This window comes from Polyodon spathula, chromosome 1 (genome assembly GCF_017654505.1).
Source record: "Polyodon spathula isolate WHYD16114869_AA chromosome 1, ASM1765450v1, whole genome shotgun sequence".
Lineage (NCBI taxonomy): Eukaryota > Metazoa > Chordata > Actinopteri > Acipenseriformes > Polyodontidae > Polyodon > Polyodon spathula.
Window position 1 is genome coordinate 28,503,720 of NC_054534.1, and position 114,745 is coordinate 28,618,464.

Sequence of the window (114,745 nt, forward strand, 5' to 3'; positions counted from 1 at the left end):
GAAGAACTGTAGTTAGCTTTGTGCTTAGCTCTCTGAGCTATTCATTAAATGGAAAGGGGTAACCATCAATAGCAAGGGCATGCTTATCTGACTCACACAATAGATTAGTGGTAATTTCAATTGAGGGTTAGCAATTTGGATGTGCACCAACTGACTCAAAACCATTCATATGACACAGATACTATCTGCACATGGCCATAATGACACATGGAAAAAAAAGGTTATCTAATATCTGTGCTCTTCATTTGTTCTGAGTCTGATTCTTGTGGGCTCAATTGAAATAATAATCTGCCTAATCTCGGAGACCGTGACCCTGCTTTACCCTTTTTTTTTTTTTTTCAATCCGTTCAATGAAGATGGGTAGAATGTTCTGATTAACATATCTCACGAGATGGAACTTATAAACGTAATTTTATCTCTCAGAAAAATGTCATAATGTTAAAAAATACATAATACATCAAGCTTCTGGGAACTGTACAGCTACAGAGATTAATGATCCATGTATACCCTACTAGAAAAGTATAAAGTAACTGAAAGGTTTGAAATGAAAAATACTGCTGTAAACTCCCCTTTCTTAGTGGGTCAATAAGCAAATAAATAAAAAAATGTTTGCCGTAATATGTTGTCAATCCAGAATGGGACAAATAACATTAATTGCATCATTGTATTTGTTTTATTAACTATAATCTGGTATCCAGGTGTCCATCCTATGGAACCACTTGGTCAAATTGACTTTTTTTTTTTTTAACCAACCTTAAGATTTTACACAATGAGTTTAAAGCTGAAATCCTTGCCATTTAATAAAAAGCATGTGTCGCGTTTGGCTTGTAGCCATCCACAACCTCATTTCACACAGTAATAAAGCCTTTAATCTCTTATTTACTTAAACCGTAGCAGGATCCCACCTTCTGTATTTCTTGTGGAAAGGCTTAAGACATCGTATTGTACCGTATAACTGGGGCTTCCACATCTCTACCTCCCTTTAAATGTTAATTAGTCCTTGTTAAGCTGTCTCTGCATTCTAATAAAGAGAAAACTATGAATTAAAGATTGTGTTTAAGATTTTTTTTTTCTTTTCTACAAATCAAGGAGATTTTAAACTTGCTATCAGTGTACACTCCATACTGGGCATTTCATACTGAAAAATCTGTCAGGACAACTCTGATAATAATAACAAAAGCAGAATGATAGACTAGGTGACTGCAAGAATAAAATGCAGCTAGGATCAGTGACGAGCAATTAACGTCGTGGCTCCAGATTACCGATAGTAGAGCCTCATGGCGATAGCCACAGAGCCCACATGACGCCTAAGGGCATGCTGCCTGCAACACCCTAGAGCCCAAGAAGGGTCTCACTCGGTTTGCATCGTCAAGACGGTAAAAACGCACAAATGTCTGACTACCTGGCCATGTAGCAGCATTGCATAACTCATCTAAGGAGGCGCCATGAAGGAAAGCCCACGAAGTTGTCCGGCCCCTGGTAGAATGGGCCGTAATGTCCCCCGGTAACGGGGAGTCCGTCTGTTCATACGCCAAGCGTATCGCATCTGTCACCCAGTGCGCTAGAGGTTGCTTTGATAGGGCCTGACCTCTAGAGTGGGACCCATAGCAGACAAACAGCTGGTTGGACTGTCTCTAAGACGCTGTCCTATCCAGGTAACAATGCAGAGCCCAATCCAGGCATAGCGTGTGCTGTCTACGGTCCTCCTCTGACTCGTGCAGGGGAGGTCTGAAATTTTCCAAAACCACTGGTTGGTTAATATGGAATGAGGATACCACCTTTGGCAAAAAGGATGGATTTGTTCTTAATATTACCAGCGAGTCATTTCTTGTAAAAGCCATGCATGTGTCATCGATGAACAGTGCATGAAACTCATTTACTCGTCTGGCAGACGTAACGGCTATTAAAAATGCCACCTTCAATGAAACAGGGCGCAGTCCTGCTGACGCCATGAGCTCGATTGGGGAACCCGTAAGGGCCCACAGTACCAGTTCCAGATCCCACTTGGGGACCATACTTTTCATAGGAGGACGAAGCCTCCGAGCCCCTTTAAGAAATTCCACTGCCAGGAAATGTGCCCCAGGGAACACCGAGTCAATTTTGTTATGGCACACTGATATTGCTGCCAGGAATACCTTCAAAGTGGATGCTGATTTTCGTGCGTCAAACAAGTGTTGTAAGAAGGTTAATATTGTCTCAATAGGACAGGTCACAGGATCGTGACCTTCAGCAAGGCACCAGTCGTGGAAAACTTTCCATTTATATGAGTACTGGGCTGTAGTGCTCGGTGCCCTAGTAGACTGTAGTGTTTCTACTACTACCAATGTATCTGGCAAACCCTGTCTGAATAGACAGCTCCGTTCAACAACCAGACCCACAGTTGGAGCTGGGCCGGATTTGGGTGCCATAATAGCCCCTCCGCTTGGATCAGGAGGTCCTTGTGCGGCGGGAGCTGCCACAGCTGATCCGACAACATGACAGAGAGGAGAGCAAACAAGGGGCGTCTCGGCCATCTGGCTGCAACGAGCAGAACCTGTGCTCTCTCCACCCTGATCCTCCCTAGTGTCAGGGGTAATAATGGTAGCGGAGGGAATGCATACAATAGCCCCTATGGCGAGGGGTGACCTAGCGCGTCTACTCCTAGGGGGCCCCCGTCTCTCTCCATGGAGAACCATAGGGGGCAATGAGTGGGCGGCTGTGGCAAAGAGGACGACTCGTGCAGGTCGAAACCTCTCCCAAATCTGTTTCACCACTTGAGGATGAGGCCTCCACTCCGAGCTGTCTGGAGCTCTTCTGGACAGGAGGTCTGCTGCCTTGTTGACCACACCGGGGAGGTGAACTGCCCTGATGGAACGCAAGTTTCCGTGCATCCAGGACAGGAGTCTGTGCGCTGCTTGGTGAAGGCCCGGTGAGCGCAGGCCGTGATTTTTGTAGGCTACTACTGCGGTATTGTCAGTTCAGACCTGTACATGTTTGTGCGATAATTGCTGGTGAAAATAGGATAACGCCAGGCTCACTGCTTGCAGCTCTTGGGCATTTATGTCCACTTGCTGCCAATCTCCCTTCCAGTGGCCTCTTATTCCTCTCCCATTCCAGACCGCTCCCCAGCCCAGCCTGGAGGCGTTTGTAGTGACCACTCCCCTTCTGTGGGGGGATCCGAGGGGAGATCCGAGGTGCAGATTGAGGGATGGAGCGACCACTCCAGTGTTTTCTGGCATTGTCTGGACATTCACACCAGCCTGTACCGATCTTGGACTGGGTGCACCTTGAGTGTATTTACCCAGGCTTGAAGCGGGCGCATTCTCAGCAGCCCTAGTGGAAGGATTCTCGAGGCGGCTGCCATCAGCCCCAACAATCTTTGATATACTTTGACCTGTAGGAGAGTGTCCTCTCTCTGGCTTCTAACGACAGACTCCTGTCTTCCGACAGTGAGGCAAGCATGCTCACAGAGTTCAGTTTGATCCCCAGGAACATTGGGCTGAGACGGTACAAAGTTGCTCTTCTGTTGATGTATCGAGAGCTCTAACGTGATCTGTGACCTGTTTCATGTGCGCCTCTGAGTGTGCTTTGAAATGCACGCAAACTAACCAATCATCCAGATAGTTTAGGATCCGAATACCCCGCAGCCTGAGTGGAGCCAGTGCTGCATCCATGCACTTTGAAAATGTGTGGGGGCCCAGCGAGAGGCCAAATGCCAGCATGCAGAATTCGTACGCATTGCCTTGAAAGATGAAGAGCAGATATTTTTTGTGCACGGGACGGATCGAGGCGTGAAAATAGGTGTCTTGCAGGTCAATTGATGTGAACCAGTCACCTGGTTGGACGGACTGGAGGACACGCTGTGCTGTCAACATGTTGAACTTCCTCTGTTTGAGGAAGAAGTTGAGGACCCTGAGGTCCATAATTAGTCTGAAACAGTCGTCCCTTTCGGGCACCAGGAAGTACCTGGAATAAAAGCCACTCAGGGCATCGCTTGGACTTACCTGGCATACAGCGTTCTTCTGTTGAAGATTGGAGATCTCCTGTTGAAGGAGTATCGCTTTCGCTGGTTCGACGGTGGTGAGGAGCACACCCTTGAAGGATGGCGGACCTATCGAAATTGTACAGCGTATCCGTGTCTCATTGTCGATAGCATCCAGGAGTCCTGGGTGCAGCCTTGCCATGGGTCATTGCCGTTGGTCAGTCTGGTTGTGGGGGGTTGGTGGCAGCCGGGGCCCCTCAGGGGCTGTCTCCCTTGGGCTTGGGGGGGGGGGGGCGGTTCTTTCTTAGGCCCCGGCCTTGGTCTCCAGCCAGAGAACTGGTTAGCCCTGGCCTGCGGTGGTCCCTTGCTGCTGGCTCTGTCTCTGCTTGCTTGTCTACTCTGGGATGGAGGGCGGTGTTCAGACCCTTTTACCCCTGCAGGCTGTGAATGCCACTTTGGGTGCTGATGGTATGCCAGAAGGGGCGAAAACTTGGAGGCTACCTCTGTGGCCTTGTGGGACCTCTCAAGGCTTACATCAATAGTTGCTCCAAATGTCTGCCCCGGTGAAATTGAGCACTTGAAATTGAGAGACTCCGCTTGGGATAGGGCTGCACTCCATAGCTTAGTTCTCCTCGAGAACTTCCTACAGGGAGAGCAGTCCAGCTCATCTGCCAGTGCTTTGGCCTCATGTTCTGGCTCTAGACATCTGTTGCAGGACCGGTGCTCGTCCTGCCTGGGCAGCTTCGCTGCGCATTGGTCACACTGGTGGATCCCAGTGGAGGACCCAGTCGACTAAACCAACATGGCTAAACCAACATGGCTTCGCAGGCGAAGCTGCTGCGCTTGGTGCCTATAGTAGTGCGGTCGGTGCCGGGTGTAAACGCTTTAAAGCGATTCACCAGTGCCAAATCAGTCGGTCCCAGGATCGGTGCCAAGGAGAGCGCTGTCGGTGCCGAGTGGCCGGTGCCAAGTCAGTCGGCACCAAGGTCGGTGCCGATGTGTAGCGCTGTCGGTGCCGGGCTGTAGATGGCTCCGAAGATGGTCAACCAGTGCCGAGTTAATTGGTGCCGGGATCTGCGTCGAGGAGAACGCTGTTTGTGCTGAACAGTCGGTGCCGAGTGGACCTATTCCATGGTCGGTGTCAATGGTAGGCACGGTCGGTGCCAGGCTGTAGGCGGGAAAACCGTGGTCGATGCCGGGGTATGCAGCCGATTCAGTCGCCGTGGTCGCCCAGGGCAAGCACAGCCGTGTTAGGAAAGCCCGAGGCTTGAGAGGGGCACTAGGCCCGAGCTGGTTTTTTTTCCTTTTTTTTTCGCTTTTCTGGTCGCTGTGACCAATTAAATCGGCATAGAGGACGATGCCGCAAGCCTGCGGAGTCTCCTTACAGCACCACAATAGCTCCCCACATGGTATATCAACTACACAAGGCAATAACGCTCGAGAGCATGATTTTACTGTGGAAGTAAATGAATTTGTAGTTAAAAAACAAACCAATAAACCAGCCAAATTCGGTATGAGAAAGCAAAAGCAATCAGTGACCTGTCTCAGTGGAGTGAGAGAGAAAATGGCGATATGTTACTGTGAGGACATTCCTCTTCAACAGGAGGTGGGAGGGACTTCCCCCTCACAGCAGGGCCCTGATAGGGCAGTTTTTTTATATATGCTCAGTGATTGATGGTCAGAGAGGGCTCTTTCTCATTCAGTAATGGTTGTTATTCAATTGAAAGGGAACTATTATTAACAAAAAAAAAGTGCACATTGCATTTTGGTATAAAGACCTTGATCCATCTACTTATTGATTCAGAAATAGTGAAACTTATGCCATTTTGTTTTCTTACTTTGTTTAGAAACATTTTTAGATGCACTGCTCTTACCTCCTCTCACATCTTTATTGTTGTGAAATTATATATATATATATATATATATATATATATATATATATATATATATATATATATATATATATCACTTTGTCTAGGATCCTCGCAACTCTCACGGTTCGTTGCCCCTTTAAGAACAGACCCAGGACACAGAAATGGATTTTCATAGCGCCGACGCACACTTTTAATGAACACACACAAACAAAAATAAACAAAACAAACAAACACCTAGCTCCTTCTTGGAGCACTAACTATACACTCAGGATTCCTCTTATTAACACCCCGGACAGCGATGCTGTTTACCAGTACCCCAAAAACCAGAAAACCACACAGTTTAACATAGTACCTCACTCTGACCGCTCGGAACCAGAACACACTTTCTGTTCCTACCTCTCAGCCGCCCTGAATAGACTGGCTGCATTCTTTAAATACCCTGTACCTGGCTCTAATTTACAGTTAACACCAGGTGCAGGGGATTACTAAACAATAAAACAATTAGCCCATTCACCCAAATGTGCATTCTCACATGTTTTCTGCAGGGAGGATTTTAACCCCCTCCCTGCTATATTCTATATATATATATATATATATATATATATATATATATATATATATATATATATATATATATATATATATATATATACACACACACACACACACAGTACAGTGCAAAAGTTTTAGGCAGGTGTGAAAAAATGCTGTAAAGTAAGAATGCTTTCAAAAATAGACATGTTAATAGATTATATTTATCAATTAACAAAATGCAAAGTGAGTGAACAGAAGAAAAATCTACATCAAATCAATATTTGGTGTGACCACCCTTTGCCTTCAAAATAGCATCAATTCTTCTAGGTACACTTGCACATGGTTTTTGAAGGAACTCGGCAGGTAGGTTGGCCCAAACATCTTGGAGAACTAACCACAGTTCTTCTGTGGATTTAGGCAGCCTCAGTTGCTTCTCTCTCTTCATGTAATCCCAGACAGACTTGATGATGTTGAGATCAGGGCTCTGTGGGGGCCATACCATCACTTCCAGGACTCCTTGTTCTTCTTTACGCTGAAGATAGTTCTTAATGACTTTCGCTGTATGTTTGGGGTCGTTGTCATGCTACACAATAAATTTGGGACCAATCAGATGCCTCCCTGATGGTACTGCATGATGGATAAGTATCTGCCTGTACTTCTTAGCATTGAGGAGACCATTAATTCTGACCAAATCCCCAGCTCCACTTGCAGAAATGCAGCCCCAAACTTGCAAGGAACCCCCATCATACTTCACTGTTGCCTGCAGACACTCATTTGTGTACAGCTCTCCAGCCCTTCGGCAAACAAACTGCCTTCTGCTACAACCAAATATTTCAAATTTTGACTCATCAGTCCAGAGCACCTGCTGCCATTTTTCTGCACCCCAGTTCCTGTGTTTTCGTGCATAGTTGAGTCGCTTGGCTTTTTGGCCGCAAGTCTTCCATGAAGGCCACTTCTGACCAGACTTCTCCGGACAGTAGATGGGTGTACCAGGGTCCCACTGTTTTCTGCCAATTCTGAGCTGATGGCATTGCTGGACATCTTCCGATTGCGAAGGGAAGTAAGCATGATGTGTCTTTCATCTGCTGCAGTAAGTTTCCTTGGCCGACCACTGCGTCTACGGTCCTCAACGTTGCCCGTTTCTTTGTGCTTCTTCAAAACAGCTTGGACAGCAAATCTGGAAATTCCTGTCTTCCTTGAAATTTCTGCCTGGGAGAGACCTTGCTGATTTAGTATAACTACCTTGTGTCTTGTTGCTGTGCTCAGTCTTGCCATGGTGTATGACTTTTGACAGTAAACTGTCTTCAGCAACCTCACCTTGTTAGCTGAGTTTGGCTGTTCCTCACCCAGTTTTATTCCTCCTACACAGCTGTTTCTGTTTCAGTTAATGACTGTGTTTCAACCTACATATTGAACTGATGATCATTAGCACCTGTTTGGTATAATTGTTTAATCATGCACCTGAATACATGCCTACAAAATCCTTGACTTTGTACAAGTGTACCAAGAAGAATTGATGCTGTTTTGAAGGCAAAGGGTGGTCACACCAAATATGGATTTGATTTAGATTTTTCTTCTGTTCACTCACTTTGCATATAGTTAATTGATTTATTAAAATATAAGCTATTAACATGTCTATTTTTTCAAAGCATTCTTACTTTACAGCATTTTTTCACACCTGCCTAAAACTTTTGCACAGTACTGTGTGTGTGTGTGTGTGTGTGTGTATATATATATATATATTTTTTTTTTACTGCAGAACCACTAAGTTCAATGCTCTAAGCCAGTGAGGACTACTGTCCTGCTGGTTTTTGTTCCAACTGACCTCTAATTTACTTAATTGAAGCCTAATCGAACCAATAATTAAATTATTTTAAACAGTTGGAGTTAAGTATAAAATTGTATAAGGAGCTTGTAATCTCCAATTTCTTATAAGCCGCAATTCAATTAAGTAATTGAGAGCTCAGTTGGAACAAAAACCAGCAGGGCAGTGGTCCCCCAGGACCAGGATTGAGAATCACTTACTGCTCCACCATGTGGTCATTTTAGGTATTTCATTTTAACACAAAGGGCCTCATTTACGAAAGAGCACTAAACATTATGGATGTATCTTTTGGTCAGTGGCTTACATTGACCGAAAATGAGCTATCAACAGACGTAGCCCTCCACAGGGGACAGGCAGAGGCAACGCAAACTAAAAATGCATGCAGAGGAGTTAGAAATTCTAGTGGAGGAGGTTGTTTTAAATTATAATACCTTGTTTGGTCTGGAAAATACAACAAAGCATGCCTTAACTTTTTTTTTTTTTCTAACTTCCTTTCCCGAGAAATGTATTTCCAAACCAAACTTTGGGCATTCCGGCCCCTCTGAAAATCATGGAATGTTTAATTATGACATCACAGGGCAACCGATTGGTGATCACCATGTGTTGTATTGTATAAATAATTGATACATCCTGTTTTTCAAAGGAATTTTATTCATTTGATGACAGGCCAAAAAATCAAAGGTCAGAGGGAAACAATAAAGTGAAAAGTGGCACAGATCCACAACAATGAGTTTCAATCACAGCAGCAGTACAATTGAATTGAGTTTTCTGTTTGTTCCACAAGTTTGTAGCCTGCCACCACAGCTAAATGAATTAAAAAATGGATTGAAATAAGCCCCAGGACCTCTGCCATTATATAGAAAGGTTTTATCCTTTAACAGATCATTCTTTGGAGAAGAGAAAGTGCTTATGAACTGCCTTAAGGGACAACTGCAATAAAAATAAGAAGAATTTATAGAGGAAGAGATGCTTGGAACACAAAACCCATTAAGTTATATTACAGTCACGATAAATACATAACAAATCTTCACTATGCTGCTCACCGCATGTGGGGCAATACACATCAATGAGTAAGTCAACTAATAAAGCAACAGAACCCTGGTTTTGTTTGCATTAGAAAAGAGTTAAGAATACATGTATTACTATTTTAAAACAACAAACAGACATATTTTGAAGCTAGTGAACACAAACACAAAACTTGTTCATTCCCCTAGCCCTGTCTGAAATATGTACACAATTATTCTACTTTTTTAATAAGAAAAAAATAAAGTAGGATATGTATATATATATATATATATATATATATATATATATATATATATATATATATATATATATATATATAATATGTGGTTATTCTGCTAGCCTGAGGTTACAAAACAGAGCAGTGAATGCACTGAAAGAAAAAGCATGCAGAGCACATCATGCCATTAAGAAAAAAAAACGTCATATTAAGCCCCCAATTAAAATTTGACAGTGAAGCGTGGTGTCTCCTCACAGAGCAGGATTACACAAAATGGGACAAACACCCAATAGAAGCCCTGCATTCAAAGTTCTGCAAAAGTATCCTACAAATACAAAGAAAAACTCCAAACCATGCATGCAAGGCTGAATTAGGCCAATACCCACTATTGATTAATATACAAAAAAAGCAATTAAAATTTTAGCGTCATCTAAAACACAGCAACCCAATCTCTTACCACCATAAAGCCGTGCAATGCCAAGAGCAGAGTCCCCTCAGCCAGCTGGTCCTGAAGCTCACCGCACCGAGCCACACTAATACCAACCAGCTTCAGGACAGCACTACTCCAACACACACAATCAGACTCAACCAAATTAGAGCACATAACAAATAAGAAAACCTCACCCATTGGGACACACAAAAACACAAAGCAAATTAGAATCCTACTGGACCCTAAAAAGACACTACACCCTGGCTGAATACCTGACCAAGATGAAAGACAGTAAACAGAGACAGACCTTAACAAAGCTCAGGTTCAGTGAGCACAGCCTGGCAATCGAAAAGGGCCGACACAGGCAGACATGGCTGCCCAAAAAGGACTGGTACACAAGCGCCTGTCACAGCCTGAGGGACAGAGAGTGAACACTGAGGCTTCTCACACAGGAAGGGAGGAGAAAATAGTGTAAAATACTACTACTACTACTATTATTATTATTATTATTATTATTATTATTATTATTATTATTATTATTATTATTATTATTATTATTATTGTTGTTGTTGTGGTGTTGGTTTGTTTACATATACTGTTATTTTTGTTTTACTTGCTTTTTGTTATAATTTTTACTTGTAAAAGTGTTTTAAATGTTAATTGTTTTATGAAAAAGATGAAAACTTGTCATCATTTCTTGACAAGGTATTGGTCCTGCCAATAAAGCACTCTGAATTTGAGAGAGAGAGAGAGAGAGAGAGAGAGAGAGAGAGAGAGAGAGAGAGAGAGAGAGAGAGAGAGAGTACATATAGTTGTATCTCCTATTAAAAGAAATCTTGTCAAAGCTTCCAGTCAGCATTCTTAAGATAATTTTCTTTGTACAACAAGTGAGACCTCTGGTGGACGAATTTTGTCTTGTACTTATATACAATGCAACAGTGGGATATACATGCTCAGGATGATTTGTTACTGAGGCTATATAAATGGATAATGCTTACACATATGTAGGCGGTGAATTAGAAGTTAAATATTTCATCAGGAGAATTGAGCTTGCTTTTAGAATTACAGTGGTCTTCAAACTTGGCAGTGCAGCTCACACAGTATGTGTCAAAACAGGAGTTAGAACACGAGTTTCACAGATGCCACAATACACCAGGGCCTGGACAAGTTAAAGGATTGGCTGATTTGATGAAGCCTGTTTAGATAAGAGACTCCTAAAATTATGTTCAGTGGTACTATGCGGTCATTCAAACTTTTAATATGAGTTTTGAGTTGTGGCCTGGTGGGTACTGGGCTGTGGGAAGTATACAAATCTAATGTGTATTATTTTCATACACACCGTATAAGACACTCGTTAATTAGGCAGAAAAAGATTTTTTAAAAAATACAAATTCAGATTTTTGAGTGTTAACATTTGTACTGTATACCACAATTGTTACTAATTTTATAACTCCTAGAACCATATTACTTAACGTTTTTAAACTTAAAACGCTTTTACCCTCTTACAGCTCTTATCTCAGCTGCGTGTCGAGAGTGTTAACATAGAATCCAATTCCATTCGCATACCTGGCAGAAATTTGAACAACAACTCAAGTCATTACGACTGACTCACATACACAATTGCTGGACACTTGCCCGGTGAGCCTGCGCGCAATCCTTGCTTGGAAACACCCTCAAGAAAATCGTTAGGCGTGATTTTCATTAGAATAAGATGGCATCGGCCTGTAATTATGTAAGTAAAAATGATTCCCGACAACAACTATTATAGTAATTTTAGCAAATCGGTGCAGATTATAAGGTTTCGCAAAAACTTGCAAGTTTCGTCAGTTCTTGATGTGAGTCACCGAAAGTAAAACTTAGGCGACTAGTTTTAACTTTTGAGAAACCATTTGTGTGAGGAAGCCAAATTAGAAAAATATAGTCTGTATTGTTTGTTTTGTTTAATATCTTAAAGTGCGGATATTTAACATGATTGGAAATTCGATTAATACATGGAATGTAAAAAAAAAAAAAACACAACTTTTAAGTTTTTCAGAACCGTGTTGTAACTGGTGCGGTGTTTCTGAATGACAACTCATTCTGACTCTGAATCTCAGACGATTATTTTAAATATACCCGCATTATTTAACAATGACTTGCCATGTCAGATATGCTCTTTTGGATTGAGACTCGCTCTATGAACTTTGCAATCTCACTCATATGAAGAAAGGGAGTTATAACGTATTTTAAAGGAGTGTCACACATCTCACTCACTTGGTCGATCAGACATCTTATCTTGGTCTTGGTCGAGACGCTTAGCATGGCGGTACACATGATTCGGTGTGCAGAGGTCAGCACGTTGAGATTTTACAAAGTCCATCGGTGTTGCAAGCTGAATGTGGCCAGGTGATTTGCTGATAAACATTACCAGATGTGCCGAAATGATTCAGGCAGTGGTGATTGATTCACTGAGGATACAAAATGTTGCATGCGGTCTCCTTTGAAATGTTACTCCATTTTACATCATTATACAGTACTATACGGCAGTTTATTTTTTGAATACTACTGTACAGTGCTGCCAAATATTGATCCTCCTCTCGTTCTATATTTTTACTAACACCTTTCATCTGTGCTTAAATCCCTGTAGCTCAATTCAAATGTCTGATTTGAAAGGGAAATGAAAGATGAACTATTAAATGTTCTGATAAAATCTGGTGCTGGTGCAGATGGGAATTAAAACTACTGGCTTTCATTTATAAAAATTGTTAAAATCCAGACGTGGTTTGGGCAATGTTGTTTTTGTAATGGGGATTTTGCAGTCGTGTAATATTAATTACGTTTTTTGTTGTTTTTTGTGTGTTTGTTTGTTTTTTGTTTTCTCTTTAGAGGTGGATCTTTCTCGTTATGCTTTTCCTGGTAGTAAGCAATAAGCCTCAGAGAAGTTTTGCTCAATCCGAAACATATTCAATTAACGTAGAAGGTAAAGAAATCAACTGCAAAAAATGTCCACCTGGTCACAGAGTTGCGAAAGACTGCGGGCTGGACAGTGATACTGACTGCACCAGTTGTGAAGATGGTACATATATGGATTTTCCAACAGACTTGCGGAAGTGCTTAACCTGCAGGAAACCCTGCGGGCTTCATGAAAAAGAAACTGCCCCATGCATTCCGACTGTGAACCGGGAGTGCATGTGTAAAGATAATGCCTATCAGTTGGACGAAGAGTGTGTGCCACACAGACAGTGTCCACTTGGACAAGGAGTTTACAAAGCAGGCACAAACATGTCCAATGTACTCTGCAGGCGCTGCATACGTGGTTATTTCTCAGATGTAATTTCAAGCACCGCAACTTGTAAACGGCACACAAACTGCATTGGAAATCATTTGTCAATTAGGGAATTTGGAAATGGGACAGCTGACAACGTTTGTGGACCAAAACCGGTTAAATCATTACTTCAGCCTGGTAATTATGTGTTGGTGTATTTATTTGTTTGTTTGTTTGTTTATTTTACAATTTCATATTTGTAATGCATTGGAAAGATAGGTGTGAAACATGAGCATCCATCTGAGCTGTTGCCACTTACATTACTATGGGATTCATTGAAATAGCAAGCCCCCTGAAATGGATTCAAGATTTTAGCATATACAGTTATTACAATATTGAGTCGTAGGATAATGTAGTTAAATTTACCTTTTCCACTGGCTAAGCCAGAGGTACTCACTTTGGGCTCTGTTAGAACCATTGCCGCTAATTGTGTTAACAGCTCTGTCAGCAGTGCCTGGTCGTTCAGGAATAGCGCTTTTGTATTCACATTTCCTTTGTTTTTTTGTATATATTTTTAGGGCAGGAACATTCTACAGATTCTACTGATAGAAACAGTAATGCATCAGGATGCCTTCAAGAGTGTGCACACAGCAGTGTGTGTGTGAACACACAAACAATGTCCATCATAGCAGTGGTGCTGGCTTTACTGTTAACACTCTGTGTGACTGGTTGGAGCATGTATATAAGGAAGAGAAAGAAACTAAAGAAGCATGTTGCAGATTTAACACAGGTTGATAAACACTGGAAATTTATGAACAGAGAGACAGGTAAGCAGCGTTTAAAGGAAAAGGGCCATTTACAAACTGATGTAGAAAAATTCCAACCCATGTATCATTATTTATTTATTTATTTTTTGTAGCTTTTGCTATGGTTTTGCATGTAGAGTTGTGTACAAGTTCAACTGTTTTTTTTTTATGCCTAAATACTTATTTGGTTAAATAAAGTGCGACAAATATTTCTCTACAGGTACAAAGAGAAATGCGTTGCATGTTGTAGCAGGTATGATTGGCAAAGACTGGACAAAGCTGCTTGGAGAACTTGGCTATACAAAGGACTGGCGGACTATACGAGATGAAAATAAGCATGTGTATGACCAGGCGCTGGAGGGGCTGAGGATGTGGACACAATGGGAAGAAAAGTCATCGCTGGTGCTCTTAAAACAAGCAGCAAAGTCAATCGATAGAAATGACATCTACGAAGCACTGGATTCACTTACAGATGAAACAACAAAAATGGTAACTTTGCATGTATCCTGAGAATCATTCCTTTAACACCTTCAGATTTTTAAACGTTGGATTAAAGCTACATACAAGTACTAGTTTCTTGGGCCATTCCAGTTTGGTGGGCCAAGCTCTGGAGAGGTGGTTATTCGACCCATGCCTTACAATTTGATGTAAAAAAGAAATCAACGCTAATGTCTGGTACCAGGGAAAACTAGGTTGGGTCAATCATTGGTCGTAGGGAGGTGGTGGCTCTAGTAAATCTGTGTATTTTTACAGGCTGATAAGGAAAAAAAAGATCCAACTACTGTTCTTCCTTGCATAAGGGAAAGAAAATTATCATTTGGTGTGACAAGCAAAATCGGTCACCAGGTAAGTGCTACTGAGATTTCCTGATTGTTATAAATTGAGCTTGGTGTGAATTACTGGAAGTAAACTGCTGCTGTTTAGTGAGACAAGAGACGGGTGGCTTAATAATTTTAGATGGAACTTGTTAGCATGTACATGTTTAAATTTATTATCCTTTTATATATAACACTTATCCGAGCTGGAATTTTATTTTACAGAACTACTGTATATTTCTACCTTAGCATGAGCTTCAGTTTTCAAGGTCATTGACATTATTCTATTTCGTTTTGTTTCAAAAGCATTTGAAGAAGCCTCTGCTACAATCAAATCCCATTGCAGGAGAAATAAATGAAGATCGATAATAAAAAAAACTTTTCACAAAAAAGGGATTTTTTTTTTGTAGATAAAGGGACCATTCAGTCTCATTTACCAGTAACATAACAATAATTAATCGCAAGCTTTCGAGATGTCAAAGGTCTCTTCTTCTTCTTTTCTTTGTCAATCATCTGTCAACTACCAATAACATAGAAAGGGACTGTACTGTGAACTTGTCAAGAAATTTGTGTACATTCCAGGATAGTGACAAGGGAGTGTGCCATATGTTTTTACTAGGAGTCCTTTAGTGTGGATTTGCACCCACAGACCACAATTTTTAAATGAAGCCAGCACATGCCAAGGATCTACTGATCACCGCTCCAATATCAGGTCCAGAAACTGGGCTGTCATGTCAGTAGGCATTGTGCTGGAAGCAGTCAGTTCTGTTGAAATGCTGCAGGGACAGGAGGCAGGTACTAGAGCTTCAGCAGGTGGTGGAACAGGTTCCATCCAGAAAAGTTTGTCTAATTGTATAACTTACTGGTAAGTTTCTTTCAAATACTACTGTATAGTTTAGGATTAAGTGTTTAAAGTTATGAATATATTTAATGCCAGCAAAGGGAATGTGCCATCTATACTGTTCGATGTATTTATTATATTTGGTATTAACTTATTAACTGTAATAATAATTCCATTTTTAAATATATAGATTGTTACTATTATTGATATATAGATTTTTACTATTATTGATATATGAATTTTTACTATTATTTATATGTAACACATACAGACCAAAAGTCATTTTAGCAGGCATCAAGTGATGTTCTACCACCACATATCAGATTACAGTTGTAACATTATTATGAGATAATTAACATTAAATAATAATAGACCATCACTCAATGTGCAATGTCTTTTTTTATTATCAACTGTTAATATTAAGCATAGTCTAAATTGTAGACTAGCTATATAAAATTGCAACTCTTTCAAAACTTTCAAGTGTGCTGTGTTTCACATTCCTTTCTCTCTACACAATGCCTTTGCCCATATATGGTCATGTCAGCTTCTTGCTGGGAGTTTACACAGAATCAATTCCTTTCCCCTGGGAATAAACCAATTGTTCAGGACACAGGACCCCACCCAAACGAGTTATACAAACAGAAGTTTTATAAATTAATAACTAACAATGTGTTTTCAAACACACACACACTATACAAAGCACATGTTATTATTAAAATTTAGAAAATTAAGCATAGCCCTTGCATTGAAAGCCACCTAGTAAAGACAGTGTTAAACTTATTGTAACTGTGGAATGTGCTGTTGGTACAGTATCAGAATTAATTTTCATTATTTTTTATGAAGGATAGATTACAACAAAGGGAATGAAGACTACCTGGAAAATAAATCCATAACATATTCTCCATTTCCACTCCATGCCAGACCAAAGTCGACTAGTCATCTGGCTCTAAAGATTCTTATCAGTTGCATCTCTCGTGCACACTGGCCTTGGCCTTAAGCCATCAGAGCCCCTCCAATAAAGTTTGTGTCCAGTGATAACACTGCTCATCAGACCTTGCTGAAAAATGCTACGTTACAATGCTATTGTATATTATTGTAGTTGAGAATCTTCTCTAGAGACCATCTTTCCAAGTTTTCACATGCCACTGCAATGATGAGGATGATGGGACAGCTGCTTTATATTGTGGTGTAGAAGAGGTGCTTGCCCAGCTGTTTTATATTGTGTAGCAGAGTTGCTGGCCCAGCTGCTTTATATTGTGGTGTAGAAGAGGTGCTGGCTCAGCTGTTTTATATTGTGGTGTAGAAGAAGTAGGAGCAGGTTCTTCACCGAGTACATATATGTTCATTTTCTAAAGTTTGTTTTTGGTAATGCAATCACTTCTACAAAAGTAAAAAGCCTCTGTGTGTGTATGTAGCTGTAAGCCATAAAGGAAAGATGGAGGATATACAGAAAATAGGCATGCAACTGTTGAATTATACAATATCATGTCTTTGCTAATAATTGTGTTGAAAAAACTGATTAACAGTATTAAATGTGTGCCGTAATTTAAGATCATTAGACTTGTGCGCATCTGTCCATATATAAACTCAACAATCTGCTAACAAGTCTGCGTTTTCCCCCCAGCTGTTGATATATTAGGAGCCCAATATATGCTTCTATGGTTGCCAAACTGTATTGTTGTAATTACTTGGGATATTGACTATTAAAGTGGTCATATTTCTACCTTTCTAAAAACAATGTTACCATTAGCCTTATTTCACACACATGCATTGTTGGTCTTTTGTCAGTGTTTTGAACCGAGTAACTGATGGTTACAATGCACACAGGTTAGGTCACACAACAACTCTACTGCTGCACGGTCTCAATTGTGCTTCCTAAATTAGAAAGTACAAACACAGAAGTGATTTATCACAAAAGTGTTTGTGTTGAACCTTCTGATAAAACCTGTGTGTCCAGTTATATAACTTGGACACCTATACACCAGGGCAGATTTTACAATGGTACAACATAATCTTCAACAAATAAAGAAACTACAAGCAGCAACAGGACTCACTGCCTACATGTGTCTTTTATTGGTCAATTAGATTGAAAATGTTTGACTGTGGTTCTTACAGTGTGTATTTACAGACACCAAAAGGTTGAAAGAATAGTCACTGTCTTGCTGAATTGTCAACATTTAAAAAATGAAACACTTTGTCTGACATGGTGTTCAATGACTTACATTTTTAGACGGGGCACCACACAAGATACACATGCAGAGATACTTTTAAAAGACTACCATGGCAGTTATGTATTTAAAACTTAAAAACACAAACTTGTGCTCCAAAGATTAACACTTAAAACTGGCAGCCGACAGGAAAGGGAATTGCACAGTGGGAAATACAAATACATACAATAAAGGAATCACTACAGTCAGCAAGACCTTGAATTACAGTATCGACACAAACATGTCCTACTTAACTGAAATGTAACAACTTATTAACACACATTTAAATATCCTTGTACCTGCATAAACCGAACACACATCAATCAATACCAAAAAATGCACTCAGATGTACATCTGTATTCTGTTGTTAAAGTTCCATAGAATGACACATCCCTCCAGTTAGGTTTAATTACAGTACCTGGTCAAACACAAGACATAGAATTGTTTTAATACCAACCTGCTGCTCTGTGAAGCACTGACCAAATGTAACAGATAAAAATTATTTCACAAACATTTATTTAATGCACTAAATAGTACAGTGATTATTCCGGTGTAAAAATAATAATTTTCAAGTATCTACATCTTATTGGCATGAACTAGTTTAAAGAAATGTACATGAATGCCATGTTCTGGGTACAAGAAATGTACATTAATCATTATTTAACAGACAACTGAAAAAAAACCCACCCTAGACTAAATAAGCATATATTGTGTACAGGTGAAATGTTAGTAGTACGCTAACATGGCCTATAAATATTCCTTGTAAACACTTTATGCAGCAGAACAATCCTAGTTTATTTTGGGACTTGTAACATTTCCCTCTCCTACAAATTAATTCTTGTTAATAGTTTGATAGTGTATTGCAGTCCAGATTTTGAAGTGTACAACACAACTTGGTGACAGTTTAATCAAAATAAAAAAGCTTGTTTGGATGTATATTCTTTATGCTGGACTGCTTAGGAGACAGCCCAGAGAAGGTATTCAGTAAAGAGATTTTAAAAGACCAAGTTTAGCGTTTAGATGTACAGCACTTTTAGCTTTGTAATTTATTCTGGAGAGTGAAAAAAAAAAAAATACAACAACTCAGGATTTCTTTCAGTAGTTACATCTTGGTGAAATGACTTACAGCAATAAAAGTTTGACAAATTGAAATTTGCAACCAAAGCTGAATCTCACGTCCGGAAGCTCTTGGTTCTTTGAAATGGCTGGAATGGTTTCTTCAGAGTGAAAAACATCAGCTGAGGTTTAAACGTAGGTTTTTCTGGAAACAGAGCTGCCTCACTTTCCACTGTGGGAAGTCGCTTCTTGTAGACTTCAGGATAAGACTTCTGAAACTTACGGAAAAAAAAAAGAAAACTGTAAAAATGAAGCAGTGGCATCTCAATACCTCCCTTAGAAATTGTGTTTTTTTACATTTGAATATGGGTTTTACTAAAAACACATGAAATGATTGCCAGGTCTGAAACAGAAATGCCGCATTACCTGTTTAAGTTTCTTCTTTTTGTCTTTGACAGACAGTTCTTTATCCTTAATAATCCCTTCCAGCAATTCCGCCATTGGAGCCAGCGAGCTGCTGGCTCTTTGCTCATCAAACTCTTCTTTGCTGATCTGTTTGCAGTAGGACTGAGACACAAGAGTGGCATCTGCATCAGCTCCAGCATACTTTATCTGAAAAAAATAAATAAAAAAATAAACAAAAAGTCCATTCAAATTAACAAAACTCGTTTAAATTCATTCTGATTAGTATATAATATAAAATCCATATAAACTGAATATTTTGTATAACATCTGCATAGGAGTATGATGCATCTAATAGTATGCAGAATACTAAAAGTCCCTTGGTATATGTAGCATACTGGTGAAATTTTCCAAAAAGACGCTGCAAGAGACATGTGCACGGAGCTTTATTTTAATTGTATTTTTAAACAGGATTTCTAACCATGCATATTATAAAACTGACCCACCTGAACTCTTCGCATGTGGGCTAAATGCTCCTCAACTGCACTCTTAAGCCGATTAGGAACCTGCAGGATGTCATCATAATTGTCCATCATAAATGTTACCAGCTTAGTGGCCAGAAGTTCATCCAAGTCAACCTCATCCGCTGAACACAAGATACTACGAGAAAAGGTCTGAACCATCTGAGGAGAGAAAAACCCCACAGTATTTAAGAGCTATTGCTTCTGGTCTGAATGGAAGGTATTGTTTCTGCTATAAATGGAGGGGGGACTTAGTAATACCCCAAACAACCAATCTAATACAACAACCCATGACATTTAAACCAAAAAGTGCCCAGATATTGATGTGGAATTACATAAAAAATTATATTTTTGTTTTGTGTTCTACTGGATATTAAAAATGTATGTACTTATATCTATGGGGCTTCAATGCACAACAGGCAATGGAAGTTACATGATGGCATTATGAACCTACCAGGGTTCTGGTCCCAATGGCATCATTGAGTGGTGGGATCTGAGTATTCTGACAAATCCGTGCCATCAGTCTCATCAGTAACTGCAGCTTTCTCCTGTTCGCTGGAGGCAGGAGAAGACAGCAAACCTGAAGGGCTTCGGTTGCAATTTGCTGCTTCTGCAGAAGGCCTATACCATGAGGAACAAAATTTTGATTCTAAATATGCCCCATTTCAAGGAATCCATAAAAATTAGCTAGTCAGAAATAAATGATAAACAGTATGACTTACAACTTCAACTAGATAAGAAAAAAAATCCACCAACTCTTCTAAAAACCACCAGATGATCAATAGCTTTTGTTTAACATTCAGCAAGCAAAAAAAAATTAAAAAATAGACCTAGCTTATAATTTTGAAAACAGTTAAAAGATTCACTTTCGATTTATTCAAAACACCTGAACCCAACAATCAAATGCCACCAATGCCTGTAAAACAAAAGCTACAAGATGATTCCACAGAGAGAATCATCCTCTCTTGTGAAATGGTGCTTACTTGACATGCTGTTTGACTGAGGGTTTGTGCTACCAATATCACTGAGTGAGCTGGACCAAGCTTTTTGACCCAAAGCCAGAGATAGAGGGGCAGTGCTTAACTCTGCAAGGGGTTTGCTTGGAGAGCCAGGCTGGAGCTTGTTGAAGGAGTTAGTAAAGCAGGGATTCTCAGAGAGGAGGCAGTCTTTGGCACTTCTCTGCCTTGAAGTCTTTGCATGATGAAAATTACCCCGATCAACACTCCGACGTTCAGTCCCTTCGTTCCTCAATGGCAAAGTTGACGCATTTCCTGGGCAGAAACAATCTTGGCAGGATTTCCAATGGGAACCGTGTGTATTTGGCATGCAATGCGCAGACTGTGCTTTTTGCAGCATCACTCCGTACCCCTGATCTGTGCTCTCTTTGTCTTCAGGGTTTGCCAAAAGTTCAGCAGTGGAAGCGAAGGCAGAAAAAGAATGTCTGTTCCTTCCGAGATCTGCGCGGTATAAGCTTTCTTCAGAGCAGTATCTGTATGTGGAGACCCAAGGGTTTAAAGTCTCACTTTGAAGTCCCCTGAGATTTTGCAAGCTATTGCCGCGATTTATTTTTAACACTTGGTTTTCATCTGAAATGTGTTTTCTAGGCCGTAGGCTACTTTGGTTTGTGTGGATCAAGAAAGGTTGGGAGATGGATCTCTGGTATCCCTGTTCTTTTTTAGCAGTAACACTGTGTGAACAAGTATTCCCATTTGAGCTAGGTGCTTCTCTGCAGTTTATTGGTAAGGGTCTAAGACTTTCAGCATTCCATTCTCTTGAATGAGCACTGATCACATGTTGCAGGGATTCAACTGGTTCACAGGCCCCTTGCTGTACCTTTCTAGACAAGCTCAGCATAATGTTTTCAATAGATATTTGGGAACTGAGGCTGCACCTTGTCCCCTCTTCAGCTGTTGGCTTCTGCTGAATTCGCAGAGGTTGTTTTACAGTTTCCTTCCTTTGTGGGGTTTGCTTCGGCAGTGTAATAAACCCTGACAACGCTGCATGAGGTGCAATGAAACGCAAGGTGACAAACGAATAAAAAAGTTACAGATAAAGAAAGACCCACTTTTCAAACAGTGACATAAGTTGACATAAATCATGCTTACAAACAATTTTAAAAAACTGCAGCATGCAGTGTGCGGTGTGTTCAAGGAACATTCCATGCAGATTACTTTGTGAGAACAATGAAGTTACAGACAAAAAAGGGTGATTCAAACTGAACATGTTAAATTACACAGGCATAGCTTTAATCAACCCAAAGCAAAGCCTTAAAAATGTAATCCAGTCAAGAGTCTTCTTTATGCCAACCAGTACATTCAAACGGAGAGGTTCTGTTAACAGCATACCCATTCAAATGTAGACATTGTAATTCAAAAAAAAAATACTATGACTAATACAGTTTTATTTACAAAGACTTCAAACACTATATACCCAACAGCGGCCAACCTACAAAGTATACAGTAAGTGAAATACATTAAATAAAGCCTTATTACTTTGATAATAAGTCTTGCTAATGACTCACCAAGGACATTGATGAAAATATCATAGAGCTGAAAAGTGAGCAAGGGCTCTTTCAGTTTGTGGAAGTAATCTGTTACTGTTTTCAAGACGTCTCTCTCAAACCCAGGATACATCGGCTGTTTAAGCTCACTACCATTAGGCCCTGAGAGAAAAAAAAAACAAAAACACACAATACTGTATGTATGCAGTGCTAAACAAAAACAGCCAACATTTTGGTCGTTTTTGGATTTTATATAATTTTACAGATAAGAAGTTTTAGGAAGGCAGTGTTTCTGCAAGTCAAGCATAAAAATGATACTTACAGTTTGCCAAGCATTTCATGGCAGATAAAACCCAATGAGGAAGGTCTTCTGTTAAAAGATGAGCAAGTTTTAAAAACTGAATGTACACATACAGACCTACACAAATGTGAAACCCTGAAAACAATAAACTACTGACAATTTTTAAGTCTGTGGATTAAGACTTTATGACTAAAGTTTGTAGAAGATAAAAAATAAACTAAATGTAGTTATGTCAGCAGTGTGACAGACAGTCAATACATTTAGGTCCACATTTGGATTGCGCACCACAAAAGGGTATTTTACAATGCTGAAAACAAGTTGACAGGAAACATCTATACAGCTAATATGAGAACATGGGTTTATGAAGTAAAACATGTTTAATATGTAAATTAAAGTCAAATGAATCCATTGCAGCTTGAGGATACCTTACCAGATTTGTCTTGCAGAACCACAACTCCTTGCTTATTGGTATTGTACACATTGTAAAGTATATGCTTGGGGTTCATCAGTTTTGAGTCCAGCACTCCATGAAGGGATTCCAGTCCCACTATCTTCTGTAAACTGTTTATATTATAAAAAATATATATAATTCATAACTACACAAATATACCAATCTTAAGCATTAAGTCCCTTTTCAAAATGTGAGGCATTCAGACATTTGTCCAGAAATAAAAAAATAATTTCTGATTATTAGTGACAATGACATTATTAGTTTCTTCTTGGAACGATCAGCCCCTATACCTAAGCATTAGTAGCCTATGCTGTGAGAATAGTTGGGTAATTATTGCTAACAACCACTTAAACAGATGCAATAGGTAGTTCATTTTTTATAAATGCCTACATTTAATTTATGACATTTATTACCTTACTTCGGGGTGTATATGATAGTGCCAGATCACAAGATACTTTTACCAGGGCCAGTATAAAGCAATGGCAGTATGAAACAAGTACAACTGAAAATCAAGTTAAAATAAACAGCTTTCGCATTCATCGCGGATGCTACAGAGTAGTATATCTATTGCTCGTTTGTTTATTTTACATTTGTGGTGTGAGAACTACAGTAGTATGTTAGACTTTCTTTCAGTACACTTCATATTATAGCAAAAAGGTTGACACTCGAACTCTGTCATGTGTATCTCAGGAAAAACAAACCACAAGTTTTACATACTGTGCAAGAGTTATCAACCACAAGTTTTACATACTGTGCAAGAGTTATCAACCACAAGTTTTACATACTGTGCAAGAGTCATTGATTTCCAAACGTGCTCCACGTTCCTTGGTGAGATTTCTCTCCTGTGTACAAGCTTGCACTCATGCACCTCTCCAATCGCAATGCTGTGCCGCTTGTTCCACGACTCTGAATTCTTAAAAAAAAAAAAAAAAAAAAAAAACACACACACAAGTGAAATGTATAAATCACCCAACAAATATAGTATGTTCTTTGTATTTTAATTTGAAGACTGATAAAGTATGTGTATGTATGTCTTACCAGAACAAGTGGCCTCATTGGATTATCTTGTGAAGACACTGGTTCATAATCATCCCATTTCGGAAATTTGGGAATACAATTCTTTTCAGTGTACTGGGGCCTTTTAGGATATGGCTTTAGTGGGGATGATGGAGGAAACCTGTATTAAATAAGAAAGAATATTAACTGTAGTTGGTATCTATACATAACAATGTACTCCTAAATTAAATACCGATAAGATATTTCCTAAAAAACAGTTGCAATCTTGCTTTACAATCTTCAGTTTCATGTTTCAGACTCAAAAGCATAATGATTTGGTGCCTTTATATTAAGGATGGGGGGGGGGGGGGGGGGGTTTTGCAATTATTTCCATAGTAAACAGTATTGAATGCAGTAGTTAACTCACTTACCAAATAAACCATAATTGTCATATACATGGCAAAATATTTCAAGCCCCTAAAGAGGACTGGGTGATGTCAATTGTTCCTCTTACCTGTACAATTGTCCATTGTCCTCAAAGTCTTCTTTGCCCCACCTTCCCTTTATGTCCTCTATCACATGATTTTTCAAGTATTTCTTTAGCAGTTGTACAGTCTGAGTACGGGTGACCTCGGGGCCAAAGTTCTGGTTACTTTTAAGGAGCTCGTGTAGCCAGTCCACAGCTTCGGAAGCAGTGAAACAGCCTTCATAGGTACGGAAATGAACCCGATGCTTCCTCAATGGCATGCCAGCACGAAACAGCTTAATTGTTTCATTCCACTGTAAGTGAACAAAAATATTGAAATAAATAACACTGTGTATTGAAATAAATAACACTGTAGTTTTTCGAGATTGTAAATCTCGAAAAACTACTCACTTCTAAATCTTTTGTAGTCATCTTTGTATTACTTTAGTATAAATACATGTTAATTTGGATTCATATGTTGTTTTTTTCTGACTATGTGAATGAAAAGACACGCATTTTCCCATTTTCCCATTGGAAATAATGATATTTTGACATATCACTGTCCTGGTCACAAAAGCAAAGTTTGTGGGGAATAATAGCCATTTTTATAATTTTTTTAATAAGCAATTAGGAAATAACACTTACTACCCAGGAACAAAAAATTGAGTTACATAGTGTAATTGAATGAAATAAGTGTTAGCTAAAGAAAGAAAGAGACAACAAGATATTGGTTATTAACTTGACAGGAAAGAGCTCAGCAACCTAACCAGACACAAGGTCAAGTCAGGTAAAAAGAGGATCAACACCATGAAATTACACTAACGTGTTGACTGACGCGCCGTGAAAATAAAGGTTTGTTCTGTAATACAGTATGACCCCACCCAAGTTCAGACTATTGCAAATATGTACTACGTTGAACTGACACTTCCTTTTTGTTTTTAATACAGGAAACACATTTTAAAAAGTGTCATCACCTCTTAAAGGTGAAAAATTAGTTTTGTAACAAAGGTCACACCAGGCAATTACCCCTTCTCTCGCCAGTGTTATTCATTTTTGAGATCTTGATTCTGAAACCTGTAGCCTCTTGAGGAAGACGAAGTGAGACTAGTGCATATAGGGTACTAAGGGTACTAAGCATTTGTCACCTTTCTCTGGCCAGCGATACTGCTGTGATTCCTACCAGGGTGCATGAATTGGATATAAAAGTCCCCAAACCAAGAATATTACCTTCCTGAAATTTTGTACAGACAAAGCCAAGACCTGGAGCTGTTTTTGGTAATTTTTTGAGATTTTTATTTTTGGGGTTTCACTGCAAAGTCAAAGGTCAAAACCTGTGTTAAGGTGTAACTTTCTTTTGTTTTCTTTCAAAGTATATATAATGTGTTTTGTTTTGTTTTTTTTTTTGCTTTGAGGTTTCTATTAAAATTACACCTCTCAAGTCTGTGGCACAAACCACTTTTGAGTAGAAGGTTGGTTAACCTCTGATCCCTTTACATGATCAGTCTAACAATGTAAATGTGTGCTTGTTTGCCTGAAAATCCAAAGAACCGAGTTTGGTGTAAATCAGACGGTTGAGTTTAAAATTCAACTTGTTTTGGGGTGACATCATGGAATTACCCATTACAGTTATTAAAATGGGGCAACAAGCTGCACCAATCATTGGTATGAACAGCTATGCCAAATGATTCCTGTTACAAAGCAGTGTGTGTGTACAGTGCTTAATCCCATCAACGTTACGTTTTACAGACATAATGTGATCTGTTTAATACATTATTCCATATTTCAGGCTTCTGTGCACTTTACCATGTCGGCAGTTTGATTTGTTTAAAAATCCCAAAAACAAACAGATGCAGTGTAAACCTTACTTAACCTGAACAAGAAAGGCACGTCCCTGTGTTTGGTACAGCAGTGAGTGGTTACATACTAAACTCATGAAGCAAAACAAAATAGAGGAATTATTTTCATGGTTTTTTTGTCCTGCTCACATTTTACAAAATAGGCCTGCATATCTATGTATTAACTTGTTTTACATAGACAGCATACTTTGGGTACAGCACAGGTTGCGTTACCACATAAGTCCTACAATTCTAATTATTTCACAAATATATATATATATATATATATATATATATATATATATATATATATATATATATGCGCTCAGCCTAAACACACGTTACAATAAACGGTGTCCCTACATAGCCTAGTATACTCACAATTAACTGCATAATTTGAGCCCATTTATAATCAGTTTCACAGACGCACACAATTATCGTACTGTTGACTAAACCTTAAAATAGGTTCAGCTGCACTGAAAAAAAAATGAAGAACTCTGACGTGCACCACAATTCAACGAACCTGAAATGCAGATCTTAAAAATTAAAGCGTTTCTCCTCGGATTTAGTTTCCTTGGTGAACCATTGGTAACCGCATAACCGACACAACGACCTCCCCGCAGACTTTGTACCAGTGGAGAAGCAGAGCACTTACCAGTTTTGTAGCTCGGTACGGACCAGGGCCAATTACTTTCCCTTCCATGTTTACGGCTTAGATTGTGTATTTCAGTTATATGCTATGACTCCATATTTACACACGTCCACTTTTCCTTATTTGCGTGCTGAAATCCGAAACTCCCAAAATAGTTTGAATTCAGTAGCTTCAAACCTAACACCGTGATTGGACCAGAGGCATGATCATGTGACCTTACCTTATTCCTAATATGGGAAGAGCCAAGAACGCACAACTGAGACATTAAAGGGAAGTTTATTGCAGCACAGAAATGCTCGTGAGTTTGTAATTTAAGTGATAAGGAGAAATTTAATGAAAACTTGACGACGGATTCACGCACGTGTGCTTAAAAAAAGAAAAACAGAAAAAATATAATGCATTCAATAAGATGTGCAAAAAAGTAAGCACAACCACAACCTAATAATGAGAAATTGTTAGCAGATTCATTTAGTTGTTTTTTTTTAAACGATGGGGTTTTGTTTTTTATACATTATCAACACTATATGAATTATATGTTATATAGTTGTCATGTTGTATTACATCCAGCAGGTGGTGGTAACTTTCAGCGAGAAACAAACAATCGTGACCAAAACCTACAAATGGTGTGGTGAGGTCCTTCCGATCCACCGAGAATGTACGCATGCGAGGAAGCAAATGGTGGAAATGCTTCTGCTCAAGTGCGAGTAGGGGAATGCTGGAATGTTATTAAAAACATGTTACCATATCTGGCTACAAAAGACACACAAACATGCGAGAGGCACCAGTAACTACAAGAGCGTATAATAATAATAATAATAAATAATATAATAATAATAATAATAATATACTAACTAGAACTGCCAGGCAGTTTTACTCAGTACCCGTCTAAGCGTGTTTAGTTCTCAATGTGCCAAGTTTAAAATCAGCACTTCAACTGTTCCACAGAAGAAGATTTTGAAATGTTTTTTTTTTTTTCAAAAATGCTCCAGGCACTTTTAAGAAACTCGAGTTTCTTAAAAGTCAGCTGTATTGCTACATACACCTGGCGGCCATCTTGTTTTATAAAACATAACCATTTTGACATATTTGTATTCCATTGTTACTGGGACAATAACTACCAAGTTTGGAGTTTGTTGGACAAACGGTTTTCAAACAGCAGCAGTTTGTTGTTAGGGGCGGGTTTCGATAAGATTTGTGACAGCCGTTTTGACATTAAAATTTATCACAGCAACTTCTGCTTCACAAACTTGATACGGGTTTGGATGCTGATGATATATGCCATGTTTCAGATCAATTGCTTCACTGGATCCCAAGAAGATTTTGAAAGATTTTATCGAAAAAATGTGTCACGGCGCCAATTGCAAGGACGCAGCAGCAAAATGTTTTCAGAATCTGACAGCCAATGTATCCAGCTTGTATTTTATTGTAATTTATCCAAATGTATTCAGCACCCGGCGGCCACCTTGTTTAACATACAAATGCGATTTTTGAAAATGTAAATTTTCCCGACACAGGCACGATAGTTTTCAAGTTTGGAGTGTCTCAAGTGAACCATTTTTAAACTGAAGCAGTTTTAAACATAAGAAGAAAATGTATGAGTGGCAGCCATAGTGTTTCACGAAACATGACCATTTTAACATATTTGTATTCCGCTGGCACCGGAATGATGTCTGCCAAGTTTGGAGTCAGACAGTTTTCAAATAAAAGCAGTCTGCTGTTAAGGGCGCGTTTTGGTGAAATTAGCAGCAGCCATTTTACTATTGAATTGTATCACAGCAACTTCTGCTTTGCAAGCAGGTTTGGATGGTGATAATATCTGCCAAGTGTCAGGTCAATCACTTCAGTGATGCCAAAGAAGTACATTTCGAGAGGTTTCAAGAAGAAATGCGTCACACAGCCATTTCAGTTTAACACCAGTTTCTTAAAAGTCAGTTGTATTGCTAGTGTCAAGGATGATGCTTGTGAAGTTTCGAGTTAGTCAAGTAAATCGTTTGACAACTGAAGCAGGTTTAAATTTCAAATGTAAACATATAAGTGGCGGCCATCTTGTTTTATAAAACCTCACCATTTTCACATATTTGTATCCCATTGTTACTGGGACGATAACTACCAAGTTTGGAGTTTGTTGGACAAATGGTTTTCAAACAGCAGTAGTTTGTTGTTAGGGGCACGATTCGATAAGATTTGTGGCAGCCATTTTATCACAGAAACTTCTGATTCGCAAACTTGATGCGGGTTTGGATGCTGATAATATATGCCAAGTGTCAGATCAATCGTTTCATCGGATCCCAAGAAGATTTCAAAAGGTTTTATTGAAAAATGTGTCACAGCGCCAATTGCAAGGACGCAGCAGCAACATTTTTTCAGCATCTGACAGCCAATTTATCCAGCTTGTTAGCTGCCAAGTCAGAAACTGATCAGTCACACAGCTTCGAAGCAGCAGCAGTTTAAAGTTTTGTGAAGAAAAAATAAATAAATAAAAACTAGAACTGTCAGGCAGTTTTATGGCTCCCAAGCCCCAGTATCAGTACCTGTCTAAACGTGTTTAGTTCCCAATGTGCCAAGTTTAAAATCAGCAACTTCAACTGTTCCACAGACAATTTTGATTTTTTTTTCAAAAATGCATCAGACAGCCATCTTGCTTAACGTGAGTTTCTTAAAAGTCAGTTGTGTTGCTACAGTGTCAAGGATGATGCTTGTGAAGTTTCGAGTTAGTCAAATAAACTGGTTTGTCAACTGAGGCAGTTTTAACTATCTTGTGCAACCATCTTGTTTTATAAAACATAACCATTTTGACATATTTGTATTCCATTGTTACTGGGGCAATAACTACCAAGTTTGGAGCTTGTTGGTCAAACAGCAGCAGTTTCCTGTTAAGGGCCTGTTTTGATAAGATTTGTGGCAGCCATTTTGACATTCAAATTTATAGCAGAAACTTCTGCTTCGCAAACTTAATGCAGGTTTGGATGCTGATATGCCAAGTTTCAGATCAATCACTTTGCGGCAGCAACATGTTTTCAGCATCTGACAGCCAATGACAGCTTGTTACCTGCCAAGTCAGAACCTGATCAGTCACATAGCCTTGAAGCAGCAGCAGTTTAAAGTTTTGGGAAGAAAAAAAAAAAAAACTAACAATAACAATAGGCTTCCCAGCCTTTGGCTTGGAAGCCTAATAATACATTGTGCAAGCTTGAACACATAAATATACATTGAACACACATAGGTAAATTGTCTGAATCACATTTATTTTTGGCACAAAATACAGATTGAAAAAAAAAAAAATTCTACACTTAACTGTGGTTCATGTCTACAAAATAGACATTCATTACAACACAATAAAGCTAAGGAAGAGCTATATACAGTACATCAGCAATCTTTAATGAAGCACTGGCACAACTGTCTGAAAAAGTACTGTCCACTGCTACAGTTCTATCAGAAACCCCACAGCACTGGGCACTATTATGATTTTTCGCAGATGTTTAGTATAGGATAGTAATTTTAAAGCATGTGGTATTGGATATTACAAATCAATGCATCTGAAATGACAGCAAATTCTAGGAAAGGATTCATTTAAATTGTCTTGTCTGCTTTGATGTCACATTAAGCCACCTGCTCTTCTTTCTCTGAATGATCATACTGTAATTGTGTGAAAAACATTAAAGTACAACATGGGCAACAGGTCATAACTTCATCACAACATGGATTTCAATAGCTTAAATCCAGAGCATTCAATCCCTGTCAATCATGGGTACCAAGAAAAGGTCTTTCAAGACCTTTACATCACCAATAGAAGATAGTTACATAAATATTGCTCCTTGTGGAATGTGTTCATGCTTCAAAGATGTGTCACATATACCAAATTACAGAACGTTGTGACACATGGTTACAATTTTATTTTTTTTAACATTAAAACATAACTTGAGTACAATTATACAAATAGGCAACATTCTAATAAAATATAGAGAATACAAGCAACTCTGTGACAAATGTCACACACATACACATGACATGTTTCCTTTTAATAAATTACTTTAAGTAGCATAACTATCTTAAACAGTATTAGTTATCATTCAAGGACCCCGATACAAGGGCTGCTTATAGCACCTGACAAAGTGCTTTATGGTTACCATCTTGTGTAGTTCATGAACACAAGAATTTGGCTTAAAACCTAAATGATTTGTCAGCGATTTAAACAGTTATACCAGGCAGGGATACAAAACTGTCAGGTTATATACTTTGGTAACAGCAGCATATTAACTTTCAATGTTTTTTTCAAGATATAAAAAGTTACAATCAAATACTTTAGAAAAAATGTATAAATTTACACTGTGTACATTTATTTCCCACACCACTGAAGATTGTCGCTAGCAGAAAGGGCAGATTTGTATTCAAGGTCTTCACTGTTCTTTGTTCTTGTTTAGTTCATTCTTCACAGCTTTTGGTAGCCTCTGGCCTTTGGTATACGCATGGTACCAGAAGTTGAGGAACAGCAGTAGAAAGATGCATCCATACAGACAAATGATGTAGAGGAAAACAGGATACTGGTAGGAGCAATCTTTCATGAAAAAAAACTGACTAATGTGGACTGTGACCAGGATGAACTGGGCCTGTTAAAACACACAATGGTGACAACATCAACACCACAGTTAGAACATAAGCATGGTAGCAGCAAAGAGTGGACAGTAGATGGCGCTGTAATCTATAACCACAAGACTTCATAATCCAGGTTTACTTAGTTTGGATTGCGTTTGTTAAACATAGCCTTTTCAATTAAGCACGTGTCATACAGCTTTACTCTGGAATAGGTTATTGTAAATATTTCTATTGAACTCTGTTCAGTACAGGAGGCACTCGTACTTGTGAAACAAGAAGCAGCAAAATACTATTAGAGCTGCATGCTGTAAACCAATTATTCAGATAAACTCTCCACAGATGAGGTTTATAGCTGTGGACTGGGCTAATTTACCATTCCAAGTGAAACAGGTGAAGAAACAGCTACTTGGATTGCTGTTCTCTAAGCAGCAATCACAAACCCAAGCAGCTGCTTCTTCACTTGGTATACAACAACAAACAAATAATGTATTAAACCAAACCATAACTATTTAAAGAAATTGTACTATTTCACAAATTGAACTATTTCAGAAAAATGTAACAAAGCTTGGGAGATACTTACAAGCTGAATGGTAGTCATGTGCTTTTTCCACCATAAGTACTTCTGATAGGCTGGCCCCATAGCAGACAATCCATAATAGGAGTACATGATAACATGGACGATGGAATTTAAAAGAGCATGGAACGTCCCCAGTCCACCTGCGGGAATCAAACAGCTTTGAATGTTTGCTTTTATTTGTATGACTGTGGCTAGAATGTGAGAAACCGGACAAGAGATGGATTCGTAGCAAGAAAGTACCCCTTGTATTTCCACACCTTCAAAAAACAAAACTCACGAGGTTACATCTGTTTGTGTGAACTCCACCCATAAAATATACATCAGATTTTCAACAAACTATTAACACTTGTTTAGTACTTGTCTGAGTGACCCTTAACACCTTTTGTTTTCAGATGCAGCACCTGGATTACTAAACCCTGAAGTGGTATCAATAGGTACATATGTTTCTATGACTGCTTTAGAGAATGCCTGGTTTTGCAATAATCTCCAATCCACAGCACAGTTAGTGATCTAGCCTATGCTACAAATATCTATGGAAGGCATAAATATTTACATATATTTGACAGGGGAATTACAGTGGGTGCCCAACTAGGGTGAGCCTCTGTATCCCAGACTGCAACCAGAAAAATAAGGACCACTGTCACATGCCTTTAGGAAATGGCAGATCATTGAAGGTCAGCCAATCTGTAGTTTGCAAAGGACTGGTCAGTGACAGAAATGAGGCATCCATTGCACAGCAGTTTGATCCATTCCTGGTTTTACTAGGAGTTTAATAAGACACACCTGAGCTTGTTACCTATACACTGTGGCTAATCAAGCTTGTAGTAAAACCTGGAGTGGGTGAAACTGCTATACAGAATGAGTCTTATTTCAACCACTGTAAGTCACTAAAGGGAGGGATTGCTGCAGTTTCTTGGAAATGTATCGTAAGAATTATTTTTCACATGACAGACTGTCTATCTGTGGAACTGGTCTGAAACTGTGATCAGCAGTTTTGATACTACACCTTTAACCCTTTTAAAACCACTGTTGCCAATTGTGTTTACAGCTCTGTCAGAACTGTCTTGTTTCCATCCGATGGCTGCAGAGGCTTGTGTTATATGATTCATACGCACAATAACCCAAAGACGAATGCTAGAAACAAGCAAGCTGCATCAACCACAAAATGAGGATGGGGCACCTTTATAGTAACACCCTATTTTCTAGAAAGATCCACACATTGAGTTTAATCATTCAATTGACCTGAACTAAAGGCAGATTTGGATAATCCTCTGGTACTTTTAAAAATACATAATGTTTAACTGATAAATTAGATTAGGAACCAAATCCAAAATATTATACTCACAACCTCCGAGCATAAATGAGGAAGGAAGAAATACCTGGGGCAAACTTGACTCCGAACCACCAAGTGAATGGCATGATGGAGTGGTGATAGACATGAAGAAACGTGATCTGGCTGTTCTTTTTTCGGAGTACAAAAAAGACCTGCGAGGAGGAAAAACAAAACCAAACACATACATGGTAAACAAATACACTGATCTTCTACACAAAAACATTGCAGGACATCTCTGGAGAATATGAATAGAACTAGAAATGGTTGGCAAAAATAATTAAGAATAAAAAATTCACACCCAACTATGTCATTGTATAAAACTGCATCAACCAAGGATCACTGGTTCTATTCTACTTTCAGAACGATCAACACAGAGGACAGGCATTTTTTGACATGACCTTCTGTTTCATGGATTTACTTCAAAAGTTAGGTTGTAAAATGTACATGTGTTAAATAAAAAGTTTAAGACTTGTGTAAACATTTGTTTAGTGTTAAAACTAATTTGTATCCAACAAAAACATATATACTTTGCTTAGTATTTACAGTCAGATATATTTTACATTTAGTTACACATATTTTAATACCATATTTAAATTATGATGGGGTACAATCTAAATAATAACATTTCATAACACAAAATGTTCAGTTAAATACTTTAACATGTAGACTTTTCATTTTCACATATTTATTACTTTAAAAAAAAAAAAAAAAAAAAAAAAAAAAAAAAAAACAGCCTTATGAAAAAAAAAAGTTGACAATCAGTACTTACTGTATCTAGTAACTCAATAAACTTTGAAAAGTAATAAAGCCAGCAGGTCCAAGCCATCTGGAATAAAATAAATAAATAAATAAATAAATAGATAAATAGATAAATAGATAAATAAATAAATGGCCAATTTATTAAGGAACAGGCACACAAAATCATTTAAACCACTAGGTGGCAGCACTGGGAAAACATTGATCTTTTTGGGGGAACTGGATCACATGCAAATCTACTTCAAAAATAACTTCCCTTTAATCTTGCTATCTTTTTCATTGCTGTACACCAGGGGTTCCCAAAGTGCGGCCCCCCCATTCTGTCTCACTACTAAAGGAAAGAGTTTAATTGGTATAGTTTGAAGAGTATCTATTTCGGTATTTAATTGTTTTGACCAGGACAATGTAAGATATGACAGCATGATATTGGTGCTCAAACCTAAGCCTGTTGTGGCACCAAGACACAAGATAAAATACAAATACATTTCAAAGCTGCTGGTGTTGCAGTGGTAGTAATATAGATTATTAATTTAAATACAAAAATGTATAGGAAATAAAAAAAGGTATGATTTGAGACATATTTCAGTTTCATGAGTGGTGCATTTTCTTGTATGGCCCCCCCATCCCATGGAACCTCCGGAAGTTGGCCCTCCAGCACCAAAACTTTGGGAACCCCTGCTGTACACACACAAGGAAACCCAGCATGCTTGGTACTGAAGCTATGAGCTTACCCTTAGTCCTTTAGGTGAGTTTGTGTAATCCACAATGTCACAGCGGAATGAATAGCCCGTCGCCCAGCCAGCCATAAGAAACTGTTCATTTAAGGCAGAGAGAAAAGAAAAAATGAATTGCTTAAACTTTATACTTTTGGATAACCCCCTTTTTTATAGGAAAGAAGACATGTGAGACCAAATTAGACCGTTTGTTTTATTGAAAGATATTAATTAAAAGTAGAAATTCAGCTTTTGTCGGGCTGTCTGGACGATTCCTCTTTCAGATTTTGCAGAAATATTTCTTGGTCTTCCTGCAGCTAGTTGCAGTAGTTCCTGTTCTGTTGTGTTTGCCAATAATAGCCCACACAGTGCTTTTCAGTAGACCGAGTCTTTCTGCTATTTTTCTTGTTCGTATAGATGCATCACTGCAATGTGGAGATCGTTGCTGTACTTTAGTTATAACCATATTTGTTTTATAAATCAGAAATTTCCAACTGTTGAAGTAAGTTAATGAGATGAGATTGTGAATACAAGTAGAGTTACATGTACTTGTTCGTCTCATGTATGCGGTATTCTGCCTTTTTTTATCCTATTTGTTAATGAATTGAAACGCAGTACAAAAAGCAAAAATCCTGAATTGAAGCTGAACTTTTATTCAAAACCAATCTGACGTGAATCATTTCAAAAGCGCATCAAATCTTAATCCAACATGTAAGAATCCCAAACTGAGCTTTTATTCCAAATCAACCCGACATGAAAAGTTTAACATGAAAAGTTAATCGAATCCTCAAGTTTTTTTTTTTTTGTTTGTTTGCTTTGCCGCATGATTGCTGAACAAGCCAAAAAAAAGAGGAGCTTTTTGACAACCTATATTCACGACAGAGATATGTCTGAGTTACTGCTTTTTTCAAACGATCTATGTTTCCAGCTTTGTTCTAACATAAAATTATTTTCTTTTGGGAGGCATAGTTAACAGCGCATATTATTCATTAAGACAAGAGTTGACTTCACTGCGGAGGTGGCATCTGTGAGCACAGACTGGGAGGTTGACAGTGTGTGTTTACATAATATTTTTTTTTCATTTTATTTGTATTTGGGGTCCAGGTTCCTTATAGCCAAAGGTTTGTTATAATGAAGGGCATTATAGTGAGGGTGTACTGTGAGATTATATATCACACACACTTGTTTAAGGAGCTGTAAACATGTATTGTAGGTTTGACAGCCAGTGTCTTATTTATGTATTTCTATTAGTACGTGACAGCACCATCTAGTGCACAGTATTGGCAGTGAAAAAAAAAAAAAAATTAAAATGGAAATAAATTTGTTGATTTAGCCTATGCTACAAATATCTACAGAAGGGATCTAAAATTGAAGAGCAGCTCCTGAAACTACTCCGATGAAACCACCTTAACAGATGACTTTAAAAAATAAATAAATAAAGAAAAATAAACAGTATGCGATTAACTGCAGTTGGAACCACTTCAGCATAGTTGCAAAAATTACAACACCGTGAAGAAACAGGGAAAACAAAACAAAGTGAAATCTGAACCTACTTGCTTTTTAATGTTCTTTTGTAAGCAGAAATAACAGTACAATGTGGATGCTGAATAAACTACTCTTATCCCAGGGAGACTGTTTCAGATTGAATCACAAAGCATTAAAAATAAACACACAAGCAGCAAACTTGCTGTGCAGCAGACTGGAATCCACACCAGTTCGCTCTGTTGATGTGGATTCTTTCTACAGGTGGGCAAGAACACTGCCTCACTGTACTGAACTGGAACTCAAACCAGGCTGCCATCCAAAAAAAAAAAAAAAAGAACACATCTGGGTTTTGTTCAGATAGATTAGAGAAAGAAATTCAATCGTATTTTTTTTTTAATGCTTCAAACAGAACTTGCTTTTTGTGACAATGTATTTGGTGTGTCCATTGCAAAACACATAAAACCAGACCCCTCATAATCCTTATCTGAAGGACATTTGTTCTGATTTAGTGCGGATAAGAGGTAGAGAATCCCACTTTCTACTGTGCAACTTTAGGCATTTAAAGTAACAGTGGGAACAAAACAGCATAGTTGATTTCCCACTTCCACAAATAGAAATGGAGAATTCTTATCAGGAACAGGGCATTATCCTGAATGCACTGTATGAGAAACCTTCTACAGCAAAGAAATGGTATAGGATTATCAAATCTCAACCTTTATCTGTGTCACTGGTATTGTAGTGAGACAATGTATTTAGTAAACCTACGAAACTAAACTAACTTACTGTAAAACCCATCACACAGACTTGTATTAAAACACACAGCCATGCATTTTCAGATTAATTTAAACATATGTATTCTTACTTCATAACACATGTATATAGAAAACGCCACTATGCTGAAATTGTAGACAACCATGATCTGTTTGAGGTCGAACGGTTTCCGATTTTCCATCAACTTTGGTCCCAGTGAGGTCACAAAGTAAATGTATGCTCCGATAATGAGTATCTGAGGCAGTGGAGAGGACATGAGGGGCCAGTCTTCAGTTCTGGGGTCTGCATTAGTTTAGAAGAGAAAAAAAAAGAAAAAAAAAAGAGAGGTAAAATTAAGAATATGCAAGGCCTAGAATACTTAATACTGAATCCCAAACCTTGAGATAAAACTCATGTCAAAAAACAAATGCACCTGAATAATCATGTGACATTATGACCTTTCAACTCTGCCAGATCTGGCAGAGCTGAAAGTTTATGAAAGCTGTTTAGTCCCAACACTACACCATAAAATTGTAATCACAATGTAAAGAATAATTACTTATTTAACTGTAAAAGGAAAAAAAGTGAATAGGTGTAAATATAATGTGACTACCACCATTTTATGACCTTATGCAATTAAATAAGTCATGCCTTCTTGCTTCAGCACAGTTGCACATAACCCAAATCAAAACAATCAAGTGAAAATACAGAGATAAGCAATTCCACACACAGCAACAATGTTTCAACCCAGTGTTACGACTCTGGATTCTGACAAGCATAACAAAATAACTCTATATTAAATAGCAACAAAATGATAAACTACGGTATTAGATTTGGGGAAAGAAGCATGTAAAACACCTGGATTAGACTGGGGAAACAAGCATGTAAAACATCTAGATTAGATTTGGGGAAACAAGCATGTAAAATATCTAGATTAGATTTGGGGAAATAAGCATGTAAAACATCTAGATTAGACTAGGGAAATAAACATGTAAAACATCTAGATTAGACTAGGGAAATAAACATGTAAAACATCTGGTTTTTGTAGAGCTATTTAGCTTCAGGGATAGTCAGTCGTTTGTTCCTTGGTTGCTGTCACCACTACAGTTTAGTAGCAATAGTGTTTCAGAGTGAAACTCACCAGCATCTTTAATCCATTCGTCGTACAGCAGCACTGCTCTCGACGTCAGCTCATTAATGGCCATTTCCAGTAGAGTCTGCCGCTCTTAAAAACGCAGGTGAAGATCTGTAAGAAACAAGTCTTTACAAATATGAAAATTAAAATACAAAAATTAAAACTAGGTGTGAAAGTCCCAGAAGTCTGGGTAAAACCAATGTAGATCTGACTGTGCACCAAGTCATGTGACTCTTCTAAATTTACAATCAAGTATGTTGTGTAAATACACACATGCCCTGCTGGCACATAACGGAGAAAGCAAATGGAAATTGGTATACCTGGACACTACTTTTACTTTGTGACTGGAATAGATTACGTGTTCAAATGGTTTGTCTGTTTTGTTGCTCTTTTTTAGGTACAGTATTAGATTTTGTAATACTACTGTAATACAGCACACTGTATAATGCAGCACAAATTTCCAGTCCCAAACGATGCAGTTTCAGTAAGGTTTAATGTATTACCAATACTGCTACCACCCAGAGAAGAACACAGCTTTATAAATAAACTCACACACCACAACACATCACATGGCAAGGAAAGCTGCACAGATTTACAAGTACAGTGATATCCTACAACAAAATAGGAGATCTTAGATTATACTGTAAGGCAAACCTCATGACCTTATTCCAAAAAGCCCCAACTAATACAGAGCCAAGTAAATCAAGACATTATTCAGGTTTCACATTGCAGGGCTAACTGAAAACCAGAAGATCCTTCTGATCTTGCATCTTGCAGCCCAAGCTTGACACACTGTATGCTGCAGTGGTCATGCAACTGGACCATGAAGGGTTACTGTGCATGAGAGAGCCCTGAGCTTTCCATGTAATACTCAACTGTGGTAACACAGCTTTATCAAAGAACTGACATCACTGCATTTTCATTTCATTTGTCTTGTCCATAACTTCATGTGGGGGTATTTTGCTACAAAACACAGACACTTTGTTTAGCTTAGAGATCAAGAACAACCATTTAGAGCAGGTGACCAGTTATTCGTTCACAAGACAACAAAACAAAACCAAACCAAAAAAAAGCTTTTACTGGTAGTTTTACAAGGGAATGTAAAGAGAGAAATGCTTTAATTCTGTTTTCTGCTTTTGCAAGTTGTTAGCTGCTGTTGGAAATGTCTTACAGCAACCATTCTCACACACAGACAGTGCTCATGAAAATGAGTGTTGTTTTGTTCCGCATTACAAATAGGACATAGCGGCTTTGAAGAGAGGTATGAGTCATGAAGACAGTTACACCAGGGGTGTCAAACTCAATTCCTGGAGGGCCGCAGTGTCTTCTGGCTTTCGTTCCACCCGAGCTCTCAATTACTTAATTGGTCTAATTATTTGATTAACTGGACACATTTAACACTTCTCTTCAAGCCTCAAAATGTTTCATAGCTAGTGTGCCTTGAATCAAGTGCATTTTTAAAACCATCAACTGTAAAAGACCTTGAAATCCAAACAAACTGTAAAAGGCCTTCAATCCAAACAAAAGACCAGGACAAGAGGACGTGACTGGTAACTGAATGGTGTCGGCACAGGACAGAAAGCGGGAGACACATTTTTACACAGAGTGCATGGAACAGGTTATCTACCCATGCTGTAGCAATTCTGATCCTTTCAGAGCTAACTGGACTGGAATTAATCAACTACCGACAAGCACTGACAGAACAAGCAGCCTCCTGTCCTCACTTTTCTTACATTGTTATGTTGTATGTAGAACACTCTTGTGTTTAAATGTCCCTCTTAGCTTCCCAACACACTACTAACAGGTTGACTAGTACACAAGTCAAAGACTGGCAAGGAACGTTCATAAAGCCTAGTGGAAGCAAACACAGATAACCTAATACGAGTGCATTTCTGACATTGTTTTAAGAATAACCCTACTAGGCACATGTGACATTGCGCCTGCTCTTCCTGTCTCTCTGCTATATGCAGCGTGCAAGGATGCGGAAACCTCTTCAGCCTTCAACGCTGCGACACTCTTTATTATTTAGTTATGCTCTTATTCAGTTAAATAGATTACATCACACCAACTCTGTTCAACATCTTTGTTCAATTCTGAAACTCCCAGATTCCAATCTGAATTCTACTTTCTCTGTCTGGGTCACTGTTAGGAAGTGACCTTTACACCAGTTATTCTGCTGCCATTGGAAGGAAATCAAGGAATGCTATCACAGAGTCACCCAGCACCTTTTAAAGCATGACTAACCACAATGCAAATGTTTCAACGGTCCGAGGCAGTGACAGGGAACACAATCTCACCTGTTTAACTTTGTACAGAGTTTCTGCTAATAGTGCCAAGTGATTAACAGGTATAGTACACAAATAGTGCTATGATGAAATGTCATACCATACAGGTATTACTTGCATTATGTTTCATGGTACATTGTTATTTTTACATAACTTCATTACAAGAGTGATAGTGATACACATCAGTAAAATGCACTAATCCCTCCAATTTGAAGACATTTCTATGTTATCTGGTAGTGCTAGAGATCAGCCAATTAAATACAGTAACACCTGTCCAATTCAGCCACTCTACAAACCAGCATGTTGTTGAATTCAGACAGTGCAGTCCAGTATGTTGTGTAAATATGCACATCTCGCAGGTATGGTACAGCTACAGTAAACTCCTGAAGACTGATAAAACTATAGGTTATACCTGGACACTTCTTTACTGTATGTACTGCAAGTTTTGTTTTGTTTAGGTAACCTATTGGATTTTGCAATACCTCTGTAATCCAGTATACTGTATAATCCAGCAAAAATGTTCAGTCCCAAGCGATGCCAGATTAGATAGGTTTCACTGTATTATGGACTACTACAGTGCAAGCATCAACAGCTGATCTCCTTCTCTGCCTCTGTGGTTTCCCTCACTGCTGGGACCAGGGAGATTCATTTAAACTTGGACTTAGACCCACACATACTTTAGTAACTCAGGCCTCACTGTTCAAATTTATTATTATTTCTTCTTTTGAGTTATACAACCACTCAAACTAGACCAAAACTATACTTTTTCACAACACCGTACCTTTAAATTTGGTCAAAATTTAAAAAGTAGCAAAATCTAACCTCTACAGGGTACAGACCTGTTGTATTAAAACAGGTGTAAATGGAATGTGTACTGACAGGTTCTGATTTTTTGTCGATTTAGGATAACAAATCAATGTAACAAAAAGACAAAGCACTAACACTGCTGGGACTTGCAGAAACTTGGTCTCTACCCTAAACAGACATTAAGACACCCAACCTGGTGCTAGACTATGATTTCTATCATATTTTACCACAACGTAGGTATAAATCTTTACCCCAAGAAAAAGACTATTGTAAACAAAGTTTTTTCCTACCTTAAATCACTTATGTTATTGTTCCTTTTGGTCCACACGAGGGTTACTGGAATTACCAAGCTGAGCCCAGGAGGCGTCTCCAATCTGTCTAGCAAAATGTTGCTTTAAAACACAACTCTAGCAACAGTTAACAGGCAGCAAGAACCTTCAAAATCCTCAATGCGAGTCAGTGAAGGATAGAGCGGTCAGACCGGTTCTGTAAGGGGTAGGGCTGTGCAAACCAGGTAACCAACCTGCACCATTGTTCCTTGTGTGGCTTGAGGCACTTCAGTCTAAACTGCAAACAGAGAGTGCTCAATCAAACAGCAGCTTCTGTACTATTTGGTGTCTGTTTGTAAAGGATATTTACTTGACATGTATATTTTTCATGCAAAATGGATGTTTGTGTCAAAAGATTCCTATAGTATTTTGATCTCCACCATATGCAATCTCACACTGAGGTGTTTTGTTGATTAAGCACTAGCTCTCATAGAAACTGTAGTGTATTTATTTATTTATATTATATATATATATATATATATATATATATATATATATATATATATATATATACTAATATATATAACATATATACTGTATTGTGACAAACACATACATTTATATATAAGATTATTATATTATAGATATATATAGATATATATAACACTGTATATGATGCATTGAACTACTACTGTTTGAAGGGGGGAAAAAAAACTGTTACACTCAAATTCAATACACCTTTTTTTCCTCCAGCACAACAGAAAAAAGTTTATTTCCTCAAACTGCCACAATTTCATTGCAGACAGCAACAAGGAATGAACCACGTTTCTTTAAAGTCAAGCTGGCTTTGAAAGGAAAAGGAAGGCACGCCACATTACCAAAAACATATTGTTTTTGTAACAAAAGCCAGTGGCATGTATTGTACTTGCCAGAACGAGCATTATATTGCTTTTAATTTTTTGTTTACAAGTTGTTCTACACAATTCCTGTTGGTTAAAGCAGCTGGGTTGGCCCTTTAGGTCTAAACCTACATTCATTATTTTTGATGGCTACTCCTTATTTCCACACAGAATGCAGTGTATCGTAATTAGAAAGAAAAGAAACCCTTAAGATATACAGTATCCGTCTAATAGACCAATTTACTCAGTATCTCTGATGATGTTAACAGAGGAATTCCACATTATGTCAGGAAATGTGGTCTATGATGTGGTGACACAACACCATCTTAAAGTGTTGCTGGACTCTTCTGTACATTTTAACTTAATTATTTTGTAAGGTTAACCAATTAAAACACTCTTTTTCTGAGTATCACGGAGTAACAAAACATGATGTTTCGAACAGTAAAAATGTAGCTAAATACATGATATGCTACTAAATAAGGGAAGGACATGTTGCAAGGAGTCCAAGTCTAACGTCCGCTACACACCAGACGCAATGCGATTTTTCATCAGGCGACAAGATACCTTTGCAGTGATGTGGCCAAACACACTTTAAAACAATACAGATAAGAAGTGAAGGTTAGGATCCTGCCAGTGTCACTCCAAAACAAATCTAAAACTATTAAAATGTGCTAATGAGAAGTGCATATTCGTTAACATATACGGCAATAAATCATACATATCAGGCTTATCCCGTTCCTTCGAAATGGAATCCCAAATATTGTCTCATCTCTGTATCTTACAATTAACTGGAAATGGTTATGCCTATTGATCCAGGCAATTGATTCTGTCAAAACTACACAGCTGTTATTGCAGCATATGTTTTTTTTTTTTTTTTTTTTTTATAAATATGGTAAAGTGGGGACTGCTTCTAACTAACAAGATCAGTGTCTTTGCCAGTTCATCTTTCATGTGCTTGAGAGTTTGCAAGGTAAGACACGATCAGCATGAAGTATAATTACATTACCATTATCAAGCCCCCAGCAAAACAAGCCAATGCATGACATTTGAGCGCAAAACAATATTATTATTACATGTTAGACCAACCCTTTTCTACAGTACATCAACCAACCAAGCCTTGCACATTTAGCAAGAGAAATCATCATGAATTATTACGTAGTCTTCTCAGCGCTCTCCAGCAATGTATTGTGACCTGCCCTAGGTTTTCAACTTGGTCTTCCTTTTTCCATGAAGGTGTCCCAGGTTTCAGCAACACATTTTTGTAAATATTTACAGTCAAATAGTTTACAGTCAAGTTGCATAATTCTCATTCAAGGTTATCCATCAACTTCCAAGTACTGGCCCATTCAAGGATCTCAACTGCCAATGCCAAGGAACCAGGCTGTTTTAACTATTGCACACCTATTCCCCCACAGAGACTGCCTAACCTCCAACACACTTTATTAAATCTCCAGGGTGAAGGCAGTTTGGTTTATTATCCCTTTCACACAGACGAGTTATGACGGACGCAGGATTTTGGTCTGTGAAAATTGCCTATACCGTCACAGAGCCGTCACATTTTATGCCGTCTCTGAATGACCTCGCAAGGTGGTTCGGAGACGGCACTGGACCGTCATAACTGCCTGTGTGAATGGCTATGACGGCACTGAAGCGCTCTAGTGGCCGTGGATTGAAAGTCAATGTCCCACAGGACTGTACACCGGATGTGTTGTATTTTTTGTTACACGCTTTCATTTTTTTCAAATTCAATGGTTGATCAAGAACAAGGTAGTAATTGGAACCTGGAATAAGTTAAGGGATCGTCAACTTTACAGGCTGACGAGGAGGTGAATTCACAAATAGAATGGACTTTGGGCAAACTGCCGTTGCCTGTTGACTGGCAGGTTTGAAAGTTCTACTCACATGATCCCTTTGGCTGTGTGAAAGGGTTATGACGGTATTATATATGGTGCAATCTCGTGCAAACGGGTATTTTAAATAATTTTTTTAAACGTCTCAGACGGTTCAGTAGAGACACTTGTGTGTGAAACAGGCTTCAGGAAAGGCTGCAGGTAAAGGCTCATTTATTGAGACACAGAACCCTTTTCTGATTTCTCATTAGCACATTTTAATAGTTTTAGATTTGTTTTGGAGTGACACTGGCAGGATCCTAACCTTCACTTCTTATCTGTATTGTTTTAAAGTGTTTTTGGCCACATCACTGCAAACACGTGGAGCCACCTTATTACTGTACAACCAGATTTGCCAAGTAAAGGTGAAAAAAAAAGAATTCTACTTGGATTGTCAAATAGCAAGAAGAGCAGTGAACAGATCTGATTACAGTACGCCATGTCCAGGTTTGGCACAGTAAAGTATGTTCTTCTTTCTTCTAATCCCTATCCCATCTCTTTTCTTGCCCCGCTAATCCAACATGAAAGCTCCCAGGCTGTGGGGAAAAGCAGCCTACAGAACTGCAGAGCATTCCTACTTACATTTCAAAATGCAAGTCAACACTTTGACTCATTCAATTGATTGGCAAAGGTGTACCCATTTTAACATGCCCATTTTCAATTACACCCTATAGGACATAAATGCCTGTTCTTTGTTATCATACAGTGTATACACTCTTCTACAGTGAACTCCTATTACGCTTTGCTGACAGCGAACAGTAAGACCAGTCATCCTGAAACACCAGGACCTGAAAGAGACAGTTATCTGAACCAACTGAGTCAAATGTGCCATGCCTGGAATTTGTGACATTTCCCTGGAAACAGGGCTGACAATTTAAATTGGGCTTCCTTCCCTCCTACCTGACCAGTATCTACATTGTATCACTATAGTGTACAAAGCAGGCATTTGTCAAGCATTGGTCTTCAATAAGTATACAAATACCCTAAAGATACATCAAACCATCTTTCACCATCTGAGGCAGGCCCAGCACAAAACATTCACAGCTCTTCTTGGCTATTAATTCATATCCAAAGCAATTGTAGAAGTTCAAGTAGTACCACTACGTTCTTTCTTGGCACTTGATGCTAAATTACGAGGCCTCACTAACAAGGTAGTAATTCATTATTCTTTCATACACAAAAACTGTAGAATGAAATTTTGTTTGAAACAACGCCAAGACAACCAAAGTTCACTGATCTCCCTGGAATCTGTATTTCATCAAAATCAATGTGATCTTGGATTAAAATGCATTTTTAGGGCGCTGTCGAATTTACATACATCTAGACCATAATCTGTTAAAAATATATAAAGTATTTAGTACAGGGGGAGTGCAATGGGTGGATGCAATAGGTTTGCAAAAGAGGCAAGGAGGTTACAGTGGCAAGGGGGCAACATAAAAAAACACTATTAATATTAGTCATCCATAGTTATTCCAGTTAACCATGAATCAATTTCAAAAGATAAATAATTTAACCAACAACAGGGATGTAAATTTTGCAAACATATTCTAACGTATCGTTCATTTATACACTAACACACAAATGCAGTGACTCAGACTCCATGCTGTTTGTCCTGAGACAACTCCCAGTTAAATTAAATACAGAAAAGGCCAATAAATTCTTCACTTGGTACAGTTGCTCATTATTGAGGGGAAGGGACGTGCAACTTCTCAAATATAAAAGGTTCCAAAAGATCTCTCTAGACCAGGGGTTCTCAAAACCAGTCCTGGGGACCCCGTAGGTGTTCGGGTTTTCATTCCAACTCAGCTCTCAATTACTTAACTAAACCTTTAATTTAACTAATAATTTGCTTAAGACCGTTAATTGTTTTCAGCTCTTAAAGTTGCAGAGTTCAAGTACTTATAAAATGTTATAGCTAACTTGAAATCTGCAATAAAACAGACTAATTAAAGCAAATTATCAGTTCAATTAAAAGTCAAAGTCATGAAACATCCACTTCTGCTTTCCAAATAACTACCCCACAGATAACACTCCAGGTATTACTGTGCTTGTGATGTTACTTATCGGGGAACGACAGACCTACCTTTCTGACTATGGAGGTTCCATATCCCCAGTTGTATATTAAAGGCAGGTAAAACAAACAGTTATCATCAGAATTGCTTCCATTATCACGAATCTGGCTTACATCACTGGATAAATACACACAACAGATCTGACACTCATTAACTCAGTCACTCCCTTACAGCAACATTGTTAAGCCACTATTAACAGTCGGGATTGTAAAATGCACACACTACTATAATTTAAGTTATAAATATAAACACTACATTCTCTGCAAACAGACATGTCCAGATTATTTCCAGTACCTGAATCAGGTGAAAACACACAGGCATCTGGGTATTTTATTATCCTCAAATGTCTCCATTTTTTAAACTCACTTATCTGTGTTAAAATGGTAGAGTGAACTGTGCATAACTGATGCCAAGCAAAAAATGGTTAAGTCATTGAAATGTGACTTGCTGTTTTTCTGCCAGTTCATGCCACACTGAGGGATACTTTAAACCACCTTTATTTTTCAATATTTAATTTCTTTCTAACAGGCTGACTGAAATAATGTACTATATGCCAAACTATTATGTCAGTGGGTAAAACGATATGACAAATTAAAAATAAAAATAAATAAATAGATACTCTGCCCAAAAACTTGAATTTGTTATGTACCTACCATGAAAAGCACCCCCCCTCCCAAAAAAAAAACATCTGCTAACTTAGTTTTACAAGCGTTTTGCAAGAATATTAAATTAGTATTAATGCATCGTTCTAAATTCCAAATTATAATCGTGTAATAATGCTAATAATCAACAGCTCCCTAGTCCCGAGATCAAACCTAGGTCTGGGCTCGCCTGATACATTCCTCCCAGGCGAGGGAAGCAACAATCAGTGACCTTCAATTTTCATCGTATTAATAACAAACAACGTAATATAACTTCGTAATACAGTAAATTAAATGTATATCTGAACGCTATGTTTAAAATAACTTTAGTTTTCAGGTTACTAAACACAAATTATTTATCAAAACTAATTCCATGCTTCTGACTCCTACTGTAGTTTAGTATACTCGCTATTTCCAACTTGATATTTAACTTTTCTCTTGAAAATAGGTAAAGATTTACACACCTTTGGCACTTTCCGAAGAACAGATTCGTCCCAGCCTCCCTTCTCACAAATTTGCCGGTCAGCGTTGCAATGGAAACTAAGTGACTGACAGCGCTCTCACCCTCCAAGAGAGGCACCTACAATTCCACGTGATTAGTGGTGGGCGGTGGCAAGTTCAAATAATTAAAAACACTGAATCCAACAATTGGCTGCTGTCCTGCACAATGTATTTACACACCACTGGGTGCTGTAACGTCAATGGTGTGACTTTACTGTGTAAACTGGGCGGTGTAGAGTGCTTTCTACCAAACAGTATGGACATTTTTCAAGTCTTCGAGGGGCGGTTCTACTTAATATGTAGTATTTTGAAAAGGATATATACTTCATTACAAAATGAAAACTTAAAAGGACATTCCAGCAACTGGTAGATCTGTTTTTCAACGTCTGTCTGATTAAAGAGCTGTTTATTAAGGTTCAAGTTTAACTGTATATCTGGTTAAAAGAAAGAAAAGGTAACCCAACTGCTAATACATTTAGAACCTTTTCTTTTCATCAAAGTGATCCTGGAAAAAGGCAAGATACATTGCAAAATGATTTAAAATAGCACAATACAGCAAAGAGAAAACTGCAATGGGTATGTTCATTAATTAATTGTGCTGTTCATGTGCATTAAAGTAATGACCACTGTTGTAATCAATGCAATATTAGTAGCAAGTACTACACCTGTAGGGGAGACAAGGGTTGGTTGTCACAGTGCTCATAGCTATGAAGCTAGATGGCACAAGCAGGTGATACTAACACTGAAATGTGTGTTCTACTGTCTAAAAATCAACCATCTTCTAACTTGGGGTCAATTCCATCTAACATAAAGGTTAGCACATATTTCACTTTTTTTTTTCATACCCAAAGTAAAAAATGCATATCTTATTATTTATGTTATAACTTTTAGTAGTATTGGAGTTTGTTTGAACTGGTGGCCATGTTAAATAGAACCAGACATTGGCTATCTTTTGGTGTAAAAACAAAACCAGTAGGTTCTCCCAGGAGTCCTGAGAGAATTAAATTATCATTTAAAGTCTGGCTGGGGCAGGTTGTCACATGTAAATCCTATAGGAAGAAGTCTTATATTGTATTTCTACTTTTTTACACCAAAATGTGGGATATGCCACCATATAATGATTATTTAAATTATTTACTGTTTGGCCTTTGGTTCTGTGAAGGCTGTGGTATTATTTTGTAGCATTAGTCAACATTTCAAATATATATAGGTCAGTATTTTTTTAAGTTCACAAAGTAAAAATAATTTTTTTTTCTGTCATTGTACACAGTAGAAACTTTATTAAAAAAAAAAAAAAAAAATGTTGCATTATTGTCTACTGTAAAAGCAAGAACATACGTTGTGACAACCAACCCCAGTACGGGGCAGGTTGTCACAGGTGACCGGCGCATTTTCAACCATCTAAATATCATATTTGGAATAAAGTTATGTTGAAATAAAAAAACATCAATTTGCACGTGAGGAATTATTCTTCAATATAATGAGAACCTCGCAGCATGTCACCAGATTGAGGAAAATAATAAAGAGAAGAAGTGTGACAACCAGCCCCGGTCTCCCCTATTTCCACCCTCAAAATAGATGTTTTTGTTCTATCAGCATGTACTCTGTGTTTTATGTTTTGCTAGGGTTATGGTGAACTTATTACCACCATTTTGCTCAATCCCTGGTGTGCTATCTAGCTTGGAATATACAAAAGGAATATACTAAAAAAGAGGAGAAATGATGACCAAAAAGCATTCCAAAGAAAAATGGTAAGTGTAAGAGAAGTGTTGATAGCTACACCTTAACCTAGGATACATTTTTGGTTGGCTGAATGTTAAATGATAAAGATGATGATAATGAATGTGTTTCTGGTTTAATTTTAATCAGTACTATACATAACTAGCACTACTCATAATGTCACGATCTGCAATTAGCACACTAATGTATCCCAGTCTCCATTAAAAACAAAAAAAAGAACTTGAAAATGTATCAGTTTGGTAGCCCCGTAAGCATGAATTATCTAATCAAATTCTGGTTTTCCCCACAATGGATAAATAAATAAACTCAAATATGTAAAATTGTTTAAAATGCATTATTCACCTTGATAGACAGAATACATTAGGAGAAAAAACAGAATTAACAGCAACATGTTTTCTGAGGATCTTTTTTTTTTTTTTTATAAATTTATAAATTTTATTCAGAAATAATCCTAAATATGAAGGTAAAAAAGTTACACATGGATAAAGAAAACACATCTGTCTCCTCTGTTTTCTATATGGTTATTGAGCATGGTAAATCATTTAACCAGATGACAGTTTCAAGTTATAAAATGCTATGGTGCAAAGTGGTATTATCAAGACAGGATATTATTACCACTCCAGATTTTCATGAAAGACATTACCTTTTTGGATTTCTTGTGTCTAAATCAAGGAACCGAAACGAAATAGCCTTCACTGTTACAGATCAGCTGTGTTGCACATTGCGACTAAAACTGTTTTTATTTAATCCAGATACACATCGCAGATTCCATTTGCTTAAGAAATCAAACTGTACTGCCCCTCAGCCCATTTGCACAAAGCATGTGTGTGTGTGTTACATATGGCACATGATTAGCATTTTTTGTACATCCTCTGAATATTCTGTTGGAAAAGTCTAAAAAAAGGGAGCTACAATGCATTTGTGTTTAGCCCTTCAGATACACCTGTTTACTCCAACTATGTTCTAAAAAAATCCAAATCAATTAAACCATCCAAGTCCCAAAGTAGTTATTTTATTCTACTTAATTAGCCCTGGAGTAGAATTACTGTTCTCTGCTTCCTGACCCTGTTACTACAAGGTAATACAGTCTTGACCTCCATTTTCATGAGTTTACAGTTCAATAAAAAGTCCATCATTCAATGATAGCAGAGGTTCATCCCTCCTCATCACTGCTGCTCCAAGCATCTTGAAAAGCGGGATTGAAGCTCGACTGTCCTCCAGTCTGTGAACAAACAAACCAAGAGCAATCATTTATAGTAGGGTCATTCCACAGTATGTTATTCTAAAATGTCTGTCCTTGAATATGTAATGCTGTACCCCTTGCATTAAAAAGTGCACGGCACTAAAAGCAGCACAAATACTGTATAATTAATTTGTATGTCGCCATATACATATGTTTGCATTCATCTTGTCATACACACACATTGTATATGTATATATATATATATATATATATATATATGTGTGTTACAATGGCAACTACCTTAAATCCATTTTATGACACCAGTATTTCTTATTTAAAACGACCTGGACCTATTGCACATATAACATATCTATGAACATTTTCTTACATGCGTTGTATGTGTGTGTATATATTACATGTGCATGTATATGAAGTAAATTACAAATTAGAATTGTTGAGACAAGATCTTATTACCACTATCTTTTTAGTAAAACTTTTTTTTTTTTTTTTTTTTTAATTTTTTTCTAATTTAAAATGTATAGGTGACATGACATTCTGTAGATAGCACGGGTTGAATGGTCAAGGTCATTGATTTCGGGGGAAGAGGAGGGGTGTTATACTACCACAGAAATCTGTGTCTTCTATAGATCACGGTCATGTCCACAGTACAGGTATATATATACATATATACACATACACAATGCAACTATAAACTATAAAAAGTTATTTTTTAAAGAAATAGTTCAAACAAGATCTTCTCTCAAAATTGTAATTGTACTTATACATTATACATGAAGTATATATAATAGATATATATATATATATATATATATATATATATAGATATATATATATAATATATATATATATATATATCCCGGCTCATCACTTACTTTTTTGGATTCTTCATCCTCATTTTCAATAGCAGGTTTGCGAGGTGTTGGAACCCAGGCAAGGATGTTGCAGTCCTTGCCCCCACTGTATAGATCCTAGTGTTAAATAAACAAGGCAATTCATGTAACAATAAAGAAAGTGCAAAAACAAATATTGCTAAGCAAGTACCTGTAACCTGTTTAATATCTACAAAAATACTGAAGCTGTGTGAAGTCCAGTCAAAGCCATACAAACAAACTTAAAATGACCTCTAAACAAATGTACCAGTCTATTCCAAACTCCACAGAGGCATCATTAAATCAGACACACAAACACAAAATGCTGGCTTTTACTTTGGACAGGACTTCTCCTGAGGACTACCACTGGAAAACTAAATAGTTCAAATTGTTCAGAAAAAACCACCACTGTCTGTCTATGTGATCTTCTAAAGCACCTTCAGGGGAAAGCTGATTTGAACTGCACTCACTGGCCCTTAACCTGTCTGGGTGATTAAGGAACTGAGCTTCTGATTACTGACTGAGGCAAGCCCATGTGGGTCTCAACACGTCTGCAAACTAATGAATGTCTCTGAGCAGTAAATGATACAGTAGCACCATGGTAATGCTGGCTGACATTTTTCCAATTGGGTAATTGACACATTTAGGATTCCCCTTCTAAGCACATCTGAACAGTTAACTTTAGCCTACTCATAACACCTGTGCTCCAGATAAGGTTTTGGATCACTGAGCCATCTATTCTCCAATTTAAACACTGTGTGAGTAAATTGAGATGCTGGATGACAACAAAGTATAAGAAGCTTGATAACATCCAAACTCAAGGTGTAAAGCTGCATATTCTTTACACATGAAATTTAAATATCATGCATAATTCATATATTTCCATTGAGTAAAACACTGAGTACGCAGATTATCTGCAGCGCTGGTTAACACTAAAGTTTGTTCTGTGATAGTGATATTTTTATTACTTTTTAAATGCTAGTATGGTTTTGATGTTTTAACAGCATCATTTATTTTTAAATGCTGAACTTCTTTTTAGTTTGCATTAAAAGTAACTCACCTGGAAATCAGGATGGAATTCACAGCAGTCCACACTGTTATAGTGCCCCCTGAGCATGGTTATCAGTTCACCAGTATAAAGGGCATACATTGCAATAGTACCACCACAGGGTACAAACACAAACTCCGGACTGCAACCGCTGGAGACAGTAAACTTCAGGCCTTTACGGCTTTCATTGGAGACTTTGCCATAGTTAACCTGCAATATTTAGAATAAAAGTACTTCAGTTGGCACCTCCTGGATCATTTCATCTGGATAGTGATATTGTCCCCACCCGTTCTTCTTGCATGTTGGTAGCCAGCCAGTTGCTTCCCGCAAGAACTGGTATGCTTTGTAGCCAGTAAGATGATTTGACAACTCTATGATGAAGTGACCTAGGAAGTGAAGTAGTATCAGACTTCCTGTAAGCCAAGGCAACAAAACAGAGAATTTTCTTTAAGATGTAATAATGTAGCGCAGTACTCTCTGGCTAAGAGAACACCCCTTGGGAAGCAAGCAAAATGTTCTTATTAGTCGTTCTCCAAGATGGAGTTTGCCATCAGACACCAATATGAATCATTAAATAAATAAACAAATACATAAGTATTACTGGTCACGACACATGTGTATCAACATATGAAATGAACCGAATAAGTAAAAGCAAAACATTAAGCAAATGTATGTTAATAAACTATTATAATAAAGTAACAAACAAACTAACATTAATAAAACTAAAGCAAAACAACAAGGTCAAAAAGTTTAAATCGCTATGTACTATGAAATTAGCTGCCGGGTGTGATTCGGGCTAACACAAACTAAAGTAACGGATGTTACTTAGGGTTAATTTAACGCAAATGAACTGTCAAACTAAATTAACACAGCACTACACATGTTACAAAATGCAGCAGCAATATACAAGACATGCACATTATTTAACAGAATGGTGAAGCAACTCACCAGAACGGGAAACACCAAATTGTTCGGTGACTTGTGTCTTATTCAGGTTTTTTCAAGAATTGCATGCATGGCAAGTAAGATTTATGAAATTATTTTGTTACAACCTTAACTGAACCACTATGCCATATAGTAAAATAATAGTAAAAAATATGTAAAATTCATAAAGTAAAATTGAATAATAGATAACACTGTAGTTTGAATATCAGTTATAAATACAGTGGAGCTCTTTTTTATTATCATTATTTACTTACATTTAAATTGTACATGTCTTAAGTGTAATTCTTTAAGTCCATACCAGTGTGTTCTCCCCAGTTGAGCTGTTCCAGAGTCTCATGCGGTCGTCTGTGCCAGTGGTCAGAAGGCAGAGCCCATCGCTGGTAAAGCACAGCCCATTGACATGACCGTTATGTGCGGTGTTAGCTGCCACAATACCAAAATACCAGGAAATCAAACAAACAGTCTTTGCAGTTTTTTAATTCTGAAAAAAACAACTAATGAGTAAATGCAAGTTGATTAATCTCATAGAGTTTCATTGGCAATCTGTGAAGTTTTTAACAGTTGTGGTTTTTGACCTGTCCCTGGGCTCTAATTTCTTGTCTCCTCATCATGAGGGGGATGTGGCATAGGCAGTCAGGAAATTATAAAGTTGGAAGCAGTTTATAAGTAACACTGTACCAAAATATGCTGCTGCAAGCAACAAGGAAACAGAGCAATTCATTATGAACAAGAGACAGAAAAACTAAAAACATACACAAACACACCACAAGAATATTCCACACAGAAATAACAGGAAGGGCTTCTGTAAAGCAGTCAAAATGTCTTGCAAAGTACAGACTCTGCAACAGTATTCTAAGCAACCATACTTTTTGTCTATGCCCTAATGCATCTCTTAGCATAAATCTGTACAGCCTCGAAGAGTCTCTGTTTGGGAAAACAGCTACTGAATTCAGACTTCAGGCAACTTCATAATACCAGGCAGATTAAGAACACCACTCTCTTCATTCATTAATAGGCACTGCTAGAGTGTATATTTGAGAATGGGAAACAAACAAACAACCAAAACAAAAAAAGCTTTCAAGTGTTCTTGAAGGAAACTGTTCTTAACATTTGCTATAATTACCTGCCTCTGAAGAGGCTTTGGACTTCTCATCATTATGCTGGTCTAATGTGAACAAACTTCCGGAAGCTTTCCTCACATCCCAGAGTCGCACTCTGCTGTCAGTGCTAGAATCAACAGAGATCTATTACAAATGACTTTTACTTGCTTTGTAACCCACAGTATTGAATATATACTACTAGTTCAGTGCTCTCCCCCCACACCTTACCCTCCCTTACACAGGATTTCCAATGGCAATCGACACTGCCAATGTACTGTACTATTTTAAAGGGTTAGCCGGGTGGAGGCAAAGTGGCGTTTTGGGGGTTTTGCATCAATGCCATTGACTTAGACATGAGGCAGCAAATGCATATTGCCTGATAAAGTGTTCTTCTGCTTTAATCAACCTAGACCTCACTGAGATAAACCAACCCTTGATTTTATTAAGCATATTTTACAACATTGGGTAATTCCCCTGGATTGTATCAACCATCTAAAGCAGAATCAGCTCTAAAAATATGTGACTGACACGGAGAGGATTCACTGATGCTATACAATGCTCTCCAATTCAGGTTCATTCTAGATGTGTAGAGGTAATAAAATAAATAAATAAATAACTTTAGGTTTAAATAACTTTTGCCTTATAATTTCATCAAAATTAGACAAGCATTTGTAAAGTTGCATCGAATTGACAAGCTGCACAATAGATTAGAAATTGACCCCCCTTTAGTATTTTACAGTTCAATGTCACACCTGGTTCTGTGCCTTCATTCCTAAATCTAAATATTCTACAAAGAAGCAAGATCTTTACAGAGAGCACTTGTGTTAACAGTTAAATCAATTGATATTTCTTACCTTGCTGTTGCCAGAATGTGTTCGTATCGAGGGGACCACTTCACAGACAGCACTTCACCCCTGTGACCTAGCAAGAAATACTTGGATTATGAACTCCACTCTTTACAGTAAAAACAAAGCAAACTGTGGGCACTCTCATGGGAACAGCTCAATAATAGCAATATAATAACAAACTGCCTGGTTCCATAATCAATAATGTTACATTAAAACACCTATAAAAATAAATAAATAAATACATAAATACATAAATAAATAAAATGTAAAGACTGCTTGTATAACCACGAGCATACTAAATCGACCCATTACTTAAACATCAAAAACAGGGGTCTCCAACCCTGTTCCTGGTGAGCCCCTATCCAGCAGGTTTTATAGGTGTTTTTACATCATCAGTGGCTCAAGATCTAGAACACCTGTTAATCTTGACTAATTAAGACAGTAATTGGTTCAATTAAGTATTAGAGAGATTGGTTGAAACAAAAAAAAACAGCAGCCACAGTAGCTCTCCAGGAACAGGGTTGTGGACCCCTGATCTAAAAGCTACTTATCTTATGGTTTGGACAGCACTAAACTATTACATAAACATACAGTACATTACAAATGACAACGCTAATGCAAAAAAAGGATTAATTAGGGTCCAGAGATGTATGGGCAGCACAGTTTAAAGCAAACAAGCACATGAATATCTGCTGAATAATTCTATATAGTTGTTCTGCAGCAATAATAAAATGTAGATTTACTGAGATTTCCAGGGGCTGAGATTTGTCTCGATAATAGCATGTTCCATTATCTACTGCACAGCCTGTCAGTAAATAGGGAATTACTTAAGAAGATTAGCATGTTAACACAACCAGAAAACTACTTAACATAGCCCTTACATTGTACAGCACTGTTAAGAATGGACCAACATTGCCTGTAATTTCACTGTTCTATACCACAGTTTAATATGTCATTGCATACAGCAACACATTTTAAAAAGGGACTATAACCTGTCATCATACTATGAATTAGCATTTTATGGTCCAAGCGAGAACAACAAACTCACTTATGAGCCACATTTGATGCCAGGCCTCAAGAGGTGGAAGTTAAGAGAGGCTAGCGACTTTGAACATTGTATCACCAATGATTATGATCTGATGATTTTTCAGGGATATTACATGCTTTGGTCAAGGAAGGGAAGTATTCATTACGCTTTTTTAAAATGTAATACTTCTACAATACACGTGATGCTAGTCAAGCATTGAATTTGAAAGAAACCAATTAGTCACACCAATTAAAAAAATGCCATTGACAGTATTTGTGTCCAAGCTACAGTTTATTCAAATAGTCTTTGTATTTTGTTTACGCTACAGTCTGAATACTCACCCTGTAGAATGTGTATACGGGAACCAGACTTCAAGTCACAAAGCTGTACTTTGGGGTCTTTGGTACCAACTGAAGAATCAAATACAACAGAGATAACTCAGTGGGTTAGAAGCATACAGATGCCTTACAGAGAGCCAACAAAGCAACCACTGTGTGCACATTCACACAAAATATTCACAGATATCATTTACATTTCACAACATGCAATCTAAAATGATCAGTTGCAATTTTACTGGGTAGAGACTTGTCATTTATCAATTAGATTTTTCCTGGTAGAACTGTCACTTAAAATTAATAAAAAGTATACGAGAAGATAACAGTCTGAGTGAAGAAAATCAGTCTAAGCAGAAAAACACATTACCTTACAAACTTTCTTACACTTTTCTTCAAATCGTTCTGTTTACCAGATTTGATCTCAAGAGAAATCATCTTACCCTGTCTCCACTCTACAGACTCCCATCATGCAACAGTTTATTCACTAACAGGCCTCTTTAATACATGCAAGTCCTTTAGTTATTATCCTTCAGTTATTCTAAACATGCTTGCTAGTGCAGCTGGAAATTCCTGAATGCATAATAGAAATTGTTAATTGTTAGCTACACCAGTCCCCCCCCCCCCATTAGAGGTACCGAAAGAGAGAGAGACTGAGGGTCTAAAAGACCGTTTTTTCTCCAGCAAAATAAAAAAGCTATGCAAATTAAAATGCGCATTTCAATAAGTGAAGGTATTGGTGTCATCTTTTAGATTTACTTTACTTCAGGTAATGAAGATGAATTATGTCACTAGAAATATGACCTAGAGATTCATAACTAAACAAAAACTCCATAAAATGATAAATGCTGCTTTAAATATAAAAAATACAATATAAGTATTAAAAAAGGTTTTCTTAACAATACAAACCTGCTATCAAACTATGTTTCCTTGCGATTGGAGACATGTTATGACAATATACATTCCCTTCAAAATGGAAAACCTCAGCTGGCTGTGAAAAAAAGAAAATATAAAATTTATGACGCACCTTTCTCTACAACCTTGGCAGCTACAGTAGAATACGCAGAATAAATTAGCATACTAACCACATTGCACGAATAGGTACACGTAACGCTCCACACAAGTTTTTGGCTCATTGAGTAATTTACTGTCCAATTTAAACAATATGTGCATAAACTGTATTTTTGGGGGAGTAAAATGCAACATTACTTTGAAGTAAATACAGTAAACACTTCAATGCTAACTTGAGGGGTATAACTAGTCTTACATTGCTACTCTTGGTGTAATTAGCTACTATGTTCACCGAGTCTCCTCCCACTAGTATTAGGAAGTTATCGTTTTTTTTTTTTTTCTGTAAATCTTCCTCTCAGTCTCTTGTGCTGTCCCTTTCCAAACAAAGCTGAGAAATCCTTAAGATCAAGAATCCAGTCGCTTATTCACCAGTTACAAACATACATTGCTAGTGGATTCAACTGTATAATTTTGTTGTTATTATTGAAAACCCGGGCTTAGTGATTTCGGGTTTCTAACAATTCCCAGACAGGCCACAATTAGCTGCCCTGGTATTTGCAGGACCCAGTCTCTAGCTACCGCTTGCAGTGTATTAACAATTGACCATTAAGATGACGAGAACCAACAGTACAAGAAGCTTGATAACCTGCAAACTCAAGCTGTGTAGCAAAATCGCTCTGCCTATTCATTACGCATTCAATTAAAATATCAGGAGAAAAAAAAATGAGGAATTCAAATGTTTGTCTGCAAATAGTCTGCAGATTATAGTGCTGGGTAGTGCTGGGTACACAGGCTTATACTTGGGTATATGCTGTTTTGTGTGAAAATGCATTTACACCCTTGATTTCACCAGTCCATTTAACAGAAACAGAACCAAACAACAGTCTTTGTATGCCACTGCGAGGTCTAATAAATCCATCTAACATCACTGGATCAAAATACAACCATTTCAATTTGTGAAGATTATGAATATTAATCGTCTAGAACGCATGCACTTTTCTTTAGTACATTTCTGTGTGTAGAAATGTGCTAAACACCAGTGATTTAAAAGGACGACAGTGTTTAGATCCCCCCACTTGATTTAGGTATCCAACACACTGTTTATTAGTATACACAAACAGAAGTGATTAGGAAATCTACTTTGTGAACCACATTTAATAATTTACCTGGTCTCATTTTACCCAGGCTTCCATGTCTCATATTTACCCTTGATGGCCATAAACAGTCTGTTATTTCTCTCTGTTTTATGAGGTACTGTGGCAGTGTGAGGCACGGGTGAGTGTGTGTTGCGGGCAGGGGCAGGCGGCAAAAACATTTGTGAATGGGGGTTGTTTATGATTATTATTAAACATGCGCCTGAGCTCTTAACCAGAAACTTGTGTGTCTGAGTCTCCCTTCCTGGTCTAAACACCATAGCCAACAACTTAGTAAAGATGTGTGAGGTAAATTAAATTAAAAGTTATTATGCTTTTTGGGATAATAGAATAAAATTTAAAAACCAAGTTACATAGACTCCATTATCTCCAATGTTACAGCTAGTGGCATGCTGTGTTTGTGGGCTGACTGAAAACAAGACTCTATTGTTAAAAAAGGGATGTACACTGCTGTAATTCACAACATAGCATTGATATTTAATCTAAGGTCCCACTGCTGCCTGTTTCAAATTCTTTTACACAGAAAAGATCAGTTGATAGTATGAACTTATTAGCATGGCTTGCTGTTGACTGAAAGCAGCAAATACTATTCCAAAAAATAATAAATCAATTTAATAGCACTACTTACAAGTAAAGTCTCAGTGTCCCATACTTTCAGAGTCTTATCAAAAGAGCTTGATGTGAACATGCCAGTATCGTGTGGATACCACTGGACTGTCTCCACACTGAACTGGTGTTTATGGCGATTGGATCTAAAATATGTAGATAACAATGTGAAGATTAATCCTTACTAAACTCACACCACTAGAACAACACATTCCTGAATTTGTAATGCTACTTTCATGCTGGGGTGAGAAATGATCAATAAATTACAGTATGCAAAAAGTATGCCGACTTAAACTGGCCAATATAGTTGCAGTAGATTTGCTTTACTGTTATTGGTTTATTATTTGTCATATTCATACCCAATGACATACAGAAGGCACTTGTCTGTACTGAACATCCGTACTGTAAATACAGATGTCATACTTAACAGAGAAATCTCATCCAAAATCAAAGGCAAAGGCTTATTTTCTACTGCAGGCTGATTGTAGTTTATTTCAATGATCTAAGCAGAGATGGGCCATAATTACAACTGCTCTAAAACCCTAAACCTGCTCTGTCACAGACCTCTTTCAAACATGGATAGTTATGCCAAGCAATGATATCACACTTTATGACAGGCTGTGGCGCACGATGCTACTAAATGAGGAGGGTGCACAGTAGGCTACTAATGCCCGCAGTTTGTTGTTTATATTCTTGGTTCATCCCCAATACATGTGTTGCTAACACCATAAACAATAACATTATCACAGCAGACTTTTGCTTAATAAATATATGTACATCCAGCATGACTTGACCTGGAAAGCATTTCCAGTACACCTACCTGCCCACTGTACATACTGATTTGCATGTATACTGTGGCTTCCTGCTGGAATTCTCAAGGTCATATATGACAATGACTCCATCTGCCCCACCTGACAACATGCTGAAAGATTAAGAAAAGGTGACTTTACAGAACGCCCTAGGATTAATGGATGACATCCCATCATTAAAGTTGTTTTATTTATTTACTTATAAAGTACTATTGTACCTCCAATTTTCTCCCCAATTTGGAATGTCCAATTATTTTTTCCCCTCACCACAGCAATTCACACAGCTCAGGAGAACTGAAGGTTCAGTGGGCGTCCTCCGATGAAGACCAAGCCAGCTTCTTCTTTTACACCCAGGAACTCGAGAGCAGATGCCAGCGAGCTACCGACCTCTGGAGGACAAAGGCCAGCCCTGCAGGTGTTTGCTTGTGAGCTCACTGGGCACCTGACCAGCAGGGTTTGCTGTGGCACGATGAGGAGACTGCCAGTTTTGCCTCCCTACCCCACAGGAGCACCAGAAACAATGCGACGCTCCTTTCGGAATCTCCAGCGACTTTGCAGAGCCACGATGCGAACCTGCACTTTTGACTGACCCTGCTCACCACACGGCTTCTACCAGATGATCCACTCAGGGACCACAGTTATTAAAGTAATTTAATTGTGATAAAGCAGAACCTCTCCTGCAGCTAATTTTTCTATTAGATACCTCCAAAACTGCCAGCAAAACAGCACTGACTTGCCAATATTAATATAACAGCAGTTAATTTACCCTCATATCATTTAAGTACTAACATTATTTGCTTATATTGTATCTTTTAGCATTTATTGAATATTTCCACAGCCACATGAGCATTATTTGCATTATGATTACAGCCCTATTGGTTTGCTATCCTGCGAATGCTTTATGAATAGTATGTAGAAGCATGTAAAGAAATCTGTCACAAATAAAAAATACAAGAAACTTGGAAAGCTAAAATCTTTACATTCTTCTTTACATTTTTTAAGCTAAAAATATAAGAAAATTGATGAATCAACAAAATGTTACTTTTCAACTTTAATTTCTCGTTCTATCAGAGTGTTTAAAATACTTACTATCGTCCTTCAATAGCTTCGATATCAAGAGTGTTCACCCCATTCCCATGAATCTGTTCCACATTCCGGTCTTTGTTTAACTCCAAGCTGAGCACCCTACACAGAAAACAGCAGCCATAACTTTAAAAGACAAGTTCAGATTCTATTCAGTTGATCTAAGATGCTGGCAGATATAAACACTGCTGCCAGGTAAATTATTAAAATATAACGCTGCAATTTCACAGACAGAAATACAGAAAACTAAAGAAATTGAACTTATAAACTAAATTACATTTCAATCTTCAAGAATAAAAAAGCACTTCTTTTTCTAAATGTATTTCAGAGTAATTTCTTCAAGTGGCCTATGCAGAGATGGAAATAAGACTCCTATTGCATAGCAGTTTCACCCATTCAAGGTTTTAATTTGTGCTTGATTAACCCCAGTGTACTGGTAACAAGCTCAGGTGTATCTTATTAAACTCATAGTAAAACCAAGAATGGATCGAACTCCTGTGCAATGGGAGTCTTATTTCCATCCCTGCTATGTTACGTAATGCTCTGTGTTGCCAGGGTACACCAGAATTCTCAGAACAGCACCACCAGCACAGTAGGAAAATGATAATATTTTCATTAAAGCAGTTGAAAAAAATAAAAGGATAAAATCAGTTACAGTGCAGTTTATCCCCCTCCATTACTAAATGTATTTAAGGCTCTAAAATAGATTAAACATTTAAATCATCTTTGTAAGTAGCCATTTATACCGTGTAAACTATCATACACATTCTTTTAATGACAAAGTAGACACTTTTGTATTCATTTCAAATTGATCTTCAGGTAATGGGTGCATCAGTTTACTATTTGAAAATCAATTCCAGATCCTTCTAAAACTGTAAAAAGTTTAATAAAATAGAACGCTGTTTAAACACATGTAACTACAGAACAACAAACACAGTAAATGTACATCGCTGTACGAACAGACAAGATAAAGAAATCCCAAATTTTAACCTTATTATTAAAATAGGTTGTTAACTCTCTACTTGTGGGCTGTCTTAAGGACACTATCCACAACCCTTTTTCCCTTGCAAAAACAATAATAGCACATACCTTTCAGAGAAAAAAAAAACTGTTCATTTGCCATTGGAAAAAATGTTTTTGTCTAGTTAATTTGCTTTTGCATTTAAAAAGACACCCTCTCTCTTGGTTTGTTCCATGACTGCATTGACACAAGCCAGACTAATCAAATGCAATCGTGGTTACATTTATGGCTGGGGTAGACCGAATGGTACAGCCAAAATATAATCTGGGTTTAATGTAACAGTAATTCAATTACATCTACAGGAATCAAAATACAGCCAAAATAAAGTTAGATGGAAAATACATACTTGATGTGCATTCTGGGTTCAAAGGAAACATTTAAAATGAAGTCGGATTACTAATGGAATTAGCTTAAGAAAGCACAGATAAAAAAGTAAGGTTCAATGCGATGCTGTGCTATGCAGGATACAAAGTGCACTCAGTGATATGTCTCCATGTCCATTACCCAGTGAAGGGATTCCAATTCGTCAGACAAATGACGGGACTGTTCCAGTCAAGTGAAAAACAAAACGAGAGGTCAAGGATCGGAGCCACAGGGCCAGTGCCTCGATGTCACTCTACATGCAAGACAGCCCGCCTATCATGTCTTGACACACAGACCTTAATTGGTTGACTATAACCCCTACTATTTTGCCCTATGTATTTTTATATACCGTACTCTACAGTACCTTTTCTTTTCATCTTTTTAGTTCAGTACAATTAACAAACCTGGAAAGCAGAAAACATTATCTTCACATCCGCACACTTTAACTTTGTTAAGCAGAGAGCATTTTTTTTTCTCAGTTCCCAGGACTGAGTTTGAGAAGCTCTGAACTACAACAACCAGGTTAGAGGGAAAAAGAAAGTTACCGAGAGCCCTCTATTCCGTCGCTGCATCTCTTCTGGACCGACTGTGCCTTTGAATAAACCGGAGATGGCTGGTAGTGAGTACAGTAGTTTTTTTTTTTTTTACTGGGCAGGAGGTAGCGGACAGTACTACACTGCCTAGGATTTAGTTCTTTTTTTTACCCCACTACGCACCCAAGCACCTCTTGGGCCCGCAACGTTTATTTAATGTATTGTGTTATTTAGTTATCTGTCTCCCCCGGTGTTAGTTAATTGATCTCCCTTACGGAAATTTGTACTACTGGTCAGTGGTATAGTTTAAAATTGCCTGTTACCGAGTAGTTATTTCACTGTCTATCTTGTGTGTGTGTGTGTGTGTGTATAACTATACTGTACGTCCTATGGTTATTTTATTATACAGGTTGCCTATCAACCACATTGTTATTTCAGTGACATTGTTATAATTATTATATATTAATAATATTATCCCTGAATTATCTATGCTGTAGTCATGCAGTTGTATGTGTCTCTGCTGTATACTTTTCCAGCAAGTAACTATTCGTGTTATAGGGCACTTAAAAAGGTAGAATAAATGATTACAAATCAAATTGATTTGTAATCAATTCTACCTTTAAGTACCTAAAATATCCTTTTATTTTATTTATAATTTTGGTACACAACAGTCTTCCTTTCTTTCTTTCTTTCTTTCTTTCTGTCTCTCTCTCTCTCTCTGTGTGGTGTGTGTGTGTGTGTCTATATATATATGTAGATATATCTATATATAGTATATATTATATATATATATATATATATATAATATATATTATATATATATATTACACACACACGTATTTTAACAAGATATTGATATATGTATATTGAAAACGAACAGTTTATGTTGGGGGGCTGTGCATGTCAGCAGGGCTCTAGCACTACAAAGACCTGACAGTGTGTTCCAACATACAAAACGTCATCGTTGCATTTAATATTTGCCCATGATCTGATATTGGTACTTTTACAATGTTGACGCAAAAGAGTAAGAAACATGTTGTAGTGTATAGCGTTGATTTTCTTTAAAACAGAAATTTGCGTCATTAAGGAGCTAACGTGATCTGTAAAAATAGGTGTTTTTTTTTTTTTTTTTTTTTTTTGAAATCCCATACACTTATAGCCCAGACAGGTTATGTTATGAGTTCTGATGGTGGATAACTTTCCCATCGCTCTGTCAATAAAAGAAAAATAGAATGCGGTAATGAAGTCTTACCTTCTCGTAACTTCAGCTCGTTTGAGGCGAAGAGGATCGTCTAATCCAGTCTGTCTAGCTGACAGCAACCCCAACATGTTGTGTCATCAGCGAGATTGTAAATCCTATTTGTTATACTATTATTAAGTAATGATTTGATTATTAATCAAAAACATAACGAATTCATATTTCAATATAAGCTTTAAACGACGAGATCATACATGTTCACCGTTGAATTAGAAATCGAAAAATAAATCTCTAATCAAAATAATTAAATAACAACAAAAACGATGCTTCATAACAAACTTACTGACAGGGCGCAGCCATACTGAAATGTGAAAGTTCATCCAAACAACACAGCTTTTGATTGGCTGTAGGGTGAAAAGGCAATAGTACAGCCAATAGTAAACAACGGTGTTACATGGAAATAAACTGGAGATGAATGCAGTTGTTTAAAACAGTTATCTTCTTGTTAATATTTAAACATGAGCAAAACTGGGGCTTTATTACGGAGAACGTTTGGAATAGTAAAACAGCACATGGGGACCGATACTCTCGGAAACAAATATTATTATATCCCTGAGCAGAAAACTTGGACAGGTGAGTTGAGGGGTATTTTGTTGAAAATTATTTACTTCCATCAAACGCTTCGTTACTTTGCAAAGTTTTAAATATGCAGAGACAGCAGACTGAATTTCATTGTATCACCCTAACGTACCCCGCAGGGATAAGATATAACTCCTTTTAAGCATTCATTTGAGCACTGGGGAATCACTTATATAACCGCCTGTCTGTCGTTATCATACGATTACCCCTGATAAGTGGTTGATGAATAACACGTGGATTTCCTGATACAGTAAAATGCGCGACAAAGCCAGCGGCGTTTACACAAGGTTGATTAAATCATGATCAGCCCTGTGTTGCACACGTGAGATCAGCTGTCAGATTTAAACCCAGCCCCTACAAGGAATGCATTACCCACGAATTTACCACATTCCAATAGAGCAGAAGTGGACTAGAATTACGTTTTTATATGCCTAGAATTGTTAAACTGAAATAATTAAAATATACAATCAAATAAATACACTTAAAAAAAAAAAAAAAAAAAAAAAAAAACGAATTGCCTTTACACTGCACTATATTGACCTTCGAGTGACCCCTAGTGGAAAAGGAAAGGGTGACTAGTGAAGAACGCGTTTTTGTGTGATTTGGTTTTTCAATGGACCTTATATCAGTGTAGTTAAACACAGCAGATGCTGTTTTCTTTGCTGCCATTTGGGTCCAGTTATTTTTTTTTAATCCTTTTCCATATAGTTGTGTGGTACCTTTAGACTCTAATGATTGCAATGCAACATATTTTTGATGTCCATGACAAACTAAAAGAATGCACTGTTTGCTCTTGGGTCTCTCTCTACTGTGACATGACTTTCATTAAGACTGACACTTCACAGTGAGACTCGTGTCACTAGGCTGTGTGGAGAAGAACATTTTGAAGAATCAGTTTTGTGGGGGACTGTCACACTGTCCAGAAATAAATCGATGCTACAGTGCCAGTGACCTTCAGGGTGAGTGTTTCAAAGATAATGCTATAGGCAGTTGGTTCAAAGAAGTGGAAAAGCAAGTGTAGCCTGACCAAGAAAACAGTAAAAGTTTTTCACTGATGGGCTCAGGATCTGTTTGGCTCACTGAGTAACCAAGGCTTGGGTTACTGCACACTATCCATCGCAGCATTCTGACACTGCAGCTTGAAAAGAGAAGTTATCTCCTCAAACCAAAGGAACAGAAAAGTATCTTGTTTCCATGAGCACGGACTGACCGCCAAAGAGAGCTGATTCGGGTTCTCCCGCATTCCTCATGAACCCGTCTTGATAGTCACCTCAGTTCAGTGTTTCTATGCAGTGCAAGTCTGACTGATGATTCTTTCCCAGCAAGCCTTGCGGCTAAGGTCGCATTTATTTGTTTACAAAACCGAAAGGCTGGACGTTATTGCTTTGATTCCGACAATCCTAACAATTCTTTGGAGCTTTACGTATGATGCAAGAATATTAAAGGCTGGAGAGTCTGCTTACCCTGGATGTGGATTCAATGTTCAGGTCCATTCATTACTTGATCGGTCAATGTTGTGACATACTTCTACACATCATGCTTTGGGAAAGGGTCAGAAACAAAACAGGGCAAGCTCGGTTTGGCAACCAATGCTGGTTGGTAAATTAACATAGAAACGCAGTATCAGAGGCAGCAGGGTTTTCATCCCGGGTCTCTGGGGCATGGGAAGGAGATATTACAGTACTGCAGTGTTCTCACCTCCGTTCAATAAAACTTCCAAGGCTGTTCTGCTTAATGGACACGAGCCTCGGAAGCTGATCTTCAGATTAGATTTTCTAGCCTCCATGGCCTGTTCTTATGTTCTAAGTGAATGGTATGAATTGCCCATATTTAGGCTACCTTTTCACTATTCAGCCAATGGAAGCCGTGCTCTGCTATTCATCCAATCATTAATTGTCAGGATTGTGCTTTACAGACTAGGAGGGTGTTCACTGAAACAAGCCTGCTACTATATGAACATGTGGGAGGTGGCTCATAAAACCAAACCATGGTTGTATTGGTCAGACTGTTGACCAAGAGAAAATGCATGTAATTTGATGCAGCGCTTTGCGAGACAAACTAACGGCAGCTAAAGCTACAATGTACAGTAGGTCAGTGTGTGCCTCAATGGAGTTTTGCCATCTTATGCTGCTCTTGTATTAGCTCTGATACTTTTCTTTGTTCCTGTATGTTGTAATAAGTTACTGTATGTAGTAATTCATTCAGAATAAGAAACATTACACAGGGCTAGTGAGCTATTCTCTGTGTTCTTCTCAAATGCCAGAGTGGCTGGTGAGTGTACACAAGCCAGAAGTTCTTGCACTGTATATATGGAGAACCCTTGCCAGAAAAGATGTGTAGAATCATAAAAAAATGTATGTTTTTTTTAACCCATCAGTGAATTCAGCCTCTATTTTATTTCTTCTCTGTTGACAATAAGAGTTATTTAACCATAGCTTGGTATGCAACTCCACCTGTTTACTTAATGTTCATAATGTGTAAAGCTAGCTTATTTTATTAACAAGAATCTGTATTTTAATTTCCTAAGTTAGATTTTTGTTTGTACCATAAGCTTTATTTTATTTGTTCAAGTTTTAATTTACTTAAAATTGAAATAACAAACCAATCTTGTTGCAAACTGTCACACATTTCTACACCGGTACACAGAACATGCCTCTAGGGGGCCCTGTTGCTAAACCCACAAATTTAACGGCACTGCAATTGTTTTTTCATTCAGCAGCAAGACATGTCTGGAGACATCTCTCTCCATGCTTCTGCACACAGGGCAGGCAACATTTTGCAGTCATTTGTCCCTTGGAGAAATGCAGCCACAGAACACCTAATATCCTGTGACAGTGTTCAATGTAACTTAATGAAGCAGGTTTGAGTGACTTAAATGTGATTCCGATGGTACGTGAAAAATGTCTGGCAGTGTTCCAAGTGTTCATGTTTAACTTTATCGGAGTAGCATGTACATGGATTAGGGAGTGGTTAAAACAAAGTACCGATTAGAAAACAAAGTACTGATTAGAGGAGAAACCTCAAAATGGAGTGAGATAGTAAGCAAACTTGTTAAATTTGCAGATGACACAAAAATAGGAGGAGTGGCAAACACTGTTGCAGCAGGAAAGGTCATTCAAAATGATCTAGACAAGATTCAGAACTGGGCAGACACATGGCAAATGACATTTAATAGAGAAAAGTGTAAGGTACTGCACGCAGGAAATAAAAATGTGCATTATAAATATCGGGAGATACTATGAAAAAAACCTAGGAGTTTAAGTTAACTCAAATGTCCATCTAGACAATGTGGGGAAACTATAAAAAAGGCCAACAAGATGCTCGGATATATTGTGAAAAGTGTTGAATTTAAACCAAGGTAAGTAATGTTAAAACTATGCCTTGGTAAGACCTCATCTTGAATATTGTGTCCAGTTCTGGTCACCTCGCTACAAAAAGAATATTGCTGCTGTAGAAAGAGTGCAAAGAAAAGTGACTAGAATTATTCAGAGTTTTAAAGGCATGGCCTATTCAGAATTGAATCTGTTCAGTCTTGAACAAAGAAGACTACATGGTGACCTGATTCAAGCATTCAAAATTCTAAAAGATATTGACAGTGTCGACCTAAGGGACTTTTTCAACCTGAAAAAAGGACCAGGGGTCACAAATGGACATTAGACAAAGGGGCATTCAGAAAAGAAAATAAGAGGCACTTTTTTTTTAGAGAATTGTGAGGGTCTATAACCAACTCCCCAGTAATGTTGTTGAAGCTGACACCCTGGGATCCTTCAAGAAGCTGCTTGATGAAATTCTGGGATCAATAAGCTACTAACAACCAAACGAGCAAGATGGGCTTAATGGCCTCCTCTCTTTTGTAAACTTTTGTTTACATTTTTAGGACAGAGGGGCTTATACTGTACTTTACAGCAAGGGCTGTTTCAGCTTTGGTTAGCCTGGCATATGTTTTCTTCTAATCTTCACCCTTTGTAATGACTGCTGTAAATACTACCTAGTGTTCAAATCAACTGTAACAGTTGTGATTGTGGGAGGGTTCCTGCCACAGTAGAACAGTTACAACATTCAAGTTATTCAAAATGCTTTTTTTTTTTTTTTTTTTTATAAAAGCAATTTAAGAATATTTGAACTGTTTTGTTTCCAGTACCAGTAGAAAAACAGATTTTCACCACTCAGGGTATCATGTTGTTGTTGTTGTTGTTGTTGTTGTTGTTGTTGTTGTTTGTTATTTTTTATTAAGAAGTTTGAATATTTTCCAAAGATCAGTCTTTGTTACAATCTTTGTCAGAACAGACTTGTCTGTTCTTTCATAAGAACTGTTGCAGCAGTACTCAAAAGTCTAGACCAGTGGTTTTCAACCTTTTCATCTCAAGTACCAGTGTTTCCAGCAGGGACCACTGAATACGTGAAATCATAAATGGCTGTTGTAAAACCTACCGCATTAAGACCTACCCCATTACAACTGGTTTTCTTACTGAAAATGTGACTGCATAATCTAATTATATGACAAGAGTTCACCACAATTGTGATTCTCTTGTGATTTCAGTGGTACAAACAGATTGATACATTACGATGGTGCGATTTAAGGGAGTATTGTGGTTGAGGAATTGCGCTGTCATAAAGAATAACTGCAGGTGTGTACCAGTTGCAAGCCTGTCACGTACCAGTACTGGCACGCGTACTACAGGTTGAAAACCACTGGGTTAGACTACATATTCACAAAACATTTACCACCAGTTGACAAAAAAAAAAAAAAAAAAAACACATCTATGTTAAGTTTCATTTAAATAACTCTGTGGGTCAATTGCTGTGTTGCAATTAAACTGGATAAAGTTTAAATCTAAAAATGAGTTTTAAGAAAGACTGCTTAACCTGGTTTAATTTCAACGTGTCAAAAACCAGTTTCAACTTGACAGAGGCCTACCAGCCGAGTGTTAGCCCTGTTCACAGCAATTTAGACCGTCTTTTTTTTACTCGTTTTTTGTTTTGTTTTTGTTTTCCTCTTTGGGTCTGTAGACCAGGACTACAGGCTTCCTGTATTCCTCTTTAAGTGGGAGTTTTATTCAGGAATAATTTACACAACTCCTTTACTGTGTATTCTGTTTGCCATGATGTTTCTTTTTACCCAAACCCTCCAAGAAAGCATTAAAGTTTGCGAAGCGCAAATCTATTACTTTAAATACAGTAGTCTTCGGCTAAGAGAACCCCCCCCCCCACCCCCCGGGGAAGCAAGGGAAGTGTTCTTGAAAACAGTTAGCTAAAAGACACACTATGAATCAATAAATAAATACATGTGTATTACTTGTCATGATGCACGTGCATCAACATATGAAATGAACTGAATAAGTAAAAGCAAAACAATAAGCAAGTGTATGTTAATAAACAAATAATAAAGTAAAAGACAAACCAACGTTAATAAAACTAAAGCAAAACAACACGGTCAAAAAGCATACATCACTATGTACTATGAAATTAGCTGCCGGCTGTGGGCAAAAGTAATGGACGTACCGTAGGGTTAATGTAATGTTAATAAACTAACTGTCAAACTAAATTAACACAGCACCCCTACAGACGTTACAAAATGCAGGCCCTATTCATATTATGGCGAATGGTGTTCTTGGCATATTGGTTAATCCGGCCCTGCGTTGAGAACAGAGAGTGTGAGCGGAGCAAGCCAATTGTATATGGAGCGGGGGAGCGGAGCAGACATTTCCAGCCCGCTCTTTCACAGCACCTGTTAAAAACCTGCAAGGTGACATTTCGTTTGCAATTCACACATTTTTTCAGTACCAATCAGTAATAATGAGAAAGTGTCTTTGAATTGAATTAGATAACTTCTCTGGGTACTTTAGGCTTTTTTTTTCTCTGCTGATCATAGCTCGGCATGGGGCTTGTTAAACTGTGTATGCCTTATTGCCTTGTACGACAGAAATCGCAGGCGAGTGATAAGAATTAAATTTCACTGTTAATGATCATTTTAATTAACATTCAGACATCAGTGGGAACATAGAACACAAAATTATGCAGTATGGATCACAAACATAAAAAGCTATCCGTCATAAAATAACAAAATTAACTAAAAACAAGCTTCTTGCGCCTCTCTTCCGCCCGCACAGTTTTTGAAAAATATCTTAAACAAACTGCGACCTCGTGGGGGTACTACACAGTAGTGTCATTTGCGTATAGGTTAATCCAGCCCAGAGACATGTGCAGTATTTAACAGAATGGGAAATCCAAAATTGCTTGGCGACTTGTGACTGGGTCAGGTTTTTTTTCAAGAGCTCTAACAATTTCCAGCTTTGTGTAGCAAACAACGGCACATTTTGCCATTTGTTTACATGCCATTTGGTAGCGATGAGGTGCACTTGTGGAAATCAGAGTACAAAACAATTAAATGATATGACGACGGTTCTGGAAAGATTTAATAAACACATGGGTGTGCTTCAAGACACTCTCGCGATGACAGTTCTGTATCCATTGTGAACGAATCGCTATTGGTCCCAGTAAGGTGTTCTTTAACGCGAAGTTCCTGTTCGTTTACCTGGAGCATTTACAATGGGAAAAATCTGTTTCGCCACAAGGGTGTTCCCTTAGCAAAGTGTTTTCTTAGGAGGTGTTCCTATACGCGAAGATTACTGTAGTACTTGACGGCATATGACATTGCATTTTATCCTTGCAGATCTTAAGGTCCTCTAGCCCACCTTTTTAAAATAATTCTTGCTGTCATTTGAGAACACAACCTAACTCCTCTTCTTTTTGACAGACACTAGGAATTACAGTAGATATTGCTTTCTAATTTTGCCCTGGATATGATTTGCAATACAAATTGAATGTGCTAAAAATAGTAGATTTGGATAATGGCAGAATAAAAGGGTGGGTCCAGTCTAACTTGCGTTTCAAATGATCTTAAAATAAATATCTCAATATATTATTTAAGCCATATGTGCTTCTAAAGTGAGCTCTTTTCATCCTAAACTGATCCTATAGTGTGGGCTTGGGGACCCGAGGCAATAACCAAAGGGTTTTAACAACTGTAGGTGGAAATGCCTGCTCTCTGTAGTGCCGAGCAAGTCTGCTTTTCGCACCTGTTTCACTTTGGCATCAGTAACCTTCTGAAGTATTCCAATAGGAAACAAAGCTATCTCACACATTCACTTCAGGAATCTCAATCATGCTGAAGGCTCAGGGTTGACGCATGCCTGCTCTGAACAGTGGATGTTGCTGAATGAGGATCACCTCAGAGAGCTCTATTGCTGTTTTAAGCATTCTGTGGATTACAGGCTTACTATCAATCTTTTATTTTTCAATCAATCTTTATTTTATATAGCGCTTTTCATAGTGGACCACCTTCACAAAGCGCTTTACTGTTCAATTTGCTGCCGTTTACTGCCGTTTTCCATTCTTTTGGTTTTAAGTGTGGAGACACACAGCAGTGCAGTCTATGAACCCAACCATCAATCCTTTAGTAGTGCTGTGTTGAAATCCTAATGTAATAATATATTAGTAGGAAATTAACTTTTGATTTAAAAAAAAAAACAAAAAAACACCATGTGCTTTATAGTATGCATGAAAGCATGTTGCCTTTTTCTTCACTAAATAATTCTGTAATTAGGTTTTGCACCTAGGTAAGTAGTACCATAGAGGGTATAACCAATATTCTTTAGGTGAAACTTTTTTTTTTTTTTTAAATCTTAGAAACAGTAGCATGTACAGTAGGGCAGATTGTTTCTTTGCTAAAATTAGCATTGGAATGTTAATAGCCCAAATTTAAAAGTGGTTTTCTTGTGCGAAATATTTTCTTTCAGATTTGTACTCTTCTTCTTGGTCATTGCATAGCATATCACAACATAATTTACAGTATTTGACCGGCTGTTTTAAATAAATGATGAATTAACATTTTGTGTTTACTGAAAGAACCATCTTTGTGTATTTGAATTAAGATTTGCATTTTAATCAGTTCAGATTATATTAGTTCATGGGCAACATTTTAAATAACCCAAACTGACTCATTGTTAAACTGCCAAAACTTGCTTTCAGATCTTTTCTTAAAAAAAAAAAAAACAAACACAACAGACAAGTATTTTAAATCTAGAGTGGAGATGTTTGTTTACTTCTCAATCCTTTTAAACTAGCACTCTTTGGACTGGGTTACATTTCAGCATCTGCATGACAGCATCTCCCAGGATTTAGGGAAAACATGATCCAAAACATTGACTTTTAAATGTGTGCTTCATTTATTTATAGACATGTTCAGATGATATCTGTGGGAAAGTGTGGTTATTGAACTGCAGGTCTGTTTGAAGAATAGGATAAATTGGCTCACTGGTTGCTCCATTCCTTCAAGTTTTTCAGCCAGGGCAGTGACAGTAATTTATTATGTAGACCCAGGGCTCGATTCTCAAAGATTTGAGAGCGGAACTAATAATCCTTGGTACTTTGCCTTTCTATTTGGAAATTATATCCCACAAAGGTTGCAGGCGCCCTGAAGCAGCCATTTCCTCAACATTTTGAGAATTGGTCACAGTACATTCCCACATCCAGCAGCTGTGTGTGCCTGTGTTACACCCCCCCCCCCCCCCCCCCCCATTTCCCAGTACCAAGTCGTTGATCATCCTACAAAAAGAAAATCCTACAAAAAATCCTACAAACAACTGGTGGAATTACAGTGCTACCTAAGTATACTGCCTGCACTATACCTTCTAAGTACACCTTTGCTTGTCATTTATCCCCCACCTTTTTTCTTATAATGCTATTCTTAGAATATATGGGAATTAAGAGTAGATAGTAAATCAATCCCTTGTTAAAATAAGGCATCATATTAATACTGTTTGTCGTTCATACTGTTATTGGTAATAACTATAATGTTGCAACACATTGAAGAATACAGAAATATAATAAGACCTAAACCATACAGTATGTTCCTTTGCAATTCTCGGATAAGTACAGTAGAGCAAAAATGTTGTATTAATGTAAACTATGCAAAAACGTGGAGTCACAAGACAGATAAGTTAGGCGATATGCTAATTGCATAGCAGAAACAACAATAACACAATGTCTGGTGTAAGAAACTGACAATTTTTGCTTCAGGCTTATGAATAACACAGTGCTGCCAAAATTGATCCTGGTGAGAGCAGGCAAGGGTGGGGGATATTTACAGTGCTGCAAAAGTGAAGCCAAGGTGTTGAAACTGTACTGATTTAGTTGAACAAATAGTGACTATTGTAAAAGGGTTTAAACTGAGCAATGGGTGGACAGACTATCGACAAAAAAAAACAGCGATCCTTGCAAAAGTGTTGGTTTTCTGTGAAACCAGCATGGTTGAATCCTGACACTGTGCTGCATGAATACATCCTCTCTACTGTTGCTTGGTTTAGGCTTTCCTCACAGCTCACAGTACAGTCATACTGGAATAATTATGTTTTGTAATGACTTATTCCTAGCGCACCAACAGATGGTATGGTGTTCACACTCAATTTAATAGAAGGGTGGGGTTGAAAAGAGCCCAATGCTACTGTAGGCCGCAGCACAAAACCAACACATATGTTGGCACAATTTGATTTCGTTTTTGTATCAGCTTCTAAAAGGCAAAGGACTGATCCTTCACATCAGTATTGACAAAAAAAATTTTGTTTTTTTTTTTTTGATCCTGCTTCAAATGACTGTAGCACCCTTTGGCTAAAAGCGTACATATAGGACAGTCTTTATAAAGTGAACATGCAGATACAATTTTACGAGTGGAATACAACCATTTCAAAGGTATAAAATAACAACAACAAAAAACTGGTTGCAGTACAGTTATTGTTCAGACTAGTTTCCTGCTGGTTTAATAAGGGAAAGTTTTACTGATTTAAAGTAGACCTACAGTACAGTATATTGCAGTCTTGCTTAATATATGAGATACATTGTACCATGTTTCTGATTGTATGCTACTTGTTTCGTTAGGTTATCTTACCTTGGACCAGAAAAAATAAAATTAAAATAAAATAAAAACAAATGTTCGGTAGAAACTCAATTGCTTTGCAGTAAAATTGGTGTGAGAGGGGTTGAGTTCCATCTTGGGGTTGTGATGATGAGTATATCGATATGCATTGCATGGAGTTGTTAGGTTGAAGGTCATCCACCTCAGTGGCATTGTGTAAAGGGCTCTTCATAACTGCACATGCTGGGCAAAACTCAGCAGCCTTGTTTTAGAAGACATGCCTTTTTGCAGATTAAACAATTTAGCAATACTGTCCATACTTCCCTCAAATTCTTTCACAAACAATGAATTAGGCCTCCACAGCACAGTAGACATTTTCTGTAACCTTTAGTTTCATAAAATAATGTGCACATGAAGGCATCTTTTATTGCTTATTTTAGAATAACAATAATATGCAATATTTAATTGCATGTCCGTTAACTTTGGAATATATATTTAAGAAAGTTATTACCTATTAGGATCAAATGGAATATCTATTGATGCGTTACTATATCTGTTAAATGGTAGTAAATGCCCTTTTACTTGTAGGTTTATGTGAAAATGTAAAATGTTATCTCTGGTGCAAGTTCTACAGTAATACCTTTTTTAAAATTTTCTTTTGCTTGTCAGAGGACACAGTTTCTTTCAAGGTCAAAATGGTACAGCGATAGCCTATAACACAATTTCCACTAAACCAATCAATCTCCCATCTTTCAACTCTGAGAATGCATTTCCAATATACATCCAGCATTCTTCAGTGTCTTACTAATCTCTGTAAAAAAGGGCTACTGTCTGTGTACCAAATATAGTTTATGCAGATTGATAACACAGCCTATATTTTTGTTGCTGCGACTTGGGGAAGGTTAAAGGTGAGAAGCACAGGTCATTCAGTGCATTGTGTTATTCCCTGAAGCATGTTGACATGAGACAGTGTGCCTCCTCCTCCTCCTCCTCCACCTACTTTATCACCCGCTGCACACAGAAATAAGGGCTGTTACCAAACGGAAGGCAAAGACTCTTTCCCAGGGGTTCTTTGTGTGGATCTTGTTCACCATCCTTCTTGGCTGTGTTGGTCTTAACCACTTAGATGGATGGGTATTGCTGCTGTACACTCAGGGGATTGGTGTTCAGGGAGGGAAAAAAAGATACATCACATCACCTAAGGATTTGGCATAAAGGTCTGCTTTGGGGTCACTAATGACCTGTGTAATACACTGTAAAGTACATCAAGGCTTAAAAATATATAAAAGGGTCACTGAACTCACCAGTTATAAAATATATATGGGCTTCTTTTGGGGAAACAAAATAAAGAAGGACTTGATCCCTTTCCCCGTGAAAAGAAGAAATGAAATACCTAAAATAGAAAAAAAAAAAAAAACTTTCCCAGTGCAGTTGTGCAATGTCCCCCTTGTCTCGCCTTCTGAATACTTTAAACTCACCCCAACTACAGAGTGGCAGCAAATTCCTACATTTCTATTGGAGGATTGCAACACGCTTGCGAGATTACAAGAAACAGAAGACAGTTCGATAGGGATGATTTACACACCCGTGAAATTTAAACAGAATTTCAAGTTGTGGCGAAATTTTTTAAAAAATGCCTAAATGCACAAAAAAACCCAGAAGTATATGCCTGTGACCATAAGGATTTCATTGAGGAAGAAAGCAAAGGACAGAAGGTACAATTAAAGTACTGCCAAGTTAATATACATATTGTGACAGAATAAAAATGAAAGTAACCGAAAACAGCAATTTCATACTGGTATATAAAAAGCGAAAGCCCGGAAAAACAATTTGCATAAAACGAAAATAGCTAAAAAATAAGCACGGCAAAATGACATATAACATACTGTATGCACAGTAAATGGCTTATTTCAATCTAGGGTCCCAGAAAGGTTTTAGGGTGTTCATGTAACAACCACATTGCAGCTAGACTAAATGTATTTTGCACCTGCTCATTCCTAAAATAATATCCAGTGAACGGGGCTTTTTTTAAAAGATTTCATTTGCAATCGCCTAATTCAGTCAGTGCCTTAAAGCCAATTAGGAAATGTGGATGGATCACATGCTGGAATGCAGTGGTCACATGACTTCCCTGTCATGGCCTGTTATTGTGATGGCAGTGTTCCATTAAGTACAGTTTATGTACTTTGCTTTTGTTTATGTCCACTGGAGATTTTCTGGTTCTTGGTAAAATATTTAATATAGGGGGTCAGACTTTAGAAATACAAAGGTTGTTACTACATGGCCTCAAATAAGCCAAACCATTTAAAAATAATAATGATAATAAGAATAAAAACAATAGTTTTTTGGTGGATCAAAAATATAAGGAGGGGGGGGGGGAAATAAGGCATTGTTGGAATGCAAACAAAAGTAACTTACAGTAAATAGTGCATCTGTGCAGGATTTGCCATGCACTCCGCAGCGCAAGATTCTTGCTTGGTGGCCACAGATGCAGAATCTAGCTGGGGCTGATCCAAACCCCATATATCCGCCTGGCTGGTGCTTCTAATTTTAATGGTATTGCTGGCCTGTGAAGAGAGCAGGGCCTCATCACTGTGCTGGCAGCCTTCCTGCTCCCTCCTCCCAGAGCTGTTTGCCTTTTTTTTCCTGTTTGTTTGAATCATCCAGTTTGGATTGCTTTCATATTGCACAGCCTCCACATTACAGTGAAAATGACCCCCTCCCCCATCAACCATCAAAACAATCAAAAACTAGAAACGCTTTTCTCCTCTGAGGTAATAGAAAGTGCACAAAGTGCCTGTTAAGGAATCATGAAAGAGGGGCCAGGATTAAAAGGGCGGCCCTCTTGCTCTGTTGTACTCCAAACCAAAACAATTCTGTATGCATGATTGTTGTACTGCAACCTTGACGGCAGTGCGTCCTTATAACTTGGGTGCTGTATCTCGGAGCGCTAACCCATGTAAATATTTAATATAAATAATGAAATGACTGTGCAGTCCTTCTATCAGATGCACTCTGATCATGTAAATGGAAGGCCTTGGGTTCCTAAGTGAACATTGTACAGTCAATTTTGATTAGGTTCAATAGAAACACATTGGCGGTTGGTTGGACAAAGGGGAGGGGGTTGCTATCAGAGCATTTTCACAGTTCCTAAGCGAATAAAGTACTGGAGAAAAATATTTCAATATTCAAACCATTTTTATTTATTTATTTTTACATGTTTTTAAAGGTGTTCGTCTGCCAGAAGTAAATGTAAATGTGTAGGTAAATGATATAATAAAGTGAAATGCTTTATTTCCTGTAAAATCTGCCTCCCTGCCACCAGGTAAGGTGTATTAATATGTTCATAGATGTCTGAAATAAATAAAACACGTTCCAGTGTATGGAAGAGCGCATATAAATATTAAGGGTTTTTTTTTTCTCCCCCTACTAAAAAAAAAAAAAAAAAAAAGAACAACACTGACTATGTACATGTAACGCCCCCAAAGAAACGGGAGCCTCAGTCTAGCACCTAAATTACAAACTAATGTACACACACACATAATAAGCACATTTTATTTTATGGTAGTACAGTTCTGAAAGAAAATGCAAGATAAACTACACACAGAACAGCAGTCCTTCTGAAGTTCTTATAGGTGGTTTTGTTGTTTTGTTTTATTTGTTTAAATTGTAATTCCTGTGCTCAATCCCGTACAAATAAAAACAGTGTGCTTACTATCTATGAGAAGATTTAGTTTTGGTTTTCTTGTAGAGAAATTACAAACAACCAAGTTACAGTGAGAAAAAAAATAATCGTATAGGATCTATTGTAGTTCTTTTTACAGAAATCCAATTTATATTCTGAAATTTTGGTGTAGAAAAACATCTACGTCATACTCTTGGATTTAACTGCAACACCAGCATTGTCCCGCCCCTTAACAACCAATACACGCTCCTGATTCGCTGGTACAGTACTCCCCTGACCTTCCAACTCCCACCAAATAGGCTCTCGGTAACTGTCACCGATTAAATGTACTCTAGTCAAAGTAGGTTAGCCACAGACACTGCTACCTACCTGTAGGCTACCGCATTACAGAAAATAACCAAACCGATACTTTTAAAATGTCATAAATCATGTAATAAAATATTGCTGTGTTTGAAAATTGTAGTATTATTAATAAGTTACCCTCGTATAAAGGCCGCCCTCTTTTAAGTGGCGCAGTCATTTTGTTCAATTTAAAATAAACATTGCAGCGCCAAATTGAAGTAATTTTTTTTTTTTTTTTTTTAACAAATTGAAAAATAATTAATATTAATGTAATTTATAAATGAAGGTGAAAAATCCATGGACGACCCTGCACAAATCCAAAAGCCAACCCACAGTCTCCCTCTGCACTTAAATCAAAACACTGTAGGCTGTTACAGTATTGTAATAATCCTTTCCACTGTCACATCCGACCCGTGAGGGCTCGGTACAGTATGGTACGGGTACGGGTGGTTCTCAACTGGCTGTTTGTCAAACCAAGCGAGAACCAAACCATGAAACTCCGGCCACACGACATCTGAATCTACAGAAAGACAACAACAAACATGGCGGGCAGCGAGTGTGATGAAAGAAAAGCACAGCCTTGGGACGCTGAGGAAGTGCAGGCTCTAGTTTCTCTGCGGACAGATGGTCAGGAAGTAATGTAATGTAAATAATGTGTGGATTATAAAGAAATTCTAAGTATATTTACAAAATATATCGATAGACGATATAGCTGTATTGCTTGGTCTGTTAATTTTTGAATGCCATGTGTCAAACTGAGTTAATTAATAACAATAATGAATAACCGAGGCACTCCTTAACCGTACTGTGAGTGCTCGGTACGGCCCCTACCCGGCGCAGCTTGGCTGTACAGTGGAAAAGAGGCAGAAGTGTCTGCTAATTGCAAGTGGTCCCAATCTATTTACTTGGATTTCTATTCTGTTATTGTACTGTATGTGACTAATGTGCAAATTAAGAAACTATCTAATATCTCTCAGTTCTGGTACTATTATGTTTCTGCAGCTGACCTATTGTTAGAGTTAATCTTTTGGTTTAATTTCAGTGTTGCCTTGTCGTTTCACCCTTGCAAAATGTAAAGCTATGTCCTTGTTTTCTTCATTACTGTAGCTTTATCATCTGTGATTGAATACGTGTTTCTGTATCAAACTGAGTGTGCCTGCAAGACAGAATTAGGTACTGTAGGGATGGGTGTGCTGTAGATTTTGAATTTGTTACAAGTTTCAAATCTTTTCATTCATAACCTCAAACCTGAAAGACAGCATTTTCTATTAATGTGCATCTATTATAGTAATTATTGTCCGCTTATCCAAACGGTTGGCATTTGCAGCTGTAGTTGATCTCCTGTTGTGTTTCTCAAGCAATATAATGAATTTCCTCATGTTTTCTCATGATTCCTACGTAGTTTGCAGTTGAATGCCCATGGATCAAAAAACAACTTGGCCAAAACACAGACGGTGGTTCATCTTGGCTCTGAAACAAACATCTCTTGTTTGCAATACGCTGGCCATGACCTGTAACCAATCCAGACCTCCACACAGTTATTTAAGGTGCACAAGTAGCTTTGGTAAAGTCTGAGCCCTTGCTTTGTGCTTGTTCACTTGATTACAGCAAGCTCTTCAATTCCTTATTCTTTTAGTAAGAATTAATGAGATAGTTTTTAGTCTTCGCCACACAGCTTCTTCCTGTCAAATCTGACTCCCACAGAGTTGGCTGTTTCGGACTGCCTTCGTGTTCCCTCCCACCTCCGTGGAGTTTATCAAATCCCCCTTGATTGTGAGGGTCAGCGTCTGGAAAGTTACTCCAACTCTCTGGGAGTTTATATCCCTGCTCTACTGTGTGTGCTGCTGGGTTCTGATAATAATATACAAGGCCAGCCTTCCAGCTGCAGTGCTCCCATGTTTCTCACTTCTAGCCGCAGTTGGGCTTGAGAGCATCTTTGTGACCTTACACAGCTGTGGAGCTGCAGTATCCACTGTTGCCTCTCACAGGACATGCTGCAGACTTCTCCCGCTTCCAGTTCCCTTTTCTGTATTTACTATTGAAACACCACCTCAACATTTATTGATATGAATCTGATGGTACAGTATATACTGTAATAGGGTTAAGCTTGGTGTGGCAGAGCAAAGCTCTGCCCTTTTTAAATTGGCAGGGATGGGGTTAATTTCCCCTACCTGCCTGAGTTTATTATGTTCAGGTGGCTGGGGTTGATTAGTTGATTAGATGATTAGTTTAATTAATGATCAATCAGCGCCCAGCCACCTGACATAAAAGGAGGCCTCTGCTTCTCATTGAGGAGGAGGGAGCTAAGGAAGGAGGTTGGTGTTTGTGGGTTTTTGTGATTTGTGAATTCTACATCCAGTGAAGGCATTGCCCAGCCTGGAAACCTTTATTTTTGTAAGTTTGTTTTTTGTACTGGTCTTTTTTTTGTGTTTAAATCCCTTTATTTTGCCCTTGGGCACTTTTATTTTGTGTTTATTTATAATAAAAGTATATATTTTTTGAACTGCAGACTGTCGCTGGGCCTCTATCAACTCACCAGCCTGTCACACTTGGATTCATTTATGGGAGCAGAGACTAACACCTTTCCACACAGTTTTCTGAAAGTGAGCTACAATATAAAGAAACTAACTTGAAGGTATGCTAATAAGAAACACAATGAGCCATCCCCTCCAACCAAAACAAAAGAGCCCTCTAAATCTGAAGCCATGCACTGTGGAATCTTACCGGTTATCCCATATAGAAGAGTAAGCCCATGCAAATACAGTACATTGTAGTTCTGGATCAACTGACAAACTATTTATTTGTTCCCAATTAACTGTGTGTCAACAGTGCGTGGGAGGTACAATTAGATTTGTGCATGTCCTCTTGGGAAAAGACTTGTCTGATGTTTATGGGTGGCTGTTTCTTGAAATGCTTACTATTAAAATAAGCAATACTTGTAGCATTTTTTATATTTAGTATTGCTGATAAAGGGATTTTGAGCCAGCATCGTATAGAAAATTAGAACAAAGGTTTAGCATTCAAAAAAGTGTTCTTTCACATATTTAACTTGCTGTATTTGAAGACTGATTTTCCTTAAATGAAAATCCTACAGTAGGGCAATAATAATTGGCAAAGACTGGAGGCAAAATTGTAACTACTTTATTTTTATTTTTTTTTTAAATTGAGTTAAACAATTATGATTTTTTTTTTTTTTTTTTTTTGTACAAAAAAAATTGAATACCTTTCCCTGACTTTTTGGAATCAGGTTGACAGAGCAGCCCCTTCATTACTGTTCTACAGGGGTGCTGCTGTTCTAACAATGCATCCAAAGTTCCAAGTTTCATTCTGAGCAGACTGTTATTCTTTGCATCCCTTTCAATCTACCGCTTCCAGATTTACTCTCTGTTGTCGCCTACATTTTTATTTATTTATTTATTTATTTATTTTTGTTTGTCTGAAGTCACAATTTAACCATAATTGAACTTGGAGTTGAAACAATTATTATCCATCAATTTGCATAAATTAAAAAATATTAATGAGTCTGAGTGAGCAGTCGGGAGACATAGGCTATAGATAATTCCAGAGGCATATTATTTCTGTTTTCTTTTCCTCCTACATTGCAGTTTTTTTCTGAATAGAATCTGACTGTAGATCCAATGTGCTCGATAATTGTGCAGTTTTTTTTTTAGGCATACACTGTTATTAGAAGACCTGAATTTTTTTTTTTTTTTATAAATTGCAGCTGCTGTTGATATTTTGAAATGGCTGTCTTCATCAGTGTCCTTTTTTTTTTTTTCTGGTGGGCATTCATCTTTCATTCTAAAGGCCTGTACCGGGTGATTGACAGATTTAGGCAGGGCTATGGAGAACATCAGACTGCTTGCTGGGGCACCTAGATTAGTTTTCGCCAAACTATTCAAGCGGCTGCTTTAGTTATTCCTTCCCTTCTTTAATTACACTGACACAAACACGTCTTGGCTGAGAGTTTAATGACTTCGAAGCACTCAAGTCCTTTCTGCATCACGGCCCAGTGCTTTCCTCTGCAAGTAAGTCAAACGGTACAGTTAAAGTCTGTCATTTCTTTCTCTCTCTCTCTCTCTCCCTTGTACGGTAACTGAAATTCAGATATCGGGGTTCTAAATTGCAGGAATTTGCAATTCAATGCACGGATCATCTGGGGAAGATTCACGGATTGTTTTGACATGCTGGTAGAAATCCGGCAAGAAGATGGACGTCTCATGAAATTTGCAGCTGCTGATTGAATTTATTATATTTTCATAAAGGCCATCAACTGCAGCAGCCTGCGGCGTGGCGGGGAGGGGGGTCATGACAAAAACTGAGAGGCTTGCAGTTTTGTGGAGTGTCTGTGGTGCAGATTACTTATAATAAGAGGGCATGTCGTGGACCTAAATCACAAAACAATTATAGGAACCCAGAGGGTAGAAAGGTGTTCACTTCTCTATTAAATTGTATAAAATAAATCAATTATTTAAACTCCTTGTCAGAAACTGATATCTTCATACCATTTCTTTGTTTGGATAGAATTAAGTGTTCTACGCTGCTTCCTGCTGTATAAACAGATAGCATTAAAAGAACATTCCATTTCAGGAGCCTAGACTGCAGTTATGAAGCAAGTGTATTTTAAGTTTAAAATGTTTTGTTTATAACATCCACTGTTACCGCGCACTGTCTCCCACGTCATCCATATGTACACAGTACTGTAACTCTTTGGGGACTTTTGAGACAATGTCTCCCTCAGGGCAGAAATGATTTATCCAAAATAATTATGGAGTTTCAGGGGTATCCACCTGACCATGGAAAATCAAATTGGAGTCTCTGTACACACACACACACACACACACACATTCCCTGCTTTGGCAGATGGCTGCAAGCACTAATTGGGTACATTTAACTGTTACCAAACCAGTGTTTTATGGAGCTCTGCCATGGTCTCGTTCTTAAAAAAAAAAAAAAAAAAAAAAAAAAAAAAAAAAACCTTGTACAGCAGCTTTTGGTAAACGCAGTATTAAATTTCACTGAAGTATGTCCTCAATCACAGATCGGATGGCTTAACTCTTATAAAAACTTACCATAGTAAAAGCAAGGCATGGTAAAGTATATTAATAAACATGGTAAATGCATTATATTGAAAAAGCATGATAAAAGTTCAAGAATACCATGCATCAATAAAGTGGTAAACCTTTAAAATAAGAATCAAAGTACAGTACTTCCCAAGTAGATGGTTTTTCAAGTAGATTTTTGTGTTATTATTAGGAAGACAATATAAAATATGCTGCTTTTGTGGTAACAAGCAAGAAAAAAAAAATCTGTCAACAATTAAAGTATTCCTTTTTGACTAATATTTGAGTAAGAAAATAAGTACTGTGTACTGCATATCCAGCATCTGATATCGAACAAAAAAATTACTTCATGCTTTAACGCAGACCGCTCGAAAGGAGGAAAACTAGTTACCTTGTGATTGTAGCACATTTTCTTTAAAAAACATATCAATATCAAAGTGTCATAAATGCATTCTGTTACTGAAAAATAAGTAATAGTCAAACTGTCTTTGGCTTTGTGTTCAGTTATTGCATATATTGTATCGAAGAATATAAGAACTGCAAAAGCTTATGGTTAGTTAATTGAAGTTATCAGATTTTCGTATTATTATACTTGGAGAAGCTAGAATTTGACTTTGTAAAGGGAAGAATTCCATAAGCAATGAGAGAATGATTAAAGATTAAACAGATACAGTATATACCCATAAGAGAAAGGTGCTAAGGATGTGCCATATTTATTTAAAACATTTCCAAAGAAAAGCCCACAAAGACTGGTTTCCAGTTGTAAATGCAGCACAGAGTAAAACTGCTGACCAAAACAAAAATTCATAACCTGTTTATTATTATTATTATTATTATTATTATTATTATTATTATTATTTTATTTTTTTTTTTTTTTTTTTTTTTTTATGAAATAAACATTTTATAAAACTTTTAAAATGTGATATTTTGGGGCAGGTTAATATCATCCCTGGTTAATACTACAGCTCATTATTCTGCTTTACCTCAGGATTCCCTTTTAATGCAACTGGATGGGTACTTCAATAATAAGTGAAATACAGTAACTTTCTCATTTTCATCAGACATGTGAGTGCCAAGTTTTGTGGCCTGAAAGATTTTAATGTAAATTATTAAACTGGTTGAAAGTGTCATTGGAGTGCAGTGGACTATTTGACTAAATCATTTAAAAATGCCATTTATCATTCACAAGTGCTCCTTTGTAGAGATGGAATTAGAAATTTGGAGAAACTGATGTCAGCCTGTTAACTTACACACCCAGCCCCTACAAACCCGAAAGACCATATTGTTCCTGAACCCTGCGTTGGAGAACTATCATTCACCATGTTTAATCCGAATGAAACTCAAGTGTATGCCTGACTTGTGACAGCCATTGGTTTTCTTGGTATTGAATGGGGTATGGGTGTGATTTCAAGTAGTTTTACTACTGAAATAATTAATCTTATATTCTTTTCTGTCTTAATAGTCAATATGAATGGCAGAGCAAACACTTTTATGATAGCTGGTTGTATTGTACACTGTAGCTGTCTTGTAGGTCTAAATTCATAATAAATGTGTTGAACGTTTCTTAATTGAGATCACTAGTGATCAATAGTTCACATTAATATTTCACGACAGCTGTAAGTGTATATATATTTCATGTATTCATGCATTCAATGTCTTTTTTTTTTATTCATTATAGTCCATGTTTTTTATTGCATTACATTCACATTTATTTGTTCTGTGCTAGTACCAACATTGGCACTTTTACATGGGTTAATGCCATTATGCCAGCCCTGTATACGTTTCAGGAAACTCTTTCAAAATCTTTCAAATTTGACCCAACCACATGTATGTAACAGCATGTGGTGTGTTTGTGGTTTTTATTATTATTATTATTATTATTATTATTATTATTATTATTATTATTATTATTATTATAAAATGTTGCTTATTTGTTGAAAAAACCTACTGTAGTTTCCACACAAATAGTAGTTATGAAAATGAAATTAATATAGATTTAAATAAACAAATAATTGCTATGATATCAGATCCTATAAATGCTGTTTGTTTTCAAACAGAATGCTTGTGGTGGGGTACAGCCTGCCCCTGTGCTTATTTTGGGTTTGTTTTGGTAATTGTTGTATATGATTTCAATGTATTTGTACGCAGGTGTTTTGGGTCGACAGGGAAGGGTTAATTGCCTTCCCTGCCAAGTCACTTCACATGCAGGATGTGCCTAGGCCTGATTTTGAATGATTAACAAGCAATCAAGCCCAGACACAGCTGCATAATAGGCAAGAACTTCTCAGTCAGGTTGGGTTGTTCAGAGGAGGAACTTAAGTAAAAAGATATAAGAAACTTACAAAAAATAAACAGTTGCTACTCATGCTGCATTTGGATCAGCACGATACTTGTTTTGGTTCCGTTTTGTATTGTCTGTTTGGTAAAAACAATGTGCCTTTTGTTTAGAGTCTCTTTTTGTTGTGTTTAAACTTTTTATTTATTAAAACGTGCATCAGCACTTCACTCGCAGTACTGAGTCTGTCTATTGCCTGGTCTGGCGTCACCACCAAGGCATTCTTGTCACAATGCTCCCTTTTGAAAGGTATGAACCATAGCAAAAAGATGCGTGGCTGACTGTTCATAAAAAAGGCTTGCATGGAGCTTGAACTGGAGCTATAAACTGGAGTTGGGCTGCTTTCTCCCTGCACCGAGGAAGTTTGAGATGCGTGTGAGCTTGTTGCCATGGTGACTAGCTGGTTTCGAGCAGAGGACCAATAGAAGCAGTGGGAGGAAAAATGGAAGGAAATATAAAATAAATAGATGGAGTAAAATCTCCTTGTGTCACCAATGCAATAACCTGTATTTATTTGTGTTTTCTTGAATAGCGATGATGGATTAGCAAACTCTTGTCTCGTGACACATCTGGTATGGGTGGGGGGAACTCCAACTTTCTCAAAAATATTATGAAAGAATTAGGCTACTGTTTACCGCAAGTATGGTAGTGTTCAGCATGTTTATTGCATGTGTGTATATAGGCTACTTTCAGTTTTATATTCTCATCATCGTGTGAGAATTCCAAACTAGATTACGGATAAGCAAGGTATCTAAAATATTCTTTATTTAGTCTTTTTTTTTTATTATTCCTTACAAAGTGTAAATAAGAAGTGAATGACTTGGTGGGTTAATCATTAGATTTTTTATTTAAGTAGCCTTACTGGTCTGAGTAATGTACTGAGGAAGAAAGTTTGTGATGCTACTGAGACGAGAAGTGGTATTGGTAATACAGTATACACTGAGACATGTATTCAGTATGGAGTTTGAGGCACTGGAATCAATTCATAAATAATCCAGCCCCTTCTAGCGTAAAATACTGTACTGGAAAACAAGGGTGAAAGAGCTTTTTGTCTGTTTTTTAACCCCAGCTCAAACCCTGATAGATTATTGTGTGAGCTCAAAAGGAGCCTGTTTGTGAACAATATCAAGCTTTTGACGTTAAGATTCAAGCCTGTTAGGGGGTTGAACAAAGCCTATGCAGCTATTATCGATCACAAACCAGATGTATATGTTACGGTAGACGTTTGAATCGTTGTATTATCCGGTTTTATTTGTAATTCAGAGATGCAGGCAAAGGGGGAATTGTGCAGTGTGGCTGTAAATGGGCCCGTGGCAGATCATTAGAAGAAGGCAATTGCATCCATCAATGAACATTATCAAGTATATTAAGGATAATGCAGTGCTGGCTTCATACATGGAATTCAGTTCTGCAGCCTAACCTATTTGCATTGGCAGTGTGCAGCCTGACTCAAACTGCATGACAGGTGTGATTATAATAAATATGCATGAATACATCATGAGAATATTCTGCCCTTTCTGTGCCTGTAAATCACAGGGTAACACGCTTATTTTCTCTGGTGAAAATGAAGTGCTTGCATGCTAGGCACAGTACAGTGGTATCTCCTGCAGAACCACAGATTGTATTTCCTGTCCTGCTGTTCTCTGATGTAGAGGACCAGGGTTCCATAGAGACCAAATGTATTCATTTATTTCAAAATATTAAACAGAAAAACTCCATGACATATGGTTTTTGGAATCCCAATACTGTACAGGCAATGGTAGGCATTACACCAAATGTATATAATGTTATTTTTAGTCATTCACTTACACATATTGCATTATCCCAACAACCCACTACATGTGCTTGTTAATTTAGGGGCTGACTGGCACAAACCCAAGACTGGCAGCTCAAATTTAAAAATGGTGTATTCAATTGAGTGAAGATACTATACTGTAATATACTACCCTTATAGAAAAGTTAGAAAATATAGGGATATACCACTAGCAGGAACCATTAGCAGACACCACATTGATAGAAAGAAAATGGATGTGGAACTAAATATTGCACACTGGTACTGCAGTAATATGAATTACCAATGTTTATTGGTTAATAACCATTGTGTAAAATTGAATAAGTAATAATGACTCGTATCATTGTTGCTGGTTAAAACGCACTGCTGCTGGATTTGTGACTGTCCATAAGCCCTCATATTTCACTTCTGTTTGAACTTTTCAAGATTCTTCATGGTCTCTTTGGAGCTCCAGCAGTGCTGCTCCTACAGTACTTGGCCCTACATATTGATTAGATGCCGGTCAATATCTCTGTTGTAGTGTTTCTGCTAAATAATGAAGCCTATAACCAAGAGTACTTGTCTGCTCTACTGTATTTCTTCTAAATGCCTTTCCATGGATTTTACTGATTTACTGTATCATCTTACACTAATGCAATGTAGCATAGGATATTGCTGTACGGTAACCGCCCTGGTATACCAAAGAACCTCACTGAATGTACTTATGTTAACCCTTTAACCCCATTTGGAGTACAACTGCATTTGTGTGGTTTGCTAACTCAGACAACAATGCCCCACCCAGCCCTACAAAGCAGCACAGGTTTCCCATAGTAAAAAATGTTATTGTGATTAACATAGTATAGTTTCCTATAACTGGTACAATTAAAACAATGAAACTTGGTTGAGAGGGCATTATTAATACACATTAAGTATTTTCATTACATGCATAAATTCAAAAGAACATTGAAGGACATGTACTGTATGCCATGTGCACTTGTATTGGCACTTCAGCAGTAGCTTACGCTTGGCACCACAATTTAAATAAGTTGTGTAGAGGCTTATTTAAATTTACACACATCTTAAACTTTTCTGTAAATTAAGAGGATCACAGGCTTGAAATAAATGGATTAATATACTTTTTGTTTTTTGTGTGTGTGCCTAATTATTTTACCCCCGATTTTTAAATGTCCAATTATTTTCTCTCCTCAAACACAGAGGAACAGCTCTGCAGGTGTCTGCTCTGAGCTCCCTTGCCAGTAGGGTTCGCTGTAGCATAATGAGAAGCAGTCCCTGATGGTTTTGCCTCTTTAAACCACGGGAGCGCCAGAGCAATGGGACTCCCTTTCGGAATCTCCAGCTCAGAATGGCGACTCCGCACAGCCAGGATGAGAACCTGTGCTTTATAACTCTCTCTGCACACCGTGCAGCTGTGCTTTTACCAGGTGAACCACTCGGGGACCACTCGACTGAAAGTTTTTTATCCAACTGTTGTTTATTGTATGATATTGAATATTAATTTACAAATGAATTCTAGTGAATAGACAACTGAGATTGATAAAAGAAAACTTATTTATAAACATTAAAGAATGTCTCTACAAAGTCATAAAATAGCTTTTGGCAATGGTAAACCAACCATGCATACCTCACTTAATAATTGCTATTTGTGGAGATGGGACTGGTCGCACACTCAAAAAAGCTCTTCTGTGTGCTTTAAGACGTGACTACTGATGTTCAGCAAAATCTTTTTAAATTTTATTTACATCAGTTTGACCATTTTAAAGATCTGTTGGGTAGACTTCTGCCAAAAAATATCCGCCAATACACCTTGACCAGAAGGGCCAACCCCTCTTCAATACTAAACTGATTGGCAGCGCTTTTGTCTTCTATATTGGTCTAAAAATGGAAGTGCACTTGAAATGACATTATTGGGGCAATAGAAGCCATCACCATTAAAAACTGTCATTAACTGCCTTCAATTTGCAGTGCCGAGAAAGTTTGTGAACCCATTAGGATTTTCACATATTTCAAACCTAAAATGTTATTAGATCTTAATCTGAGTCCTAATAATAGATAAAGGTAACCTGACTAAACAAATGACACAAAAACATGATACTTTTTCAACATTTATTAATCTACAAATGATTCAACATTCAATATCCATGTGTGAGTATGTGAACCTTTAGATTCAGTAACTGGTGGCACCCCCTTGAGCAGCAATGACTTCAACTAAGCGTTTCCTGTAACTGCTGGTCAGTCTCACACATCGGTTTTCAGGAATTTGGCCCATTCCTCCTTACAGAATTGCTTCAACTCGGTGACGTTTGAGGGCTTCCTTGCATGGACAGCTCGCTTGAGGTCCTGACACAACATTTCGATGGGGTTTAGGTCCAGACTTTGACTAGGCCATTCTAAAACGCAGAATTTCTTCTTCTGCAGCCATTCTTTTGTAGATCTGCTTGTATGTTTAGGATCAATGTCTTGCTGCATGACTTACTTTCGGTTCAGCTTCAGCTCACGGACGGATGGCCTGACATTCTCCTCTAGAATCTTCTGATACAATGCAGAATTCATGGTTGTGAAAATGATAGCAAGCCTCCAGGTCCTGAGGCAGCAAAGCAGCCCCAAACCATCACACCCCCACCACCATGCTTGACGGTTGGGATGAGGTTCTTCTGTTCGAACGCAGTGTTTGGTGGGACCTCCCAAACCCACCCCAGAAGATCTACCTAATTATTTAAACACCTGATTCTAATTATCCCCTTAATTGAGCTGATAAAACCAGGGGTTCACTTACTTTTTCCCACATACCCTGAATCTTAATTCCTCATTGTTTGTCTAATTCATACATCATTTAGTTTCAAAAGACATGGAATTGGTTAACAGAAACCATATTGGATATTTAAGAAAATACTGGTTTTGAGTCAAGAAGGCTATCATGGTAAAACTATAGAATTTCCATAATTATCATTGGGGTTCACAAACTTTTTCTCGGCACTGTAGATCCATGCAGTAGTGTCTTAAACGAGAGAGAATGGCAGCTTATTTCCTATTTGGGCATCTCTGCAGAGGAAACAGCAAATAATGCCAACTGTAGCTATATTTTGTGATGCTGTAGAGACAGAGGTCCACTGAGGACTAAGATTCACTTGTGCCCTGCAATAAGCCGGATTCCAGGTCTTCGGTGGAGAAAGGCTGGTGTATTGACCCACTGGGCTCCCTTGCTTCCCTTCCTTTATAGTTCTATTTCCTTGCTTAGTCCACATTCATTGGAAATTATATTTTTATATGTTTTGAGGCCTAACATATCATTAGCAAGAACTTGCAGAGGGCATCCTGACACAGTCATTGAGCTACAGTATACAGTAGGTTTTTGTTGTCGGTGCCATTTCCACAAAATTTTACTCAGACGGTAAAAAAGTTCTTGCAGATTTGAAGGCTGTGTGAATCTGACAGTAAAAGACATTGAAGGGTGGGGGGAGGTGGCTTTGATATTATGTTAACTGTTGTAGAAAGGACTGTAGTACTAATTTTCCTTGCCTTTGTTAGCCCTTTTAGGTTTAATACTTAATGTACTGTATATTCAGTCACATACTGTATCATTTGAATGTTATCTTAGGATACTGTACATGGTGTATTTAAAATGTCCAAAGAATTGTTTTCCAAACATAATTTACATAATTTACAGTAGCTGAAAAAGGGGTGTTTACATAGAGCACGGAACAGATTTTTACATTATAGGAGACTACTTTACGAGGTTGGCCTGGGGGCCCAAGGGTAATAAGCCACATACTGTCAAGTCCAAAGCATCATCATAAATTGTGCATTGGAGTTTATGTTTTAAACATTTCCCTGGTTCTTTATTTCAGGACGGACCATTCGAGCAAAGAGACTGATGGAGCCAGTGAGTGCGAAGGAATATGAATATCAAGAAGGAAGCATTCCATCTGAATGGGATGGTAATGCTTGGATAATGTTTTCAGGGAGAACGATGTAGTGTCAGGAATGGAAAGTGACTCACATTAACACTTTCTGACTGGCCAGACTTGAACCACTGACTGTGACTGAACCCATCTGTATCAAGCAGTGCTGCCACGCACAATTGAATATTGCCCAGTGATTTGAGACATAATTCTCTAAAGGAGTGGAGAAAGCCTTGGATTTTTAGTTTATTTTTTTTCTGATCATTTTTTTAAATTGAATTTAAGTCCAATGAACAATAGTCTATAAATTCAGATTTAAAAAAAAAAACCTATACAACATTAAGCAAATATAAACATAAACAAGATTGAGCTAATTATATATACAAAAAATAAACGCTACTCCATTTATTCATATGATATTGATGCATTGTATTCGCCTCCTTGTCTAGTATTTCTGTATAAATCTTAATTTAAAACTGATGTAACAGTGTAGTGAAATCAAAATCATTCACCATGATACACAAATGTCATCTTTATTCCGTTAGTAATGGTGAAAATAAGCAAAGGACAATTGCCTTTTGCCGTAAGATAACGTGACAAAAAATGATTAACATAAATGATCATATGTCATATATATTCTCAAATGTGGACATTTTGAATGCTGCTATTTTTGATACATACGTTGATAACTCTTTACTGTTACTGCTCTTTCCCTTTTCCACTCGTGGGTTACATTCTAGAGGAAACCATTGCCTGCTGTTTTTAATCCCTCTGTCACTGGCCCTGGATAAATTAAGCGAGAGCGTGGTTTATATTTTTCCCTTCCTGAAAAAGGAGAAGGATAAATATTTATGGCGCCGTATCTTGAGGATGAGTGTCTGCTGACAAGCCCTCTGTAATTTTAATTCATTCTGGTCACCTACTGTACATGCTGAGGTGATTTCTCATTTAGTTCTGTAGCTCATGTCAGCACAGTTCCTGAGAAGACATCAGTCATTTTCAGTGCCTGTGGAGATTCAGAAATTGCATGCTCCATGCAGCGTTCAGCCATTTCATTGAAAAGCCCATATCCTCAACCCCACCCCCACCCCCATTCTTCCTTTAGAGAAACATTTAGTGATTAATGTGAGTTTTAATTTTCATGCTCACTTTTATGCTCATTAAAGTGTATTATGCAGCAGTAGGGATATTAAAGTTCAGTGAAAATTTCATGCATACTAATAGGAATGCAAATGAGCTCTGATAAAAGGATGCCAAAATCCCAAGGTGCTTAGAGGAAATGTTGTTGGTTATTTCTTGCAGTGTTCCACTCAAACATGCAAAGAAAAGGCCTGCATTAAATCGCATGCAAATAAGAATGCAGTAACCACATTTTTGTGGACATAAAATAATTTTTAAAACTTTTCCTTTTGAATGGAAATGTACACAAAAGAACTAAAGCAGTCCTGTTGCTTTTTGAAACAAAGTGGGGAAAAAAAACCTTCTGGGACCATTTAAATAGTTTTCATTGTTCAAAGATTGAATTATTGAGGTGTTCACAGTGCATTTCAAAATATTAGGCTCTCGCTAGAAAATGTTGCAAGACCACTTTCTTAAAGGGAAAGTCTCATTTAAATCATGTTCATCTTATCTGAATTCTGCTCTCCTGGTTAACAATGCTCTTTGTTTCTATTTTGGCACACCTCTTGCATCTTTGGTGTGTTCAAATGTACAGCCCCTAAAGGGTCCTTGCTTTCTGCCATGAGTAATAAGGATAGCAGAATCCAACTGGAAAATGTACATTGTGTGGCATAATACAATCGGTACCTCCAAACCAGGACAGACCATTGAGACTGGGATGTTAAACTAGATGAAACGCGTTGATCTAACCTTAGTTTCAGAGCTGTGAGATGTGGAAACAATGGCTCACTCCATAAGGTTAAATGGTACAGTGGAGGACAAACATTTTTAAAAAGTTGAATCAGGGCTTAAACGACTGATTTCCTGAGAAAGGAACAAAACTTGATGAAACAAGTGTTTTTTGACATAGTTGAAGTGTCTGCACAGGTTTAAGAAGCCTTCAGGTTTCTATCATTCTTACAATGTGCGCCCTTAATGGCACAACATGCTGGGTACCTGCAATCAGAATATGTGAATAGCTGTTACTAGTATTGCAAGCATACATTCCAGATACTGTTTTTTCAATTTCCCCTTTTAAAGAGTAAGTAGCAGAGTTCTGAAAAAGTGTTACACATCCCCACGTTTTGCTACAACTGTTTAAATAACGTATCTTTTCAAAATGGGCGCTAGTGTATTGACGGTGTAAGCATTGCCCGCATTGTCAAACAGGAAACACAGCAATAACGATCCATGATGTGGTACAGAAATGAAAAGCAAGAGCACTTTGTTTTTTAAAATCGGTCTTCCTGCACTGATTTAGAAGACATCTTAAACACCAGTGCACTAGAGTGATCATTTTGAAAAGAGTTTTGAAACAGACTTTAAAGTTATAGGTGTAAAAAAAGTTGTCAGGATGTTAACAATGAAAAGAAGCATTACAGGTACGTTACTTAGACAGTTGTAGCAACACTTGGGGATGTGTAATGCTAGATTTGTTTTGTAACCCTGTTACTTACTCTTAAGGTTCGACAAACGCGTCACATTTTTACACAGACAGAGCATCCAGTCACTTTTATCTTACCCATAAATCTAATGAAGACAACTGTTCATTCTACAATAGCTGCAATGGAAATTGATACGGGGGGTGGGGGAGAAATATCTTCAACAGAATTCAGCTAATTTGAAGCACAGCTTATTTCATTTGGTTTTGTAAATAAATGTGCCGTTAGAAATACAAATATTTGTTTTGTTTGTTTTTGGTGCTGAATATGACACTTTTTTTTTCACCAGCCTGGATTTGTGGAAGAAGAAAGATGACAACTACTATTGATGTTAGCTGTTTATTTATTTATTTTTACCTTTTTTAATGTTTACTGCTCATGCCAGCCAAAAAAGCTAAGAGAACTGAAATAACCAGGGCATCCAGACCACATATTGTTCTCCTACCTTCAATCCCTCCCAACGCCACCCCCCACCCCCCACTCTGCACATGCTCAGAATCCTCAGCAGAGAACAGGTTGTGTAGAACTTCTCAGCAGATTAAATTAGTGATGGACTAATATCTAGGTGTCAGTGACTGCGTTATTTCTTCTTGCAGCTTTTGCATTTTCAGTCTGTTAGATTTATAACTTATAAATTGTGTTGGTGAAATCAGAATAGTTTTTCATCAATAACTGTAAAACACTCAACCATGCTAAATTTGGAAACACTAAAAGAAACATAAATGTTTTTTTTTTTTGTTTTTGTTTGACAAGAAGTATTTCAGTGAAATGAAAATATAATGGAATTTATTTTCTCTTTCAATATCTGAATGTAAGTAATATTTTTCTTGTTGAAATTCAACAATCGTATCTATACTGTGAAAAAGATATCTTCATAAACGGTTCAGATTTCTTTAGGGTTAATCATTTGAATTCATTCCAGGGAGTCCTGTACATATCTAATTTTCCAATGACCATTTACAAATGTAGTAATACCGACCTAAGTAGTGTTTCAGCAATTTGTGTGTTATCCAGGCTAAGGACTGTAAAAGCGCTTTGACTTCTGTTTTTTGCCGTTTATCAAGAGCTGTGTTTAATTAAAACAACTGGATATCGGCTGAAGAACAGGGCTGTAACCGTGCAGCATACAGTTTTATAACAGGGCAGTGCTGAGTAAGTAGATTGCATGTTTTCTTTTCTTTGACCTTGCCTCCTCACTGTGACCAATGCAGAGAGGCTGTGCAGTGTCATTATAGAGACAGGGAAGGGCCTTTACAGAGCAGCCCGCAGGGAAAATTAGATCTCAAACAGACAGCCAAACGTGAGGGGAACACAAGAGTACTGAGATTGTTTGAAAAAGCGATTCCGGCTGCATTAAAGAGAAAATAAGACAATTTGATTGATTTTGCATTGTTGAATTAGGGTTTAATGCTACACTTTTGAATGTTCACAGCTTTATTCTCAGTAGTGATTCGGTGATTATACTTTGCAGGGAGCAAAAGCAGTTTTGGGTGATTATATGGCACGTTCAATGTTGCCACCCCTTTTCTGAATAACTTAGCTGTATGCTGTGGAGGTCCATCATTGCAGACAGAGTGTCAGTGTTGATGCCAAAGAGGACTTTAATGGTGGCCATTTTAGATATCAACTTTGACAAACTGTCTACAGTGAAGGACAATTACAGTATATAAAGTCGTTCAGCAATATAATTGCTAGCCAATCTTCCAAAGGTACTCTGCCTTCTTGCAGAGGGTTCCTTGATTCTTTTCCGAGAATGGGGTTAGAAAGTAGAACATAAAAAAACATATATATCCCTCTACATTCGGCTTAACTTTTGGTCATGTTTACGCTCTAGGGGTTTTGATGTTTCAGTAGTTTTTGCTACAGAATGTGACATCTGAACTGTACTGTTGTCCACACTTTCTGATGTCCTCCTGAAGGGGTCTAGGAAACTTTTCCCAATTTAAGAGGACACATTTATTTCAGATGTTACATTCTGTATCATAGAGATGAGCTCAAAATGATAACATGAAATGCTACAAGACAATTAAAAAAAAAAAAGATATATACAGTATTGGAAAAACAAGAGCCATCTGGTGTAAAAACGTGATTCAAAATGTTGCTTTCAAGGGTGTTGGTAATTACAGCATACATCAGTCCTCCAGGGGCTTAGTCCCTCTGCTTCATATAGTTGAGCTATTCCCTGTGGATATATGTGTGCAAATTCCAACTATCAACCCAACCCACCATTATGGTGTGGGGATGCTGTGCTGCTCAAGGCGCTATCATTGGCTTCCCACATAAAACGTGAAGCTTACTTTCTTAGCATTGTCACTGCTTATTGCTACTACCTCCAGTGTACTATGTATTGATGTACATTTCTTAGAAATGTCTCTGCCTGAAAAATAATTGTTTTAAAAGAAAATATTATAACAAGACCATTTTTCCTTTTTTAGAATTGGTGTAATCTGCTTTTAAAACACTCATTTCTATTTCTTTTAAAGGGTGTGCTCTGTAACACTTTAACTCCCATCTGCTCTGCTCATATTTCTCAAACCATGCCAAAGAATATAGCATTTTGATTACAGACTTGGGTGAAAATTCTGCCCAGATCTCACTCGAATACCATCACTTTACCACTCCTTCATGGGGGTGGGGGGTGGGGGGCATCACTTGAAGTGCTACCCACAACAAAATAGTCCTCTGTGTTGCTGGGCTGGTAAGAGTTCCACAATGAAATCTACTGTCTGAAGTTTCAAGCTCTTGATTTTGCTCAACATGCAGAAATAATGAGCTGCAATCAGGATAATGAGGATCACAATGAACTCTGTCTGTGCATCAGGCTATTTAGCGGCCGCACTTACAGCCCAGAGGTGAGGTGAGTTAGGAGTACAGAGAGCAGTAGGGGCTGGATGAGATTTGTGGAGCATGAAAATCAAACCAAACAAAAAAAAAGTCAGGAAGGGCAGCAAAGTCCTCTTGGTGCATGGAAAAGAAAAGTTTTATGACGAGGAACTGAGAATCTTCATGGCTGAGGTCACTCAGCATGAAATGTAGTTTATTTGGAAAAGCCTCGACCAGCATCAGTTATGTTACCAAAGAGGCCATATGGTCCTTGTGACAGGATACCCAGGTGGCTAAGGTGGTCAGAAGGTAGGAAGGAGACTCAGAGCTGAAGAACGGCCAAAGTTTATTTTTCACAAATATAAAAACACAAATAAAAACATAGCTCACAGAGCCAAGATAAAAAGGTTAAACAAAACCATTCATGAACACAAAATGAAACCCGAAAATCACTCGCCCAAGTCGCGCACTGTCATGGTAAGTTTCTTAAATATATACATCTCTATTACATATATACACATCATATACATTTCTTTATTTTTTCTCTCTGCTGCAAACACCTCCCACCTAATGGCATTTCTAGCACCCTTTTTATATCCTGTGACTGTTCCCAGTTAGCACCAATTATCTAATTTGGGAACAGCCACATCCTCACATGGGCCCTACCCTGCCCTGCCACAGTCCTCTATAGTGGAGATAGTCAATGCTGTCAGTATTACCACCATCGTCAACCAGGTGATTGAAATATTGACATTCAGCTATTTGGTCTGGAGTGAGACGATAACATCTTACCAATGCATCCTCCGGCATCCCAAACAGTCTCCCAAAGTTAGTCATAAGCCAGAGTTTGCCATGTTCTTCTTCATTGTGTGTCTGCTGACATAATTCATGACTAATTTCAGTACCAGGAACCTCATGATTTCAATGGCAACAGAAGTCAGTTATTTGTTTGGCAGGTATTCAGCACTCAAAAGGCCTCTTTGCCAAAAACCTTCATTCAGTTCGGGAGGAGCAGCAGAAAACACGCAATTGGCCCTGTAATTACAGGCATTATTCCGATCAATTTGTTGACCAGGGAACCGTTTTCATGAAAATAGCAAAAGGGTTCTAGAGAAATACAAGCCAGGGTCACAAAACACTGTCCAGGTTTTAATTTGTATAATTGATCAAAGAATCCTTACATTAAAGTTGAACCTGAATAAATGTGATTTGACACCAATTTGGCAAACGCTTAATGACAGCTGGCAAGAGCAAAGAAAAAAAAAAAATAGGCTTTTCTAACTAAGTGTTTTTCTTACCTCTGATTCTGGTGGCTTTTATCTGATTAACCACTGTAACACAATTGGGCAAAATCTCCAAATGGCAGGTGACCATAACTAAGGAATGCTTGCAGATTCACGTAGCTAGTTCCTTCATTGCCCCACACATTTGACTAAATTAACCAAAAACAGAAGAAAAAGTAAAAGTCTATATGACCATTCTACACTGTAGGACACATGCACCACCACATTTTCCCAGACTGGGCTCTTTGCGACTGGAAATACTTACTGTGGCGTGGTCATCAGATCAGAGAAGCCATTTAGATGTGAATGTGCAAAGGTTATCAAACAAATGAAAGGGCTGGGGTTTTTTGTTTTTGTTTTTGTTTTATTTTTTTTAAATGGTGATTATTCAGACTGCAGTAAACACTCGTCAAGTTATGATTCTGAATAGTGATTAATTGCTCACCGAATGTCATTATGTGCTAGAATTCTCTTCATACCGACAGACATTCAATATCTAAATAATAATAATAATAAACTTGCTCATTCATCCTTTTTTAATAGGGCTTGTACCTGAGTTAGAATGCAGTATACCAGTAGCTAAGGGCTTTCTCAGTGTGTTTGTGATTTGAGGAATTGGAGTCTAGACGAGACTGAATCATAAAAGTGCCTGCCTGGGTGTATTATAAATGAAAGGGGGGACATGTTACAACAATTACATACAAAAAAGTCATTTTTATTTCATGTGTATTAACATGCTGCCAGGTTATTTGCCTGGCCATCAAAGTCGAATAATTGACAATGTGGGTTTTTGAAAAAAGCATAAGTAAGCATAAACAAGTGTTGCACTCAGTTAGAGCTTGCTTAAAAAAAACAAAAAAAAACAGACGTACTGTGAAAGGAATTGCTTGTTTTTCAAAACTGCACCAAATTTGAATTCCCAGTTTTGTTTTTTTTTTGTTTGTTTGTTTTTTTTTTAAAGTTTGGTGTTTCTCAGGTTGTTTTGGTTGGCTGTGTTTCTAGAAGCAGTCATCAGCCAAGCAACGAAGGGAGTGATGGAGGCTAAAGTTTTCTGTTTCAAGGGCTGGCAGCGTCCTTAGCACTGTGCACAGTTTTTGTGTCCAAAAAACAACAGGCTGGAAAGCAGTAGGAACCAGGCCTCTGACAGATTTATCTCAGTGTGGGTTGAGCAAGTGAACTTTAACCTTTAGGTGCCAACAGGTTGAAGTTCAAGGATGCCTTGAGCTTCAAGTGTGAGTGCCTGCTTGCTCTTAAAAACCATGTTTCCGAGTGTTTTGGCTTCTTAATCAATGCAGTTATATCATCTGCTGAGGTCAGGATAAACTGTGCTTGTCAAGGTCACCTCTTCTACACATTAAAATAATGAATTGTATCTTTTTAATAGGCTTCCAAAAATGTTTAACTTATTTGTTCTTGGTGAGCACACCTCAATCACTCTTCATTCCTGTGCCTCTATCAAGCAAAAACTGAAACTGATAATTTTGTCAAATATATTTTGCAATGTGGACATATTCAGAAGCAACACAATGTTATGATTTGTCTTAGAACATTTTTTAGTTAAGAATTGCCACTCTATTTATTTGGGGAGGTGGTGGTCTAAAAAGTCATTGGTTTTACATTGTGAATTGGATAATTAGTGGGGGGGGGGGGGGGGAGTCTTGTTTTAATTCTATTTAAATTACTGCTGTATTTGATTTATCATTTAAACATTATAAAAAAAGGACTTTCACTAGAGTTCCAGCTGCTTTCGTGGGTCCTGTTTTGAAGTCACAAAAGGCTCTATATTTTACTCCAAATCAACCTTAAATGGTCCAACTCTCCCTGAAATTGAACGCCTGAGCAGCAGTCTCTCGTTGCTGTGGAGCAGATCAATTTAAGGCAGCCCAAAACCTAATGTTGTATTCCTTTCCAAAGGCATGACTTTGTTCACTGCATTGTAATCACTGTGACACTTGAGGTCCCTGTATATTATGACAATGCAAAGCCTCAAAGTGGCCCTTGAACCTTTTCCCTCTTCTGTCACCAGTATTTTATAGCCTACTGAAATGTACTGTCCTAATAGATTGTTACTTTTCTTATGCAGTGCCAATGCAATTCTTATGTAGTAGTGATCAGGAAACTTGGGGCCATGATTCCTGGTAACCTATCTGAGACACCCGTAGCACAAAGTGGAATGCATACCACACCTAAATGCATTCGAAATAAAAAGGCAAGCAAAAATAAAGTCCTTATCTTTACACATATTTAACCACAAGGTTACATCTACTCCAGAAATCGCTTTTAAATGTAGGAAAAAACAGTGTCTGTTTTATTGATTTGATTCAGCTAACAGGACTCTTATTGATATCACACAATTGTAGGTATTTCTAGAGAACCATCATACAAATTAGTAAAAGCATTCATTCACAGAAAGAACAAGATAATCTTGGGCAAAGTTATGTACTTATTCATGAGTTTTACAAATTAACAGTCTTTATGCAATAACAAAAAATATTTGGGATCCCATTGTGCTTTTAGGATGGATTGGTTATTCAAAAAATGTAAAAATGATAAATGTTCAAACATGGAGTTTTGCTTCCCATATTAAAAAAAAAAAAACAGGTTTCCTCTTTTATGGTTTTATGTCTTTGTACAGTTTATTTGTTTTTTTTGCCATCAAAGGAGCTTGTAAAAAATGATCGATACAGAGAGCAGATCAAATTCCGAGCCAAAGTTGTTGAAGAAAAGGAGATATTAATTCAAGCCAACGAGTACGAGGAAGGGCTCGTGGCTCGACTTGTTCAGACGAAGTTAAAGGACATGCCTCCGCACCTCTACTACAGGGAGGAACAGCTGTTTGCAGAACCCAGCAGCACTGCCAACACCTTCCAGCCTGGCTCCTGGACCCCTCCCAAGGACCAGAGCACAAGAGCACCACTGGGCTGTCTTGAGACCTGCCAAGAATCTCTGTAGAACATGAACTCTGCTCTATTCTCCTACAGAAATATACACTGCAGTGCAGTACTTGGTCATAGTAATACTGCAGAGTAGTATTCTAGTAGGAATCCCTTTTTGGAATAATGTTTGCAAGGGTTACATGAACTGCTAATGGTATTTATCAAGACAGCATACAATATAAATAATCATAGTGTATGTTCTTTTTTGTGAATAAAGTTGTTCTTGAAGTAACTACTTCTCAATTCCTTTTCTGTCGCTCAGCATAAAAAAAACAAAAAAACAAGCTGTTTATTTGTTCAAACGAGATGTAGTGTATGCTACTGTCAATTAAATGCATCTAACAGTGTTAGGAACTAAATTATTTAAACATCCTGTATATTCATTTGAAACAAAGAATAACTACCAAGAGTTTTTAATCATAAATTAATTGAGGTAATTAAATGTCTTAATTATATCGTTCAAGATAGTCTGGTATTCTAACTGTTCAACTAAATCTCTTTATATCATAAAGTAATGCTCTGACAAATATAAACAATTTGTGCAGTATAACGTAGAATGTGGCTGTTCTATTAATATTATCAGTATAGTTAAAGGAAAATCTTGGGATCTTTATAAAAATGTCTTGCAACATTTTAGTTAAATTATTAAATGCAAAATGTTTAAGATGTCATATATTCTGTTTCTTTATGCTCCATAACTTTCTACTGCAGGGGTTGAAATAAGAATCCCCTTGCATAGCAGTTTGATCCATTCCGGATTTAATACACACCTGATCTTGTTCCCTATTTAAATTTTCAAAGTTGTGTGTCTCAGTGGCTAATCAAGCTCATAGTAAAACCTGGAATCTCACCTCCATCCATGTACCGACCCAGAGACCTGAGAAAATGAGGGGTCATGGCAGCAGTGGTAATCTTTGACTACCATGTTACTTAAGGTAATGACTAATGATAATTGGGGTCTGTGAAGGTTGGGTAGTCCAAGATTACTTCTAATGTTGGTTTGAAACTAGCCGAACCAGACCCTACACAAACCAGCTTCACTGGAATGAACCATGTAAGTGATGAATAGTGAATCTCACTCAGTACAGTATACAGCAGCAGATCATCAGGTGAGACACTTACCATAGTGACTCAAATACAGTTATTAATATGAAGTCTGTACTGCTAAAACAGCATTGGAAATAGTATTTTCAACAGATCTGGTCAATGTCAGGAAACACTGCCAGTATTTTAATTTTTAAAAGCCAACCTGCTACCAAATTCCTATAAAATTGAAGCCATATGGATACAAATTTCAAACACGTGGCATTGCATAATTCTGTAAAAATGTACAAAATAACACAGGTCTCACGTGAAGATCAATTAAGATAAAAATGTTTTCAGTATGAAACCATAAATCTTGATCCATTAAAAGCAAACTTTGATCTAAAAAAAAGTTTATTTTTTTATTTCTTCCATGAACTGTTTTCATCCCAACACTAGCTTCCCAGTTGTGTTGTAAATCAACTGTAGACTAGAAAATGTACATTATTTTGTTAATTACATTTTATGGAAGTGTAAGTGTAAAGATAGATATAACACATATACACACACACACACACACACAAGGTTACAGACTAGTTTTCATCAGTGTATTTTACAAAAAATTGTTTTACAAAGCCAGCAGGTGATAGGCTTCAACTTGAGGCCTCAACATTTTGTTAAACATTTATATAAGAAATTGGAATCAAACTGTAGAAAGATGCAATCAGTTTGCACTTTAAAAAGTCTTTCAGTCTTTCTTTGCCCTCTTTGCTTTTGCAATGTTTTCTTGACGTTTTTGTTTCTTCTTTTGTTCTCGATCCCTGATCTCAATCATTTTCGCAAGTTTCCATGACAACCCAGCACTGGCTATGAACAGTGGCGTAAGGGCCAAGACCACAGTGGTAAGGAAGCCATAGGGGTCTTTTGCAGCCCACTCAACAATGTACTCTGCCCAGGCTTTTACGTCAAGCATCTTTCTTCTAGGTCCTCCTGTCAACACCTGCACAAAAAAAAATTGAAGACAAATTCCTAAACATTAGCGCATTTCATGGTAACTGTATGACCACTTCTGAAATATGTGCTACAGTACTAGATCAATTGAATGATGGGTAAAACCTACACTGAACAAAAATATAAATGCAACATGCAACAATTTCAACACATTTTACTGAGTTACAGTTCATATAAGGAAATCAGTCAATTGAAATAAATTCATTAGGCCCTAATCTATGGATTTCACATGCCTGTGAATACAGATAAGCATCTGTTGGTCAGATACCTTAAAAAAAAAAAAAAAAAAAAAGGTAGGGGGTGTGGATCAGAAAACCAGTCAATATCTGGTGTGACCACCATTTGCCTCATGCAGCGTGACACATCTCCTTCGCATAGAGTTGATCAGGCTGTTGATTGTGACCTGTGGAATGTTGTCCCTCTCCTCTTCAATGGCTGTGCGAAGTTGCTGGATATTGGTGAGAACTGGAACACGTTGTCATACACATCGATCCAGAGCATCCCAAACATGCTCAATGGGTGACATGTCTGGTGAGTATGCAGCCCTGGAAGAACTGGGACATTTTCAGCTTCCAAGAATTGTGTACAGATCCTTGTGACATGGGGCCGTGCATTATCATGCTGAAACATGAGGTGATGGTGACAGATGAATGGCACAACAATGGGCCTCAGGATCTCGTAACGGTATTTCTGTGCATTCAAATTGCCATCGATACAATGCAATTGTGTTTGTTGTCCGTAGCTTATGCCTGCCCATGCCATAACCCCCCCGCCCCATGGGGCACCACTCTGTTCACAATGTTGACGTCTGCCATCTGCCCTGGACAGTTGAGACTGGGATTCATCCGTGAAGAGCACACTTCGCCAGCGTGCCAGCGGCCATCGAAGGTGAGCATTTGCCCACTGAAGTCGGTTACGACGCCGAACTGCAGTCAGGTCAAGACCCTGGTGAGGATGACGAGCACGCAGATGAGCTTCCCTGAGACTGTTTCTGACAGTTTGAAGAAACTCTTCGGTTGTGCAAACCCACAGTTTCATCAGCTGTCCGAGTGGCTGGTCTCAGACGATCCTGCAGGTGAAGAAGCCGGATGTGGAGGTCCTGGGCTTGCGTGGTTACACGTGGTCTGCGGTTGTGAGGCCAGTTGGACGCACTGCCAAATTCTCGAAAACGACTTTGGAGGTGGCTTATGGTAGAGAAATGTACACTCAATTCTCTGGCAACAGCTCTGGTGGACATTCCTGCAGTCAGCATGCCAACTGCATGCTCCCTCAAAACTTGAGACATCTGTGGCATTGTGTTGTGTGACAAAACTGTACATTTTAGAGTGACCTTTTATTGTCCCCAGCACAAGGTGCACCTGTGTAATGATCATGCTGTTTAATCAGCTTCTTGATATGCCACATCTGTCAAATGGATGGATTATCTTTGCAAAGAAGAAATGCTCACTAACAGGGATGTAAACAAATTTGTCCACAAAATTTGAGAGAAATAAGCTTTTTCTGCATATGGAAAATTTCTGGGATCTTTTATTTTAGCTCATGAAACATGGGACCAACACTTTACATGTTGCTTTTACATTTTTGTTCAGTGTATATATTTTTTGTAATACAATCCCAATAAGGGACTAAAAACAAATATTTTATATCTTATTTTTATTTGGATACAATTTCGCTACACAAAACTAGAAATGGGAGTTTTTGTGAAAAAAACCAAAGCACTCCCAGTAGCATAATTTAAGGGGTTTGTCATATCATATTGAATGACTAGAATGGAGAAGAAGGTATCATTGATATGGACAGAAGTTAAAGCAATGCAGCAGTGAATGGGTTACTTTTAACTGGCCAGCACTGGTAATGAAACTGTACAGTAAGTAAGAAAATCAATGAATACAGCTGTGTATCAAACATTAAGACTGTAACTCACATTGTGTGCTGTGTCTATGCAGCAGTAGCTTCAAGTCATAGGACTTCAATATGGCAGCCATTTTGGATCAAACACCAATATCATGGGCGGCTACATGTTTAGCATGTAATGTTCTTATAATCCTGAAAATATGAAGTCACTATCTAAAACGCATTATGAGATACAAGGCACGGTCTCAAAACGTACTATATCAGCTAGAACTTGGATAAGGATGAACAACGTAGGACTGAAACAGATTGAGGTTTACTGGACAACTCATGAAACTGAACTTTATTGGGATAGCCTTACAGTACACTACAGCATTCTACTAACAGTAAAAAAAACAAATCTCAAAGTGTGTGGTCTGAATCACTGAAAGGACTGGACATTTAAATATTGTGGCAGTGATGTCTTTTTACTGGACAAAACAGATAATGGAAAAAAATAACAGAATACAGCTATGTACTGAATTTTAAGACTATAACTAAAAGTTTACATCTCTATACAGCAGAAACTTAAAGTCACATGACCCTAGTATGGCAGCCAGATTAGGTTAGATGTCAGCCACACGTTTAGCATACAGGGTTATGTAGCTCTGCAAACACAATGTCACAACTGGTTTCTGAGATGGGATATTTGAACCTGTGGCAGCAGAAGCTCTGTAAAATACTGGCACAAAAGGGTTAATTTTTCTTGTACAATGCCTCAGGTTGTGTGCAGTAAAAATGTAAATAAGCACATGATAGTAACCAACACTGCTGGGGCCCAAGCCAGGTCATTTGGATGGAAAACCTTCAAACACCTGTTGAAGCTACAGTATGTGTGGGGACTGGAGACATTCACAACATTTGAGGGTGAACTTCATCTGTAATTTAGCTACAGCCAGCATATAAAGAAAAATAATTTCTGAATCAAAGTGAAGTACAAGTAGTTTATAAGCAAAAACAATCCTAAAAATGTTATCATTGGGAAGCACCTCCTGCAAGACACATTGCAGGGTCTGAAAGAGGTCATCCAATTTGGCAAAAGAAAGGAACTGTACATTTTATTCATGCATCATTAGCTGGTTAATAGATGTTCACTTTTCAGATGTTCTGCATTCCTCCAAAAAAGAAGTCCATGAAATTCAATTACTGCTGCTTTATATATTTAGTCCTTAACTGAACCCTGGAATGGAATCCTCATGGATATTTTTTTAATGTACAAATTGTGTGTCAAAAAAACATTACAGCCTTCAGAACAAACAAGCTAGTCGTACTGTTCAGTGGTTGTAACTGTCAGCAACTTCGTTGCTATTTTTAGTACACTTCAGGGATGGGAAGAAATCTCCTATAGCAGTTTCACCCATTCCAGGTTTTAATACAAGCTTGATTAGTCACAGTGCATCGGGAACAAGCTCAGGTGTGTCTTACTTCCATCCCTGGACTTTAATTCCATCAGTGTTGTGCATTACTTGTGACAGAGCTTGGCTTATATTTTATTAATTATACTTTTATTTTGTTTACAGCTTTCACGACATAATTGTAGCCTCTTTTCGGGTGGCACTTTGATGCTTTGTAAAAAGCAACTTCTTATTCAGGAAATGTTTTAAAACATTTTTGATGTTCTAATATAACTACAAGTCTCATTTCATGGTGACAGATGACACTGTTTAAACCCATGTCATAGCTGGAACTCGGCAGCACACAGACACCACTATACGATATGCTACAGTGAGACGGCAGATTGGAAGCTGTTTTTCACAGATGCAGAAATGGAAATAAGACTTCTATTGCATAGTTGTTTGAGCCAGTCCAGGTTTTACTAGGAGTCTAATAAGACACACCTGAGATTGTTACCTTGTACATTGTGGCTAATCAACTTGTATTAAAACCGGGAATGTGTGAAACCCTCAGCATTGTTTCATTCAAGAGCTTGAGACCAGAACCTGACATTTTGTGGGGTGGGGTCAGACTGAACAATGAAATGTGCTTTCAAATCTTACTACTACTGGAATTCTTTGAGAGAATATTGGATTTAAAAAAAGCCCCAAAGATGTTACCTTGTATTGAAACATAAAAGCTGCATTAGATCACTGGGGTTGGAACCAGAGGAAGATCATTGGTTGCTGTCTCCTCTCTAAGCTTTAACAGAAACAGCTGCTTGGATTTGTTGTTCCAGTCTGCGAAAACAGCAGCTGTTTCTTCACGTCTTTAATTGTGAATGGTAAATTAGCACAACGGGCACCCAATGACCCTCACCTGACTGCCAACGCCTAATTTCTGAGGAGAGCGCAACCTGATCAATCGTATATAATCGGTTCGTGAAGCTCTACTATTAACAGTGTGCTTATCAGGATTATATTTCCATAAACGACCGGACTTGGAAATATCTACACTAGAACGGATCTGTATTAAATACCCCTCCTAAACGACTCTATATTACAGAGAACCGCATCCCTAGTTAATTGTATTCCTGTATTACATTATCCGTAGAACAAACGATGCGATACAGATTACATTGAGCGTTTCATATATCCATAACTTTTACTTTCCTGGGTGACTGTGTCGGCACTCACTCGCCGTCAGTTACAGTCATTATCATGGCATCAGGCTCAAGCGCTCCCTTACTTTTCCCATCGGTACATAAAGCTTTCGTCTCATCGACTGCCTAACACGCCTTCGTTTTCTGGTTAAAATACTTATGTAACTGTAATTTCTCAACATTTAAGATCCAGGCCAACTAAATAAAATACTTACCAAAAGAACCGGAAGAATGACAGGATCCTACCGTCTCACCACAGGAAGATGATTTGCGTAATATCTCTCCAAGTGCACTTTGGGAATTTCAGTTTTTCAAACAAACTTTCATTTAAACAGAGGCAACTGTGAATGACACAAGTCGGAGGTCTCACACCAGGCATTGTAACGCCTAAATACTCGAGATAGTGATGAGTGTTATACATTGGTGGAAATAAACAACAGACATATCTTACAATTTACTTTATTTTGTATTATCTTGATTATTAATCAAGATTCTAAAAGTTTCTCTAATTAAATGTGTATAATGGTTCAAGCATATAAACACGCCCGTGTACAAACTACTTCGTATGATAACCGTTAGGAAGTTGCTCATTGCTGCCACAAATGAATCACATCGTTAACAGTCACAAACTTCTTACAGGTTGACACATGATGGATGTTTTGTGTAAATACTTAACAGATTTATAAACTGATAAAAGGTATACTCATAAAACCCGATCTTATTTGCAAAAATATATAATAGTAACATATTTAATAAGTGCCTTTAAACAAATGGAAACCCTTATCAATGCTGTTATCGGCTTGGCATGAATCTGATTTTTGCTGAACATTTTGCAGTGACCTTTTTTTAAAAATATAATTCATAAATGGTTTACAGTAGATTAACAAACCATTTACAGAATACTTTATAAGTCATAATAGTTAACTATTAATAAAGTAAAACGTGCCCCTTTAAAAAATGTATTTAACAATGCATTCATATAATATTATATTAAGTGCTTTTTCTTGCATTATTTTTTACACACTTGAGGTATGTTGACTTTAAACTCAGTATTTTTTAGTATAGTATATAAACATGTTACTAAAAACGAAGCATGAAAATACATTCATTATTTATTTTTAATGACGTAGTGGCACAATATGAGCGTGCATTCGGTCTAGCTGAAGAAGAGTGCATGCCTGATAATAATGAAATGCCTTTCCACAAGAAACAAAAAATCTGAAACCTGGGTTGAAAAATCTTCCATTTTAGCAGTTTTTGTCATTGATGTTCAATTGATTACGCCGTGTCATCCTGTAATTTATTATTACATTGTATTTCACTAGGGGTGTTGTTGTGGTATCAATGTGTCACTGTACAAACAACACGTTACATGTGCCTTTAATGTAAAGTACCTTGTGGCCATAAGACAGGCAGCAAAAACAAAACAAAACAAAAAGAATCTAGTGAATATTATCCCTGCTACTTGCAAAGTGTGATAGGGGTCAGTGCAATTGTGATTGCATAAGGTAACAAACCCTCCTATTGAGTGTCTGTACTCCAAGTCTCTGAACTGTTTGTTAGAATTCAATCAGCAATGTGCAATGACGGGGTGTGGGTGGTAAAAAGCTGATCACTCTAACATTGCAGTGCTTCATCCATAGCACTCAGTGCTATCCCAAGTGTATTCAGCACACTAGAATGCATTACAATGCATTTATCTGTTGGGCAACATAACCTGTCTAGCCCCAGCTTCTCCCAGCCTCTCTCAGTCACTGGAATGGAAACTTTGGAGAAAATTCTATGCAGTAACATTACATTATTTGCACAAAGTACCTTGTCATTAAAACATACAATAATAATATAGAATCTCAGCCTATATATCTGTATTCTGCTATCAAATCTAGGCTTGAGAATTGTATTTTTGTTGTTTTTTTTTTTTTTTGTTTTTTTTCCAGGTGAAATGGCATAAAGATTATTTGGAGTAAATCAATTTGGTAATCTTGCCCTTTGAGACTAGGAGAGCTGGAGATATATGTGGTTATGATTCCTAATAACAAAGCTTGCCAGTCCTTGCCCACTTATAAAACATAAGATCTGTAAAGAATGGCTAATTATTGCATTAAATAAATTAATACTGTACATACCATTGCCAACATAAACACATTAATGGGGTTAGTCCAAACATCTAATCGTGTATTTATATTGAGTTTATTAAAAGACTTACCATACATACACACACACACACACACACACATATATATATATATATATATATATATATATATATATATATATATATATATATATATATATATTAATAGTATTATCATGTATCATTCTTGTACTGTATCAACTTTCTTAGAGACATTACTTTTAACCCCAGGCTGATTCAATAGGATGGTGCACAAGATATGCTGGCCTAGGGAATCTATGATAAACATCTGGTCTGAAAGAGAATCTTGTGTGGCATTATGGTCTAACATCAAGTCAACATTATACTGGCTTGCTGTTTACAATATTGAAATATGTTGCCTGTTTCAACAGATAAACTCTGTATAACACATATATGTGCTGTATAGATAAACACTTCTGCGACCCTCACCAGGAGAAGTGGAATGATAATGGATGGATGGATGAATATACACACTTGACCTTCTGTTTAAAGGGAACAGTAAATAATATTATACTACCAGGTTCCCAATCTGTGTTCTGTGGACATAAACCCCAAATAATTCAACTGCATTTACCACACTGCCAAAACTACTTATCTACAACCAAACACAGCAACAGAGCATATCAACAAATGCATGCTAACATCATCCTAGTTGCTATTATTAAAAAAATGTTTTCATTGCAAATACTGCTATGTAATTACAATGACACAGAAACAAAATGCATGTGGTCATCTGACATGTCCTTTATAAATAGTGTTTTATGTAGTGGACACGACACACCTGTTTCCACTCAAACAATGCTCTGAGAGCTATGCTCTGTGGACTCTGGCAGCAGGTAACCTCTTTATTTTTAGGCCAGTCAGTGTATATATCTACTGTACTGAAACTGGTTAATTTTATAAATACATATACTTTTAGTCTGAAGCGGCAAGTAGTCTGTGGGAAATTCATTGTGCCACAGTGATCCCTACCTTGGGAACCACGGAAAGTCAAGATAACACTATGAACAGAGTAAAAGGTTAGGTTATTGTCATAAAACTGGTTCTCTGAAACAGAAATGTAACTATTGTCAAATGGATATTTACCTTGTACAACCTAAAATCTGAATAAATTAGATCAAAGGTGAAAGCAGAGACTATAACGCAGTCATAGCCCGCCCCTGCGGGAGCAAAATGACAGCACTCACAGACGTCAGCGTCATTTCTCTTTCAATCCTGCTGCAATCATTGATGCAGCAACCATGAAGGTTAATGGTTACATTTCAATTTCAGGGAACCAGAGTTACGATAATAACCTAACGTTCCCTTTCAAGTACGAAATGCAATAATTTCCGAATGGGTCAGTATACGCAAGCTGTCGCAAAGGTAAGGCTACCTTGTGTGTTACCATTCGGAACCCCAGTAACAAGTAGCTAGGGCTAAAAAGTTAAGGGAGAAACTCACCACTATGGCTGTGTTGTAAGGGTCGACTGAGATGCCACCCTTAACACACTAGTTCCAAAACCAGGGTATTGAGGATCCACGACATTAAGTCTGTAGAACCTAGTAAAAGGTATGGATAGTAGCCCACACCGCTGCACTGGAAGTGTCCTTAACAGATGCACCCTGGAATAAAGCCCACAAAGTTACCATGCCCCTGGTTGAATGCGCAGTGAGCTTTTCTGGAGGGGGAAAGATGTCTCTCTCATAGCCAGTCTTGAATATCTACTATCCATTTGGACAGCCTCTGTTTAGACAAGACTTGACCATGGGAATTGGCCCCATAGCAGACAAAAAAAAATTCAGACTGCCTCCAGCTTCTCGTTCTGTCAACATAATATGCTAGAGCCCACACTGGAGAGAGCGTATGGACCTCTGTCAGACTGGAAAGGAGGTGGATGGAAAGCCTCCAATTCCACAGACTGTCTCAGCATTTCATGTCAACCAGTCTTCAGCAAAAGAGCAGGAGCGTAACCCTTTGTCCTGACTTCTGCAAAAATGATGCAGGCTTTTGCAATCGAGAATGCCTGCATCTCACTCACTTGCTTTATGGAGGTGATTGCAAGCAAGAAAGCGGCTTTGAGTGATAGAAATTTCAGCTCAGCTGAATGCAAGGGCTCCTTTCAAATATTGCCCCACCAGGAAGTGAGTCAATTTTGACATGGCAAGCAGAAATATGACATGGCAAGCAGAGTATGACTGCCATGGGACAGGTTGTGGGGTTGAACCCCAGAGGCAGGCACCATGCCTGAAATACACCCCACTTGTACCTGTACTGGGAATGCATGGACGTTACTCTGGCATTTTTCAAGATGTCAAGAACCCCATTGGACAGACCTATATGGCTCAAATGCAGCCTTTCAGGGGACAGACCAGAGCTGCGGGCTTGATGGGTCGGGATGCCATAAGGTCCCCCCCGCCTGATTGAGCAGGTTGCGGTACTTGGGCAGTCTCCACGGTTGGCCACTCAGTTTCTACATTACGGCTGAAAACCAGAGTCTCCTGGACCAATAAGGGGCTACTAAAAGCACCTTGGCCTGGTCCTGCCTGATTTTCTCTAGACACAGCGGGAGCAAGTTGTGGAGAACCACAGGGGGTAGTGGTCGATTCCTGGGAGGCAAAGATCTACCTCCGCTCTCTTGAATCTCTCACAAATGAGACTCAACACCTCAAGGTGAAGGCTCCACTCTGAGGTGCTGGGAACTCTCCTTGAGAGGTCCGCCACCCAGTTTATCACCAGGGCAGGTGTATGGCCCACAGTGAGAGGAGATTCTCATGTGCCCAGAGCAAAAGCTAGCGAGCCATGCGATAGAGACTGAGAGACCTGAGGCTGCGCTGGTGGCTTATGTATGTCACCACTGTTATGTTGCCCATACGGACAAGCACATGTCTCCCTCTACCTCCTGCAAAAAATTCTGGTAAACCTACAGATAAACTGCCAGCAGCTCCATAACAATGATGTGGAGACCCTGCTAAGGGTTGTTCCACAACCCCTGCAGTCCCCTGCCATTCCACATAGTGCCCCAGCCCAGGCTGGATGAGACTGCGGTGATGACCTCCCTTCTGGTGACACTGCCCATCACTACGCTGAGGCATAGCAATCTCACTACAAATGTGCTGCAGCACACACGTTGCAGACAGTGTGCTTAGTCTCTGTGAAACAGAAAAACAGTGAAAAGAAAAATATTTCTTAATAAAATATAATAGCAATTACTTTAATTATACAAACTGTATTTTGGCTGAAGTCAAAACGAGAATAAATTAACTCCAGCCAGAGCTAAAGCAGCTCAGGGTGAAAGCACAAAGCCATCGGACTTACGCTGCTTGATCCCTGGGAAGGGGCGACTCAAGCGGGGCACAAGGCCACAATGAGATGTAACAAACAACAGGCTGCAGTGCATAAATACGTGTCATTAGTAAAACTAATACAACAACTATATTAAATATCACATATACTGTATTTTGTGTAAAAACACAATAAAGGTGAAAAATCTATAGCAGAAAAAGTAACAAGTACTTATCTGAATAAGTACTCCTGTCAGGTCAGTTCTTGAAAGGAAAAATGGTGCCTATGTCTGTGAGCACTGTCATTTTGTGCCCTCCAGGGCAGGCCATGACTGCATCACAGGCTTTGCGAGCAGCTTTGATATAATTTACTCAGGTTTCAGGTCTTTAGAAGGTAAATACCCATTCGGTAATGGTCACATTTTGTACTTGAAAGGGAACTGCCATTAGAAACAAAGACAAATAATGTGTGTCATGAGGTAATACACAAGGCTCTATAAATAAATCTTACTTGCTATTAACAAAATCATTCTCACAAGTCACTTCTCATTTTGCTGTAAATCTGCTTTCCTGTGAAATAGGTATTAGGGTGCAACCCTGCCAGAACATATGTGTATCATTAGACATAAATGTGAGGCTCACTCAGTGTCCTTTTACAAACAGCACAGGAAGTGAACTAGAACAGGAAACCAAGTGGGCACTTTTAAAACCTATATTGTTGTGAAAATAGGAAGATGTTACTTTTATGGTACCATCACTGTTGCCCCTTTTAATACATAACTATTGCATTGCCATAGTAGTGCCAGTACATTCCCATTGCAGATCTTACTGGTCTAGTTTAGTAGCTAACTGTCAGGACTGCTAATCTAGGAGTACACAATTGTGGTTGTTTGGAGAAAACTATACTTTCAGTTTGCAGTTCAACTAGATAATGTACATTAATTTGTATATCACCATGCCATACACCTCTACAACAATGACCATATTAAATTAAATTAAT

General features: G+C 37.9%; 6 protein-coding genes across 9 annotated transcripts; 2 read left to right on the forward strand and 4 right to left on the reverse strand.

The window, feature by feature from the left end:
- The first annotated feature begins 11,494 nt into the window (after positions 1-11,494).
- LOC121316822 lies at positions 11,495-15,952 on the forward strand. The gene is made up of 6 exons (XM_041252050.1): positions 11,495-11,599; positions 12,733-13,309; positions 13,690-13,938; positions 14,138-14,406; positions 14,671-14,763; positions 15,039-15,952. The coding sequence occupies exons 1-6, from the start codon at positions 11,579-11,581 to the stop codon at positions 15,099-15,101; spliced, it is 1,272 nt and encodes a 423-aa protein (XP_041107984.1). The 5' UTR covers positions 11,495-11,578; the 3' UTR covers positions 15,102-15,952.
- Positions 15,953-17,632: 1,680 nt separating this feature from the next.
- Positions 17,633-27,120, reverse strand: LOC121316829 (DEP domain-containing protein 1B-like). The gene is made up of 11 exons (XM_041252065.1): positions 26,964-27,120; positions 24,522-24,787; positions 24,050-24,188; positions 23,797-23,924; positions 22,991-23,121; positions 22,582-22,629; positions 22,281-22,421; positions 20,214-20,380; positions 19,745-19,921; positions 19,263-19,448; positions 17,633-19,114 (listed from the first exon to the last, which is right to left on the reverse strand). Exons 1-11 carry the CDS (start codon positions 27,009-27,011, stop codon positions 18,953-18,955), a joined length of 1,593 nt encoding a protein of 530 aa, XP_041107999.1. The 5' UTR covers positions 27,012-27,120; the 3' UTR covers positions 17,633-18,952.
- Positions 27,121-30,196: 3,076 nt separating this feature from the next.
- LOC121316835 (elongation of very long chain fatty acids protein 7-like) lies at positions 30,197-47,726 on the reverse strand. 4 transcript variants are annotated; one of them, XM_041252078.1, is made up of 8 exons: positions 47,629-47,726; positions 38,309-38,413; positions 37,280-37,470; positions 34,951-35,031; positions 34,233-34,289; positions 33,510-33,615; positions 32,134-32,270; positions 30,197-31,567 (listed from the first exon to the last, which is right to left on the reverse strand). In XM_041252078.1, exons 2-8 carry the CDS (start codon positions 38,370-38,372, stop codon positions 31,358-31,360), a joined length of 846 nt encoding a protein of 281 aa, XP_041108012.1. In that variant the 5' UTR covers positions 38,373-38,413; positions 47,629-47,726; the 3' UTR covers positions 30,197-31,357. The 4 variants fall into 4 exon arrangements, with proteins under 4 accessions (XP_041108012.1, XP_041108041.1, XP_041108021.1 ...); XM_041252107.1 differs by having other exon boundaries at positions 38,309-38,428; positions 47,629-47,712; XM_041252087.1 differs by lacking the exon at positions 47,629-47,726 and adding an exon at positions 41,685-42,092.
- Positions 47,727-49,053: 1,327 nt separating this feature from the next.
- ercc8 (excision repair cross-complementation group 8) lies at positions 49,054-64,904 on the reverse strand. Its single transcript, XM_041252121.1, has 12 exons — positions 64,611-64,904; positions 61,448-61,543; positions 60,370-60,471; positions 59,572-59,695; positions 57,688-57,769; positions 56,788-56,856; positions 55,426-55,492; positions 54,595-54,698; positions 53,770-53,894; positions 52,539-52,736; positions 51,482-51,577; positions 49,054-50,627 (listed from the first exon to the last, which is right to left on the reverse strand). The coding sequence occupies exons 1-12, from the start codon at positions 64,685-64,687 to the stop codon at positions 50,559-50,561; spliced, it is 1,209 nt and encodes a 402-aa protein (XP_041108055.1). The 5' UTR covers positions 64,688-64,904; the 3' UTR covers positions 49,054-50,558.
- Positions 64,905-64,992: 88 nt separating this feature from the next.
- On the forward strand, positions 64,993-102,044 carry LOC121318106 (NADH dehydrogenase [ubiquinone] 1 alpha subcomplex assembly factor 2-like). The gene is made up of 4 exons (XM_041254453.1): positions 64,993-65,189; positions 92,171-92,297; positions 96,365-96,486; positions 101,500-102,044. Exons 1-4 carry the CDS (start codon positions 65,075-65,077, stop codon positions 101,880-101,882), a joined length of 747 nt encoding a protein of 248 aa, XP_041110387.1. The 5' UTR covers positions 64,993-65,074; the 3' UTR covers positions 101,883-102,044.
- A 1,248-nt stretch (positions 102,045-103,292) lies between these two features.
- Positions 103,293-108,610, reverse strand: LOC121316853 (small integral membrane protein 15). The gene is made up of 2 exons (XM_041252134.1): positions 108,542-108,610; positions 103,293-103,889 (listed from the first exon to the last, which is right to left on the reverse strand). The coding sequence occupies exon 2, from the start codon at positions 103,860-103,862 to the stop codon at positions 103,638-103,640; it is 225 nt and encodes a 74-aa protein (XP_041108068.1). The 5' UTR covers positions 103,863-103,889; positions 108,542-108,610; the 3' UTR covers positions 103,293-103,637.
- Between the last annotated feature and the right edge of the window lie 6,135 nt (positions 108,611-114,745).

Excerpts from the sequence above, each read along its gene's own strand:
- LOC121316835 (XM_041252078.1), bottom strand. The coding sequence starts at position 38,372 with ATGGCCATTAATGAGCTGACGTCGAGAGCAGTGCTGCTGTACGACGAA. Across the intron at positions 35,032-37,279 it reads CTATATACATGTGTTATGAA|TTTCTTATGGCTGGCTGGGC; the intron begins GTAAGAATACAT and ends TTAAATGAACAG. Across the intron at positions 32,271-33,509 it reads CGGAGTCAAGTTTGCCCCAG|GTGGACTGGGGACGTTCCAT; the intron begins GTATTTCTTCCT and ends TGATTCCCGCAG.
- LOC121318106 (XM_041254453.1), top strand. The coding sequence starts at position 65,075 with ATGAGCAAAACTGGGGCTTTATTACGGAGAACGTTTGGAATAGTAAAA. Across the intron at positions 65,190-92,170 it reads TGAGCAGAAAACTTGGACAG|GACGGACCATTCGAGCAAAG; the intron begins GTGAGTTGAGGG and ends TCTTTATTTCAG. Across the intron at positions 96,487-101,499 it reads TACAGTGAAGGACAATTACA|TTTTGCTTCCCATATTAAAA; the intron begins GTATATAAAGTC and ends TCAAACATGGAG.
- LOC121316822 (XM_041252050.1), top strand. The coding sequence starts at position 11,579 with ATGGCATCGGCCTGTAATTAT. Across the intron at positions 13,939-14,137 it reads ATTTATGAACAGAGAGACAG|GTACAAAGAGAAATGCGTTG; the intron begins GTAAGCAGCGTT and ends ATTTCTCTACAG. Across the intron at positions 14,764-15,038 it reads CAAGCAAAATCGGTCACCAG|CATTTGAAGAAGCCTCTGCT; the intron begins GTAAGTGCTACT and ends TTGTTTCAAAAG.
- LOC121316853 (XM_041252134.1), bottom strand. The coding sequence starts at position 103,862 with ATGCTTGACGTAAAAGCCTGGGCAGAGTACATTGTTGAGTGGGCTGCA.
- LOC121316829 (XM_041252065.1), bottom strand. The coding sequence starts at position 27,011 with ATGGAAGGGAAAGTAATTGGCCCTGGTCCGTACCGAGCTACAAAACTG. Across the intron at positions 23,925-24,049 it reads CAATGAGGCCACTTGTTCTG|AATTCAGAGTCGTGGAACAA; the intron begins GTAAGACATACA and ends TTTTTTTTTAAG. Across the intron at positions 22,422-22,581 it reads CATGAAATGCTTGGCAAACT|GGCCTAATGGTAGTGAGCTT; the intron begins GTAAGTATCATT and ends TTTTTCTCTCAG.
- ercc8 (XM_041252121.1), bottom strand. The coding sequence starts at position 64,687 with ATGTTGGGGTTGCTGTCAGCTAGACAGACTGGATTAGACGATCCTCTT. Across the intron at positions 53,895-54,594 it reads CAAAGCCTCTTCAGAGGCAG|CTAACACCGCACATAACGGT; the intron begins GTAATTATAGCA and ends GTATTGTGGCAG. Across the intron at positions 50,628-51,481 it reads AGGATGAAGAATCCAAAAAA|ACTGGAGGACAGTCGAGCTT; the intron begins GTAAGTGATGAG and ends GTTTGTTCACAG.